Source organism: Pteropus medius, unplaced genomic scaffold, assembly GCF_902729225.1.
Source record: "Pteropus medius unplaced genomic scaffold, Ma_sr-lr_union100, whole genome shotgun sequence".
NCBI classification, from domain to species: domain Eukaryota; kingdom Metazoa; phylum Chordata; class Mammalia; order Chiroptera; family Pteropodidae; genus Pteropus; species Pteropus medius.
In genome coordinates, this window is record NW_024354502.1 from 10,573,260 (window position 1) to 10,717,438 (window position 144,179).

Genomic DNA, 144,179 nt, shown 5'->3' on the forward strand with positions numbered 1-144,179 from the left:
AATAAATCGGACTGTATTATGACAGTTTAGTGTGTCAACTACCTACTGCTCCTACTCCCCAAAAACAAGTCCACCAGAATTTATCTGTTGTTCAAGCAAAGTTAAGGTTCTTAAACCTACTACATCAAGGAAGAATGCCATCTTGATAGTCTTAGGAGTATATTAGAAGAGAGATATTTGTCGGATATTTATAGTCTTTAGGAATCTGATATTAAATGGTTTAAGGCATATCATTAAATATGGGAAACATAAGAATTAGTCACAGTTCATCACGTAAAAGTTTAGTATTGGTGAGGATCTTGAAGCAAATTTTGATTAGTAAGCACTTGTAAGCGAACTTTCTGCTAGATTATAAGTCTATCGCCATGAAAAAGAAGTGTTTGCTCAGATGAGTAGATATTTGCCCAATAAATTGCTTTATAGAAATTCCTGAAGTAAATACTTATGTAATTTATTTCCAAACTTACCATGCTGGGCAAGAATTTTCTACAGCAAATATTTAAAAAATGTTAACAGTTGGTCTCAGTTCTTAGTCTTCATAGTTAAGATGGATGGAGGTGATCTTAATTCTTAAGTGGTTATCACAAATAATTAATCAGATGAAAAATCCCAAATTCTGAATGAGCTGGACTTTTCTGGAAAACTCATTGGGAATTCAGGCTCTTCTTTCGTTTGCTACTGAGTAGGGAGGCATTTTACCTTAAGTCAGTAGATTGTATTCTATTGACCTAAGGCTATAGGACATAAGCATAAAACTAGTATATGCAACTTGTTTCTACTGTGGAAGTTTAAATTAGGTAAAATTGCCATATTTGAAGAATAAAATCTCATTGGCTTTTAGCAATACGTTTTAAATAGAAAGCAATATTTTACAAGGAAGCACATGGTTTTGAATGCTTGGATTTGCTCAGTAAATAACTAGACCATCATTAGTCAAAACTAATGAAATTTATACCTATTGGTCATCTTCTTAAGTCTGTTTCTGGTAGCAGGAAATTCATCTACTTTGTGCTGTGCCATCTCTACTATAATACAAATTCTTGGTAGAATTATTCTTCCTTTGAGTAGGCAGGGCAAGTTACAGATATGTAGGCTTTCAAATTTAAACCTGTCTTACTTCGGCATGAGGCCCAACTTTGCTTCTGGAGGTAAGAAGCTAAAATTCTGCCCTCCGGGCTGGAGTTCTACCATTTTATCCCTCCACAAGGTCAGAGAAGGGAAGCAGACAGCATTAAAGCTTTCCTGTACATATTTTACTTATTTATATGACACTGGGTTCACAGTGCAAAGCCAAACTATTAATAGGATAAAATAAAACCTGCTTTTGGTTTCATGCTTGTTTTTAAAATAATACATGCTACCAGCTCTCTGCTGAAAGTAGTGTGCTATTTAACCCAAAGATCTGCTGGAACTGTATTCCAATGATCCAATTTTGTTTCATATTGATGACAAAGAATATACAGACCTTGGTCCTTAAAATTGTATTCCATAACTTCTAACCACATTCTAACATTCAGCTATTTGTGACTTTTTTTTTTTAACTTCTACTAAAGGTTTTATAAGGAGATGTGCAAGGAGGTTTATATCACAGATCAAAAAACATGCAACTTCTTAAATCCACATCCAGTGATTCTGTCCTCCATAGCTCTCTCCCCTTTCTCTACCACTAATAATTATCTACCTTTTATTCTTTCCCCACTCACGATTTTCCCTAGCCTTTGTTAATGGAGGGATTTAGCTCGGTCCCAAGCTTATATACCACGCTCATGTTGCTCCTTCGAAACACTGCCCCGACATCAATAGAGGTTAAGATTTACCATGATCCATAGAGAAAGTTTATTGCCAATTTACTGTTATTTGAGCACAATAAAAATCCCTCTGGCACACTTAATAGGTGCTCAGCTCTGTGTCCATTTTAGCGTGGGGTATAGGGCCATCCATGTGAATAAGTAGCATAGTCAATTTATAGGTTACATTTGGCTGCTATGCACACACGCACACACACACACACACACACACCTTCTACCCTCAATTGAACTCCTCAATTTTCTCTGTAAAAGGCTACAAAACACACTTAGCCAAAGATAACTTCTTTGTCTATTTCCTGCACTGTATATTATTCAGATTTATGGTTCCATCAAACTCAGTAGAAAAATGTATACATGGTATATAATTAACATTAATATAGTTCAAGTAATAAAATGCCAGCAATATAAAAATCTCGAATTTTGTAAGATAAGAAGAATTTGATCTCTGCAAATTTCCTGCCATTACCAAATCATATAACCCCTTAGAATTAATAAAGTGAATTTCTCCTATCATGTGCACACAGAGAATTTAATATCTAAAATAAAATCACAATCTGCATCTCCTCATTTTCTTTCACTCTTCTGTTCTAGCCAAAGTGACTTACTCAGGAGTATCTTTCCAGAATAGATTTTTTCATCATCAGAGTCAATCTACTGTATTTTTCCTAGAACCTTTCCTTAAGCAGCTTCTAATTGGGAGAGCTCTATCTCATGTGTCCTTTATTTTAATTTTTTCAAGAGACAAATAGCATACAAAATAATATAAAGAACTACTTTCACCAAATTCAGAAAACATAATCAAACATGGCTACTCCATAATCATTTAATCAATTGTCTTATATAACAGTACTTCACTAACAAAAGAGGTGAGAGAGAGAAAGAGAGAGAAAACAAAAAGAAATGTTACAGTTTGAGTCTACCATGTGTACATTTAAAGCTCATTAGAGAAATCTCCTGTCAAGAGGGTAATTATCTTTCTGAGATTGCCATACCTTGGGCAACAAAAAACCCACACACAATTTAACTCTTCTTCTCAGAGGCTAATATAAAACAATCTTGCCTTGTAGTATTTTTGCTAATTATAAACTTGCAACTAGTAGATAAATAAGTTCAGAAGATCTAATGCACAGCATAGTGATTCTAGTCAACAATATTATATTTATGTATTTCAAAATTGCAAAGAGACTAGATTTCAACTGTTCTCACCACAAAAAAGGAGTAAGTACGTGAGGTAGTAGAGGTGTTCACTAAAGCTACAGTCGAAATCATATTGCAATATATTAATCTATCAAATCAAGACATTATACACTATAAACCTGCACAATGATATATGTTAATAATGTGAAAAAATTCAGAAATAGTGGAAGTTAAACCAATGGATCTAATTGGTTTAACTTATTACACTAATTAAAACACTAATTAGTCAGAGTTTATTTTGCACACAAAAACAGTTTGCGAACAGTGACCTCTCAAACCGACAGTGGAATAAAGCTCAGGAATATATTGTTATAACATAGCTTATACAGTGAGAAGGCAGAGGCTGTTTATTCTTTACAGTGATCGTTTATAACATTAGAGCTTCTCTAGTGAAAGAAGATAGTTCTAAAATGGTTATCTCATGTTAATTTAGGGAAATAGTTTAAGTTTTGTTTATAATTTTCAGAGGTATTTATAAGAAGCAATTCCAGTTAAGTTTCACTTGCTTTGCAGAATAAACTAAATTAAGTTTTACTTGTATGGCTTAATTGGTTTTGTCTGCTCGGGGAATTTTCAAGTCCGGCCGCCATTTTGTGTTTGATTTTAACAATTATATCTCAATTCAAAAAAAAAAAAATGATGCACCTCCAAGCCTTGAACTTTTTTTGAAGTCCCTATTCTTTTTGGTATCTACCCTGTATATTTACTATGTATTGATTTACCTTTATTATGAACAAATCACTGTGTTCTGGGTGTCCAATCACAGGACTGAATTGTAGCTATGCTTAGAAGTACAGTCTATATACTCTAAAAATGGCAAATATATTTACAGAAAGTATATATGTGTGTGTGTATACATACACACAGAGAAAGAATTTAAATAGTATAGTATATGTATATATAGTATATGCAGGTATCTAGTAGATAAATATAATAGCATATACTATATGATTTGCATTTTCCAAAGTCACTCCTGATTTTTTCTTTATATTTCTTTAGTCCTAAAAGGATCTTCAAGTCATCTTCATCTGACTTGTCTTATCTGTTATCATGACTTCTGTCTTTACCTATTCCTCAGAAATCCTTCTCTAATCCCTGATACCCAGATAAGTCTTCCCATTCCATCCCATAGTTACCAAGATGGAGAATCTTTTGTTAGTTCTGATTCTCACCTGTTGCTCTTTGTGGTACGGAAGCTAATATTTCAGGGTTCCCCTAAAAAGTATATATTCGGTACCTAGTGATTCTGTATAAATACTTTTTCTTTGATTCTAGATTTAGAATCACTCGGAAACTGAGTAACTTCACTACAGTGACAGCAAAATTAACCCCCTCCCTTTTTTTTATTACCTCCTTTTACATAGCAATTATTCCTGTCAGTACTTGTTCTGATGTTTTAAGTTGCTGTACTTCACTGATTGGCATGTCTTTCTCATATATTTATCTCTTTCTAGAAGGTTCCTGTAACTTTAATAAAAGAATGGGTGGTCCAATTTTTAACATCATACAGCTTGTTAGGTGGGTTTTTATTCTTTTCTGTGTGTGGATAGTCTGTTTATTGGATTCTAGTGTCTTCTGATTTCTCTTTTTCACAGCTTTTATCCTAATGAAGAATATCACATGATTTAAAAAAAATATTTCACAATTTATGATATACTCCTTCCAAAGCCAAACCAATAATATTCTTTATATTCTGATAACTAAAAATATTTCACCCACTGGCTATGGTTTTTCTTCTGCCTTTGAACAAATGTAATGCCTAGAGTTTTAGAGTTATAAGCATAGATCAGTTTTACTTTTTAATTAGGCAGTGGATTTGTGGTAATGCCACTAGGTGTGTTTTTCATTACAGCTCAAGAAATTAAAACATCCACATAATATTAAGCCTTCTCATTCCTTTTATTTTTTTCATTTGTTTTTTTTTTTATTTTAAACACTATAATATTTATTATTATTCAGGTGTTAAGGAATATGCATGAACTACATAGGATCCATCAAGACATCAAACTGGCGCACTTTTTATTTATAGAACTTTATTTATGGATCTTGAATAAGAAGCACTTATTAGGAATTTTGATCTGAGATCACCATTGAAAAAAGTAAAACAAAGTAATTAGGTCCCTGTATTAATGATGTGTATAGGGCATAAAATGGGTAAAAGAAGATAACCTCATTCCTTCATTAATTTTATTTTCTTAATAAAAATTAAAAAGTAGTTTAGACATACAAAAATTCATAAGGAATAATATGATTAAAATCCACGAAATCACAACTTAGTATAAGAAAAATAAATGAAAAATGCAATATGCAATAGAAGCTATGTGCTTCTCTCAATATAAATTTCTATTTCTTGCTTACCTAACAACTTGCACATATTTATTATCTTGAATTTTATGTTTCCCATGATATCTTAAATTTTTTATGTACATTATGTGTGTGTGTGTGTGTGTGTGTATATATGTAATGCATATATGTGATACATGCACATATATTACATAGGCATATATGCATATATAATGCATTTTTAGTCTTCGCTTTGCACAATAGCATGGGGCCATAATAATGACTACACAGGGTGAAATCATGCCAAGCGATCTTAATAATCAATGTAAAAAATTACTATTTTCCAAGACCTTTAAAAATTGTCAAAACATTAAACTCTTTCTTACTCTCAGTGACAAATGTATAGGAAAATGAAAAAAATTAGTAAAACTAATAGTTTATAATCTAAAATATTAGAAACATTGGTAAAGTACTTTATTTCTTTGTAAAAAAAAGTAAATTTTAAACAGCTCTGACTTTCTTTTATCATATGGCATATACAGATTGAACGTCTTATCTGTCTTTGAAATTGTCATACTTCTTTCTGTCGTTTAGCTAAGCTTTCAACACTTATCCTTTGTGCTTTTACTGTTGTGAAATATCTATAACAATTTCTTTAATACTAACACTTTTGCTGAAGTCGCTACCTCTAGGACATCTTCATTTCTTTTTCTTACGATCATTTTCCTCATTTCTTTTGATAAGTTTGCTTTCACTAAGTTCTTTTAGCTGAATATCTAGGTCTTCTCAAAAGGCAGCAGTATCAACATTCCCACAGACAGCTATTTCTTCTAGAACTGTATTTACATTTAATTTAAATTTTATTTCCAGCATTATACATTTCATTTCTTTGCTGCACTTTTATCTTTTTTTGGCCAATGACCTTTTTCAATTATCCATTTTAAAAAAATATTATGTGGGTTTATTACTGAGAGACAAAAAGACAACCAAATTGTGCACTTTGCTATCTGTTCATGAACTATGTGCAATGACCAGTAACAGACAGCCTTTGAAAGAAGTGATGTGGTTGGTCACTGATCACAATGCACATCTGTTATTTACACAGCGAATTCTGTACAGCAGAGCTAGCAGCAAAGTTTGTACCTTATATAATTATTCACAGATAATATATCATGGTAACCAGTATTTGAATTGTGTTGTTGTGTGACTGATTTTTTTTAAATAATAGAAATTCATATGTATTGGAACCATGCAATGTGAGGAGTATTCTAAATGTTTTAAAACTTTTATAAATGATATTATACTTGATATTCTTCTACGAGTTATGTTTTCCTTATGAATATGTTTATATGTTTAATTTGAGATTATACGTGTACTGTTAGTTCATTAATTTTCATGGCTCTATTTAATGTAATTAAATAAATAAAATTGCTTCTATGTTTAGTCATATATTGATAGTCATCTATGTTTTCTCAAATATTTTGTCATTATTTACAGTACAATTGGCTCTCTGTATCTATGGGTTTCACATTTGCAGATTCAACCAGCCACAGATTGAAAACAGTAAGAAAAAAGTTACATTGTTGCTCATGTAAAGTTAGGCCTATGATGGTCGTGTCCATAATGAACAGGTACAAACATTTTTCTTGTCATTATTCCCTAAACAATACAGTATAACAACTATTTAGATACCATTTAAGTTGTATTAGGTATTATAAATAATCTAGAGATGATTTAAAGTATTTAGGAGGATATGTGTAGGTTATAAGCAAATGCTATGCCATTTTATATAAGGAACTTGAACATCTTCAACTGTTGATACCTGTGGGGGCTCTGAAACCAGTCTCCTTGCAAGTACCGAGGGATTACCGTACTGCTATGAATATTTTTCTATATCATTGGTTCTTAAAACTTTACATGCACCAGAATCATCTGGGGAGATAACAAGGTAAACAAAATGTCAATTTCCATGCCTAGAAATTCTAATTCAAATGGTTTGGTTTAGGGCCCTGAGCATTTGTTATCATTAATTAACTAATTTTTAGAAACTCCCCCATGTAAGTCTAATTTACAGGCTAGATTAATAATAATTGTTCTGAGATATATTAATTGGAATGAAATTGCTAAATTATAGACTATGTGCATCTTCAGTTTTATAATTTGTCCCCCAAAATGGTTATAACAATTTATACTTTCCCCAGAAAACTATTAGATATGTTCTCATATCCTTGAAAAAATTTTGAATTTTTTAATTATGTGGTTATAAATTTTGTCACTGTATGGTTTTGATCCCAAGTTCATATGTTCATAGAGTTCATTTTCTAAATTCATATATTTTATTAATTCTCCAATGGCATTGTTTGAGCTTTCCTTACTGATATGTAGTTTTAAAATATATTCTGAGTACTAAAACTTTATTATATGCACTTAAATATCAGATTATCTGCAGGTCTTTTTTAACTTTATATGTGGCATCTTTAAATATACAGACATCACTTTTTTTAAAAAAATTTGTGTAGTGTTTACCAAAATTTCTGTTTTATTGTTTAAGAAACTCTTCCCTATACAAATGATATAAAATTATATTCTGATATTTTCTTCTTAAAGTTTACAAATTTTACTTTTTACATTTAAATCTTTAATCTACATGGAATATAAATTTGTTCATAGTGAGAAATATTTTTTACATTTCACATATTTTTTTTTTTTATATTTACATTTGTTAGACAGTGTGAAAGATATATAGATGCACCACTCAAACCACTCCTTAAGAAAGAGCTTATGGAGTCAAGTGTGGAGAGTATGCCTAGCTGACATTCCATGAATACTTTTTTCAAGGCAACCCCTGGACAATGACTAAATAGAATGAAGGTGACCAAGGGAACGTTTTCATGGTGGCCCCAGGCAAACAAGAAGGTGGTGCAGGGGTCTTGCCATTTCTATCCAAAGCAGGACTTCTCTGTCAGGCAATCTTTGCTCTCTGGCTTCCTTTTTAATAATGCCAAAGGTCTCAGAAAGGTCTTAGGAATATGAACAGAAGATTGTTCTTTGAAGACAGAACATGCTCTATCTTGAGAAGTCAATATTACACCTATCAATGTTCTGTTGTGATCCAATTCCTGCCTTACCTTACGACCTTCTTTAGTGAATAATTTTCTGGAGTCTGTGCATTGTCTGGCTCCCTTATCAAATTCTGAATCATAGTATATGAGAGTTTCCCAACTCTCCAGGCCTACTGAAAAACAAAATGAGGAGGCTTAAGGACAGAAGAAAGCATTTCAGAATTCCTCCAAAGTTTTGAGGTTTAGTTTTTTAATTCAAGGTCCATTTTTGTTCATTTTGAATTAATTTGTCTTGAAGAATTCATCTTGAATTAATTTATTCCAAATTCTGTTTTTCCAAAGGTTAGTTTTTCTAAAGTTATATATATATATAACTTCATGCATCAATGTAATATATATATATTATATATGCACCAATGTAATTATATATATATATATATATATATATATAAAACATATATAAAACACAGTCTTAGTTTATCAAAATAAAAATTATCTTTCTATTTTCCAGATAGACACCATGAGACATTTGTGCCACAAATCCAATTTCACCTGTTAGATGCCACACAATAATCTATATTCAGCCAAAATATCCCCTTGGAGTTTTCAAATACTATATTGTCAAATTTAAGTGCCTCTGAAGAAAAGTGATCTGATGCCAAGCAGTGTAATTTGTAGTGAAGAGATCAGGAGGTAGGTCTAAAGTCATAATGAAGTTGAGCTTAAGTAAGTTACCTTCATCGTAATATATGAAAAAGTGAGGCAAATTCCATAGAAATACTTTCTGTTCTATTGTCTCTTTGCAGTTTTTTTTTTCTATGAAAGTTTAGTACAAGGTCTAGCTAATATAAAAGATCCCTAGGAGTTATTTTCTATGGAGACATGAATTTCCCATCTTAAATATCATATATTTAAAAAATATGTCCATGAATTTTTTGATACTCCTTCAAGATATAAATTTTAATCCCTCTCCCTTGAGTGTGCATTGGACACAGTGACTCATTTCTGATCAATAGAATAAGGTGGGAGTAACATTTTTTGTTTCACAGACTAAGCAATAAAAAGCCCACAACTGACTGCCTGTTCTCTCACTTGGGTAGCTTGCTTGGAGAAAGCTGCTGCCATGTTTACTGAACCCTTCTCAAAACCCATGTGGCATGTAATTGAGGTATTCTAACAACATTCAGCAAAGAACTAAGGCCTCTAACAAATAGCCATATGAATCAGTTTTCTTAATAGTAGCTCTCTAGTTTAAGTCAAGCTTTCAGATGACTATAGTCCTGGCTGGCATATTAACAGTAATCTCATGTCGATGTCTAATAGTGTCATTTATACCAAAATTATATTTGTGACAAGTGAAACATGCAACAAAAACTACCCCAACAATATGTGTAGTTTCTCTTCTAAATATTAAGTACTCACTATTTTTTTTCCTTGCTGTAACAGATAATTTTGTACAAATTTATTCTTATAAGATTCCATTCGAGGTGATCTTTTTGTGTGATTTGCAGTCAGAGTTTCCCCAACATCTTTTTTTTTCTTTCTGTTTCTGAAGACATTCACTGTCATTCCATAATAGTTTCTTTGTATTTCTTCAAAGATTTGGCCTTTGCGTGCTATTATGAATTCAAGGACCTTAGTAAAGCCTATCTGTATGGCATAATTATAATTGAGAGTACATTTCTTTAGCCTCTTTATCATCTACTTTTGTATAGCTTGTATAATTATAGTCACAGCCTCAGAAAACTTTAAGGGTTCTTTAAGCTCTTTAACTTTTTTAAGTTGGAGTGCCTACTGAGGTCAAGAACATTCAATTTTTTGAAGCATTCCAAAATCATGGACATGTCATTATATACATTAACTTATTTATCTCTTACTATTTGGCAAGCTATGATAAGTGCAATGAACACTATCATCAAGGTTGATTTTGCTTCTAGCAAAGGGTATTATTCCAGAAAGGCAAATTAAGTTTCCAGTATATTAATTCTATGTTTATGACTTAACATATAAAACAGCAACAATGAATAATAAATGTGGGATTTCCAAGAGGGTCTTTAAAAGTCTGATTGGGTCATAGACAATTCTATATCAGAAGCTAAACATTAACAAGTTTCTCTTTTCTAGTAATAAAAGGATAATAGTAGATTTTTAAGTTTTATAATGTCATATAAAAATGCATTTTGAGAAAGGAATTTCATAAGTAGTAAGCCTACTTGCCTGGTAAACTTTTGCATAGTCAATATGTAACAAAGTTTGCGTTGTATGAGATCATCAAAGTTAAGGGAGAGCTAAAAACCAATTTGGTATTAGGCCGCTAGTTAAAATGCAACTGTTATTTTCTTGATATGAAGTGGGTAGAATTGGCCACAGGTGAAGAGAAAGTCTGTAATTAACCCATATCTCTGATTATACCTATGGCCTTAATCAAAATATCAATGGCTACCTCTTTTTCTCATGTATAAATAGGTAACAAGGTTTTTGATAATAATGTGAGCTATTACTGAAAAGGTGATTGCTCAGTTCACATTTAGGTTCAACGGAAGGGAAGGGATTTGCTTACCAAGGGCTTGGTTACATCATATAACGGTGTGATAATTTCAGAAAATTTAGATATTCATTTATGGCAGGAGCCAGGGAAATATAGAAAAACTTCTCATTTTTTCTTAGTGATTGACCTGGGAAATTTCTGAATGGCTTATAGTCTGTCAGAAGTGAAGGATATATCTCATTGGGATAAAGTTAAGCAATACACTTTGTGCTGGCAAATTAACTTTTCTCTGGAAATTTTTTTTTTAACTGGGCCAAATCAACAAATAGAAATAGTTTTAGAGCTCATCTCACATTTAGAACATTGCAAAAAGTAAATGAATTCAATATAATGAGAAAGATAAGCGTTATAGGGAAATTTGAAGTTCTTAAGACCTAATTAAGGACTTGCGATATTAGGAAGAAGTCTCAGAAAAGTTCTGAGGTAAATTGTTGCTGTCTAGGTATGTTGTTGATTTTTCTGGGAAAGATACATGGTTATTGACAACTACAATCTAGAAGGACATGAAAGAAAGCAGCACACAAATCAATGACTGTATAGGATACAGCTACAGCTATAAGCAGCACTGAAGATAAACTAGTGCTTGTGTTTAGAACTATGGGAAGAAGAGAAATTATTTTATTTGTGGCTCTGAAGTTATGAAAACATCCTTGTCCACTGGTTTTCTTGCCTAGTCGGTTTAACTTGTTACAAGGACTGGAACAAGGTATGATTAGTACTTTTTCTATTAGCTTCAATTTTACTTCTAGTTTCAGAGAGTAATGCCTACTTTGGGTATAGTTTTGGATGGGTTAATCAAAACCTTGATGAGAACCTTGGTAATAATCCCACAAATTGTACATAGATAAGTAGAAAAGTCTAGTGTCTCCCGGAGATCTTCAATTTAGGTTAGATTTGGACACAATGATACTGATAAATTAATATCCATATCATCTATGACTAGATTATGAAAAACTGGGTCCGTGGGGGCATTCCAGGAAGACACCTGCAGGAAATTACATACTCTGGCATTTTATTTGCATAGTGATTTATGTTTAACAACCAGCTTTCATTTTTAAAAAGTCCTCGTTTCTATGCTATAATAATCAATTTTGATTTAGTAACATGATGTTACATTGCAAAATGGAGGAGAGAGGTACACAATATTAGCTCCCATAACACAGTGTAGTTTGATTCTAGCACACCCTCTCTGTTATGGTAGTGGCGTCACAATGGAGGGAGAAACAATCCTTCTTTAAAAATTAAGGGTGAGCGTTATAGGATAAAACATCAGGATTGCCAATATTATAGTTATCTGCTACATGGGCAGTTTGGGAAAAATAATGTGATGGTTCAGGACTTAAAGTAAATATTGTTAAACAAGATTTAGTTAAAAGCTTTCAAGGTTATTCTTTAATATTTTGTGGCATTTCTCCTTGTAAATTCAAGAGTAAAATGAAAAGATTGAGCTCTTTGTTCTCCTTTTATTAGAGACCTTCCTCACTTACCATACTTATTTTTTTCTTTCATATTCTTAGTTAATGCAGTACAATTGTTTTTTCAATTTCTTTTCCCCTTACAATAACCACAGGTGTCTTTATTAAGAGGTTTTCTCCATTGACAACTTTTTCCTGGATGAGAACATGGACTGGTTTAATATGTAAAGCCATTAGTTTTTCCTGGGTCTTATTCTTCTTCTGTTTTAAAACTCATTCAAATTTTTTAGCAAAATGTTATGTGTCCAGCAAGGGGATCTTCTCATTGCAGCCTTTGCTGGTATATCAAACTCCTTAATAGCCTGGCTAAGGCCATTCACACAAAATGAGAAGTGAGTTGGGATCCTATCTGAATTAGAGACTACTGAATCTTGTCTAAAGGTATTGAAGATTTCTTCTTGATGTCTACAATGGATTTATCTTTGCTTGCAGAATTGCAATAGTGATCTAATTTCAAGGAAAGACTTCAAAAATAATTTTTCAAAACACCATAGCTTTCCTAAACGCTTGATATTCTATAGGATTTGCTATTTGAAACTTATAAGTCTTTCCATCTTATTTTTATTTTTATTATTATTTTTTAACCCAAGTTTCCTAATAATATGAGAACCAATTGATATACATTTCACAGTCCTGGACCGTTGGTCCTTAAGACTGTTTCAAATTATTCTGTTGACATCTGTTTCCTCTACACAGGCTTTGGAAAGAATTAACAGTGGCTTTCAGTTTAGTCTTAGAAGTAGATTTAAAATCAACTACTTCAACAAAAGAAACCATCAACAAAACAAAGAGGCAACCAACTGAATGGGAGAAGATATTTGCAAACAATGCCTCCAATAAAGGCCTTATATCCAAAATATACAAAGAACTCATATACTCAACAACAAAAAAACAATCCAATTTAAAAATGGGCAGAGGACCTGAGCAGACACTTCTCCCAAGAAGACATACAAATGACCAACAGACATGAAAAGATGCCCAATTTCACTAGTTATTAGGGAAATGAAAATCAAAACCACAATGAGATACCGCCTCACACCTGTTAGAATGGCTGTATTCAACAGGACAAGTAATAACAAGTGTTGGAGAGGTTGTAGAGGAAAAGGAATCCTCAGACACTGCTGGTGAAATGTAAATTAGTACAGCCACTATGGAAAAACAGTATGGAGGTTCCTCAAGAAATTAGGAAGATAATTATCATATGACTTAGCAATCCCTCTTCTGAGTATTTACATCCAAAATTTGAAAACATTTATCCATAAACATATATGCACCTCAATGTTCATAGCAGCATTATTCATGGTGGCCATACATGGAAACAACTGAAGTGCCCTTCAATAGATGATTGGATAAAGAACGTATGGTACATATATACATATATAATTGCCTATTATTCAGCCATAAGAAAAGATGAAATACTGCCATTTGCGACAACATAGATGGATCTTGAGATTATTATGCTAAATGAAGTAAGTCAGAGAAAAAGTTGAGAACCATATGATTTCACTTATATGGGGGATTGATATAAAATGAAAAGCAACAAATGATTAAGATGAAGATTCATAGACACAGACACAAGTTCAGTAGTTACCAGAGAGGAAGCGGGGAGGATGTAGATAAAGGTAAAGGGATTCAAATATATGGTGACGAAAGGAAATTTAACTTTGGATGGTGAACACACAATGCAGCATACATATGATGTATTATTGAATTGTATACTTGAAACCTATACAATTTTATTAACCAATGTCACCTCAATAAATTTAATAAAAAGATGACTAATAAAAATAAAAGAAAGTCAAGTGTTTTTTCTTCTTTTGAATAGGTTTAACTTAAAGTGACAATTGACTTTTTAGGGTTTCAGGTTTACCAGGATGAAAAAAAAGACCAGAGAGAAGGTTAGGAGAGCATCACTTGTGTCCATTAGCAGAAGAAAGAGAAAAAGCAGGATAAAAAAGCAGTTGGGTTCAAGTGTTGTTTAGAGAGATCCAAAAAGGAGATAATATTTTATTTTTCCAAATTATTCATGTTCTTTTACAGAGAAAATAAGAAAATGATTTTGGAGTCAGAGCTTTTTAAGCCATTCTTTAAATATTTGACTTGGTTAATGTGTATATTATTCCATTTCCCCCTTTATTCCTAGAAAATACATATGTGTATGTGTGTGTGTGTATGTGTGTGTTTGTGAATATATGTGTGTGTGTGTGCATGAATGTATGTGTGTTTGTGAATATATATATTGAGAATATAAATTTAATAAATACCTCTACTTGACTCCAGAACAATATAATATTTGATTGTTAACAATTTTAACTCAACTCAATTTTTATTGCCATTACAGTCTGTTATTTTGGTTATACTTTTTCTAAATCCCCAATATTAAATACATGCAATCAGCGATTTAATTCAGATGCTTACCAAAATTTATGCATACTTCTTTCTTTTTTTATCTCACACCCTCCTTCTAGATTTACTTTTCTTCTTTAAAAAAACAATGTGCAGATGTCTGATAAGGTAGCCGCTAGCCATATGCAGCTATTACAATTTCAAATAGTAAAAATTAAAGAAAATTTAAAATTCTGTTACTCTGTCACATTAGCCATATTTCAAGCACTCAACAGAGACATGTGGCTAGCTGGAGTTACTTTATTGGACTGTGCAGATATAGAACATTTTCATCACAGAAAATTCCATTGGACAATCCTGGTTTATAGTGTAGATCTCTTAGTATTACCAGTGCTTGGTTTTGTTTATTTGGAAATGTATGTAATCTGATCTAATGATTGTTGGTGAGTCAAAAAGATCACTCATCGTGAGTGACAAAGCTGAATTCATGAAATGTTCCAGGCAAAGGACACCTGCATTAGGATGCAGTTTTCTTGAACAATGCTCAAGTAGGTCTCGTACACACACACAGGGAGTGCATTGATCATAACTAACAGAAGCAAAAAAAATGCACATTGGCTCCTATACACAACCATGGCTGCTTCAATAATTTTACTATTTCATTCTTTTCCAGTTCATCACTGGTTTATTCTGGTCTTCTAGTTCCTGGTATATTTTCAAAGAGCAAAGTTTCTTTAATCTTGATAATTTTAAAGGGTAAGTTTTCTCAGTCATGTTGTTTCATATTACACAAAAAAAATCCTTTTTCATTTCAAAGATTAAGGTTTCTAAGTATTATATCTTTGATGCTCATTAGTAGAAACAGCTTTACAGTTTCTTACACTTCAATGAAAGTTTTTCTAGGGTACAGAAATTGAGGTTGACAGTTATTTCCACTCAACTTTGAAGATATTACATCCTGGCTTTCTGGCAAATACTCTTACATTTGGATAGCCTGCTGACAGTCTAATTATGTTTGCTTCATCAGTAATCTGTTTTCTCCCATCTGCTTTCATTTAGTTGTCTTTGGTGTTCTCCTATTTTAAAATCATGTATATAGGCCTGTATATCATTTTATGTATTTTGTTTGGGACTCATTATGCTTATCAAATTTGAATACACGTCTCTTTTAATAATTCTTGAAAACTCTTAGTCACTCTATCTTCAAATGTTACTGCTATCTCCTTTTTCTAAAACTCTAGTGGGATGAATATTATTTGTACTATATCCTCCAGGTTCCTTTACCTTTATTTAATAATTTTGCATCTTTTGTTTTGTTTTTTTTTTTCTTCTCTAGGCTTCATAGGACTAATTTATTCAGCTCTCTTATAATCATTGATTCTACTTAAGCCATTTATAATGCTGGTTAATCCATCCATTGACTTTCTAATTTTAACATTATAATCTTTATTTCTAGTTCATTCATTAATGTATTGTTTTTATTTTGAAAATCTTATAAATAGTATCTTATTTCCTTCTAACTTTTTTGAATTCCTTCTTCAAAGTGTTAAACATGCTTACATTATAGTCTACATCTGATAATTATAATATCTGAAACTTTTCTCATTGTAATTTCCATTTTGTATTGTTTATTTTGTTACTGATTGTTTGCTAGCACGTTCTGTAATTTGAGGAAGTGAGTTTGTTTACATGGTAGTGCTATGTTTAGGTTAAGATATAAATCCAGTAAGAACTTGTATTTGTTTTGACCTTATAGCAATGATGTTCTGCAACTGGGACCACTTTACACCATTTTTTTAGGTTAGCTTTTCTGAGCTATACTGACAGTAGGTATATGAATCCCAAACCCTTGTGAAACCATAGTTCTCTGAGTGGATTTTTCTTTTCTTTTTATCTTCTTCTTCTTTTTTTTTTACACAGAATCCATTCTCAAACAGACACATTTTCTTATCTATTTTTGTCACTACTTTTTTTTCTTTTTAGCTCATTTCTTTTCTCGCAGTAAAATATTATCTACAGCATTTTTTGTTTCAACTCTCCATTTTGTTTGGTCTCATGGCCTTGGATTTTTGTTAAAGAAATTCAAATGCAAGCCTCTTTCATAATATTATAGTCAATTGCAACACATCAGATGAAACTTTATCTCATCGCTTTTAACTCCATCCTTTATGGACTGAATCCTGTCCCTCTGAAATTCATATATTAGAGCCCTAACCCTCAAAACGACTTCATTTATAGATAGTGCTTTTATGGAAATAATTAAGATTAAAGATTCATAAGGGCAAGGTCCTAAAATCCGATAGAACTGGCACCCTTAATATAAGAGTATGCAGTGAGAAGATGGTCATCCACATGTCAAGGAGATAGGCTTCAGGAGAAATCAAACCTGTCAGCATCTTGATCCTGGACTTCCAGCCTTTAGAATCGTGAGGAAATAATTTTTTTTGTTGTTTAAACCACCCAGTTTGTGGCCTTTGTTATTGCAGCCCAGAAAACAAATACACATGTGTGGTTTCTGGGGCAGTAATTGGACACTGGGAATTTTCACTTATCTTGTGTGAGTTCAAGTGTGTATTGAAATATTAAGAAAAATTATCAAAAACTTAGAAATAGCCAAAAGAATTATTAAGTTTATGTAATGTCATATTAAGGATATCTGATTTTACAGGGTTATATAGTTCATTTGACTTTTCATTTACTATTGATTTAGATATTTTACAACTAAGTGTAGAGGTTAACTTGCGGAAGACTTATTACTATGCAAATTACTCTTGTCTGAGACCAATGTAAATGACTGCTGTCCTGTTAAAAAGATAATCTCAAAGTTTATCTTTTATTGCCCCCCAAAACATTTGCCATTTTTTATCTCATTTGGCATTCTTAATCTACCATTTATATATAAATACCTTTTTGAATAGTATACTTTAAACGTTTGGGACTTTTCTACCAGAATGGCCATGAAAACTAACCAGCCAGGGGCAATTAGTATGCTTCTCAAGGGGAACAAGAACATGCTGTGTGTTCTTTAATCTCAGGCATGAGATTCTTGGCTCCCTGAGTGATTCCGGAGAGCAACTGATAGTTTCTAATTTTATGGTTTTGTTTGCTTGTGACTCTTGGTTAAATTTTATTCTGGTTCTGGTTTGTTTTTGACCTTTTCTCCATGAGTGGTATCAAAAATTAGATATTAAGTTTACAATTTCAGCATTTGGTAATCTCTGTTAGTAGAAATGGGAATCTATTCTATTTTGAGAGAAAAGGAAATAGATTTTTCTATATTTTGTTGTTGTTGTTTATGTTTGTCTATTCGTTAGCTCAAAGCAATTAAGAAAACTTGTCAAGACCATTAAAAAAACACAAATCTTTAGAATTAGAAATTTTATTATTAAATTAGTGATTCTTCCTTTGCTCTGATTATTGCCGGGAAAATCTACTATATACTACAAGCAAAAAATTAGATCTTCTGGAAAAAAGAGTGAAAGGACTATTAATAATTGATGCTTCAAATAATAGGTTTTGGTACAGGCATGTGTGCTGACTTCTCTTAGAAAATTATGAGATTGTAATAAGAAACTGAATCATGATTTCTTTTTCTTTATTTCCCTTCACATAGACAACTTCATAAGCTGATTGCTGACCCAAACCCAAAACAAGAATTATTTATACAGCACAGTGTAAACTGATTAGAAAACTATATTTCTAGTTAATTATTTTACAAAACTGTTATTATTTTCAATAGTTTGTTTTCTGATGAGTAAATGAGGTAGTGATTTATTTTTCTTCTTTATCTTTAATATATAAATTAGTAACCTATGCTTTTGTGAGCTGAAATAAAAATTTTAAAACATAATACTGTTGCAGGAAAATCAGACCAGAGAGAAACCAAGCACCACTTGGAAAGTTGGAGAACTCAGGTTTATTACGCCGACGGTCCCAGAAGAGCTAGCGCTCTGAAGATCTGGGCCCCGAGCTCAGGGGTAACCTTACTTTTATAGGGCTTATCCGTGAACAAGCAAAGGAGATACATCTGTTATCTCGACAGAACAAGCAAAGAGGAGGGTGAGTCTTCAGCTGATCTTGAGGTCACCCTGCCCTTCATCCTATGTGGCAAGCATGTCTACAGAAGCAGAACAAAGAGCTGATTACAAGATTAGCCATTTGAGTGGAAAATTCCTCTTCATTACTATCAGTGACTACTCATAATCCAAAATTAAATATTTTTACTGAGGCTTCTTCATTTTTTATGGCAATAGAATTATTCAAATTGGTTCGATGAGAATATGTCTTCCTTTTTAATAGTAAATAATTGGACAATAAATTGTGTAACCAAAGCCATGAATGTCATATTTGAGAATGCCAATTATGTAATCAGACATGATAAACCTACCATTAAAAATCAAGTGCTGTACTTTATGTGGAGCAAATGCCAATGAAGCCCTCAGAGGAAGTTGGCATGTTACCTGTCCTATGACCTACGGAGCCCAGCGTCATAGAAAGAAACGTAACTCCTGGCAAATTTTTGGGACCTTGACAAGAAGTGATGTTGTATTTCTTGGGTGTGGTGCCTAACCTCACCCTAGAAAAGAAAATAATATATCTTATTGAAAATACAACCTTAGATTTCTTATAAAAAGTCCAGATGGACATTAATTTTCTGGTATAATAGTTGCTAACCACCAAAAGGTTCTATATTTTTTGACCAACATAAGGAGATTTATACATGTTAATTAACACTTCCTGTGTCTATACAAATGAATCAGGCCAAAATATAGTGAGACCATCCTTTTATGGTGAATAATATTTTTGAGAATTATTTATGTTTACTAGGGTGAATACTGTTTTAAAAAAATCTAAAACTTGGTAATTGGCAAAATAGACTAGTGAGGTGTTTTTTCACTAGAGTGCTGGGTGTTGTCTGGCAGGAATTATCTGGTTCTTTAGGAATATGAATATGTTTTGAGTATTCTATTTGTCATTGATTAAAATATTTTACATCTCTGTAACAGTAGAGGTTAACATAAAAAATCAAAAGCAATATAGATAATTCTTATTAGATAGAAATAAAAATAGTATCTGTTCAGTAGAAGAGATAACGCAAAGGCCATAATTTATTATCATACATGCAGTATTTAATCTTGTATGTGATGGTAGCAATGCTATTTTAATGTTTTAAAAAATTACTGTTGGAATATATAATTCTTTCTTCCTCAAATGTTCTTTGAACCATTACATTTTACTACATCCCTCAATCTGTTAGTTAATAAATTGTTGATGTGTGTTCATTTTATATATTTATGAGAGTTCTACTTTTAACTTTGGAAAATAATGTTTTAACAAAAAGGATTTTGTCCTATCCTATTCAGCATTTTTTTGGTATTTTCTTAAATGTGTGGTTTTTCATGCTATCTAATCTTTCATATTTCCAGGAATAGATGTTTTCCTTCTATCTTTGGACTCTATTAACTTTTCTGTACAGTGTATTGACGGAGTTGGAAGAGACATGCATTTTAGAGCCTCTGATTAATTTTGGAGTTGCTTTAGAAGTACTTTTCTTAGAGATTGGCAGGGGGATAGTAAAGGGATTTTGAGGCCAGTAACACATTAAAATAGTTCACTTGATTTTCTGAAATTTTTGACTCACAATGAAGATTGAGAAATTTCCTGGGGACTAAGAGAAACGACAGATCTCTGATCAAGATTAGAAGAAATGCGTGAAACTTTCTTACTTCAAATGTGTTCATATAAACTACTAGATTCCAGAAACTGCAATGACTATCTTATTCCTTCCCAAAATGTGTTCTTCTGTGTTACTGTAGGGATGGAAGCAGCTGCTTTTGAGCAGAACACATCTAAGTTAATAATTCAGCTGCAATTGTCTTTTCCCCAGGCTCTGACTCAGTAGTTTGCAGCCCAAATGCACATCACTATAAGATACTCTACCTCAGATCTACTAAATCAAACTCTTTGGGTTATGACTTCTGGGATTCTTTTTTAAAAAGAAATTTCGCAAAATTAAACTGATTCTTTAAATGTGAAAATTTATTGATTTTAATGTTTCTCAAACTGTGAATAAATCACCTGTGGTGCTTTTTTAAAAATACAAACTTTTATTCCTCAAAGCCAGGAATATTTTATCATTTCAAAAGTGATAAAATAAATATTTTGGAGGAGGAACAGTAGTATATATTCTTTGGGGGGAAAAGAACAATTAAATCATATAGAGATTTTACAATTACTTACAGAGCTATTTCTCTCAAATGTATTCATTCCCCAAGCCACAAAGATGCCAACAAATATCTCTTGTCAAAGGATAACTTACAATCAATGATTGAAGATTATTAGCAACTCTTTTGCATTCTTTTTTTATGTTGTTACTTGTTATTTATATTGAAAATTGATTATAAACTCCCTGAATGTGATGAGTATTGTTTTATCTTTTTATTAGTCTGTTTCTTCCCTAGTTATAGCTATATATTTAACCAATTATATGTTTATACTTTTAATAAAATATTCAATTAAGTATTATTAAGTAAAATTAAAACTAAAGTCTTAGCTGACTGAATTCATAGAAACAATTTGTTTAATAATAATAATTTATTTAATAAATTAATAAAATACATTATTTAATAAATAATTTTATTCTCCAGATGTCCAAAAATAAAGAAATCTGGAAATTTTGAAAAAAAAAAAACAACTCATATATTAACAAGCTTTCAAGTGCAAAAAGGGAGAAATATAGGATTTTGATGATGTTCTATGTGTGTGTGCATGTGTATGCCTGTGTGTGTGTGTGTGTGTGTGTGTGTGTGTGTGTGATTAATGCTCTATTTCCTTGATGATTAGTGATGGTGAGCACATCTTCATGTACCTGTTGGCCATCTGTATGTCTTCTTTGAAAAAATGACTATTCAGGGCCTTTGTCCATTTTTTAATTGGGTTATTTGTAAAACTCCTAGAAGAGAATATAGGTAAAAAGCTTCTTGACATTAGATTTGGCAATTTTTTTTTTTTAATTTGACACCAAAAGCAAAGGAAACAAAAATAAAAATAAACAGGTGGGATGATATCAAGAAAAAGCTTCTGATTAGAAAAGGAAACCATTAACAAATTTAAAAGCTAACCTATGGAGGGAAAACCACACATCTGATAAGCAGTTAGTATCTAAAATATATAAGCTCATATAGCTCAGTCGCAAAACAAAGAAACAAACAAACAAAACGAGTAACCCAATTTAAAAATGAGCAAGGGACTTGAATCACTAATCATCAGGGAAATACAAATCAGACTCACAATAAAATATCATCTCATAGTTGTTAAGATAGTTATTACCAAAAAGACGAAAAATAACAAGTGCTGGCAAGGATGTGGAGAAAGAAGAACATTTGTTTACTTTTGGTGGGACTACAAATTGGTATAGCTGCTATGGAAAACAGTGTGGAGTTTCCTCATTATTAAAAATAGAACAACTATCATGATGCAGTATTTCTACTTATGGGTGTATATCCAATGAAAACAAAATCATTATCTTGAAGAGATATCAGTACACCCATGTTCATTGCAGCAGTTTTCATGATAGCCAAAGCATGTAAACAACTGAAATATTTGTCAACAGGTGAATGGATAAACAAAGTGTTGTATATGATACAGCTTTTAAAAAGGAAATCCTGCCATTTGCAATATCATAAATGAACTTGGAGGGCATTATGGTTACTGAACAAAGCCAGAGAGAGAAAGACAAATACTGATTGGTATTACTTATACATATATGGAATCTAAAAAAAAAAAAAAAAAAAATCAGTCTTTTAGAAACAGTAGAATGATGGTTGAGGGAGCTTGGGAGTAAGGAAAATGGGGAAAGATTGGTAAAAGGGTATAAATGTTTATTTATAAGATGAATAAAGTCTGAGGAGCTAATATACAGCATGATGACTATAGTAGATATACTGTATTGTATGACTAAAATATGCTAAGAAAATAGATAAAAACAGGTAAATATGGATTATTTAACTCTATTATGGGAATACTTTCACAATATACATGTATATTGAATCATCACATTTTATACTTTAAATATATTATAATTTTATTTCTCAATTACACCTTGATAAATCTTTTTATTTTATTTTTTACAGCTTTTTTTGAGGTATAATTACAGACAATAAACTATACATTTTTAATACTATTCTTTTAAATCTTTGCTTGATATATGGAAAATGATGTCTCATTGATTTTAATCACATTTCTTTCATTATAAGTAAGACTAATTTTTAAAGAATACTCAATGTTACTGCACGATAATTAAAATAAAATTTTTTAAAAAATTAAAAAAACACGAACTTTTAAATATTAGTAAGAACAAGTATTTTTAAAATAGACATTCACTGAAGCAAATTTATTTCCTGTTATTTCCCCAAATATTTAATATATTAGAAATATGTTCACCCAAGTCAAAGTAGATTTTTTTTTTTTAAGTAGAGAAGCTATTTATCAATTTATTTAAACCATTTTTATTAAAGACTTATATGGTTCCAGGCACTGGAACTGTAGTGTTGAATAAAGTAGATAAATTTTCAAGTATAAGAATATGCAGAGAAATAATAACACCATGTTATCAAAGCAAAGAGCAAAGGGAGATTGCAATGTATTATGGAACATGCAGAATGATGGAAAATTCAAAATTTGGGGGTCAGGAAAGAATCCCCAGGAAGCAACATGTATATTAAAGAATAATACAAAACAAGGGGATAAATGAGACATATGTCTTTAGAAATATACATAGTAAAGATCACAGAAAGCTTCATAGACCATGATAAGTATTTTAGTAGATTTTATCCTAATTATAATGACAGTCCATCAAAGTGTTTCTTAAAATAGAGTGACAGAATATAATCTAGATTTTCAAAGATTTATTTCTCTGGCAAGAGTTTAAAGAACATTTTTGAGATAGTAGGACTAAAAACAAATATTGTTACAGTTGAAAGATAATAGCTTACACTGGTGAAGTGAAAGTTGGAATTGAATAAAATAGTTGGATTAGAAAGATAAATATGAGGTGAATTCTATAGGAATTAGTGATTGAATATGAAAGTAAAAGAGAAAGTTGGAGACGTTAAATTTTTCAACCTGGCAGAAAGCATGTCAATCATACAAATAACACCCACATGGTTATGAGGCTCACGAGAGGGGAGCGTAGCATACTAACTACGATGCATATTAATCCAATATATTCCTTTAATTATACCATCTTGTATTTTCTTTAAAGAAATGTCTGTGTTCTTTGAAGTCCTTTGTATATAGCTTTATTTAGTAAAACAGATCTTGGAGAAAGAAAACTATTCTTTGATATTTTATTAAGTTTTATGATAGTAGACAGATTGCTTTATTAATGAAATATTTGAATCATAATTATATGTGGCACAAAAATGTTGCAAAAGCTATGATATTTAATGATGAAAAATTTAGAAGTTGGAATTTTGTCAAATGGACTAGCAAATGAAAACTATAGTACAGACAACTTGAATTATGCACTTGTCTTTTTAAGTATTCTTAAGAAAATGCAAAGTGCAAACACCTCCAAGTATACTAACAATTTATTGATTTTACAGACAAATTTTACAAGCAAATATCTAAGAAAAATAATATGCAATGATATGGGGTATGTCCTTATTGTGCTAAAAAGTAATTTGTATCTTTTCCTATTTAAAGATAGACCTAATGAAATTGGAAATATCGATATACTTTGTGTTAGAGCTCTTGCAGTTACAAAGAAGACATCCATTCCAACTAACTCAAATATAGAGAATTTCTTCTATGGTATAGCAGGCAATATTATGAATATAAGTACTGAAATATATGCTTGTGTTATGAGAACTGGAGTCAGGTAGCTTCTAGGAAGAAAAAGAAAAGCTGCACTACATTGTTCTTTTATGGGTTTTGTGATCTCTTATCTCAGCCATTCTCCTACAGTTTTCTTTCCCATTCTCTCAAATGACTTCACATTCGTGCCTTGACACTGAATTTGTCCCTGAGATACCTAATATTGCAATTACAATATTATAAGCCACCAACTTTACTAATGTCTTATATGCATTAGCACAGACACTGGAAAGAGACATCTGATATTTGAATGGTCTCGAATCAGATGTACACATTAGTAATCCCTGGCCAGGGAAGTGGAATCATGTACTGTATGTTATCAAATCTATCACACTGTTAATTTTAAGCATCATCGCTATTTTGTGTAGCTCTAAGAAAAGAAAAAAATGACTACTTACATGTAACATGCAATTGATTATATGGTGAATCCAAATTTTAGAAATAATAAATGTGATAAAATAGCACTTTAGAATCAGTGAATAATGGTGGTACACATTTTGCTCTTTTAACAAATGCCAAGAGGAGAAGCAATTTCTAGAGACAAAATGTGTGTGTTCAGATCTCTCAGCCTTATTTATTTGAACTCATCTTTTACTGGTCCTGCTCTTATAACCTAGTTGCTTCCATAAGACTTAAAAAAATTTTTTTTCTTCAGTTAATAGAATCGTATCAGAAATGCAATCAGCCCTTCCATGGGTCACAACTCTCACCAGGAGCTTCCCAGGTGAAATAAAAAACTGGCCCCCAAAAAGAGAGTGGGGAGAAATCTAAAAAAAAGGGAAACTACTAGTGGTTGCACTTTTCTTTCTTCTCCCATGGTGTATATTCCATCTACATTAAAAATAGATAAATCTCTAACTTAATTTATTGTTAGTATGTTTTCGTCCTCACAAGGAACTCCAGACACCTCCTGTGTAGGCCAGTTCTGTTTCAATGTCCTTCTGAAGGCCTCGGCAGTGGTTGATTAGACACTCTATTAAGGAAACTAGACGAATGTGACACAATAGAATAGATTTTCAATACATTAGGACAAGGCGATGTTTTCTACCAGACTTATATGAATATTGAGATGTGTTAAATTGAGATTTGGGTATAAATTTAGGAATACCTCTGCACTTATTCAAAATCGAGAAAACATTATATATTGAGGTGAAGGATACATTAAAGCATAAAGCACAATGTAATCGAAATACAAAATGTATCAGGACAACATATCAGAGACCTAAATTGCAGGAGGAAGTATTTGTAAGAGTAGATGAAACTTTGATTTTTACATTTTACTTATGGTATGTGAACTAGAGACATATGTTAATAAATCCTTCTCTGATCAATTAGAAATATAAATCTGAATTAAATGATCTAATCAAGATCTAATTTTCTTGATTGACTAGAAAATACAATGAAAATATTATTAAACCCATTTAGAAAACATGTGTTATGTCATTTAATGGAAAGCTCAGTGAAAGCTAACGAAATATTCATATCAAAATCACTGCAATAAAAACATTGGCACATAAGAAAATGGATAAGATTAACTGCAGATGTTATAATAGAATGGTGTCTATACACTAAACTTAAATAGGAGCTCCAGATTCATTCAACTCCCACGAGATGGTGACTTCACACGGGGAATGAATTCAAGCCTTCAAAACGTAATACCACATTGAATCGGTAGATGCAGTGTTTTGTGACTGTCGCTAGAGGGAAATCTGAGAGGGATTTAGGATAAAGAGAGAGTTTACTGTTATGACTGTAGGTTAAATAAAGGATTCTGTGTGAATAAATTTTCCTAACAGCATGCTTACTTCAGGGGAAAAATGAAGCGTAGAATGTCTTAGAAAAAAACATATTGTCAAGCTATATTGGATTAATCGTTTCTCAGCAAGGAACACGATCTGTCAGATGCTCATGTTTAGACTCAAGTATTCTATTGCCATATGTTTCAATTAAATGCATATTTTATCAAAAAGGAGAAAAAATATCAACTAAAATAAGTGTATTAAGGCAGACATTGTATGATGAATGATGATTTTTTTAAAACCCCAAACAGAAACAAACAACTAGCAAAAACAAAAATTACTACTGTTTTAGTGTCAGTGTTCAGCCCCAGAGCCAGGGCACAATGTGACCCAGGTTGCTTCCCCCCGTTTTCCTTCCACGATCATTAGAATAAAGATATTGATACTTTGTTATAATAATTACAAACATTATTAATTTAAATAGCAAACTGCTCAGTTTAGCAGAAAAGAACATGAAGGAATGATAAAAGAAGTTTAGATTTTTCTCCAATTATGACATTCTCTTTAATTTATCCAATGCTAAACACTAGTCAGTCTAGTTCTACTTTCTTATGGAATTTTAAAAGTATTTGCTACTCACTTCATTTAGAAATTTTGCAGTATTTACTCCTTTATGCTCTTGTTTCATTACAGCAAACCATCAAGGGATGTATTGACTCACTAAATATTTTAAAATAAAGAAATAAATAAGTCATATCGCTCTGACCATAAAGATTTTACAGCTTAATTGGAGAATATCTTATATATTTAAAAATAATTATGTGAATTCAAAACTGTATGAGATTTCTGTGAGCTCATTATCTCTCCTAAGGTGATCGTTTTCTAATTTTTGCTATCTCAGTGAGGTGTCATACAACTTATTTACTTATACGATTTAGAAATCTGGAAATTAACCAAAACTATTCCATCTCCTTCACGTCCATGGATAGTCTATCACTAAGTCTAGTGAATTCTACCTCCCTAACACCCATAAAATCCCTTTTCTTCTCTTTAAGTCTACACTACAAGTCTGGCGTAAGCCATTTCTGTTTTTCACCTAGATTAACAGATTAAGAGGTTACTAGACTACCTGTACTCGTTCTTACTGAATTATAATCATCTCTTTGATGCAACCAAAGTGATACTTTCAAATCACAAATCTATTTGTCTTTCTTCCAAGCTTATAATTCTTCAAGAGCTTTTCCTTCTTCTGAAATTAAACCAAAACTCTTGAGTCTCTATGCACTGAATTCTCTTATATGTCTAAGTTCATTTGTACCATGCTCATTTGCTTTTCTTGCCCAGATGTTATACTGGCTTTTGAGTCTCCGACACTCACTATTAACCCTCTTCTAATGCTCCTTCTTATCTCTTCTTTTGTTAATGCTTATTTATAGGTTTCTCAAATCCATCTTTAACTCCTTCAGGAAATATTCTCTGAGCTTCTTGACAAAAGCAAATCACACTTTTATAGTTCCTGTCTGTTTCATACTTACTACTCACTACATTTTAAAAAGGAACCTCCACACACTGCTGGTGGGAATGTAAACTGGTACAGCCACTATGGAAAACAGTATGAAAGTTCCTCAAAAAATTAAGAATAAAATTACCATGTAACTCAGTAATCCTTCTTCTGGGTATCTACCCCCACAATTTGAAAAATGAAAAATAAAAATAAATTTTTAAAAAGTTAAATTAAAAAACCTTTTTAAGAAGGTTTTTATTTGTACCTCTGCTTGACTGCCACATGAAATGTTTTGCCCATTCTATTCACACCAAGTAAATAATTTTTGAGCAAATGAATAAAACTGTGAAAGGACAAATAAGTTAATTATCACTTAAAAATAGAGTTTAAAGCATCAATTGGAGGTTTCAGAATCTGTAGAGAAAAATACATAGCCAAAAAGTCTGAAGAGAACATTAAGTGGTAATGAGTTAATTGGAGAGATGAATGTGTGTATCAATTACAACAATAGCTTATGTTGAAATAGTAATTAATTGCAAGATCTTAGTGGTTAAAACATTTACATCCTACTCACACTATATATTGATTGTACATTGGCTAAGATTCTTTTTCACATTGTTTTTACTTTGGGACTCAAGTTGACAAAGAAAACACTGTGTGGAATATTTCTTGTTTGCTGTGGCAAATAAAACAACATAGCATGGCAAATCAAGCACTGGTTTATAAAGTTTTCACTCATAAGTGACATAGCAATATTTCCTTTACACTTCACTGACCGAAGCAAGTCACACAGGCAATGGGAAGTGAAATTTTAACATGAACCAAGAAGCGGAAAGAATCAAGGAAATATTTGGTGAAACAGGAAATACTTCCATGAAAGACAAAATTTTTCTGAGGGAAACTAATTTTAGAATTCAAGCATTAGGGAAAGACAAATTCCGGTCCATTAGGTGGCTATATGAATAAAAATCTTGAAGTGTATAAAGATGAAATAACAAGTAGGAAAATACTTTAATGACTATAATACAGATCTTACCCATTATTCTATTACTGTTACATCTATAAACAAGGCAAACACATGAGCATTATAATTATTATTCTAATTATGGTAATTATTGGAGAAGCAAGCAGTATGCAGTTATTAACAAATATTTATTGAAAACCTATTTATTCTTATGAGAGTGAGAGGCAATATATGATAAACAACATAAATAAGTAAGTGATATAGATAGTGATATGGAAAAATAAAGCAGAGTAAGCAGAATTGAAAGCAGGGAGAGCAGAGTAATGTCATTTGTAGTATTAAATGATAAACAAGGCAGTTTCCATTGGAAAGGCAACCTGAGAACAAAGAGTTAAGGAGGTGAGAGTTAACTATGTAGATATTTTGTAAAGGTGTTCCAGGCAAATAGAAGAGCCAGTTCAAATATCCCACCATTCAATTAGGCCTTAAATAACAAAGGAAGCAAAGAACCAAGTGTGACTAAAATAGAAACAGATGACATGAGGAGGAAGGAGGTGGAACAGGTCATACTGGTATGACTCTGTAGGCCATATTTAGGTACTTTGGCCTTTACTCTAGCAATAATTCATTGAAAGGTTTTGAGCCTATCAACGAGATGATCTGACATACCTTAATGAGATCACTTTGGCTGTTTCTCGAGAAGGTGGAAACTCAGAGATTAATCAAACAGTCCAGACAAGAGAGGATGGGGCTCAAAATAAGGTGTTAAGTAGTCTGATTGTAGATATACTGAATATGGAACTGAATAGATTTGTTAATGGACTGGATATTGACTGAGAGAGAACAATGGGCATCAAAAATGATCCCAAGATTTAGGCTTGAGAAATAGGAAAGAATAAGTTGCCATCAACAAATTGGAATACTGAGCCTGACAAAGAGGCTCAGGGTAGAAGATAAGGAATACAGCTTCAGATATATTGAGTTCAAATAGGCAGACTGAGCAAACTTACTTGAGACTTAGTTTACTGTATTGTTCTAGGACTCTTATTCTCGTCACTATAATCATAATTAAATTTCTAATCACCATGGAAAGAGCTGGGGTAGATTTCTTCTCACCTGAGTCCTCTGTTACAATTCCTCATTCTATTACTGAGAAGAGCTTCATGTTTAATTTTTCTCTTAAAACTATTGCTGCTATCTCTGTTTTATAACTTTTTAAATTGGTCATCAACTACTATCTCCCTATATAACTTAATTTTTTTTCTAATTTAGCACCCACTCCAAACAGAACACATTATCTTTCTTCAAATCTACTCCTTCTGCATTTTTTTAAATCTCAGTGAGAGCCCCATTTTACTACTTACCTACTTAGAATAATAGGATACATTTCTAACCCCTTTTTTCTTATGTTCATCTCCTATATTTAACTTTTATGCAATTTATCTCCCCAAAAGCTACACATTGCACTCCACCTCATCATTTCTACAATTCCCCCCTTAAATTTTTATCACCTTTTACTTAAATTGCTGCTAAAATTACAACATGATCTGTTATATTCTGTCCTCCTTCTACCTTGCAATATTCATACACCCTTTTGCTAGTAGAATTTGTAGGAAAGTGCCATCATCCAAACTGCTACAGTTTCGAAATTTAGTCCAAATTAGAGTTTTATATTTGAAAATAGAATATATACATGATTTTATAATATTTTAAAATTTATTGATGTCATGTTAAAACCATAAAACTGCTAAAATTTTGAGGTGTTGAGATACTCTCATCTGATGAAATTCTAAGAAGGTTGACAAAAAATTTTCATACGCATCATTTCATTGATTCAAACGTGATTGTTCAAAGTCTGTATAGTAAACAGGGTGTTTTTAAAAATATGTTAGAAATATATTAAGATGGGTTCTCTTAGAAACTAACTTTAGGAAAAGGGTTCAAGTAGAAGTTATTCTGGGGGAAGAGATCCCAGAAATACTGGGAAGGGAATTGGAAGACTAAGACAGGAAGGGAAGGCAGCTTGTACTATCAAGCAAGTTTCCTTTGCAAACCTCTGGGAAACTGTAAACTGTGCCTCTGAGTTTTCTCACCCATGGGGATAGTAAGCTAGGGTACTTGTTAATTAAATCTTAGTTCATCATTGGTTAATGGTTACTTTGGGGAGCCTTAACTTGTTTAAGCCACATGCAGCTATAAACTGGAAGGCAGGGACCCAGGTGTTTCCGTCAAACAGCCATTGGTTTGCAGTGATGAATGCTGAGATTAGGGCCAGGACACACAAAGCATCCGCAGCAGGGAATAAAGGAAGATTTTCCAACTAAGACATAAGGAAACATAGTATCTATTTCTGGATTAAAGTCAGATGAAGTGAGTTTTTTAAGGAAAAGTAAAACATAGTTATTTTGCTCTACTTCTATTGGCCTTGAATAAAACAGAATTTTTTTTGTAGACAAGTTAGTCAGAATATTACTTTTTATAATGTTTGTTTTAGTTTTGAAAGTAGTAGAAATGAAGATACAACCCTGAAAGCTTTTGAAACTAAAAATCTCCTCCAATCCTGGAAAAAACAAGTAGCGGATCTAAGCAAATAATCCAGAGCTCCTGAAATCTAGCTTTATACTTTTACCAGAAACATTATTTTTAATTTAAAATTAAATTTTATTAATCATAAAAATATTTGCTTTGAGTTTGCATTAGAATTTCAAAGTTGGAAACTATTTTATCTGGAGAAGTTTGCCTCCCCTATTGGTGTCTCTTTTTGTTATAGTTTAGACATTTTGACTTTTATTACAGCATTTTACATTTTTTATTAAAGACATAAGCCAGTTTTATTTGTGAACTTTTGAAAGGTCCATAGATTCTTTTTTGAGGCATTTATAAACAGAATTTTTTTCTTGCTTATATTTGGCTAAGACATTTTAAAATTGAAGATCAATATACCTGTGATGGATTACATCAATGATGCTTATAATCGTAATGTTTACTTAAAAAAATGTTTAATTTATTGACTGTTTACAAAATGTTCTTGCTAAATTCATGCTGATTTAAAGATTATTTTTAAAAGCACAATAGAAATATGTATATATAGTATATTATTTTTTAAAAAGAAAACAGGAAATATAATATATAAGTAATTTATATTTAGATATGGTTACTACACACATAAGCATCTATACTCACATATAATGCAAGTTTGAAAAGAAGTACACCAAAATATTGGCAGCATTATCAGTCGAAATGGTCCAATGCTAGGTATGTCATATTTTATTTGATATATTTTTATATCTCTCTCAAAATATACAGATGAGCTTGCATTATTACTTAAATTATTATGAAAAATATTTTACAAATTCATTAAGTATACTTTAATAGTAAACACATTGTAGGCTTATACGCTTACTGCAAGTAAAAGTAAAAAAAAAAAGAAATTGTTTTTATGGATATATACCCAACAATTGCACTAATAAAATTGCTTTCTTTATAAATAACATAATCAAGGAATAGACAGGCTATTTTACTTCCAAGGCTTGGAATACTAAGAGCAAACGAGAGAGACACAGAGAGACACACACACACAGAGAATGCATTTGTGCATTCCAATATAAATAAAATGTGGACCCAACTTTCTGGCAGTAACAATTAAGTAACAAGATCTCAGACAAGCACATTTAGGTAGAAGGAACCATAGGCAAATTCAGAGAATTTTGTATTTTAAGCATTTAGATCAATCGCATTAAGATGTAAACTATATTGATTATATCAGTGAAAGTAAAGTGAAAGAGCAAATTGGAGAGGTAAGCTCCAAACACTTTTTCTAAACACTAAACTTGGCATAAAATTCTAGATTGTTGTCAACAATTTGGTAAATTGTATAGATTATCTAATAAAGAATTAAGTGAAGCTCTCTTTTTCATTTGTTTTGTTTTTATATCTGTGTGTTCCATTTTTTTGGTCTCTTGCCAGTTCAGCAAAAAGTTGTTAGTGAAGAAAAGAAAGTTAGCACTGTCTTTGTTACCTAGGAAATTAAGTTTAAGATCTAATGTCGATATCAACTTAAAGTTTGTAATTTATACCTTTAACAAATCTGAAAGGTAAGAAATATTACCATTTTACAAGGGGAAAAAAATGAAAACCAGGAAGTAATCTTGCCCTAAAGTAATACAAACTAGTTCTTTCAGTTCAATTTTGACCTATTATTGGGATGGATACTTAACCAGAACACTCTGTTTCTTCTAAAAATTAAACATTATATATGTATTTAACAGTGGATGCTGGTGGTGGTGTAATTACGATAGTCACGTAAGATTTTTTTGTTCTTGTTTATTTCTTCTGTATTCATTACTCAATTATCTAAAATGGTAAATGGACTTCTTTTGCTTAGTAATCTGGAGGCGGGGGGTGGTTGAGAAAAAATAATGTAACATATTACAAAACTAAAATTTTAGCTATAAATAGATAATTTATCATTGTCTTTTATCAATATCAAAATCTACTCATCAAAAGAAAATTAATGACAAGCCACAAATTGGCTGAAAATTTTTTGCGTGCGTGTTGTGACAATTTATATCCAAAACAGATAAAAATGTATAAGTCAATAATAATATAACAAGTAACTCTTTTAAACTGGAAAAATATCCATAATAGAATTAATAGGACTGAATTTAACCTTAAGCCAAAAATAACTAGAACATGGAACAAAATATATGAAATATATAGCTGTTTTGACATTGTAGAAAAGCTAGCACAAAATGCAAACAAAATGAATGCTACTACAATCATCTTGGCTCTGCCTGGAAGGAATGTCTAGATTTCAGGTGAAAGATGAAGAACCTAAAACAAAACAACGGATGACTTGACGTGAGAACACTGAGCCTGGATTTTCCAGAGGCTGAGATGGCTGGAAGCTGGAAGAGTAGAGTTCATCTATATGAAGAAGATCTTGAATTTTGGAATAATATTCTACATAATTTTAGGCAACGAATTTAAATAAAGAAATAATTTTACCATCAAAGTGTTTCAAGTCAATGTTTTGCTTTAGTCAATTCAGTAAATTGAAGCTGACAATCTAGAATGTCAAAATATATAATTCAGATCAATTCTCTAGTTGAAAACAACTAAAAATGTACAAAAATATTTAAGAAAAACTGCTTAAAATATTTGAAAGCTAAAGAGGAAGATAAGGCTCATTCAGTCAATCTAAGATAAAAATAAAATACTTTGGTGTAAGTATGACCTTGGGAGCTCATTTTGTCCTGGAACTTTGCCAATTCTGAATGAGGGCCAGGGAGTACAAGCACTACTTTTGATAGGCTCATCTGATAAGAGAGAAAAAAATTGGAGTTTAGTGCATACTAAGAGTGAATGAAAGATCCAGGGATTTACCCTCAGAGTAAGATATTTAAGAAGTAAACCAATCCTCATGTGAACTGCTGTCCAGCTTCTAGCCGTCTCACTGACCCCCCACAAAACCTCCTACTCTGAAATTGGATTAAAATGATTTTAGCGTATAAGCATCCCATGTATCTGGCAGAAGCAAGCATCTTGAGAAAAATAACATTATCCTTGGTTTGAAATTATTTCTATAAATAACTTTTAAGTCCAAAGTCCATCACATAATTAAAGATAATCAGTCCCATAAGGAGATAAGACAATAGGAATTAAAAACATACAGAACCAACAAACTACAGAAACAGATGCATAGAACTTCTGAGTGGAATTATCAGAGACAGATGGGAAAAACTATGCTTAACATGTTCAAAGAGATAAAATCAAGTTTGAAAATTCTGGCTGAGAACTGGAAAGAATAAGTGACTTAGCAGATGAGAAAATAAATAGAAACGAAATTCTAGAAGTAGAAAATACGACAATCATATTATTTCAAAAGACGTGTTTTACAGCAAATCGAACACTGCTTAAGAGAATTAGTAAATTAAGTCAAAATATTCATAAAGAAACATGGAGAAGCAAAAGAATTAAAATAGATAGATGTTATAAGATATAGAGGATATTGTAAGGTATGTGGTAGAATATGTTATTTTTTACAGTTAATTTACAGTTGGATTGGATTATTATCCTGTTGATGTAAATTTGTTGTGTGACTTGCTTTGGACAATAGAATGTAATCAGAATGAACATTTCTCATTTCTAAGCAGAAATTTTAAGAGACAGGTCATGGTTATGCAATCACTTTTTTCTCGTTTGATGAAAGAAAAGCATTCTTCAGAGGTAGGACCTACTCCATTAGTCTGGGTACCAAAATGAAGAAGATTCAGGGAGCAGTGTCATAGCTGGACAATGGCTGACATTAACAGGAATTTTTTTTTTTTTTAACTACGGAGATTTAGGGTTATTCGTAACCACTTTATAGCCTAACAAAAGGTGACTTTAACAAGGTCTGCAAGGTTGAAATTACTGAATAGCAAGAAAGACAACATATTTTAAGATATAAAGGGTCAGAACTTTCCAAAATTGATGAAAGCTATCAACATAATGATTCCATTCTAACAAAGACAAATAAGTATACATTAAAAGAAGACCACCTTAGGCAGCATCTATGTAAATCTAATAAGAAAACAAAACAAAAGAACAAAAAGTTGACTGAGACAGAAAGCTAACTTACCAACAGAAACGATGAGAGATAAAAATGAAATACTGTCTTAGAAATGTTGAAAAATCCCTCCCAATGTAGAATTCATACCCATTAAAATTATCATTCAAGAATAAAGTAAAAATCAGCAAATCCCTACAAATGGAATTCTAAAAATTATTCTTCAGGCATAGGAAAATAATGACATATGGAAGATAGGAGATACAGGAAGAGATGAAGAACAATGACAATTGAAATGTTTCCTGCATCTGAAATTAGCGATTGATTTGTTTATGAAGAAAATATTTTCTAATTTGAATGCTTCTGGGAAAGTGGAAAACCATCAGGGATGTATGAAAAATGGAAAATAAATGTAACAATTGAAACATTCTAAACACCACAACCAACCTATTATTCTCTTATAACAAATATAAATATTTGTTAAGAGGCTATGGAAAGATTTTTTTTTTTTTGAGCTACTTGTAGATCCTTATGTGGCTGTAAAAATTAATACTGATAGATCCCATATTTCCTTCATTCAGTTTTCTACAGTGTAACATCTTATATATCAATAGTGCAATATCACAACCAGTTAATTTACATTGATATACTCCTTGGATCTTGTTCAGATTTCACCTTTTTTATGCATTCATTTGTGTGTGTATTTAGATCTATGCAATTTTATAGTATGTGTAGATTGGTGTGACCTCCCCCACAGTGAAGATACAGAACAGATCTATAACAAGGATTGCTTGTGCCACCCTTTTACAGATATACCCTTCTCACAATCCCCGCATCATGCCTGACAACTATTAATGTGTTTTTCATGTCTGTAATTTTGTCATTTTACAAATGGTATATAAATGGAATCATACAGTACACTGCAACCTTTTGAGATTGGCTTTTTTCACTCGGTATAATTCCCTTGATATCTATCCAAGTTGTTGCTTGTATTAATATTTTATTCTTATTTTATTGATAAATAGTATTCCAGGGTATGAATGTACCACAGTTAGCTTGAACATTTACACACTGAAAGACAGTTGGGTTGTTTCTGGCTTGAGGCTGTAAGGAATGAAGTAGCTATGAACATTTGTGTACAGGTTTTTGTGTCAACATGTTTTTCTTTCTCTCAGTTAAATGTCCAAGAATATTGTGGGACCTACAGTAAGTGTTTGTATAGTTCCTGTAAGAAACTACCATACTCTTCTCTTGAGTGGCTGCATCATTTAACATTTCCACCAGCAATATTTGAATGATTCTACTACTTCATATCCTTGCCAGCATTAGGTGTTCAAACAAAACCTTAGGAAAACCATCATAACAGCAACAAACCTGAGGGACTGTCCAAAAGAAAACTATGGATGTTAATAAAATATTGCATTGAAAAGGCACTAGACATTCACAGACAAAAAATCACCAATATCTTACATTTAATCTTTAATTCATCATATTTTGTTTCCCACACCTATCTCTTATATCACAAAGTTCCTTGAGGAAGTATTCTGGATTTTGGCCAATAGATATGTAGTGGTATCCTACTGTTTTAATTTGCAATTCTCTAATGACATGTGAATTGAACATCTTTCCATATGCTTACTTGCTTGCTACCTGTATGTCTTCTTTAATGAGGTGCCTGTTCCAGCCTTATGATTATTTTTTAATGGGGTTGCTTATTTATCTATTGTTGAGTTTTAAGATTTATTGTATATTTTAGATAACACTCTTTATCAGATGTGTCTTATGCAAAGATTTTGTCCCCAAATGGCTTTTTTTAATTCCTCATTTTAATATACCTTCCTTGTGAATTTTCCAAAGTTTTAAACTCCATCTTATTGAAACTTTCAAATTCAGTTGATTACCGAGAAACTGCACTTTTTTTTTCTATCTCACATACATGCTTTCTCTATATTAAATTAGCCCCTTTATTTCTGCCTATTTCTAAATTTGGTATTTATTTGTTCTATGAAAATTTGTAGATATATGGATCCTAAATTTGTGTGAGGCATTATGGTAGGAGCTAGACATCAAAATGAAAAATGCAGAATATTGACCTATAACTTCCCAAGAAGTTCATTCTCTTTACTCTTAGAAAGATATGGTCTGCTAAGTTGATCTCATTTATATTTTTCGTTTTAAATATTGCATAAATGCTAACGACTTCTACCATCTGTATCTCCACTCCCATAATTCTTACTATCGGACTTCTTCATTGGGTTTTCATATTGAATGAATTATCCATATTACATTTCATGTTAGTAAACTTTAGTGTTAATTCATTTCTCTGACGTACATCTTTCTGTCAACATAACATTGATTAAGTTCACTTCTAACTACATTTAAATATGTCCCTTTTCTCTGTCTCACAATCTGTTCCCTTTATCTACTATCTCTTGAATTTTTAAGAATAGTCTCCTGTATGATCTCCCACCCCTTTAGTTGGGACCACACTTTACATAACAATATTGTATACATTTTTAGCTGTTTGCTGTTTAAAAATGTTAAAACTATTATTAGATATATGTACATAGACGTATATATATGTGATTATTGGATACATACATTTAATCTAAATCTAAATATCTAGTTTCTCTGTGTTTAAAGTATGGCTTGGGGAATGAATAGTTATAGGCTCTGAACCAGCTAAATTGTAACTGCACAATAGCTTGCAGATATTAAAAAAATTTACATGTTATCACATTCTGTTGAAATGATTTTATGAGTGAGATATGAACAGCTCTCTTTGAACAGTATTTACCTTTTCTTATTAATGGATTTCTATTTTATTCTTCAGCAAGAATGTATTTCACTTCTTCTGACACCTGTAATATATTCATACATTAGCAGTGACTCCTGACTTTTGCTATGAAAGACATAAATCACCAAAGGAATCATGCATAAACAAAGGGCTACAGGCCATAATACTGTCACTCTCCCCCTCTGTCTCAATTAAGAGAGAACACTAGTCTTTCCCCCTATGCTTTGTGAATGTTGACAAATGACTCATTGCAGAACTGACTTCTTGATTATATAAATATCCATATGTTTCTGAAAATTTATTTTATTTGAATTATTTATGCTAACATTGATTGCATATAAGTGATAGTCTGTGTAAAATATTTTTCATATCTTTGCATTTCTTTTTCCTACAAATTTTTTTTCTTATCTTTCATAATGTTCAGAGATTGTTGGGATAAAAAAAAGCAGGAGGCTTTTTCATATTAAGGAAGCATATCTGAATAGTAATAAAGATCACTTTAAGAAATTCCAGGTGGCTTTTGTTTAGAAATTCCAAAGCAATCTGACTTTGTGAAAAAATGTTCAGGTAGATAACTGAAAATAGAAAACTGTGGGTTTTAAATTTAAAAAGCAAATTAAAAAAATAGTATTGAAAAATGAGATGTTACTGAATTTTCACTCAAGACATCTGTATATAAATTCATTTTGTGCTACCACGTAAGTCTCCATGAAAAGTCATATCGAATAAATTATTTGACTCATATAATCTTTTTTTGCAAAATGTGTGAAGTGGTTTAGCTGAAGTCTGATTACCTTCCAGTATGATAATTTGTTACTCTAACGTAATACTGATTTTTCTTAATATTTCTTTGTATATAATAGGCACTGACTATATTCTACTCTTCATTTCACACTTAAAATAAGTCTATAGATAGCCCCTGTTTGATTTAAATTTAAAATAAAGAAATTGAGGTAGAAGAGAGTAAGTAATGTGTCCAGAATCACAATGTCAGGAAATAACACCTAAATCCAAGTGTCCTTGTTTTTCACTCTAGGTAGTGAAAATGTTTTTACATTTTAAAATGTAGTAGATTGTAGCAGTTAAGAGACTTCCTCCTTCATCTTTCTTTGCAATTAACAAACTCTCAACTCAAATTAGTTAAAATACTTAGGAAACTTTTTGGTTCATGTATCTGGACAAGGGCCAGTGGAATTTTACACACAGCTTGATGCAAGATTTAATTTACATCTCCAGAAACTATTTCCTCTCCATGTATTTCTTAGCTTCTCTGTTTTAACAATTACTCTTCTCTTACCACTCACAGCCTCGTCCTCTGATATTTGAATCCATACAAAGAAAGCAAATTTCCCAAGGATATTCCTGATTGATTATGACTGAAAGACTAGCAGCTAACCTTGAACCAATGTAGACAAGAGAAAAAAATAAATTATTGGTTGGTTTAGACTTGGGTTATGTGTTCTACATTTGCACTAAGTATAATAGTGGGTTACAATATGGCTCCATATGAAAATTGAAGTTGTTACCAAAAGAAGGCAGAATTAATTACAGAAAGCAAACAAAATTCTCTTAAATAAACATTTTTTATTATTATCCATCTGAATTCTATTCCCCATTTTTAACAGAACCCACATTTCCCACAGGTGTGATTTTATTTCTCTCACAGTCCATTCTATTAGGTGGAAGGAAAAGAGATGATGCAATCTCTACATCCAGGAATGTAATATATCTAGCCCTTGATAATCAGAGATTCACATGCCCCAGATAACATGACTGAATCAGGAATGAGTAAGGTGATCTGAGATCTGATCAAAATATATATGACACAATAAAACTAGTATGTCAATAACTCAAAATAATAAAATATTTTGAAATAAAATTTTAAAATAATATTAAAAATGATTAAGAAATAGGTGAGGAATGGAAACATTAATGAAAGAAAATAATCAAAACCATTAGATGGAATCAAAATCAAAACAATCAAAATGATCATAACATTTTTAAAAATGATTGCTTAAAAAGGTGATTAAATATAGCTGAAAAGACAGATATAGCTGGGAAGACAGATCATCAAAATGCATCATAAACAGATAAAAATATATATGCACCTCTATGTTCATTGCTGCATTATTTACAATAGTCAAGATAAGGAAGCATCCTAGATGTCCACTAATAGAGGAATGCCTAAAGAAGATGTGATATATACATATATACGCACACACACACACAATGGAATATTACTCAGCAATAAAAAAGAATGAAATTCTGCCATTTGCAATAATGTGAATAGACCTAGAGGGTATTATGCTAAGACAAATACAGTATAATTTCACTTATATGTGGATTTAAAAAATCAAAACAAATGAATGACAGCAAAACAAAAACAGTCATAGAAACAAAGAACAAACTGATGGTTGCTGGGTATGTGGGGAGAATAGGAGAAAAAGGTGAGGGGAAATCTAGTCAATAACGGTCTGATAACTGCATGGTAACAGATGCTTACTAGACTTAGTGTGGTGATCACATCATAAGGTATATAAATGTTGAATCACTGTTGTACAGCTGAAACTAATATAATATTGTGTGCTGAGTATACTTAAATTAAAAAAAATAAAGAAAAAGTATAGAATATAAAAAGTAGTTAAGAGGCTAGGAATATGGAATAAAAATGTCTCACGTAGATTAAATAAGAATTCCACAGGAAAGAATAAAAATAGTGAGAGGTGATAATCAAGAGATAATTGTTAGAAAATATGTCAAATAGAAGATATGTTTTTAGATTAAAGAAGCATGTTAAAATATATATATATACACATATATATATAACAGTAAAACTTTATATATTGAAGACAAATAGAAATATTAAAGATTTATAGATAAAATGACATATGCCAAAAGAATGGTCATTAGGCTTCAAACATGCTTCTTATCAAACAAGAGGTATTCAAAAGTAACTTAACAATGTATTCAATAATTAGCCCAAGATGTACTTAGCTAAACTAACATGAATGAGTGAGAAATTTTCAGAAGTCTGACAGAGTTTATAACTCACAATTTATCCCTGAAGGAAATTCTGAAGAATGTTCTTTAGAAAGAAAATTGAACTTAAGTTGTCAGAAGAAGATGAAAGAAACAAGATGAGAAATAGAATTTCTAAAAATATAAGTATAGTTTAACAATAACAATAAAATGACTAATTTAAGAAAGGTTTAAAGCAAAGTGGGACTAATCTAGGCAATAATAACATGGAAAATAGGTGAAAATTATAAGAAATAAATAATTTTGGCTGGAATTTAAAAAGCGAGAATTGGAGTTATAGGAATCTGAAAAGGGACAGAAATATTAAGTATACATAGTGAAAATTTAAAGGTAACCATTAAATAATAAAGTTGAGTTTATAAGAATAAGAATAAATCTAAGGAATGGCTTGAATCCAATAGAATGTTAGAAAAGGAATTTAAAAAGCAAGTTAAATAATGGTAAAAGATGACAGTAAATAGTAAAGTACAGATGACTCTAAAAGTATCAGTAACCAAAATAAATATAGACTAAAATTTTCATGTAATGGAAAATATTTTCAAATGGATTTCAAAAATAACAACAAACTCTATCCAGATGAAAGCTCATGTAAGCATATTAATATTAAATGGAAAGAACTAAAAACAAATTAAGGATAAATGGTTAATGACAGAAGGTACAATTCACCATCAAAGCAAACTAATGTACATTCAGTATTCATTAACAATGCTGCCTCACAATTTAAGAAAACTTTGAAGATGCTCTATGCCAAACGCCCCAATTTCTACTGGGACCAGCACGCACACACCTATGAGATGATGTTTAATGCTCTCTTGCCTGTAATAAGATAACATTAGAATTAGTCATTGAAAGGGAAGTAAGAATAATGTGTTATATTCACTGTGCTACTCTATGTAGTATTTAAATTGAATTAATTATATATACATATTAAACAAAAACTACATGGACTAAAGGATATTTATAGAAATATTCAAAACATCATTAAATGAGGTATGATTAATATTTTAAGTGAAACCATGTGGTTATGTTCACATGGCTAACAACAAGGCTATTAAAATACTAATTAGTATTGGAAAAAGAAAGAGAGAAGGAGAACAATATGATTGGATAGGCTAAAATGACTTTATGTCTGGAATATTTTTAATATAAATATGTAGAAAAATGCTTTTAGTTATATTTGGCAAAGACTGATCAATATTTATATCAGTTTCTGTAATCTGTAGTGTTGATGTATATAATAATCAAAATTATAACATAATTATTATAAAAGGATAATGCATACAGGAAGCAAAGATATCTTTGCAGAGGTAATAGAATGTTAAAAATCAGAGGCATAATGAGCATAATCTAATATGGGATATCTAAGAAAATCGATATTCCAGGAGAGTAGGGTCTCTCGAGTGGTTGAAGTTTAAAAGAAACAGGAGCTGAAACTAAACAAGTAGAGTGGGATCAAAAAGTGCTCTTTGAAATGTTAAAATATTAGAATATTTTAAAGCAAGAATATGATTAGTTTAGGAAAAAATACTGACAAGTAATTCTTTGGCAAGATGAATTGAAGGAGAATTTGGGATCAGGTAAGAATTTATGATACTGAGGTGAAATTTGATAATATTGCTAGTTAATGAAGTGACATTGGGGACTCAAAGGAGGGAAGTGATTTGAATTGATCAACTGGACTTAAACTCTTAAATGTAGATAATGGAGGAGAGGAAGAGATTGTCAACAGGTTGCTTGGTGAGTCTATTAAACAAGGTACTAGAATCGGTCTATGAAATATAAGTGTGCTTTGTATTTGACGAAGTTGATTCCTTTAGTACATTCTATTGAAAATGTCCAAAAAGCGGTAGAAAAATATCATGTTAGAGCTTAGGAGGACATGGGAGTTAAAATAAAATGAAATAAGTATGTTCTTAAACAAACACTGGTAAATAGGTGGTGGCCAAAATTATAAAAGTTGAAAAAATCCTCAAGCAAGAGCCTCTAAAACCAGCAGAGAACATGGCTACTTTTATGTAATGGCTTTCAACGGCTATGGAAGATAAGAAAAGATGTGGAAGTTTCTACTGAGCATTTTGGGGGAATTTTTTTATATTTTATCATTTTCAAAATTATCTCTTTGTGTGTGTATGTGTCTCTCATCTGGGTGTCTCTCATCTCTCATCTATCATCTACCTCTATCATCCATCTCTATCTATCTATCTATCTATCTATCTATCTATCTATCTATCTATCTATCTATCTATATCTTTCTATTTAACTATCTATCTATCATCATCATCTGTCTCTCCTTTCAGTCCATATCAAATGCAAATTCTTCCAGGAAGACTCCCCTACATCAGGCGAAACTTCTCTCTCTCCTCTGAATCTTTGTGGTATATTACACATGTAACTCTTCTACTGTACACTCAAGCATGTATTATTATTTGTGCCCATATTTTCTACACTTCCTGGAGGAGGAAATATTGAGCAAATGACATTTTACATCTTCTGTGGTACCTAGGATAGAGCCTCACGCACATCAAGAGTTTATTTAATGTGTTCTTAGTGAAGACATAAATAATCAAAAGAGACTTTTAAAATGAGTTATTTTCAATTGTAGCCTCCATCAAAATGTACATTTTACACAAAGTTGAAATTATTTTGAAATTTTTCAGAGCCAAAACCAAGATTACTTGTTCTATCTCGAAAGGAGATGATTCTAGATTTCAATAAAGTGAACAATTTTGAGAAGGGATGCAGGCATTTTATTAATTCATGATACCAAAATATTTGTTATCTTTTGAGTAATAAGAAACTTTACTAAGCCAGAAAGTGATTTTTCTCCATTGTTCTAGAATAGTTCAAAATCCTACTGATTTACTTTGACATTCATGCACATATGAATATAAACCTGAACTAAAACTGCTTTAAATATTTCTCCATGCTGCTACACAATTTTGCAGCTTTAGAAAGGTTTTAAGGTATCAAATACGTAAATGTGTTAAAAGAATTAAAATTTCTCTGTAATACATAAATGCATGAGGGATATTATTTTAAAATTTGTGCTCCTTTTTTTTTTTTTTAAAACTGGAAGAGAAAGGTGACTTATTCTGTAAAATTTACACACCTTATCTTGTATTACATCTCCCTCCACTGTGATGAGACTTCAAAAAAAAAAAGAAAGAAAAAAAGGTTTTTAAGTATAGATTTCTAGATTTGTTTGTTGAAAGCCTAATGTTCCTTAAGGAAATTAAATGACACAAAACAGTTAGATCCTTGTTAGAGAGATGTCATTGTTTCTATTTTTTAAAAAATCCATAGAAGAATCTTCTCAGAAATCTTACATACTAGCATGATGCTACAATCTGATCTAAATCTAAAATGCAAGGCAAATACAGCCCACGGTCTTATTTGTTGATTCTCCTCAGTTATCTCTAAATCTCAGAAACTGTGTCCCAGCTCTGAATCGTGTAGGAAATTTCTGTATGTCAAAATTTGCTCAGTATCTACATTTTAATTTCTGGAAACTATTTCGGCCAGTTATCCAATAACAGGAAGACTGTCTCTACTATGACCCCTGGAGAGCAGGAAATTCGTGGCATCCGTACCTGAAGGCCTCTCTACAGTTACAGGTCACAGCATCTTCCAGAGATGAAGCCCCACAAATTGGCATCCCAAGTCCCAGCCCCACTCCATCTTTTCTCTTGTTTCCTTTTTTAGCACCTTGTTCTTTATGTCAGATTCTAACTGTGTTCTGCCTTAGACCTAATGATGTTGACTTGCCACAGGTACCTTTTTTTTTTTTATTTTAACAAGAAGGGAATTTTTTGCCCTTAAGTTGTTTTCTTAGTTGCTTTTGTCTTGCAACAGCAGCCATTCAAATTTAAAATCACTTCATGTCGTGAAAAGTCTGCTTTTACACACTATTTTTCTTTCATGTGCTTCCAGCTTTTCTTTTTTTTCTGAAAATGTTGGCATTGATGCATTTTATTCAAAAATTAAGTGAGGGATTTGAGATTAGGTTTACATGAGACCTCCTTTCTAATTACGCAAGAATTTACATTCATAGCAAAGGTTACTTTTTTTGAGATATTAATATGTTTTGTGTACACTAATATAGAAGAGTTAGAGATAATGAACTCCTTTGCATGTGTTATTTTGTTTTGTTCTTAGTTTTTATCCTTTCATCATCCAAGAAATGAGATACATCATTGTGCTTTGTCACTTTACCACCTTGGGGCATCTTCAGAGAGTTCATTATTATAAACATGAGAGACCCCTATACCTAGTTTTAGTAAAAAGGAAATATATGAAAGAGTATTTAATAACTCTTAGGGAAAATGTCTAGTCCAGAGCACATAATGTCTTCAGCAAAGAGACTTGCACTGTCATCTCTGGGTACAGAGACCACAATTAATACTGCACACTGTTTCTAAAACCTCTGACATTTTTTAGAATAAGCATCTCCTGAAAGCTTCTGGGCAGTCAGATTTGACATTACATTCATCAGAAGAAATTCAACTCTAAGCCTACATCTTTGACTTCTTGGATATCTTTTGAAGTTGATATAAACAATTCGAATTGATGAAGTTCACATCAAATGCCAGCAAGAAAGGCAGAGAAAGTGTATTTCTGACTTCAAACAAAGGGAGACCCAGTAATAAGATCTAGACACTATTTATACTTGTACAGGGTGTTTCAAGATTGTAGTCAGCCAACACTTATGAAAAATATATGCTATGCACCACCATTTTGGCTGCTTTACATCATCATGCACTTTTATTCCATCTTCAAATATCCAAGCTATGGAAAACAATAACAATAGCAACAGCAGTGCTTCTGGGTAACATCATATAAAAATCTCTTCTGTAATTAAAAACATCCTTATTCTTTCCAAAATAAGGACCACAGTTTTATGAAATCTTTTAATGATCTCAGAGCCTACAATCTCTGTATGACATTTCTTCTTCCTAAAGTTATCTCTTAATTCTGCCCCAATATTCTGTAATCTAGAGAAGAAATTGCAAAATTCAATAATTAATATATACAAATGTATATATAGCACAGCATAGAAGAAAATGAGTAAATACTACACATCTCATTTTTGCAATTGATTTTGAGGCTTTATATCTTTGACTTGTTTTCTCTACCGCCTTCCTTATTTCCCTTAACCATTCTTTCATCTCAGTTTCTTTCTTTCTTTTCTTTTTCCTCTTTTTTTTTTTTTTTTTACATTATGGATTGATCCAACCTTTCCTGAGGAATCCAAGTCTTTGAAGATCTTACCTATGTGGTATTTCACTCCCAGTGGTTTTTTTTACCTTTTGCTTTCTTTTGTAGCATCCACTCTATTTCCTCATTAAATTCAGGATCATACACCTACCAAACTTCTAGCTTCTCTCCTTTTGTATTTCCTATGCTGTTTTTCTAATGGCATAATAAGCAAAAAATGGAGAAGGATAATCTCAACTTCTAATACAATGCTAACGTTCCTGAGTCCCACATTGGAAACATTCCTCCTTTGAGTACCGAGACCTCAAACTCAGCAGAACTCAGAACTAGGAGGACAGAAAAAAACAATGTTTGCTGGTGGTTCATTAGATGTAATAATGAGAGACACCACTCTCATTTCCACCCCATGTGGAAGAACTATTTTTTTTTCTGAGAAGAGCTATTTTCATTTTCTTATTTTCCTAAGCATGGAGAATTAGCATCATAGTCACTATTTCAGAGCATCCTGTAGTAAATATAGGATAAAGCTAAAGAAATACAATTATGTAATAAACTACTTTAGTTATCTAGAGGCTGTACTATAAAATATCATATTTTTACCCTTATATGAGCTGAATTTTTACTTAGTTGATTAAATAATCTTGAATTAATTCTGTCTTAAGCAAAATTAAAGTTTTCATTATGCTTTGATCATTATAATGGTACTGTTTTGTCATGTAATGTAAAAAAATAAGAATTTTTTTGCGTGTGAAATGATTTTTACTTCTGGGATTGTTTTTAGTCAGCTTTATTTTAAACCTTCAAATGTGGATGAAGTGGTGAAACATACCTTAGATAACTGTGGGAATTCATGAAACACAACTATGTAACAACTAGTAATAATTCAGAATTTGTGCTTATTGTTAATCTCTTTACTCGTACCTGAACTTACAATGAACTCCCTGAGATCTCAGTCTAAAGCAATATTTGTTTTTCATATATGCTATAAAAACCTTAGTGTAATTTCTAGTTTTTGAAGAACAGCCTACTTTTTATCTCCTCTTTTTGATGTTTAATAAAAATATTTCTGACAGTTTCAAAATTTAAAACATTAGGAAAGATTTTGTTTAGTGTTCAATCCCTTTCTATACATGTATATTTATTATTACATATTTGTATTGTTTTAGAAATGTTTCCTTATATGCTTAGCAGAATAGTGGAGCCTAAAAGGGGTTGAGTTGAAAGAGAAATATTCTTCCCTCTTTTCTGCATGTGAATACACATAAATTTTAATTGCATTTGCAGTAGAGGTTTGCTTGGTATCATTTGGAACTGACAGAGGGTTTATGCAGAGGAACTTTGGGCTCAGATGAAAAGAGAGATCAGAAATGTGGTTCTCCTTTCCATACCTATGGAAAGAACATATGGAAATAAAATATACATCCAGAAACAGAAGTCCTAATTTATTGAAGAACTTTATACATACTGTGCTGTATTGAGGTTGGGATGACATGATTCAACACTGACTGAGAAAAGGTACAATAACTTCATCTCTTTATAGACCACACTGGCAATTCATGCTAGAATGTGTAAATTAGAAGGAAAGCAAAGGCTGTCATCATGGCAGAAAGGCAGTGTCTATGGAGGCACCTACTGTGTAAAGTGTGACGAGTGTGTTCACAGAAGGAAACTGGAGCAGATGAATGTATGTGACACTCAGAGCAGCCAGGACCAGGATAACGTGGAAATAGTCTGAGCATGTGCTATACCTTGTGTCACCATGAAAGACTAACTTTGGCCAAAGAATTTGGAAATTAAGGTGAAGGAGACATTATTTGTACTCACAGGCTAATATGGCCTCAAGGCATTCCAGGTACATTTGGATTTTTCTTTTTTTATGCTAGTTAATAAAATAAAATTAGACTTAATTGAGGGAGTACAGGAATTTAAATTGTTTTTTTCCTGATTACATAGACTATATGTTTAACCAAATACAATGTGTTAGTCATTATTGCTATAGACGAGAAACATCTAAGTCAATTTTCTTCTTTACTATTCTGTTGTATTAGTACAGTGAACATAAATCACTATTAAAATAAGAACAAAATATGTATGTTCAAAAACTTAAGATGCAATCTTTTGATCCAATACTCTATGAGCTTTTTGACATAAAACCAAGAAAAGCAAATGTTTGGGATCAAATATGCAGTTCAGTTGAAAGCCTTTGTTAAAGAGACATGATTTAAATAGAGGAAGCAAATGTTGTATATTACATTTTGCAACATATTTTGATGTTTTAAGTTTCTGCTTCAGTGATTACATGCATTATCTATAGTATTTCCATAGGAAAATGCACTACAATCATTTAGGAATCATCAAAAAAATTCTCACTCAAAAAACAGAGTAATTTAGTAAGAAAGTCTTTTTGTACATTCTTCGTGTCTCAGCTCGAAGTTGCCTTCCTTTGGGGAGCTTTTTTTGCACTCATCTGTCTAGTTATAATGCCCCTCCCATATGTTCTAGACACAGCAGTCCCCAACTTTTTTGGCACCAGGGACTAGTGCTCCTACGAGAATCTAATATCTGATGATCTGAACTGGAGCTGAAGCGGTGATGCTAGCATTGGGGAGCGACTGCAAGCACAGATGAAGCTTTGCTTGCTTGCTCACTGTTCACTTCCTACTGTGTGGTCAGGTTCCTGTGTGGCCTCCAGTTGGGAACCCCTGTTCTAGAGTTTTTATCAAACTATCATCCACTTCTCACTATACTCTAGTCATTGTTTTATTTCTTTGCCTCCCCAGAAAATTTTAAAATTTGGACTGAGTCTTCTATGTTGGTGTCCACAATACCTAGATCTCTGTGCATTGTATATGGAAAACAATACATAAGTATTTAACACATTAATAGAGTGAATATCCTCTTAGATCTCTAATTTGATTACTACATACTAATGAGGTTTTGCATCTAACCTCTGACAAAATAATAATGCTTGAAGAGCACCTGAATCTTTATCTTTGAATTTCACATGTTTGGAAACAGAAAATTGAGCTGCCCTTCAGTCCTCAGAATTAGAAACAGGCCTCATAAAAAGTGAACATTGGGAGCTGGGTAATATAGATACCATTTGTTACTTATTGAATATGCCATCAAGATGTCTAGAAATATCATTACAGTATTATGTCTTACCAGTTGCCACTGGACTGAGTATCGCTGTGGAGTTGACTGGATTGCAGGTGGAATTGAGAGACTTGTCTTGATTCTTCCCCACAGCTGATGAGTTCACTGAGTTTGCCAATGTGACATAAACAAAATTTAAAATGTTTCTCCCAAGTATATGTAGAAATTATATTTGTTGATGACACAGATTTTTAAATTCAGTATTGTGAAAGTCTTAATTTAATTTACTATATTCAAAGCAACAGATGGAAAATACAAATTTTCTAATTCTCATGTTAAACATTTCTCGTACTATGATAGTCTTAGATTTTATAAACAGTTTGCATTTGTCTGCATTTAGAAATAGAATTAAATTACATCCAATAAAGTCAATTCACTTTGCCTTTTGTAAAGAACTCAAATAATTGTCTAATAAATCCATAATTTTCTCATCACCTGACTCCAATTTCCACTATAATATTTTCAGAGAGCAATTTCCTCTATTACTATCTATTTCCTGTGATTCTATTAAAATCTATTATTGCTAAAAAAATCTCTGCTAATCAACCTTTTATTTTATGATCCTCTAACTTTGTAACCTGTAAACAAGGTATAACTCTTCTCATGTTATTCCTTTAAGAATGTTCAATATAATAATGACAATGGAGATGATAATTCAGCAACAGCAAGTATTTATGCAGCACCCATTACATGCCAAATACTGTGCTAAGTTTTGAATGTCAGATGAGAGCCTGTGTGAAGTCAGTGTTTTACATCGAATCTTTGTATAGATCCTTTTATAGCATATAGACATAGTAAATATATAGAATGTTTTTCAAATATATCATGTATAAATAATCTTGCTTTTTCTGAGTTTATAAGAAATTATTTAAGATGTTCACTGTGGTATAATTCTTCCATGCTTCTTTTATTAAGAGGTAGGAACTGTGTACTTTCTTCTTGATTCTGTTGCTGCTCTAACCAATGTAGTACTTAGAAGTAATATTAGCTGATTTTTGTAGCCAGGTAAGAAAAGGCTGCAGCTTATCTGGTTGTCTTGGGGCACTTGCTGACGTAAAAGGTCAGTAAGAAGTCTTCGATGTAAGAATTCTGGACATTCTAAAGTCAGTTTCCTGCGAGACCAGGCTGCAGAGAGACCACGTGTACGTACTCTGTTCAGCAACCTCTGCTGAAGTTCCAGCTGACTTCCAGCATCAACCACAAGACATATGAGTAAATAAATCTATAAAGTTATTCTCATGCATTGAGTTTAACAAATTGAGTCCCAGGCATCAGGGAAATGAGACAAGTCAAAGAATTAATGAACATAATATGGTTTTTTTTGTGCCACTGAGTTTTGGGGTAGTTATACAGCATTAATAACTGGAAAAAATGAGATTTGGAGGAAGACTATATAAAGTAGATGGACAAAATGATTACTTTGTCGATGTCAACTAATTTCCTTCAACTATCTCTCAAGTTCTTGCACAATGGACTCAATAACGATGTGACCATGGTGGCAGGGATGGAGTTTGTGAACTAAGCAGGAACTAAGCAATGTAAGCCTTAAACTAAGTACAGGTAGGACCCTGTGCAACAGCATAGTTTACATACCCATGAAGCCAGCCTTGACTATACACTACAACAGAGTCAGCATTTTGAACTCGTTGAGAGTGTGGCCACAGAAGCCATATACCTCACCTTTAATTCTATTTTATCAATTTTCTGGCTGTTCGACCTTAGACAAATTGCTTAATAGCTCTCTGTCTCAGTGGTTTTATTTGTACAAAAACAATGATAATAGGACCTAATTTATGGAGTTATTTTGAAGAATGAATAAATTAATACATGTAAAAGCTCATAGAATCATGCCTGACAAAGGCAAGTCTTCATAATTTTAACTCTATTATTTTTATAAGAAGTAAATATTTATGAGAAACACAATTGGTGAGTCAACTCCTATAAACAATTCCTTATCACACCATTTTCATAATATAGCATCTTTTATTTGGCACTAACCATTTTTGTTATGTTTTTGAGAAACACTGACATGAAGGAAGATCAACTCAGGCAAATGGTTGCCATGTTTTCGACATTCTAGGTATATACTAGTCTAGTATTTAACTTAGGAGACAAAATTAAGATCAATCAATTCTCCATCTGTAAATTTTATATATCCAATGCATAGCCAATGATATATATCTAAAGGAAATCCAATCTGTATTTCCGAAGTCAGTTCTTGTTATCTAAATATATTATTTCCAAAAGAATTAAGGACATAATTTTATGATATCGCCAATTCACATGTCAATATTTCAGAATTAACCACATGAAATAAATGTGTATGCACTTGTTTGTACCCTACAGACATTCAGTTGACATAACTTGGACTTCATTCACCTGGGGTGATCAACTAGGATCTAATCAGAAAGACCACACTCCAGAGATAGTTACCACGAGCATTTTCACAATCTGTATCTTGGCTCAATAATAGGAGATTTACTAATTAGTGTAACGGATATTAGAAAAGAATTCCTTTGGTAACACTATAGTTTTGGGTTTGTTTAAAATAGTTCTTAGAAATTCCACATCCTTTTTTTAGTTTGTGGATTTATAAATAATTATATAAATAATACCTGAAGAGGAAGTGTTCAGAAAATTTCCAGGCAGAACACATATGAAATTTATTTAAAAATGAATTATTTGGAAATTATGTACATTTGATTTTTTATCAGGCTCAACATATATGTAGATATCTTAATCACTAACAATTTTAATTTTTTTCTTCTTTCTGTGATTTATTTAATGGCTTTTATTTTCTATTTTAAGAATAAAGTTTGAGTCGCCCTACCATGAAGGAACTACAAATCACTGGGGTGTTTGCTGAGAGCACAGGGAAGATGAAATGGGGAGTAGAACATGAAAGTCATGCATACTTGCAATACACTTATGATCAGTTGCAGAAATGAGGACTAAAGTAGTTATGAGTATTTTTCTTTGTTTGCTGTATTCACACAAAATCAAATATTACATAAATATTAAAACATTTACTTATTTTTTTACCTCTTATTCTCTTACTATCTAATATAAAGCCTATTAATCATAGCTGTTTATATCTCAGTATTTATGTTATAAGACAACAAAGAAGGAATATGACAGCTAGAAGGAGAATAGACATCATTTAAAAGAAGAATTTTGTATTCTCTTTTAGGTATAGGATTAGAATGCTGTTGGTTGTGCATGAGGCAAGTGCATCATTTTAGGAATTTGCTATTGTTTTTCTTTGGAAGGTAAGTATAGTTATAGAAGAGACAGATTTGGCTGACAACTTGAATCAAAGTAGCTTCGAACTGTGATAATTGAGCTAAGGTATAATTACATTTCCCACTGTTTCTTGCCCTGTATATTCTCAAATTAGAGTTGGTCACAAGACAAATTTGTATAGAATTTGATAGGCTGAAGTGAAAGATCACCTTTTATTTTTCAAAAATTTTCTCTAAATATCAATATAAGACCATCCACTGTTGCAGCACACACGGGTTGATGCTATCCTGATATGCTGTCTCACCTTTTGCTTAGAGTAACAGCACATATTAAGCTTCTCCAGGTCTCCAAATCTCTTCCTTCATCTTCTCCAAATCCTGGGCCAAGTGTCCCTGCAGATCTATGATGAAGAGTGCCAACCTATCCTGTAAGTCTCCTGAAACATCAAGACTGAAGGTGCTGAAAGGGATGGAGTTGCAGTCTGCTTCTATGGCTTCCTACTTTGCTCCTGGACACTTTCATTTCCTGCTCATTCCCCTTTCATAGCTTTTGTACCGCTCAAACACAAGCTCTGCCCCAGAGCTTGAAGAGTTAGAGCCAAAGCAGTCATGCAGAGGCTGTTAAACCAGCTGCATGAGTCTGGAATGTCTGATGCCTATAAAATGTTTTTTATTTTATTTAATTCATAGCGGTCTATATTTCTCACTGAACCCTAACTGATAAATCATGCATATAGATTTACAATAATTTCAATAAATTTTATGTTTTATTAATGATTTTTATTCTTGCTTAATGATGTAAACATTCCAAGGTTAAAAAATATATTTTAAGTATTCTTCACAATGTAATGAAACATAAAGTATATTTTGAGAAAGTGTATGGGAACATATTTCCCAAGATCAAATAACTTCTGAGAAAAATAAATTGTTGTGACTATGTAAGGAATTTTAACTGTAAAATAGGAATAGAAAAATGCACTATAAACTTCCAATAACTAAAACAAAGAAGTTCTGCTACAAGGATAGATATACAGATCTCTAAGTCACATCATATACAAAAGCAAATTTAAAATTATGTAAAGAAAATCTTTATATATAGATGAGATATGGCTGTTTCTCTCCTTATACGTGCCCAACAAATGCTTTCACTTGTACTGCCCTGAATTACATAAATAATAACCCATAATGAGAAAAAAATAAGAAAGGAAGTTGAGAAATCAAGTGGGAAGAAAAAAAGAGTATAAGAGATTATCAGGGAAAAATCTCAGTTGGAACATGAAACAAGAAAATTTTCTTTACCAGCAGTCAACCATTACCTGTCAAGTGTTCATTTTAGGCTAATATACTTTGCTTCTCTGAGTTGTTTCTGAGTCAATTGTCTGACCAATTACATTTGAAAAATCTATCTGCAGATTCAGGTTACATTGCTAGAATATATTATCTGCCAGACAGGAGGGGGCAGCCTTGCACAGCTTTCAAAATGATGGTGTGGTTATGCTTGGCCATTTAGAGAGGTGATTATGTAAGAATAGGAAAAGCCTCACTCACCACTTCACCAGGTTTTGTCGCTACAGAAGCTACTGTATTTGCCAAATGAAAAAGGAATATATTAATGCTATTATCTTTGTATTTTAAATATACACATTTTTACAGAAACCAATAGAAAAAATGAAAGAGTCTATGAAAAGGCAATGCATACAAGAAGAAATATTCAACAACTAAGTAAAAATATTCTCCCTATCTCATATTTAGGATGTGATGAAAATTAAGATTTATAAAATGAGATATAGTTTATAAATCCCAAGGCAAAATATTGAGAACATTTTTTTTTTGTAAGTGTATAAATATAAAAGTAATCTATGTTAATGTTTAAAATATGTATATTTATATACTCAAACTTTGTTCCTGGTCGTACTGGGGATTATATAGTCTAAAACACTCATTTTAAAAATCAGTTAAAAAGCTGAATCATACATACACACATTTGAATGACTATGTTGGCGTAAGATGACGGAATTAGCAGAGGGCAAAAACTCAGTGAAATGGGTAATGGAGGTAAGCTAATTCAAAGTAGTTTTTATGTTAAGGGTATGAGCCAAATCCTAGTAACCGAGACCTTCCATTTTTACTGTTGTATAGGATATGAGAGATAAAAAAAAAAATCATACTCACCCAAGAAGCATAAAACTAGGGATCCATGCATAAAAGTAATATCTCAAGGGGCTCCAACTTCAGAGAAAGAGTAAATGAGAAACGAATCTAATTCACAGATGGGGTTAATAAGAAAATTATAGAATCTGGGTCACAAAGGGGTCTTGGTAGGTGATCTTTGAGAACTGAACTAAGCTGCCTCTCGTTCTTGCATAAATTTGTGTTACCTGTATGGTCCATAACAACTGAAAAAGATAATACAATTAATTTAGTCATAGGGTGCTGTACTGATAGTGCCAGGCAACTGACAGAGGCATACACAAACCATCTGGAGAAATTCCTTCAAACTAAAGCTTCATTGAATTCCTGCAGAAAATATAGAAATCCTAAGGAAAGTGAGACTCTTAGCTAATAAAATAGGATAAAAGTTTTAATTGTAAGAGGCAGGAAAAGATGCAATGCACCAAGGCTTCCTATCACTAACTATATATATATTTAAGATATTAGAAGAAATAGAATCTTAAATATAACCGAGAATAATGGGTGAGAAGATTATATAGAAAAAAAAACTGAAATTAAAACTCAATACATTAAAAAAATAGATTGGAAAAAATTAAACAGAAATGAGAAATGGGAAGGTGGGCTCAAAAGAAATATATAAAATTTAGTACAGCTAATGAAAAAAGACAATACAAAGGAGCGATAGGATTAAGGGAGGTTAGATTATGAAGATTTAGCATATGTCTTAAAGGAGTTTCAAAAGAAGTTGATAGAAATAGGAATGAAGTCTATATTTTAACAGATATGGAGTAAGAATTTTCTAGAAGTAAACACTGATAGAACTGTGAGATAAAATTAACACATCTAACACTGCAATAAGAATTTGAAACATATGATTCTTGGTAATTGATAGTTCAGTTGGACAAACTATCATAGGAAAAACAAGATTCAAACATAAAAATTGGTAAGTTTTATCAACATTATATTTAGACTTTTCATTCTATAATTCAGACAATAAATTATTTTGATATAAATCAACTTTTATTAAAATCGACCTAGGACATATATAAGATCTCAGAAGAGTTCAAAAAACTAGCATCAAAATAGACACATCTTCTGCCCGTGATAAAATTATTTATTTTTTATTATTTTTTTAAATTTATTTTTTATGGTGACATTCTTAATGAAATCCAGTAAGTTTCAGGTGTACAATTTAACAGGAAGGCATATATATATATATATATATATATAGTTTTGTGTGTTCACCTTCCATAGTTAGATTCCTTTCTGTCTATGATAAAATTAAATTAGAAACCAATAATTAAAAGGTGACTAGAAAAATTCTTCATGTTTGGAAATTTAAAAACACATTTCTGACTCCAGAATAAATATTTATGGAAATTGGATAAATATGTATAACTCAAATATGAAAACGATATGCAAATAATCTGTAAGATATAGATAAAGGGATACCTAAAGAGAAATTTATTGCCTTACATAGTTACATTATACAAAATATAATACTAAACAATTAAATGAGAAAATCAATAGAAGTTATAAAATAATATGGAAATAATACATGCAAAGAAAATGAAAAGACAGAATAATATAATAAAGAATAGAAAATAAACACATAATCAAAGTACTTCCATCAAACATTTAGAGTTATGTAATTTCAGTCTTATATACTTTCCAGGAAGAAACAAATAAACAGCCACTCTCAAATTACTTTTATTGAGATATGCAACTTTGACATTTAATTTATGCAAGAATGCTTACCAATAAACCAAATCCCCAATAAATAAAATAATAATACACTATAACTAAGCTTGGATTATCTCAAAATTGTATTGCATTATTGATGTCATATTTGAGAATCAGTTAATAGAATTTTCAATAATTAGTTTTAAAGAAAGGAAATCATAGGATCATATCAATAGCTATAGAAAAACTATTCAGTATATTTTACTATATATTCATGCTAAAAACAAAAAGCAAATAGGAAGTATAATTAAAACATCTCTGATAAAAGTCATCTCACAATCTCACAAGAGCTAACAACTGTAAAATTTTGAAATTACATTTAAGTCAAAAAGAAGGCATAACGGTTCTTCAATGTCAAAATATATATATGCATTTTTAATATATAAAATATATATTTAACATGATTAAAACCATGATGCATTGTACAGATGTAAGCTAAAAAGCTATCATGATACAGTAGTTGTTAATGTCTTTACATGAGAAAATCTCAAATACTATAGCATCATAACTTGTGTATTGGGTCAGTGGTTTAAAAGAAAGTCAGGTGACAAAAGAATAATCAAATACCCATGTAACACTAAGAAATGTTTTCATGTGGAGGAACAGGGGTGAAGATGGGTAAGAAGTATGTTATAAATTCCCTATGTGAGTCAAATTAAGCTAATGCTTTATAATGATAAACAATGGCTTTTTGTCATTTTATGAATTATTTTAAGAAATTCTGCATCAGCAACATATTGGATGGCACAACAGATAGTAAAATATGGAAATCCGTATTTGTTAGTCAATATGTGTTTCAGAAAATTTTAAAGTGATTTTTTGAGATTTAAGAATTTTTTAATTTGTGTAATTTTTTTCCTCTTACTTATGAAAAAAAAGTGAAATGTGACATAATTTGTGCCTATAGAAGTTAAACAAACTCTTGCAATAAGTAAATATAAAGTAAAAATTTGAATTGATTAAAAATCACTTTATCATGGTATATTTATCATCTTAAAATTTATATCATATTTATTCAATAAAATATAGTCATTGAGAAATATATAAAGGGATAATCAAATGAGACAGAATAGAGGCCAGAAAAAGGCCCACACATATATAGAAAAATTGCTCTTATCACAAACTGGGTGTTCGGATCAGTATTAAAAGGATGGGCTATTATATAAACGTTGCCAGAAAAATAATTTTTCTGTCTAGAAAACATTAATAAAGTAGATGCTTAACCAAATCATTATGAAATTAATTCAGACAAGTTTAAGATTCAAATGTGAAAATCAAAATTATAAAACCTTTAGTGGTAATTACATGAGAATAATCATAAGTTTAGAGTAGAAAAACATTTATTAAATGAAACACGAAATAAAAAACTGTGAAAATACAAATTAATTCAAATACGATTTGAGTTCTGTTTGTTAAGACACAAGCAATAAAGAAGCTGAAAGAATGTATTTAAAACATCCATACATGTTGTCACAGTTGGCAGTATTTCATCTTTTCCTATGGAGATCTTGAGATTATCATGCTAAGCAAAGTAAGTCAGACAGAAAAAGCTTAGAACTATATGATTTCGTTCATATGTGAAATATAAAACTGAAAGCAACAAAAGACCAAGCCAAACAAACAAAAACTCATAGACAAAGACAACTGTTTAGTGGTTACCAGAGGGAAATAGGGGAGGGAGGAGGTACGTAAGGATAAAGGAAGATTTGACCTTGGGTGATGAACACACAATGCAATATACATAGGACATATTATTGAATTGTCCTATACTTGAAACCTATATAATTTTATTAACCAATGTCATCCCAATAAATTTAATTTTAAAATTAAAAAATATATGTGATGAATTGTGGATAGTTAAATAGCGACAGAATACAAAATGTGTCAGAATAATCAAAGTAGAAAAATGAGCAAAAGATGTCAAAAGACATTTCATAGAACAAGATCATGATAAGCATATAATTGTATGTGAAAAGACACAACCTTATGTTTTAGGGAAATGCAAAGTAACACTATAGTAACATACCATATGCTCCTTGTACTGGTATGTTTTCTATTTTTTACATTTCAAATAAAATCTGCTAATAACGTGTAAAAACAAAGATGTAGAGTTAAGTAAATTGTCATACAATGCTATTGAGAATATATAGTGGCCTGAATATTTTGGAAAACAGTTGGATATTAATTAATATTGTAGGACATATGCATAGCTATGACTTAGCAATTTTACTTCTAGGTATGAAGAAACCCTCATATATGTATACCAGAAGAAATGTGCAATTATAATCACTGAAATATTGTTGGTGATAGTCACATGCTAGAAATAATGTAAATGTTCAACAAAAGTAAGATAGATGCATAATAGATGTTATGTTCATATAATGGACTACTACACCATAGTAAAAAAGAAGGAATTGGAACATGTCTGTATCAATTGGGTAAGTCTAAAATCCTAATGTTGATTAGAAAGCAGAAGAAAATCAGAAAAATATACTGTCATCCATTTTGTATAAATGTTTAAAAAAAGGCAAAAAATTCACAATATATTATTTGGAGATACAGGCATTAAAAAGTTAAATCTATAAAAAAGTAAAGAACCATTTAATTTAAAAATCAGGATTGTGAAGATTGTATTTTGAGATGGTCACATGGTTGGAGAAAGGTTCCAAGATTTTAGCAGTATATTTGCTTAATCAGGTGTTAGTTAAATATGTGTTTGTTTTAGAATACTTTTCACAGTTTCAACATTTCTATTGTATTCACTACTTGGAATATTTGTGTATTTCAAAATATATTTCTAAATGTATATTCCTTTAGATCCAGTAGTTCTCCATTTTGGAATCCTTCCAGTAATGACAATTGTGTAGGCAAGGGCGCATACATCTAATGATGCTACTGAGACACTGTTTGTAATGATAGATTTTAAGGCAACATAATTTGTTTATCAGTAAGTAAATATTTTGATAACTATCCACACACTATATAATATTTGTGCTTATTCAAAGTATAAATTTAATATCTATGGAATAATATATGTACTACATTAATGGAAAATGAGCAATTTAAAAAAATAGGTATAAAACAATGTCAGTTTTTCAAATTAGAGTCTAAAAGGAGTTTCTTAAAATAATTGTAAATAGGTATGACATATGTCATTATTTATTCACAATTATTCACTTCTTCAATGTCTTAATGTGATTCTCTTCAGGTAAAACACTTCAACTCCTTTTATTTGGCTATGTGACTTGCTATGACCAATTCAATATAAACAGATGTGACATATTCCACATTCAAGCAGACATTAAATTATGCTTTTATGATGTGGTTCTGCCTCTTTTCTTCACCTTTATTAGAGAACACCATGCCCTAGATAAAGTTCTAAGTTCCGGAATGAGAAGAAGTTGAACTCATATAAACTATCAACAGATAACATGAATACCTCAAAGATTTACAAGATAAATTTAGTTTTTTGTTCTTGTTACTTAAAGGCTGTTACTGTAGCACTTAATGACTAAAACAGTAAATAAAAATATAAAGATATAAATAGATGATAGACAGGCATTAAGCACACATATCAAATTTTGAAGATATTTAAGTGATATTAAGATGACTATTATGAGTTAAATTAGAAGAGAAATATAAGGAAAAAACCCTTAAGTTTCTATATCATCTCAGTAATATATCTCATAATAAAGTTCTACTTTCAAATACTGTTTCTCATACAGTGTACTGGAATGTTATAAATTTTGTCAGCTGTCTTCTTCTTTGAGGCTGAAACACAGAGGTAAGTAAGGAAGAAGTTTTGATTATTATTTAGTGTGAGATAATCACCTTATATATAATACTAATATAATACTAAGAAAATACGACTAGTATATATTAATATGGCCATCAAGGATGTATTAGTGTCCCCAGAGAGATTAGCAGCATATCAAAGATTTGCCCATGTCTTCATGTACTTCCCATATCTTCATGAATTAGGATCTGATCAATGTAAAACAATGTATCTCCTTCTTGGAAATGGAAATAAAGGGGAATTTGTATGTGTATGTATGTGAAAGAGAAGGGTAGGCAAATGATTTAACAATTCTCTACCTGACAAATAACTTGAAAGGAATTCAGTCTCTCCAGATACTTTGTCCATATATCAAAATTCTGTCCCTAAGCTAAAATTCAGGACAAATTCTAGTCATTCTCTCTATCCTACTCTGTCATACTCCACCAAATAACCACTGGCCCTTTGAAATTAGTAAAACAATGTACATCATTTGTAGATGATGAACTAAGTACATTCTATTATTGTGGTAATTTGTATATCATCTCATTCTAGTAACTAATTTCCAGAAATATGGGAACCCTTCTTATGTTGTTTTTAATCTCAACAGCTTACTATAGTAAACCTTTAATTTGCATTTATCATGTTAAAAAAAAAGCAAAACACACATTCTAATTTTATCATCTTAATTGCCCCCATTAAGTAACCTAAATATTTACCCATTATTTTTTGTTTCCTTCCCCCTAAGTTATCTAAAATGTTTAGCAGTCTGGATGGTGAGATAATATGTTTCTATAATATATTAAAATAAACCAGACAGAAAAATAAATTGTCATGTTTAAACAAATGCACATATATTGTTTAGGAAACTACAAAAAATAAGAATGTCTTTTCACATTTGTACATTTTCACATGTGTGACTTCCCTGTAGCATAAGGAGAGAGAAGCTGTTGAGGTTCAGCATAGTATAAAACGAAAACAAAATTCTGTATTCACAATTTATAATACATATATGTTTATTTTAATTTCTCTGTAATTTGTTTTATTTTCTCTGAGATTTGTAAATATTAGCTGTAGCAGATGGTTTGCTAATCTAAGGCCTAAAATGCCTTAGCAGTAAGAATAAACTTCCCATCATTTAGGAAGTTAAGAGAAAGCCCCACCTTTCTTCTGTCTGAGTAATTCTCAGATTTCAAAAAAGAGTTTGCATTTCTTTCCAGACAGAGCAATAAACTTGCATAAAGTTGCAATGACTATCTTTACTCCAAGGAGATATATAAACTCTTTAAAATGTCAGCTTGATGCTCACATATTCATAATTTCATTATAAGCAGGATGGTATGTATCTAAGTTTTATGTTCTGGAGAATATGATCTGACTATAATTTGACTGAGTTTTTCTGTAATACAAAATATGTAGTTTATTGATTAATGAATAGGAATTATGATGATGCTTACTAATGGCAATTTGATGACTACAAAGAGACTTAAAAGTGTGTAAAAAAAACTGAGAATACAATTTAATACAATCAAGCATCTATTAATTTTAACTATATGTGAACACTAAGGATTAGAAGAGATATAGCACCTAGTTTCTGTTTTTTAGGAGTCCATAATCTGTCTTCATGGTACAAATTTATTTACGAATCTCTATATATTGTTGTCCATTCAGGGCCCAGAATCTTCTAGGCTAGTACTTCTCTTTTCTCAGTCAAGGATGAAATATTACATTTGAGTTTATTCCTTCCTTCCTTCCTTCCTTCCTTCCTTCCTTCCTTCCTTCCTTCCTTCTTCCTTCCTTCCTTCCTTCCTTCCTTCCTCCCTCCCTCCCTCCTTCCTTCTTTCTTCCTTGCTTCCTTCTTTCCTTTTAATTTCCAGTTCATTGCGAACTGATATTATTTTGAAATACAAAAAATAAATTACCAAGAAAATAAAATAAAGACATATAATTTACAATTTCAAATTTTATTATTTATTTCAAAAAGAATAAAATAATGTTAAATTAAATATAATCAAAACAAACATAGTATAGAAAAATTGCAAATATTTCAAGAATGGATGTTGTTCATTGAAGCATAGGTTTAAGTGATTAATATACAGCTGCGCTGTCCAATAAAACTTTGTAAAGCGATAGAATTATTCTATACCTGGGCTGTTCAACACAGCAACCATTAGCCATGTGTGACTATTGAACACTAAAAATATAACTAGTATGACCAAGGAACTAGATTTTTAAAATTTAATTTTAATTATTTTAAATTAAATTAATGTAGTTAATGTGGTTAGCCGCTATCAGAATAATCACTATAATACATGTAATGATTTTGCCATTTCTCAATTCTGACTAAATAATTATGAGCAAAATAGTTACTCTCCTTTTAAAATATTTGTTTGTGTAACATACCAAGTGAAATGATTTATTTCTTAATTTATTTAATCTAGGTAGAATTAATAGCAATAATTGCAGAAAATAATATATATTGAAATTGTTTCATTGTTAAATATATACATGTAAAGAAAGTTGTATCAACAAGGTATAATAAAAGAAATGAATAAATTTTAAAGCAATTTAAAGAAACTAAAGATATTCATTTTTAACTTTTATCCACAACAGGGCTATTGATACTGTATTTTCAAATATATTTTCAGTAGCCCCTTACTACAATTTATTCCGATTAAGCAGGGTTTCTCAACCTTAGCACTATTGACATATTGGAGCAGACAATTCTTTATTGTGGGAGCTTTTTTGTTCTTTGTAGAATATTTAGCAACATTCTTAGCCTATAACCACTAGATGCCAGTAATAAATCCTCAAGTTATGAAAACTAAAAACATCTTTGGACACTGCCAAATGCCATCTGGGGGGCAAAATCACCCTGAGTTTCACTAACCCACCATTCATCATGGTCTGAAAAATTAAGTGAAAAATTCTGGAAATAAAAAATTCATGTTTTAAAATACATGCCATTTTGAGTAGCATGATGAAATCTTGTACCATCCAGCTTAGTTCCACACAAGACGTGAATTATCCCTTTATCAAGCATATCCACACCATATGTGCTACCTCTCTTAGGCATCAGATTGTCTCCGGACTGCAGTTCTTGTGGTCAAGTAACTTTTATTTTACTTAATAATGGCCTCAAAGTGCAAGAGTAGTGATGCTAGCAATTCGAATAGGCCAAAAAGCCATAAAGTGCTTTCTTAAAGAGAAAAGATATGTACATACAGGAAAAAACATAGTATATATGATGTTTGGTACTATCTGCAGTTTCAGGTAGCCACTGTGGGTCTTGAAATGGATCCACCGTAGATATAGAAGGACTCCTATATGTATTTAAATTAGGTGTATTTAAATGTGTATTCAAATTAAATTATTTTTACTAATGATTTATAATTTTTTTACTACAGATTTATAAAATTTTCATTCTTGACCTTTCTTTTGGGAAATGCTAAATCAAATATTCTATAAAATACACACTGCAATAAAAATATTTTTAAACAAATATCTCTATCATGTTAATTAACTACGTCATTGATAATTGCTGTTAAATTATTGAAAGTTATATGAATCTATAGAAACTGTGTTCTTCCAAGCTTGTAACTTTCATTAATAATGTCTACATTGTCTTATTTCCAAACATTTGAGTTGCAGTTGGCAAATTAATTTTATATTCTACATGTGAGTGAAGTCATGTGGTTTTAAACTTTTTCTGTCTGACTGATATTTCACTGAGCATGGTTATTTCAAGGTTCATCCATGTTGTCACAAATGACAGTATTTCATTTTTTTTTTTTATGGCTGAATAATATTCCATTGTATATATATACACCATATCTTTTTTATCCAATCAACTATCGTAAGACATTTTGGTTGCATCCATGTCCTGACCACTCTGAATAATGCTGTTATGAACATAGAGGTACATATATCTTTACAGATAAATATTTTCAGGTTTTTAAGGTAAATACGTAGAAGAGAGATTGATGGGTCATGTGGTAATTTAAGTTAGTTTTTTGAAGAACCTCCATACTGTTTTCCATAGTGGTTATACCAACATACATTCTCACCAGTAGCATATGAGGGTTCTTTTTTCCCTAAAACCTCTCCTTGTTTTTACTTTTCCTGTTGATGATAGCTATACTAACAGATGTGAGGTGGTAGCTCATTGTGGTTTTGATTTGCATTTCTCTAATAGATAGTGAAGTTGAGCATCTTTTCATATGTCTGTTGGCCATTTGTATGTCTTCTTGGGAGAAGTGTCTGGGCAAATTAATTTTAAACACCATACATTTTATGTGGTCCCACTGTACATGACTGGTGTACTAGTTTTACATTTGACCCACACAGAAAATTGGGAACACCCTAATTGGTCTTTAGCCTATTTAATAAAATAAATCCATTTGTCATTTTCTAGAACCTTTTATATCCAATCATCACTTTCTCTTTTCATTATGAATCACCCACACACAGACGCTAATCTCTATCATCATAAAAAAATGATACCAATCTGAAATTACAAATTTAAGGATTAAGCATTCTCAATACAATTCCTCTAGACTATAATTCACTTGCACAAATTCCCCTATTCAACAATATTTTGACTTTATCAAGACCTCCAATTTTTAGTTGTCTCTTACAATTTTTCACCATTAATCAGAACCCATTTTTCCTTGTCAAGTTTAAATTTAATAATCTATCACTATAAACAATGCCTCTCAAAAGCCTCAGCTCCCTTTCTCGTCTATTAGTCAAATGTATTCATCTGAAAAATACTCAAACCTGGGTAAATTTAACTATGTGCTTCATAATTTCTTGAGAGAATGGAACTCATTAAAACAACAACTCCTTCATTTTACCAATCTCTAAACTGCCTGTGCCATTGAGTTTTTTGTCCTCTTTTTACAAATCTTCCTCATACCTAAGGCCATTCATTCCAAGGATGGTCTTGATTCTCATGCTTCTTGCTTTTTCAAGTCTTCCTTCTTCACATCTTATTAACACTGCATTTCCACTTTTGTTGGATTATTCTAATTAATATTTAAACATGTGAGAATGTAGCATATCTTTAAAAAAAATTTTTTCTCAACTCTTTCTGCAGCTATTGCCTTACATCTCTGCTTCTCTTTACAAAAGGGAAGATTCTTGATAAAGTTGTCTAAAAATGCTTTCTTTAATTTGTCATCATCCATTCTTTCTTTAGTACCCTCCAATCTAGATTTTGCCATCCAACATGAGTATTTTTTATTTTTAAGTAAATGATGATTCATGTTGCTAAATTCTATTGTGAATTTTTATTTTTAACCTTAAAAGCAATTTTTGCAACATCTTAAATAATTGTGCATTGTCTACTTTATGATGCACTATTTTATTTTAGCCTCCATGACAGCAACGTTTTTATCTGTCTCTTCTGTATTTCCTTGTTGGTTGTTTTTCTCTACTTAACTTACAAATCTTAAAATCTTAAATCCGTAAATCTTGAATCTAATATTCTTTACCTTAGGAAATAGCTGCTTTCCATTTTATTGTGTCATAATTTGTAATTTTATTAATACTTGACTTTTTATTTTCTTCCTCCCTTATAAATCATAAATTACAAAAAGGAGAAGACTTTTTCCAATATTAAATATCTCATATGAGTACATTGCTTAGTGAGTGGTTATTAAACGTTTGTTAATTAATTCATTAATCTATGATTACAAATAAATAATTAGACATACATAAATGTTACCAGTTATAAGTCATAATTGAATATTAGTCTTATCTAGGGAAGTTAAATAGGGAAAAATGATAGAAATAAATTAATAAATATTTTTGGTTTTCATTTTTCCTGGGTCCTAATTCATGACCATTTGGGAGATTTTATATATTGAGAAATTAAAACTAAACTAGAAGAAATAGTATATCAAAACGTTAATTGTCTTTATTACAAGGCCAACCAGCAAGCTGAGTTAACAAATACTGTTCAACATCTCAGTGGAAATTAAAAAAAAAATAGTGCAGATATTCAGTTTTCCCAATGTAATTTATAAAGAGATTGTCATTTTCCCTTTGTGTTTTCTTGGAGCCTTTCTAAGAGATTAGTAGTCGATGGGTCTATTTCTGGCTCTATTCTGTTCCATTGGGCTATATGTCTGTGTTGATGCCAGTAATATACTATTTAATTACTATAGCCTTGTAATATATTTTGAAATGAGGAAATATCATGCCTCTTTGTTCTACTTTCTCAAGCTTGCTTTGGCTATTCTAGTTTTTGTTTTGTTTTGTTTTTCCATATGAACTTTAGGAGTGTTTTATCTATTTCTATGAAAAAAATGCCAATGGAATTTTGATGGAAACAGCATTAAATCTGTAGATCCCGTTTTGTACTCTGGACATTTTTATAATATTAAGTCTTTCAATTCATGAACATGGCATGAGTTTTCATATGTCTTCTTTAATTTCTTTCATCTATGTATTACGATTTTCAATGTAGAAGTATTTCAGTTCCTTGGTTAAATTTATTTCTAAGTATTTATTCTTTTTGATGCTATTATAAATGGGATTGTTTGCTTAATTTCCTTTTCAAATAGTAGGTAGTGTACAGAGACACAAGAAAATTTTGTGTGTTGATTTAGTATCCTGCAACACTCATGATTTTGTTTATTAGTTCTAATAGCTTTTTTTTGATGGAGTCTTTAGGAATATATATATTATATATTGTATATTAATTATATATTATATATTATATATATTTTTATATACACATATATAATTTCATCACTTCATCTGAAAAAAAGAGATAGTTTTACTTCTTTCTAATTTGAATGTCTTTTATTTCTTTTTGTCACCTAATGGCTCTAGCTAGGACTTCAGTACTATTATGAAGTGAAATGGCTACAGAGGGCATCTTTGTTTTGTTCCTGATCTCAGATTAAAAGCTTTTAGTTTTACACTAATGAGTATGATGTTAGCTGTGGGTTTACCATATATGGCCTTTATTATGCTGAGGTGCATGACTCCTAAAAATATTTTGTTGAGTATTTTTATCATGAAGGGTATCAAATTTTGTCCAATGTGTTTTCTTCATCTGTTGAGATTACATAATTTTTATCCTTCATTCCATTAATATAGTGTATAACATTTATTGATTTGTATATGTTGAACCATCCTTATATCTCAGAAATAAATCCCATTTGGTCAATGGGACCTTTACCTCTCACCATACCCAAAAATCAAATCAAAATGAATTAAAGACTTAAACTTAACACTTAAAACTGTAAAATTAATCCATTTTGAGTCTTCTTTTATATGATGTAACAAGGTGGTCCAGTTTCATTGTTTTGCATATATCTGTCCAATTTTCCCAATACCATTTATTGAAGAGACTATCTTTATTTCATTGTATATTCTTGCCTCTTTTGTCATATACTAAATGAGCGTATAGACACGAATTTATTTCTGGGCTTTCTATTTTGTTCCCTTGATCAATGTATCTGTTTTTATGTCAGTACCATGCTGCTTTGATTATTGCAGCCTTATAGTATAGTTTGATATCAGGTAGTGTGGCCAATAGACATATGAAAAGATGTTTAAGTCACTAATCATCAGAGAAATGCAAATTAAATCCACCACGAGATATCATCTCACACTTTTCAGATGACTATCATCAATAAATCTAAGAACAACAAGTGTTGGTGATGATGCGGAGAAAAGGGAACCCTCATACACTGTTGGTGGGATTGCAAATTGGTACAGCCACTATGGAAAACAATCTAGTTCCTCAAAAAATTTAAAGTGGATATACCTTTTGACCCACCAATTGCACTTCTGGGTATTAATCCAAAGAAAACCACAACAATAATTCATAAAGGTCTATGCATCCTTATGTTCATGGCAACACTATTTACGATAGCCATAATATGGAAGCAACTTAAGTGCCCATCAACAGATGATTGGATAAAGAAGTTATTATGGTTCATATATACAATGGAATATTACTCAGCTACAAAAAATGAAATGCTACCATTTGCAAAGACATGGATGAACCTACAGGTTTTTATGCTGAGCTAAATAAGTTAGACAATGAAAGATAAATATCATGTGATTTCACTTATATGCAGAATCTAAGGAAAAAAAGAACAAAGAATTGAAAGCAGACTCAAATAGAGGACAATCTGGTGACAGCCAGAGGGCAGGGGAGTGGGGAGGTTGGGAGAAAGGGGTAAAGGGTTAAAGAATACAAATTGGTAGTTGATAGATGGTCACAGAGATGGGAAGCATGGCATAGGGAATACAGTCAGCAGTAATGTAATGGCTGTGTGTAGAGCCAGAGAGAAGATAGAGTAATTACAGGGATCATTTCATAAACTATATAAATGTCTAACCAATGTATTGTATACTTGAAACTAATAATAAAATAAAATAAAACACTGAAAAAGAACTGTAAATCTAGTAGAAACCACAGAGCAAACCCTCATGATATTGTTTTCTGGCAATACTTTCATAGATAAAACATCAAAAGCACAGGCGACTTTGAATTTGTTGCTTCTTTTTTTTATGATAATATGTACGTGCTTTTTTTAAAGAGTAAAATAGCACAGTAAGATGACTTGGGTCTTCAACTTAACCTCAAAAGTACATTCAAGGAAGTAACCTTGAATACTATTGCATAATTAAGTGGCTATAATAGCCTGGAATGCAAGCAGAAAAAAAAGATTCCCACTGTGTACTTTCAATCTCAGACAAACACTGAATTGTAGACATTCAGGGAAAGGATAGTTCACTTCTACTTTCTGAAAGCAGAAAGGATCTAAAGGGAGATAAAATTGGCTTCAAATCCTGTATACATATGTCTAGACATATGTGAGAGAATATTTGTGTGTGTGTGCATGTGTATAATACAGAACAAAGTTGCTCACATACTTACAAGTTGCCCGTTACACTTCATTGTAATCAAACGAAGAGAATATATTCATCTCCACTTAATATTCAACCTCTTTGAAACATATATATATTATTTTGGCCCATGATTGTCCTTGTGTTTTAGAAACCCAGATCAGCATAGACTAGCACAGACTTCTTTGAGGATAGAGTCAGGAACATAATAGGAACTGAACATAACAGGAACTGAGCAATAAATTCTGAGCGTCCCATCACCAAAAAGCTCATGTGAGAACCTAATAGTGCCTCCTCAAAAGCAAGAGGAAAAATTTATCTCAGCAAGTTATGACTGATGCTTGTCATCTCATAACCAAGTAAATAAAGGTAAGGAAAAACTAGGATGGGATATCTCTTAGACTAAACAAATCATAGCTAGATATATTATTATAACTTTCTATGTGTAACTAGTTCTAATCATAGAACACATTACTCCATTTGGTATTATGTGTAATTTTCCCAGGGGAATGGCTTTGCTGTGCCACCCTATAGATGTTTCATGTCTCCACACAGACCATCTAGCCACGGCTTAATCAAAGCTGACATGAGCCTCAACAGAACACCAGTAATCCTCCCATAACATGAGAACTTAGGAGGTTAGTGAGGAGCTGCTGTAAGGCCATTTCTCACTCACTCCCCTCTCTTCCAGACAGCTGTCATGACAGTTTCTTATCAACTCCAGAGTTCTGATACGGTATGAGACTTTCTGCCTCTCTACCTTATGGCACCGCTGCAGGCTGTGAAACTGCTTAGAATTAATGCAGCACAGAATTAATTCTTCAACAGTACAGGCCAATTGTGCAGATTTCATCGCCATGTCATCAGGCCCCTTTTGTATCTGTGCCATCCTATGGGACAAGGGATATGGCAGCAAGTTATCACCTTAGCTCATCTTGCTTTACCTGCCTATGCAAGTAACATATTGGACCCAACAAAGAATCATTCTTTCTTTGTCAACTGCCAGTCTTATATGACAACTTTGTTGTTGCTTACTAATTAATGTTACTACCATTGATAATTATTATACTTATTAGAAGTAGTAGATGACCCATATGTCCAAAATATTCTATGAAATATTTTAAAGTTTATATCTTCTTTGCCAAAACATACTGTTTTTCTTTTCTATAATTACAAAATCAGGATCAGTAGTCTCATAAGTCTGTCAAATATCTAAGCTAAGAACAAAAGATTTTGGATACCATGAGACTTAAGATCATACATGACATAATATTGTCAGAATTGAATGTTAACTATAAATAAAATGATAACATGGACTCTCCCATAACAGCTTGGTAAACCTATCTTTTTATCTTTATTATCTGTAACCAATTCAAAGTGACACTCCAGAAGTTTACTTTTATTTTCAGATCTCATGAAGAAGAAAACATGTAACTGAAAAGATGCTCAAACATGGTCTTTCTGATATTCCATCAACCTAAAAAATAGTTGTTTGAAATATAAAATTGTACACTGGCACTATCACTAATACAGTACTTAAAAACCTGCGATTAAACAAGTCACACTATAAAATTGTATTAGATCTGTCTTATCATGTCCTGAATTACACAGATGATAATTACAGATACCAATAGTTCTCTGAAATTCAACCTTCACATGCTTTTGTTTGTAAAACCTGAGAGGCAAAATGAAATGCTCCCAATATCAATTTTATTCAAAGCAAACAAAGTGGGGAACTTTAATTGTTGGTCCTTTGACATTCGTTATTCTGATAACTAGGAACATCCTCTGCATCAAGCGGGTATGAAGACAGAAAACATGCTATGAATTTCAGAACAAGGAACTGGTTAAAGAGTGTTTGAAGTCTGAGGGAGTGCACATTGAAAGATTAGGTAACTTAAATATTAGAAGCCGCAAGAAGTCATTATCGACTTTAAGACTAAATGAAAAACAGCAGATGATGTTAACACAGCATATAATTGCACTTGTTGCTTGTGCTACTGGAGACAGCTACTACTGCTGAATCCATGCTGGCATGGCTGATGTTTTGGGGGGCTATATCCTCCACAAAGCATCATTAGTCACCATGTGCTATCTTAGAAAGGATCACTGCAGGCCTCTGGAGAATGAGCAACTCGTTTTTGCCAGTGAGCATTTAAGAAGTAAAGAGATGAGAAGCAGTGTTTGGATTCCATCTTCTGCCTCCTAATTCTTTACTGATGCCATCCATTAATCAAACTAAACCAAAAGCCAATCCACTACTGAGCCTTAGAAGTATAGATTTCATGGTTCCATCCCTTGCATACACTGCAGAAATGTATGGACTTGAGAAACAATAGGTAAAAAATTGGCATACTCTATTGTTTTTCTTTGAGATTATGTGACCATTATGTTGAGCCCAAGTACTTTAAATAGTATTCCATTACTCATTCCTGTCCATAATGATCAGCTTAGAGGTGAGCATACAAACTAAGAACACTTAATTACAATGAAACTTGGAACTTTTACGAGAGGTACTGAAAAAGATGCTTCACATTGCTATCTATTTGAACCTAAAAGTACATTGATAAGAGCTATAGCCATGGCTAGTTTTTTTTCACGTGCAGCCTGCTAAAGATGAAAAAGCAGAAAATGCAGCCAAGAGGTTGAGAAAAATCAATCCATAGTGAATTGTTCTGAATTTTGAAAATAACATTTGAATGTGCATTATCCAAATATGTAAAAAACGATTTTTAAAATATTTATTGATCATTTTCTTAAGCCAGTTTTCTTTTTAATTGTAACCAAAAGATTTCTAGCTGACACTCCTGAGATAGATGTTTTGAGAGGTCCCATAACTTGAGGATAATGAATAAAACTGGTGGATAGTAACAACCTTCATGTATAGGGAAACATTTAACATACATCAAGGACATTTTCCCTGACTCTTGCATTGAGATTACCTTCAAATGTCTTCTTATAGCAAATCCTTTATTTAATGTACCTTTTTTGGTGACTATTATGTCTCCACAGAACTTCTTTCCTTTACAACTAGAGCCAGCTACATAGTTTGTGGAGCCCTGTGCCAAATGAAACTATAAAACCCCTTGTTCAAAAATCAGGATAAAATGCTGTTAATCTCACTAAAATATAAACTTCTCCCTCTCTTTCATAATCTCTCTTGAATTTTTGTGCTTTTTATTTTTATTTGATATTTAATATAGTTCTAAGTAAAAAAATACAATTTGAAAGCATTAGTATGAATTTTATCTTTCATATTTATATTGTGTAATACCAGTTATAAATGCAAGTATAAAAGCATTTGACTCATATGCAGAATCACTCATATGCAGAATACACATATAATTTGTATTTCTTAGTTTGTAAACGTCTTTGTATTTCATTCTTACAATGGACTGGGGATGCTGATGGAAACAAACTCAACTGTTGTTAACTTATTTCATGATATGTGCACTTTATACCAACACTCTCTTGCTTTGCCTTGCTGATGAGTAAGAACTGACTGAAAGAAAGAGGAACTATGGGTTGCCCTATCTTTCCTTTTCCTCTGTATCATCATTTTCAGCATAAATGATTGGCTAACAGGAGTAAGAAAGAATGAGATAGGGTTTCTTAGTCTTTTGTGTTTTTTAAAATGTCAACCCATCTTTCTGCCTTTGAACAAGATTCAGTTCAAATGGAAAGCCTCATCTCTTAGGGCTGTCTGAGACAGCACATTGCCTACCTCATAGATTTTTGTGGGATGGCTTTAGTTATTTCCACATTTTTTTGGTTTCTCACTGTGTTCAGTAAAATTGTAAAATCCATTTTCATTCAACTTGTCAGCCTCATCAAAGAGATCTTATCTGGAAGCTTAGAAATCTCACCTAGGCTGACTTTTTTTCCTGTTGACTTCATGAAACTTCTAGTAGCTTTTAGAGATGCTTATCTCAAATGATGATTGTCCTCTTGTCCCAGGCAACAGCTGGGCTTTTCCTCATAAATGCTCCCCAAAATTTATCCATTCAAATCACGTGTTATTATTGAGTATCTACTCTATGCTGGGAACTATTTTAATAGGTTCCTGAACCTCATCTCTACCCTCATAGAAATTAAATTCTAGTAAAGGAAGTGAAAAATAAACAAGAAACATAATAACTAAATATACAGTATGGTAGAATGAAAGAAGTACTGCTTTAGAAAGAGAAAGAAAAATATAGCAAAAGTTAAGGAATTTGGGATACCAGAGATGAGTATGCGATGGACATTTTGCAATTTTAAATAGGCTTAAGAAAAAAGTCGATCAATATTTTAAAAATAATTTTTCACATTTTTGACTAATCCAGGTTCAAATATTAGTTTCAAAATTCAGACCAATTCATGATGAATTGATTTTTCTTAATCCTTTTGCTGGACTTTCTGCTTCGCATTTTTAGCAGCTGAATGTGAAAATATTAGCTACAGCAGCTCTCATCCCACATACTTTTAGTTTCAAATAGAAAAGTGAAGCATGTTTTTTAGTATCTCTTCTAAAATTTCTGAAAGTCTGATTAGGGTAGGGCTCATTGAGAATGTTAGAGTTGAAACAAGACCTAACAGAAATGAGGGTAGAAGGCTGAAATCTAGACAGAGAATGTTCTGAGAAAAGATGGTACAAAGGTCTGAAGGATAAAGAATTTTTGGTATGTTTGATATCTGGTACTAAAGGTAGCCTAATTAGAGGGGAGTGAGTGAAGGGGAAGATCTGAGAGTTAATGGATAGTGAGTAGGTCATATAAGGTCTCATAGCCATTGCAAAGGTTCCAGTTTTTACAATAAGGAAAGTAGGAGGGAAAGTCCAGTTTTAAGACGAACTATGATATGACACAATTTACTTTTGGAAAGTTCACTCTGCCTTCCGTGTTGAAGGAATTCAGTTATATAAAGGTAGAAGCAGAAAGACAATTTAGGAGATAATTATCAAGCTCTAGGTAAGAGATGATGATGGAATGAACCTGGGTAAGAACAGCTGGAGTGTAAAAGGAGTCAAATTATGGATCTATTTCCCTGCAGAAATGCCCTCAAAATGCCCTTCTTGTAGTGGGAAAAAGTAGAAGTCAAGAGTCACCAAGCAATCTTATTCTTCCGATGTCTCTATTTTTTTTCTTCATCTAAATCTTTGCAAATTCATCTGTTCTGTCCAAAATTATCGTGGGGGTATTTTGGCATGATAATGACCAATTTACATGTGCCTCAATCCTTTATGATGGAACATAGATAACATTTATTGTCTACTTAGATGTGACAGCATTTCACTCTGGTCTATTTTATTCATGGGTTCATGACACCACACCAGTACAAAGTTTTGACAACTGTGCTTTAAATTCCACATGTGAGTCCTACAGGCTTTGGTCACTACACTATAAAAATCAACCTTAAGATGATTGTGACAATGCAGATATCAGTATTAAGAATAATCAAAGTCATGGAGAATTTTATAAAAATGAAGAATGATAAGGAACATTTAAATTTATAAAAGGATTGCTACTTTCAGGTAAAATCATAAAAATAAAGTTTTTATTAAAAGAAACTTGAGAAGGTATTTCAATACAATTATGACTGAATGAGATACACATTTAAATAGGGGAGATTACATTCAAATATAATGTAGAGCTTCTTAAATTTCAGGAATGTGAAGAATATAGAGGTATTGTGCCCAGAAATCATCATCAAGAGAGCAGTCATCAATTTTGTTTAGATATTCATCTTCTACCTACAAGAATGTTGTTGGTCTCTTGTGGTTTTTTTAGCTTTGGTTCAGTGATCCATTCTTAGTCAATAATTCATTCCAGGACTCTTGAACTGATGTGCTCATGTTTATATTCTACATTGCTTAAGTCAATGATTTTTAAAAATGCGTTTACATGGAAAAGATTCAGGGGATCCAAAATACTTGATTCAAATTTTATTTAAATAGTTTACCTGTTAAAAATTGCAATTAACAACAAGTACACTTAATTTTACTATAGATACCAAGTTTTAGGACATGAATGATTAATTATTTTCAGTTATGCAATTAGTTTAATGCATTCATGTGCTTATATTAAAGAGGAATTAAACATTCCTCTGCCAGGACTGGGAATTTTTTAAGCCTTCCATTTTCATAAATAAGTAATTGACTATGGAGCTGGTAGTTCTGTATTAACTTTTAAAAAATTCCAACATCCAAAAATTTCCATGTAAAAGCGTACAATAATACAGTATAACAATATTGTCATAATCTATATTTCTCCAAAATGACTCCAAACTCTTCAGATTATTTGATTGACTTTTTAAAATTTTGATTGATGATGCAAGATTTAGATAGAACATTTCAGTTCAAAATGACATAATAGTAAGTTTTAAAAAATAAGTTTAAACATAATAGAACATAGTATTATACTATACAGATTTGCTGCTTAGTGTGTTTTAAATGATATATATCAACAGCTATCTATATAATGTGTCTTTTAAATAATATGAGAATTGTTAAGTTATTATAGTGATCTTAGTTTGAAAAAAATCTGTTGCTTCACCCCCAAATTTTCAGATTAATTTAATTGAAGAGGATCATAAAATCACAATGTGAAGTGTTAAAAAAATTTTTTTAAATAATAAGCAACTTCTTATGTGTGTGAAACAGGATTTATTTTCAAAATAATATATCTAAAACAAAATACTAAGTGATACTGAAGTTGACAGAAGATTGGAAATTTCATTAAGAAGCCTCTGTAGCAAAAGTTTGCTCTCATCCAGATTCATTCTTATCGATTTATTGTATTTGTTTCCTTTTGCTGTGAAATAAATTACTACAAACTGTGATTTAATACAATACCCATTTATTTGCTCACAGTTCTGTAGGTTAGAAGCGCAATGTGAAATGGCTGGTTCTCTGCTGAAGGTATCACAAGGCTAAAATCAATGTGCAGACTAGACTGAGTTCTCTTATAGAGCCTTCCCCCAAAAAAACTTCCCAAGTCATTCTTGTTATTTGCTGAACTCAGTTTCTTGCAGTTAGAGGACTAATATTCCCATTTCATTGTTTGCTGTCAGCATTCTTTGCCTCCTCCATCTTCAAAGATTGCAATAGGTAATCTCTTTGTGTGAAATCCCTTTTATGACTTGAATCTCCAAATGGTACAATTGGTAAAATCTCCAATAGAAATAGCCCAGTCTCTTTCAAAGGATCACCTAAATTGAGTGACACCCAGTGAGGATATTCTTTCTAAAGGCAACTAATTTGGGACTAATTACATCTATAAGATCTCTTCACATAGCATTTGCATTAGTGTTTGATTTTGAAAGTTATTTCTAGTTAGGAAAAGGTGTATGTATACCAAGATTTGAGGAATCTTATGACTGAATGTAGAATTCAGTTGAACACAATTTATTTTTAATTATATGAAATTAAATTATACATATTTACACATAAAAAAGATTTTAATATTTTTAATATTTAGTTTAAACAAGTGTCCTAATGGTTTAAATTTTTTTTGTTACTGGTTTAAGAGAATACTTTTATATGAAAAAAATGAAGACATCAAAATATTGACCATTGTCAGATAAGTAATGAGTTCTAATCTTTAGTGATTAGTATTAAAAGTGATGCATTAATTACTTGTAGCTTACAATTTCAATCCCCAGTAACATTTTTCCAGACTTTCATCTCAACTAAGGTTCTAGCTCATTGAGCACAAGAGTCTACTACTGAAAATCAAGACATATGTTTATATTTATCGGAGTAATCACTGTTAAAGATTTTAAGGCATTCATATTATCAAAAGAACCATTAATCTTCATTAAAGTTTTAATGAATTTATCTAGAAATAATTTTAGATCTATAGACAAGTTTCAATAATAGTACAGAGATTTTCTATGTACCCTTCATCCAATATCAACTAAGGTTGAGATCATACGTAACTATGGCTAATAAATCAAAATTGCTACATTAATGTTTGTACAATTTCATTAACTATACTAGATATTTTATTTAGATTTCCCCAAATTTTCCTCTATTGGGTTTCTTCTGTTCCAAAATCCTATCCAAAATATCATGTTGCATTTATTAATCACATCACCTAATCCCCTTCAATATGTGACAGTTTCTATATCATGCCTTACTTTTCATTCTTCTGAAGAGTACTAGTCAGATATTTTAAAGAATGTCACTCAATTTTGTGTTTTCTGATATTTTCTCATGATTGAACTGGAATTATGGATTTAGTGGGGAGAGTACTACAGAGGTAATATCCCTTTGCGAGTGTCGTATTAGAGGAATACATGATAGCAACATGAGTTATCACTGGTGAGTTTCTCCTTGATCACTTGTTAACTCAGTATTTCAGTTCCTCCACTGTAAAGTTACAATGTAAAGTAAATCATTAAATCCCATCCATATTCAAGGGGAGGGTGTCAAACTCTATCTCCTGAAGGGAGGAGTATCATATAATTTGTGTACCTATGTTAAAATCACCACATAATTGGTGACTATTATGTGAAGCATACACCGACGATGTGCAAATATCATGCTTCTTACAGTTTCTTCATTAATGTTAATGTTCTCCAATGTATTGTGCCAATAGCCATTATTGCTATGCTGTTTTAATGGTAATTTTCTATTCTTTTCTTCTAACTTATTAAATAAAATTCTTCTGTAAGAAAAATTTGTTTCTTCTCTCACATTTAATTATTCATTCCCATGCATTTAATTATTTTTCTTTCATTTCTTTAACTATTCATTCATTTAGTTTTTCTAACTTTCGATTATCACCCAATACTATTGTCATTTATCTCATTGCTCAAACCATTCTAGCATTGGCTGCTTTTCTAAGTTGTTTTCTGTGTCCCTCAGGACTCATCTATTCTTCTTTGTAGCATTTTCTAACTTTCTGGCTCTAAAGGATGTTCCATGTGCTCTGGGCTCATCTTGTATTGTCTCTGCTGCAATGCTAGAATCAGCCATTTTTCCTAGAAGCCCTGGAGCCTCTGGGGCATCCAAGGTAACCATATCAACCACAAGTTTAAACCCAGCTGGGCTCTTAACAGATGAATAAAAACCCACCCTTTGAAAGGATGGGCAAGCTTAATAGAAAGTTTTTCTAATTTCTGCTATCTGCTTGACTTTCCTTTCTACTCTTCCACCAATAAAATCTGTCTCTTGAAACTTCCACAGCTGCATTCCTCTCATTTTTACATGATACCTTAAGCATGGTGATGTGATCTGGGACTGGAAGGGAAGGCTGTTTTCTGATATTCAGAATAAACCTGTTTTTTTTCTAGCACTATGATCCTAGTTCTCAGTCCTGTGATCTTTACAAGTGCCTCTGCCCCTCTTCCAGCCACAGAAGTTGGACTAGGACATATGCCTCCCCTTCCCCAGTAGTTTGCCCTATGACCTCAGTGCTCTGTTGGATAGAAGAAAAGTCATTTATTTGCCCTTTGTCCAGCTTTTTTCTTGTTCTAAGAAAGGGAGAGATGCAGTTTTCAGTTCTGCTTCTTTGAGCTAAAATTGCTTCAAATTTTTATTTTGAACAAGCAATCTGAGAAGTGGAATTGTAAGGTAACAGTGTAAAATTCAGGAAAGAAAATTCAAATGTCCGTAACATTTAATGGCTTCTCATGTTTTTTTGTTGTTATTATTAGATTAATCACATGTATTCTGGATGCCAACAACTAGAATTTCTCATGGTAAATTCTCCAGCATCCTAATTTATAGGATTTAGAGGACTTGGAAAAAGTATTATTTTCCATTTGAAACGACATATCATTGCAACTCTTATAGCAATATTTTATGAACACTTTGATTTCAGTGTATATTTTAGTATAATTATCCAATCATTAATTTAAGACAAATATCAATGATTTACAAATTAGCAGCACCATAACTTTGTTCTCATCATAGGGGCACATATAATGATCAAACACATTTGAAACTTTACTCACCTAATGTACTAAATTAGTGTTTAATTCATTGATTTCAGCAAGCCCTAGGAGATAAAGAGTATATTCAACTGAAACGACGCAGCTCAAATGTGATTTAGCCTTAAGCATGAGGAATTTAGGAGAATATAACATATGTAAACTCATAACTCCGTAATAACAGATGAGAGGAATTGATTATTTATTATTTGTGACTGAGCATTTTTATGAATGAGTGAAGGGGCAGGAGATGAGCCTGCTTAACTTGCACAGCTATATGTCCAGGTGTTTGCACACAACCACAACCCTGAAACCAAGTATGACTGCTCTCAGCTCTGGTAGACTTATTTCTTTCATCACTGCTCCGAACAGCCAACACACTGCACCAAGCTCTCAGAACTTTTTTATGTGTAGCAACCTCTGACAGACTGACAGAATGTAAACCAGGTCACCTAAGCAAGCATGATAGGGACGACTGCATTTAAACTGGATTTTGAGAGAACTTGTCAGGACTTTTTTTTCTACTATTTTAGATATGTCCTTTTGCCAAAATAGAAAGCCACTGAACTGTAACCAGTCAAAAAAGTATTAGCTTTGAATTATGATACTGTTCACCTATGACAACCAAAAAACTCTGACATTTGAAACAGGAAGGGGTTTAGTTATTTTGAAAACAAAGTTGAAGAAAAATAGCACCCTAAAAATTAGTGTAAAAAAATCATATAAACAAATACATATAATAGAATTTACACAGCATTTTCTTTAAAACTTTTCTCATTTTTCTTCCTGAGAGAGTAGATTGGAAAAAGGATTCTTTTCTCTCTAATTTTCTTATACCAATTACTGTACTCAGTATTTTTTTTCCAGACTGGAAAACAATTATTATCATGAGATCAATGTGGCAATAGTTTTGCTGTCAAATGATATGAAGACTTAAGAGGATGAAATTTCTATATATTTGTTTTATTTTATGCTTTGGTAATATCAAATGTTTTATTTCATATTACAACATTCACGTACAATGAATGGCTCATTGAAAAATAACTCTGGGTACTAAGCTTTATAATGGAGCTACCAATAAGAGAATAAGAAGTAGAGAATAAAAAAATAAAGAAAGTATTGTCAGCCCGTGATCTGACACACAGGAAAAATTGATGCCTTTAAAAATTAGAGCATCAACACAACATTGCATATCAATGGCATGATCAACTCAACTAGGGAACAAATTTTTTGACAACGTATTCAGTATTGTGGACATAATCAAAAGTGGAAACATCCAAGTCACATACTGGACAATATATAAATAATTTCTCTGGCAATGGGATGCTACATTTACCTGAGCAAAATTTTCCTGGACTTGGACATGGTCCATGCCAAATCTGAGAAGCATTCTTTTTCTAAACATACACGTTGCAGGTGGAATAAAAATAGTCTTTAGAATTTACCAGAATTAATTACTGGTGTTTAGAAAGATAACTCTCTTGGTGTTGATGGGAACCCTAAATCCTCAAAGAATTAAGGTAACTTTGGTTACCTTGGAAATTTTATCTATGTAAGTATCTCCTGGCAGCCAAGAAAATGCTCCATGTGACCAGGGCACTGGTTTTAGTAAATCTGGTCTCTGTGTTTTAGTCATTACATTCCAATTCTTTGATATGAAAAACAAGAGAATTTTACCTTCTATGACCATGCTCAAATACTGATACATGTCTCCAATTTACCTGTATGTTCTCTTTTCATTATGAAGTTCAGCTGCTAGTCTATTGACCCTTTTAGCTCTGTAATTACCATGTTATCATTAGGATATTGTGGGATGGTGCGATAACAGGACAATTCTTTCCCGGAAAAAACTATAAGATTAGCAGGATTCCAGCTGGATTTTTCTTCAGAATGCCTGATGAAGAGGTTAAGTAATTTGAACATGGTCAGCAAATAAGTGGAAAGTGGGAGTCCAGAAAAAAAATGAAATATTACTAAACTAAAATCTTAGAATGAGAAAAAGTGAGATTACACACACACACACACACACATATTTTTCTCCCTCCAATTCTCTTCCTCTCAAAAGCCTAGGATTCCCCAACACTCTTTTCTCCATTTAAGCTGGCCTCCCCAACCAGACTACCTCCTCTTCTTTCTCCTTGTCCATATGAAATTTCTCTTTTTTTCATAAAACTTTCCCCGATCTTCAAAATGAATTCATTACTTCTCCTCCGTATCCTTAAAGTACATTATTTTAAAAGCTTAAGATTAGTTAACATATTCTTCTTTTTATTATATGTAATTGTTAAACTACTTAAAATTTATTAGTATAAAATTCTTACCTTGCAACCAAATTTTTAATAACTATAAAGGATAGTATATCTATATATCTATCCATATTTATATCTATTCAAAAAATATATATATATATAATTCAACACATGATCCACTGAGTTATGTTGCTATATGTACTTCCATTTAATTAAATCTCACATTTAAATATGCTTTGCTATAGGTAAGACATATAACTTAATCTTAAGTTACAAAAGATAAGAGGCCTACATCCGAGTTGTTTAGGAAAGAAAGCAAAATTCACAATATTAGTTTGCAATTTATTGCTATTTAAAATAAAAACCTACAAAATGATGCTGGAAAAAAGCCTGATATTAGAGGAGCTATATATGCATAGGATTAACTAACATAATTCCTTTCTCTTTGAAACTCTGATACTTCTGTGGAAGTTACTCTTCTATCACACTGATATGAAAGCTTGTGATTTTTTGTAGCTTAAATATTGACTCCAAACCTGCCACAGCAAGCTGTTCATTCATTACAATTTTCCTGGAAACCTGAGATAGGGTCTTTTAAGCTAGCCTGGCTTCCTCTTGCTCTCTTCTAAAAATGAGCATTGATTTAATGATTTGCGCTAGTTGTGTAGGTGGCCCAGTCCCCTTTATCAAGCAGAGCAATTGCAAAAGAGCAAAAGCAGAGAAAGCTTTGGCTGAGACATTCTAAATTGTCTCCTCCTCCTACCTTGATCTACTGTGGGCCCTTTGCCTGCCAGTCATGTAGAAACAGCCTTGTTGTTAATCAAAATACAAAGGTGAAAGTCCATAATTAATAAGCTTAATATGTCATTTTGGGAGTTAGTTAAAACTAATCGCATTCATATTCAAATTTTAAGTCAGTTATTAGCCTGGAGTAGGAATTTATAGACTTCCGCTGAGTAGCCTAAAAACTATAGCAAAAATGGCCTATGTTTTTGTTTTGTGCCCAAGGAATGACCTTTAGGGTTAGGGTTATAATTTATGGGTGGAATATTTAACATAATTACATTTATACTCTATAGGGAACCTTTTAGAAAATCACTACTTGGAATACAGTTCTATAAATGTATCTTGAGCCAAATTAAACATGTGAAATGCCAAATTCTCGATCTAAAGAAAAATATTCCCATCTGTTATCATTATATAGAATGAGAAAGATAGTGAATATCTCATTTAGTGAACACAAAAGAGACCCTTATTTTAAAACAAATTGTTGGGCTTTGTTTTTGCTCAAGCAGAATAATGTGTACACATTTGCTCACTGTTATGTATTAGGTAGTTAACTATACTTAACATTTCACTAAAACCTTGAAAATGTTCTTTGGCCAGAGGAAAAGGCAATTGGACATGATTCTCTTTGTAATTGGTTAGAAATATCCAAACTGACTGTTTGCTTGGGTGACAGTTTCCTTGAAATTAAAACATTTCTCTAATGAGGTATAAAAGTAGTTTTATTCAATTCAAAATTTAAGCTTAAGGAATTTCTACTTCCATTAAAAATACAGACACTTTTCCCCAGCATTTATTCAGGTCTGAAGTGGTATATGAAGTGTACCTTTTGGGAAATCTCCTAAATTTCACTGATAGACCATTTGTATTCCCATAAAAATGGAAGAAATAAAATATGATCAAATTCAAATACTACTTATCCATGAACAAAAGAATTACATTTGCTAGGTGAATGCAAATTATGCAGACTTTGCTAAAAAATTAAAAACAAACAAACCCAAAAGGCGATGCTCATTACCCCTGAAAAATATTTACACATTTTTTGTATCAAAATCAATTATGGATCCCAGCAAACCCACCTGATTTTACTTTCAATGCCACTGAGTATTTCTCACAGCAACTCAGCTGCCTTTCGGTAAGTTGTTTGTTTTTTTCCTACAACATACACTTGTCTCTTTCATACCACAAAATACATTATTTACGTGTATGCCTAATTCTGTCATTGGAAACAGTGAGTTAATTTTTAGAGTTATGGATTTTACTTTGTCAAACATGTGTTCTTTTCTTTTTTATGACTAAGACAAAAAGACACGAAGAAACTAAAATTTTAATATTTCTCTCTTAACTACATTACTTAAAAATTACATATGGTTTACGGAAATGCAGAAATTAGGTAGAATTACATTGAAACCAAATGTTCTCAGCTTCTTTCTCCAACAGGCTTTCCATCATCCTGCTTCTCTCTATTAAGTAACACACCTGTGTACTTCCATTTTATGTTGCCTTACACTTCATTTATTATAATTATTAGTGTGCGTTCTGTTTCTATCAATTTGTTGGCCTATTAAGAACATTAGATTATATTATTATATGTCTTAAAATATGCTATCCTGAGCATAAAAGAGGATCTTATTGTATTTGGGGTAAACTTTTACATTAAGGAGCAAAAACATAAATTCTCTTAGTATTTTTGCATTATCATTTTTTAAAGTTTGCTATTTTAATAAAAATAGGAATATATAAAATTACAGAGGAGAATGCATGAATTTTTAAGATAATTCACTTGGATGTATCTGTTTACAAAGTAATGAAAATAAACTGATTGTATATATTCATTAAGTAAATCAAACTAACCATTATTTAATATCAATAATGAGAAACCTTTACTAACACAGCAATTAAAGCAAAATTTTTTTTATTAAGTTTATTGGGGTAACATTGGTCAATACAATTATATAATTTTCAGGTATACATTATAATTTGACATCTGTATATTTTATTGTTTACCACCCAAAGTCCAATTTCCTTCAGCTAACATATATTTAACTCCTTTTACCCACTTCACCCTAAAGCAAATTTTTTAAATTCAAAAAACATATCCTAGAATTTAGAAAGTTTAAAAATTATTTTTATTTTATATTAGATTCAGATATACAGTATATTAGTTAGACATTTATATAATTTATGAAGTGATCCCTCCAATTACTGGAGCACCCACCTGGCTCTACACATTACAAATCATATTGACTATATTCTCTATGCTGTATTCTATGTCCCCATGACTGTTTTGTAACTACTAATTTGTACTTCATCCCTTCAACTTTTTCACCCAGCCCTTCAAACCCCCTCCCTTCGGGCAGTCACCAGATGGTCCTCTCTTAGTTTCTTCTTTAGATTGACTTATACCTCTTTTCGGCATGAAGTTAGTGTTTTAGGAGTTCTTCTTCTTACCTCAGTGTAGAAAGCTTTAAAAGGACCAGAGAGGATTATAGGAAAAAAAAAAAAATTGTGTGGAAAACACAACATACATAGGTCTGATCTAGGCCAAGGAATAAATCACAAAAGGTTAACTGTAATATTAATAATAAAAGCTCCTATTTAATGGGTGCCAAATCACCTATTATAAGTGATACTAATGACAACCTTCTTAAGTAGGTACTTTTAGGCTGAGAGCACATCCTCTCACCCCTCTCTTCTTTCTTCACTCATCTGCAACAGAAGGAGAAACTTACTTATCCCTTTATCTCTGGGACCAGTTAATTTCTCCCTGCAGAAAACCTGCATTCCCACTTGCTTCATGCAAGACCTGTACAGTTCTGGGGCACAGGGAGGAAGTTTAATTCAGGGGAAATGTTAGCATCTGGTGCACTGGGTTCCAGGCTTTGAAAACTCTCCAAGGAAGAGGACTTGACAGCAAAGAAAGGGTGGAAACTTCTGGGGGGACTTGATCAAGTGAGTTTAAATTTTAGTGATAGTTCAGTAAATGTAGACAATGTAGATTTTTCACTTTTGTGGTTTGCAAGGCCAGTCCTGTGGAACGCTGCCAATTTTTCAAGTTGTGCTCTTGTCTTAACTGTTATAAAGTCTTGACAAGTGACTAGCAAATGAGACCTTGTCCACAGGGGAGAGGTTATTTTTATGCAGGTGAATGGCCATTTTATAAGGCACAGAGCTTAATAGAAACATGTGAACTTCATCAAAACCACTATTTTGTGACTTGCTGCGACTTAATTTTGAACTGTTTAAGAATAGTCATTAAAATGTACTTGTGAAAGCTAAGAAGTTTTTTAGTAAGCATGAAATTCTGAGAAAGATTTAGGATATGATGATGAAAGAGATACTTCATAGTTACAACTTTTAGAAATATCAGAAAATGTAACAATTATTTGCTACTTTTATTGTGTTTTTCTGTCCAATATGTAGACAAGTAGAGTAAATAGTTTGTGTCACAAAGCATTAGTTTGTGAGGTTCTGGATTTCTGGTAGTAGACAGTGCTAGAGCAGCTGAGTGAAATTCCATTCATTTTTGCAACAAATTAAGGGCAATTTAAAAAGCTATGCTTAGATTCATGTAGTTTGAACATAGGGCCCAGAGACATCTTATCTTCTCACCACATGGTCAAATTGGGCTTAGTTAGATATATTTGGACCCTTGACCATAGCTATAGGATTAGAAGCTTTTGAAAGCACATGGAAAAACTGGTCTTCATTGAGCCCTAAGGAACCCATTGCAAAGGTATTAATGATAACTTCCTTTCAGAAATCTGATGAAGAATATTCTCTAGCTGATGTGTTCTCCAGTGGAAGAGGAATAAACCTAATCTAAAAGGCAGGATTCACATGCCTAAGAAATTCCATACCAGAAGGAGGAACATATTGAAAGATTTACTCAAAAGAGAGTAGATGTTAATAGACTGACCTATGCTCCTTTCAGCTCTGGAATTTCAGGTACATGGTGAGCAGAGGAAGTATGGATATTCAAATTAAGTGATTTCAATAAGTTATATGAAAAAGAATAACATCTGAAGTAAGACTTGGTATTTGGCAGCTGCTACCACTTCCAATTTGTAAAATTTGTCAGAGTCGGCCATGTCTCAAGTGGCATTTCCTTTGAGAATCCTCTATATATGGTAATAAAATGATGGCAAAACTAACATTTTGATGAGAGAGTTCTTCAGTTGTATTAAAGCAAGTTGGTCATGTGCCCTAGATGACTAGCATCAACTGTCTAAAGGGTACCTACCTATTTTCTTTTCTCTCCTACTCTATAAGAGGGAAGAGTATTGCTTCACCCTTTTTATTGGTTGAAAAGAGAGCTCAAAGAGTAATACTTATAAATTTTGGAAGCACTTCTAAAAAAACAAAACTTCTTATTTTTATTTTTTTCTTCCGAACTTGGACACCCACTTGTCCTTCAGCCTGTAGAGCTGCCCCTGTATTCCTGGATCAAGGAAAAGGGACTTTTTAGAGACATAATATGGTAAGGCATTTCTAAATAAGTGGAAGAGCAGACCCCTAGATTTCAATGTATAAAGCCATTTTCGTATTCCCATTTTAACTAACCTCGGATATGTATGGACCAAGAGAAGGGGAGTAAAAACACATGTGAAAGCTAGACCCAAACAGCTTCTTTTAAGCTATCCCAAACTTCAGAACTAGAGCATTCAGTGAAAGTGAAAAGAATGTGTCCATGCTACCCAAAGCCATCTATTGAACTTAGTCATCTAAATTCCTATCAACATTCCAGTAGCATTCTTCACAGAAATAGAAAAGAAGATCTTGAAATTTATATGGAGCATAAAGACTCCTAATAGCCAAAGCAATTCTGAGAAAGAACTAGCCTGAAGGCATCACACTCCTCAATTTCAAGCTATACAATAAAGCTATAGTAATACAAAAAAAAAAAAAAAGTATGGACCCAGCACTCCCTGCAGGCTGTGGGCGAGGCTGCCTTTGAGTGGCCCTGAGTGAAGCTGGGCTGGGAGCCTAGGGATCCTCCAGGCTTCCCAGCTGGCCCAGCCAGTCAATGCCAAGGCTAGGCTGAGGCACTGCCACTGTTCCAGAGATTATGGCATGTGAAACTCAGAATGGTAAAAATATGATACTTTTGTAATGATATTGAGGATTATTCCATTGATCTTCCTAGAGAAAGGCTCTCTAATTTCACTAATAAGAACATGAAGGAGGTTAAGAAATTTCCAGAACAGTTGGCTATTTACATCAATAGAACAGTTGGACAAGCTGTGAAAAGCCCAGATAAGGTGAACTAGCAAAGAAAGTTCACGTGTTTTTCCAAATCCTTGTTACAAAGAAACAGTGCCCTAGAAGTGGGGGCTGTAACATGGCGAATAAAGAAAATGAACTGGTTTGTGCAGGCCATGCACCTTAAAAATTACACCGTGATCGTCAAACATGTTTAACTCCAGTGTTCTGGTTCTTCACAGACAGAAAGCCCATTATCAAAATACAGTGTTTTGTTATGTTTTGTCTTGTTTTGTTTCCTGAGGTTTCTCAGGACCATGAAACAATGTCACATGTTTTGTTCTGCAAGAATCTGAAATTGAATGTAGCTTTAACTTTCTGGAAAAAAGAGAAGTATAAGTGAATTTGTAGCTTACTGGTGAGGATAGAAGACCTTGGAGTGGTGGCGGATTGCCTTCCTGTGCAATGATCCAGCAATTCCACTTCCAGATATGTGTGTGTGTGTGTGTGTGTGTGTGTGTGATACACTAAATATATATATATATATATATATAATATTATTTAGTCATAAGAAAGAAGGACATCCTGCCATTTGTGACAACATGAAGAACACTTGAAAACATTGTCAAATGAAATAAGTCAGACAAAGACAAATATTACATATATCACTTATATATAAAACCTAAAAAAGCCAAATTTGCAAAACAGAAAGTAAGATGGTGGTTACGAGGGGATGATGGGGAGGGGATAGGACATGTGTTACTTAAGGAGCAAACCTGAAATGAGTAGTTAATAAGTCCTAAAGATCCAATGCATAGTATAGTGAATGTAGGCATTATTTTATTATAATCATCAAATCTTCTAAGAAACTAGATCTTAATTATTCAAAAAAACTAAAAAGAAATGCTAATATGTCACATGATAAAGGTGCTAATTATCACTAAATGTACCAAATCAATACGTTGTACACCTTAAATTTATACAATGTTATATATCAAAGATGTTTCGATAAAAAATTTTTAAAAGAAGTTGAAACCCTAAATTAAGCATTTTAACATAAGCACCTCTGAGACTGAAAAAAATAATAAGATTGCTCTTATAACCAAAGTAACTACAAATTATAGTATAAACCTAAAAAATATATATTTTTTTTATAGGCGAGGCAACCTTTGGTTGACCTCATAGATTGCAAGGATTTTATCAGCTTACAATCTCTTATTTTTTATTTTTTATGCCTACAGCACCTAGTCTTCCTAGGTGGTCTCCCATCCAAGTACTAACCAGTCCCAATTCTGCTTAGCTTCCAAGATCAGATGGGATCAGGCTTGTTCAGAGTGGCAGGGCCGTAGACAGCCTAAGATATTTTTAAGACAGGCATTATTTAGCAATAAATTTTGATATTGCGTAATTGGGGCGTGGTTTGAAAAAATAAGCTATGTGTGTTTGTATCTAAATAAGTTGAGAGATCTTAATAACCAAATCTTCTGGTGGAAATTAATAATAGGCCCAATTATGCCTAAGAGCCAAGGAGTCTACACTATCTATAGACTTCAGAAAATAGTCAAAAAAGAGGATTTACTTAATTTAAACTTCAAAAAGGATGGGGAAATTCAGTTCTTGGCAAAAGAAATAGCAAAACGAAAAGGATGGGAGAAAATAAAATTGTTGAGAAAATTTGGAGGCCTGCAATGACATAACGGGGATTTATTTCATGAATGTTCTTTTAGGCCATATTAAGGAATTGACTTTATTTTTAAGACAGTGGGGATTCCCAGGAGTCAAAGCAGGGGGACATATATGCAGGGAGACATCAGCATCAGCTATAACTGACAGCAGTACACAGACGAGGGTAAAACCCAGAAGCAAGACTCTATGGGAATGCTGGGTGAGGCAGGATGTGAACCTGCCAACAAAGTGGCAGGAGAAAAATAGAAGAGAAGAAACATCTCAGCTTATAAGTGGGCAATGTTAACAAGAATAATATGTGTCTGAATGATGAGGAAAAGTAAGCATTGAGGGTGAGTTGGTATGCAGGAGATGCTAAGTCAAATTCTTCTTATTCGGTGGGAAAAGGAGACTCAAAATATAGAATTGATAGTAGCAGATTTCAAGGAGAAAGACAATTAAGTTGAGATTCAGGAATATAAAGGAACTAAAATAAATTATTGTGAATTTACTGTGTGCCAAGAGCATCACTATGGATCTTACAGACGTTATAATCTTGAATTTACCACCTTAGCACTATAAGGTAGGTAGGCACAATTGGGATTTTTAGCAACCTGTACAGGCAGTAAAACTGTAACTCAATTGCTTTTAATGGCTTACGAAGTCTCATAGATCATAAGTTCACAGGAAGGCCTCAAGTTGTCTATATTTTTGTCTGTGTAAAACACTGTGTAAAATCATTTCTAAAAATGAAAAAAAAACTTTATTCAGAATAACCGATTATAAACAAATTCTATGATTAGATAGCCAAAGTAAAGTAAATATACGCTATTTTTCTGAGGACTCGAATATATGATAATGAAGTTTCACTTTTTCCTGAGGAACTTTTGAAAGAGATTCCACATAAAGAAAGAGGATGAGAGAGAGGCAAATTCTAAAGGATGTGTTCAAATCAGAGCTCCCCACATCTGACTCATGTGACCATGAGAAATACTTGTCTTTGCTATAGCAATTTCCTCATCTATAAAATAGGAATAATAATCATACATAACACAAAGTCTGCTTGTAGTGTTTAACTTACAAAGGTTATTTAAAGCTCTGACAGTGAGTTTGCCCTATACAAATATTAAGTAATATTATTCCAGATTAATAGACAAATGTTCTGTTTCTCATAAAATACTCAGTTTCATAGGTTTTAGAAATATTATCACTTTCCCTTTTTCTAAATTTTGAATTATATAAATTGTATACGTTCTGAAATAACATTCTGTTGTAACAAGTAGAAGAAAGAAACTGATTTCCAGGCAAAAGTGTAAAAGTGAAAAATGTCTGTACATTTTAGGTGAAAACTTAAAAAAATAATAAACCCAAACCTACAGCAAGAACATCTCATATATAAAAATAAATTAGGTTGGCTATTATTTTCTTATAAAACTTCACATATTCCACTTTGCTTAAGCAGATGATTCTGCCTTCTTTCTTTTTTCTCTTCCTTGATATAAACATTCTCTCATGATACATATAGACAATAGAGAAATTATTCGGTGTTAAGAAAAATCTTGCCACTGCGTAGCATTTACTTGTATTTCATAACAGCTTTCTTATCATGACTTTTGTTCATACTGATGGTAACGAAATGCTATTTAAAAAAAATTCATCCTATCATTTTCATTCTTAGGATAACGTCTTGTTTTTACATCTAGCAGATGTCAATGTTTTAGGTTCCAAAAACTTGGGGAATTTTTCTTTAATTCCCTTCTTGTCCACTCATCTGAAAATTCTCAGCCCAATAACATGACTGCTATCATTAGGAGAGTTGCCAAGCACCCTTGGAACACAGTATTTTAGCGAATTTATATGTTACTTGCTTTGAAGAAAATTGTAGAAGATATTTCTTCCAGGGTTATGGATTTATAAGACGTTTAAGGTGAAAGTTCTTAAAATGTGCCTTGGAAGAGAAAGCAATCATTTCCTTAGTGGAAGCTGTCAGGAGTACTTAAACTGACTGAATAAAATTTTAAAGTAATTAAATATTAATTAAGCACATTGAAAAGGGGAAAATAAGTGAAAAAATATATGTGCTTATAGGATGCAAAACAAATTGATTTAGGATATTATTAGAATCACTTAACCCTCTTATTTTTTTTCCATAATGAAAGCAACACATAATCCTAAACGCTATATTACAATATTGAGAACTCTGTTGAGAACTTCCCATCAATTGGGAAATGTTCAATGAAGTAGATCTAATTCAAATATGTGCAGATATTTAAAAATTAGGATTCTTTGAAGGAACTTCCCTTTAGTTGGTCATTTAATTATAATTCAGTAAGTGGCTATTTCCCTTTTAAAAATTAATTTATTCAACAAATAATTATTGAGCATCTTCTCTATTCCAAGCACTGTTTTCTGGGGATATTGAGATAGATTATGTAACCATTCTTTCAAGAAACTCCTGGCAAGTGGCAAAGATGACTGAGTAATACATATCACAAACTAATTATCTAGTCCTCATTGTTCTTTTAAAATCCCTGTGTTACTTTACTTGCAAAGTATGGCTGTGGAAACCATATACAGAGCCCTGACACCCTTGATCCTGGTCTGTGTTGCTGACCCAGTTTCAGGTTATTTATCCTACCCTACCCTTGGTGAGAAAGAGCTTTCCCACCTACTCTCTCCTGTTGGGCCTTTCAAACATTTTCTTGACTGATCTTTAAGCATGCTCTCACCTCACTTTGATAAAGAGAGATGGGCAAACACCAAAGATGTGGGGAAAATCCCTAAAAGAAAACAAAGTGCTTTGGATCTCAATGTCCAAACATACAAATCTGGCAGGGGTGGTGGTGGGAGGAATGGAGAAATCCCGTGAAAGCGTAAGCTTAAGTGGAATCTTAGAGCAGGAGCAAAAAGGTTCTCTAACTAGAAGAGGAATTTGTGCAAGAATAAGGATATCTGAGCAAAGAGTGTACTCGGAGAACTCAGAATGTGACTGAGAGTTGGAGTGCCCAAGGTCAGAGGTCATAGGAAAATGAACAGCGTAATAATGGTTTAGGACTGGTTTTATGTAGCTACTCCTAAATTTGTTTTAGGACTGATTTATATAACCAAGGAAACTATTCAAGGCAACATGTCTGAAGAAAAGGCAGAAACAAGTTACAGAGCTAATCCAGTTAAACAGAGGTGTTATTGATGATCGAATTCAATATGCAAAACAAATAAACAAATATATCAATTTTTGATTCTTCTTATGAAAAGTCTAAAAATAACCAATTCATGTAAATGTATTTCCTAAGCAACAAATGAAAACATTTCTATATGGAGCAAAGTAGCGATATGTCACCTGAGTTAACATATTTAAAATATTTAGGCCTGCATCAGGAAGCTTCCATTTCTGACAGTTATGTGGGAGTTGGAATATTAAAAATTTACCTTCTTACCTTTTTCTAGTAAAACTTTTAAAGCATACCATCTATATATCTAAGTAGAGAAAAATTTCTGTTATAAAGATATATTAATCTGTACATATTTGGGTACAAAACTAAAAGATAGAAAAGATAAATAGAAGAGATAAACATTCAGCATTCAAAAGATAAAAACACAGGAGGGAAACAGAGAAGAATGAAAAGAACTGTTTGATGATGAAAGAAAATCAGAAGGTCAGAGACATAAAAGAAAATTAAGAAAAAAGACTACCTCTTTCATTTAATTTGCAATTAGCGAATTGTTTACGCAAATACCCTCTGAAATGAAACTACACAAATGAAATGTAGAAAAATTACAAATGGCTTTTAAAATTTCCACTGCAAAGCAAATAAGCATTTTTTTTTTTAAAATCTTGCTTTACGGATCGCTTGTGTTTCATAGGTTTCTCATTGCAGCCTGAAAATGTATTCAGTTTCTATCCTTTTGAAAAGAATGTTTTATCACACCACTAATTACAAAGTGTATTGTTCCAGCAAAAGGGGTGAGGGCAGCGAAAACATCCCCATCTGTTTCAAAGATCTCATTAAAATGTATCTATGCTATTTCACTGAGTATCTATTTTATAACAAAATTACACCAAATATTTTACATTAGCTGCAGCACAGTAAGTATTGGAAAGAGTGACAGAGTCTATGGAGATGTCTGAATCTTTGTTTGTTTGTTTGTTTGTTTGCTTTTTTGTTTATTTTAACTAGTGGAGGAGCCCAGGGCACTACATTTAATAGAACTATTATTGGGAAGTTAGACAAATCACTCAATAAATGCCATTGTACAATACATTTTATGTGTCTGGATTTTTTGCTATCTGAATCTGCTTCTTGCTGTAAGGCTTTCTCTTTAAGCTGGTATTCATCAAGCTTAGTCCTTCTTAAAATTTTTCTGTACTTACGTAAACTTGTGTCAACTAATCATTTTTAAGAAATAATAATAATGTCTTTTTTTGAGGAGTTTGTGCATTTAATAGTGTGATGGCTCAGGTTCGTTTTTTTAGTTTCTGTTTTAAATACACAGTTGTATATATGGTAAGTGTCCAGGAATCAGGGCATCTGATTTTGATCCAATCTAATGAGTATACATTCCAGCGATACTGCATTAATTTCTTTAGAAAAAAGTTTGAACAGTTTCCTACCCCAGAAGGGGCAAATTTTGCCTGTTTAATTCAAGAATGACAGACGTACAGCTATATAATTGAAAGAAGTAAAAGATGAGAATCCGATGTGCAGTTTGGCAAATGAATATAACATTTAATCTGATATCAAGTATGAGAGTCAAAATCATTCAGATATAATAGTCAATAATAATACTACCAGTTGTGTATGTGTGTTGGTGTGTATATGTGATGTTTTACAATGTAAAAAGCATTTTCTCAATCAAAATTATGTTTTTCTTTCATATAAGCACATGCAATTGGGTAGTCTATTTATAATAATATATCTAAGATTCAAATATATTAAGTGATTTTTCAGGGGTGTAATTTAGATGAGTGGTGATGGCAAGATAGCTCCCTGCTTATTAATTTCTGAAATGTTATCTTCTTCCATTAACATATGATTATCTCATCATGAGAGTAAGTGGGAAAGAGAACTTCTGAAACAACTAAGAGTAAAAGAAAGATCAGCATATCAATATACAGTGAATAACCACATTGTTCAGATATGATTAATAATAATAGTCTATCCTTTATTTTCCTTATTAAGTAGATTATGGCATTAAATGAATGAATAGAAATTATCAATTTTTTTTTAACATTAATCAGCTTTATTTCAATAATAAGGCCAGTCTTGGTTAAATTTATGAAGTGGAAAACATAAAATGTTATTATTACCATTATTAAGTATTATTATTATTCTCTTTGCTTTAGGATTTATTCCATCTCTCTCATTTTTGTCCCCATCTCCCAAGATGTATATTTCTCCACATCTAAATCTCTATTTGAGATTTTTTCACCCAAGAGTGCATCTCATGTTCTACTTTTGCTATCTCTAGATTCCCTTAAAATTCTGGAGGTCAATACATATTTATTAACAGAATCAACATTCTTGGGAGTTTGCTTTCTATTTTCCAAAATAATAATTAGTGTTAAAATTTTTTCATGCCTAGCTCAACCCCCAAATTGGATTTATTTAAACAAGAGATCATCTAGAAGCAAAGTCTTCAATTTAAAAAGGAAGAGTTATTAGTAAATATGATATTTGCAGTTACACAACTAAGGAAGTACATTTTTAAGCAGATAATAGCTTACAACCTTATTCTTCTTAAAGTGGCGACCATAATGACTTCCGTGAAAAACTATAAATTAATAAAAATGACTTGTCAGCAAATGGATTACACAGTAATTGAGGGGATTATACCTTATTCAGAAATACACTCTCATCCATAAAATGTGCAATAGTGTATGACTGCTATGCCTAGCATGGTGTTAAGCATGTTAATTTAATAGTGAACAAGCCAGACCTACAGACATTAAACTTATTAAGCTTACCCAGCTCTGCATTTGGTTCTGGCTCTACTACTTATATGTGCCTTTGAGAAAATTGCTTACCTTATCTTCTTATCTACAAAATAAGAATGTTTTCTTATCTACAAAATAAGGATTATGATAGTATCTTTCTTGTACGATTGCTTCAAGGACTTTATTATGTAAGGAATTTGATTATTTAACACAGTGTCACATAGAAAATATTCAATATCAGTTAGCTCTCTCTCCTTTTTTTTTCCTTAATATTTGGGAGTGTATTGAGATTCCATTTATCCCCTTGGTCTCACATAACATATTTATTATTATTCTTTAGTTATATCATAATGGTGCATAGAGTGTGGAGACAGATGTGAGAATGGACATATATGCTAACAATGGTTAATGGCCTTAAGACAGGCCACTATGTCTGATATAATGTAGTTATTGATTTGTGTGTATGTGTGTGTGTGCATGTAATAAATACATTATCAATACACTTCTTTAATAATTATTTATTTTAAAATGGTTACTTAAAACTCATCTGAAAAGCATAGGACAGATATTCACAGGCATGTTCTTTTTAAAGAAATTAATGTATCATACAACACACCAAAGTAGAATTTAGTCTGTAAATGCAAGTATGGCTCTATATCTGCAAATCAATCGATGTGATATATCACATTAACACAATGAAAGATATAAATTTTATGATCATCTCAATAGACACAGAAAAAGAATTTGACAAAGTTCAACATCCACTTATGATAAAAACCCTCGATAAGGTAGATATAGAGATAATATACCTATATATAATAAAGGCCTTATATGACAAGCCCACAGTTAACATCATATTCAATGATGAAAAACTGAAAGCCTTTTCTCTAAAGCCATGAACAAGACAAAGAAGCCCATTCTCATTATTTTTATTCAACATAATATTAAAAGTCCTAGCCAGAGCAATCAGGCAAGATAATGAAATAAAGGCAACCAAACTGTAAAGGAAAAAGTAAACCCATTATTATATACATATATATATATAATATTTATATGTACACATACAATAATATCTTTATATTATATAATATATATTTATATGATATTTATATGTATTACAATACATATATGATTCTCCCTCAAAACTATTAGAATTGATAAATGATTTCAGAAAATTTGCAAGATTCAGAATCAATATACAAAAGTCTGTTGTGTTTCTGTGCACTAACAACAAACTATCTGAAAAAGAAATTAAGAAAATGATTCCATTTACAATTGAATCACAAAGAATAAAATACCTAGGAATAAATTTAACCAAGGAGGTAAAAGACTTGTACACTGAAAACTATAAGACAGTGATAAAAGAAATTAAGAAGCCACAAATAGATGGAAAGATATTTTATGCTCATTTCTTGGAAGAATTAATATTGTTAAAATATCCATACTATTCAAAGCAATTTGCAGACTCAATGAAATTCCTATCAAAATTCCAATGACATTTTTCACAGAAATAAAATAATAATACTAAAATTTGTGTGGCACTACAAATGATCCCAAATAGCTAAAGCAATATTTAGAAAGAAGAACAAACCTGGAGGCATCACACTCCCTAATTTCAAATTATATTCCAAAGCTATAGTAATCAAAACGGTAGGATATTGGCATAAAAACAGACACATTGACACAATAGGGAGCTCAGATATAATCTCACACATATATGGTCAATTAATTTATGACAAAGGAGTCAAGAATACACAATGGGGAAAAGACATTCTCTTCAACAAATTGTGCTGGGAAAACTAAACAGCTACATGCAAAAAATAAAATTGGACCACTGTCTTACACCATACACAAAATTAACTCAAAATTAATTAAAGACTCGAACGTAAGATCTGAAACCATAAAACTCTTAGAAGAAAACAACATAGACAGTAAGCTTTTTGACATCAGTCTTGGTTATGATTTTTTTAATTTAACACCGAAAGCACAATCAACAGAGGCAGAAATCAATACGTGAGACTACACCAAACTAAAAGCTTCTGCACAGCAAAGGAAACTATCGACAAAGTGAAAAGACGAGCTATTGAAAGTGAAAAAATATTTAAAAATCATTTACCTGATTTCAAAAATAATTTATCAAACCTCATTCAAACTAACAACAAAAAAAAAAAAAGAAAGAAAAGAAAAGAAAAAGAAAAGAAATCTGATTAAAATGTGCACAGAGGTTCCGAGTAAACATTTTTCCAAAGAAGGCATACAGATGGCCAACAAGTACTTGAAAAGGTGAATAATATCACTAATCATCATGGAAATACAAACAAAAACCACAATGAGATACCATCTTGTAGGTGTTAGAATGGCTATTATCAAAAAGACAAGAAATAAGTGTTGATGATGATGTAGAGAAAGAGGAGCCCCGGTGCAATGTTGGTGGGAATATAAATTGGTGCAACAACTATGGAAAATAGTATAAATATTCCTCAAAAAAATTAAAAGTTAAACTACCAAATCCAACAATTCTACTTCTTCATATTTATTTGAAGAAAATAAAAACACTAACCTGAAAAAATATATACACCTACATGTTCATTGCAGCATTATTGAGAACAGCCAAAATACAGAAACAACCTAAGTGCCCACTAATGGAAGAATGAATAAAGAAAATGTGCTAAACACACACACACACTGGAATTTTATTCAGCCTTAAAAAGGAATGATAGCTTGCCTTTTGTGACGAGATGGATGAAATTTGAGGGCATTATGTTAAGTGAAATAAGTCAGACAGAGAAAGCCAAATACAGTATGATCTCACTTATATGTGAAATTAAAAAAATAAAAAATAAAAACCAAAACCCAAAACACAAGCTCATAGATACAGAGAACAAATTGGTGGATTCCAGAGGCAGGGAAAGGGAATGGGGCAAAATGTTTTAGTTATAAAATAAATTAATCATAAAGGTAAAATACAGCATGGTGGCTACAGTTAAAAACAATGTATAGCATATTTGAAAACTGCTGAGATACTAAATCTTAAAAGTTATCCCAAGAAAAACATTTTTAACTATGCATGGTGACGGATGTTAACTAGACTTATCATGGTGAGCATTTCACAATATGTGCAAATATCGAATCATGAATCATTACATTATAGTCCTGAAACTAGTATGTTATATGCCAATTATACCTCAAAAAATTGATTTTCAATAAAAAAGGGAATACTGAGAAATTATCACAGATTGGAGCAGGGCAAAATGACAAAATGAGTAAATGGCAGTGTAATGTTCTGGGATGGATCATGAAATATTAAAAAAACAAGACAGTGGAAAAGATGAAAATTGATTAAAGTGCATACTTTGTTAACAGTATTGTATCATGTTATTTTCTTAGTGTTGATAAAAGGTTACGTGTGATGGCAACATTAGGAGAAGCTAGGGGAAGGTATGTAGTAAGTCTCTGAACCATCTTTATAACCCATAAATTATTTCAAAATAAAATTTTTTTAATGATCATTTTTGGTATTTGAGTTATCTCCAAAGTTGTGAAAGATTAAAATTATTAGTAAATAAAACACATATGGGGAAAATTGGCCTGTGACACATTCAGCAACTGTTAATCACCCTTTCCCCATCCCACACACAACTACAGCGTGCCTAACACTTCAAACTCCAAGTATTCTTTTTGTTTGTGGAAAATATTGATTGCCCTTATAAAGTGGAAAAGAGAAGAATGGAAAAATGTTGATATTTTTTTTCTTAAACAACCATCATCAAAATTAATTAACTCTGGATTAGTTTTAAAAGATGTTCATGTAAATGTGAATAATTGATATTTGTTTTTTGAATAGTCATAATTTTTATTACATAATTAATGCATATTTATTGGAGAATGATTAGATAATAACAAATGTAATGATGAAAAAGTCATAGAAATCCCTTTGCTTGAAAAACTATTGACAATTTTTTATTGTATATTTTTTTCTTAATGTTTCCTTTGCAACAAAGAATGTTGGTCTCCATGCATGCATTAATTAAAGATTGAATTTATTTTTAAAACAACAAGACTATGGTTCTGGATTTTCCTTATTAGAGAACATTTCAGAAAAGTTCTTTTAACACTGTTCTGTTGGAGTATATGTACCTTCATTGATAAGTTTATCACTTTAAATATTTTTATTGGTTGACAGTCTTTTTAAGTATTCTCTCTGTTTTGAGAACTATCTCACAAAGTTCCATTTATTAATTTATTTATATTATTCTGCTTGCTATTAATTGGCCTTCTTGGATAAATTCTGGACATTTGGTTCTCATATCTATGAATAGTATATTTCATTCATTCTATCTCTTCCTGTGACCTTTCTATTAGATGGATTTTAAAACTTTTCATTCTATCCTCATTGTCTTTCATATTTTCTACCTCCCCGGGAATGCCTAGACTACTGGTGCACAGATCATACTTTGAGTAATGAAACTCGATATTATCTCTTGTCTTTTACTTTTATAATTTTTTGTGATTTTTTTTTAAGGCAAGTGGTTTTCACCAAACCTGTACCACCTCCTATAAATCCTATTAATGGTATTGTCATGGAAGTTAGCATTTCACTCAAGTGGCCTATATAATCAAGTTATATTGAGAATATCTCCCAAAAAATTTAAAATATTTTTCTATTTCCTTAATTCTCCTAAATGGTACATTGTTCAGTCCTATATCCTTTCATGCTTCCTTCATTGAAATAGCCTCTTAACTATCCCTATACTTTTTTACTCTAACCTCTTCTAATTCAGATTTGTCAATAGTGAGAACTTCCAAAATTACAAATGTGATTTTACCAAGGCTTAAAAGTATACCATGTTTTTCCATTATTTAGAGGATCAACAATAACAAAATAATATATCTTGCTTTCTACATGTTTTTATTTTTCTGGTTTTTTTTTTTTTTGGTTTTAGCTGTACAAATCATCTCTGTGATAACCACTTTCAAAAAATAATAAAAGAACAAAATGTCATTTCCCTTGAAGTTCTTCCTCCATGCCACATATAAACAGATAACTATCTTCAGATGGTGGTAAAAAAATATGATGATTGGAAATCATTGCAGAAATAGAGTGTTGAAAAAAATACAAGTTATTTAAAATTAAGAATTTACTCTTTGGTTTACATATATAAATGTGCTTGTCACATATGTTACAGAATATTCTCATTTCTGTGTTTACATGGTTTGTTTCAGGCTTGGCACATTGAAAATCAAGCTAATTATAAAATTATCTTAATAAATCAGGGCTAAATAATCTATGTAACTGTGGATGATTTGAACATCTTTTCTAAAATGCAGTTAATAAATTGATATCTTACCGTCAGAGAAAATCTATCTGACTCTAATTTCAGAGCTGAGATCTACTCTGTCCATCTTCATTAAGCCAATTCAGCTCAGAAAATTTCCCATCCTGAACTAATTTCTTATTACTGTGAAAAGAATTTACATATTGATCCAATCTAAGAGTGCATAGAGTAAAACTCATTATATGACTACTCTTCCCCCAAACAAGTTCACATTTGAATAATTTCTTATATGGTTACAGCTACTACTTTTATTGGCTAATTGAACTAGAATGTTTATTCTGCCTTTTTTTTTTTTCTTTGTTGTCTCATATTTTTCAGAAGAATAACCCCCGGTGATCTCTACTTTCTTGCTCACTATAATTAGCACACTGAAATGGGATTTGAAGAGAGCCAAGAGACATTGTATATGGATGGAATATAGCGCATAAGAATTAAGGAAAGAATAAACACATAGAAAATAATGTGTTGTTCATCATGGAAGATAAATGAGAAAAAGAAATTATTGCAGATTGTTTCAGGCAATAGAGAGGCACGAGAGGGTGAAGAAGAAAGAGTATGTGGTTGCTTTGCTATTTGAGAGAGAATTCTGTATTAGGTAGACAGATGAGCAAAATACTTTTTACATTCCTTCCTAAAATAGTATTCTAAGAAGGCATGAACATATTAACCTTTATAATAAGCTTGTTTTATATGCATTATTAGAGAACTGTTTTCATGAGATCCCTCTCACTCGGTCCTCAGGAAATAACTTTTTCCTTTCAGCACTATCATGTTTTAGATTAATCCATCCTAATTTCTCACATGGAATCTTTCTATAAGCATGTTCTTGCCCAACTTGAATCCATCCTTCTCACTGTTGTCAACATATTTCTCAAACAGACATTTAGGCATGCTGCTCCACAAACCTCTGGTATAGCCTCTGTTACATAGAGGATAATATCTAAACTTCTTGACCTGAATTTAAGTCTCTCTAATACAGGCCTTCTCTATACTTCTATCTTTATATCTTGCCACTTCTCCATTCTGTCTCTTTTTTATAGCTTTATTTTTTAATTAAATTTATTGGAGAGACATTGGTTAATAAAATTATATAGGTTTCAAGTGTACAGTTCAATAATACATCATATGTATATTGCACGTGCATTCACTACCCAAAGTTAAGTGTGAACTTCTCCCCATTCTCTGATGATGCTATGCAGGTCTAGCCCTCTTTTTCAGTGCACTTACTTTCTCTACTGAAGATATCTTCTCCCTTGCTTTCTCCTTCATCATTTGAAACCCAGTTCAAATGTCATTTCCTCCCGAATGCATTTTATTGCTATGCAAGACGGCAAAGGAGAACACGCTTGTCATGTTTCCTCAGCACTTTCATGTATTTCTATGTGTCTCTGTCTCTCCTCTGCCTTTCTCTCTTTTTACTTGTTGAATTAAAAGTCTAGATTTCAGTGCAATGTAAAACATTATTAAATTGCATAAAATGTAACTTCACTTTAAAAATATTATAAAATGTTCCCTGTGTTTGATTTCTTACTGGAGTAAATGGGAAAATACACTTATGCTCTTTAGTTTCAAATAATTATAAATTGATTAAAATGAATTTTCATTTAATCTTATGGTTTCTACAATTAGTATAACTTTTTAGATTCAGTTATGCAACGTTACATAGTATTTACGGGATGTAGAAAATGTATAGTATTACAGCTTTCTAACATTAATGTAAATCATAAATTTCTTGAGATTCTATCTATATCTTAATTATACCTAAATCTAGGTGTTAAAATATAGTGACTATAAAAGTGCCTGACATGTATTAGGAAGTCAGTAAACATATATTAAATTTAAGTGAATTAATCTTTCCTAAAGGACCAGTCACAATTTGCAGATAATATAAACATGGCAGCAAGTAATCAGGCCCTTCAAAATGTATGATTTTGGGAGACTTTTTGCCTTTTTAAACGTATTTATATTTAAGGAGCTTTGGCTCATCAGTACATATCTCTGGTTTCATAATCAAAGTCAGAGGTTAATAGAAAATTGGATTCACTTAATAGAAAATTGTATCTTTTAAAAAAAGTTAAAGAAACCACTTATGTATCAAGAGACAGCTAATTCTGATATTTTAGGATTTTATTCTAATTTACACATTAATGCTTTTCATCACTCTTATAGGAAAGTAATGATAGTAGATTTGTAGCATAAGATAGAGCTAAACATTCTATTCAATTATTATTATTTTTTTGCAGCTTCTTCAAACTATCTTTAGCAATTTAGTGCAAGCTCACATCGTATTTTTTCCTATATTCGCACATCTTTGACAGGAAAAGGGAAATGAGGCTGCTGTTTATTGGGTAACTATAATCTGAGAGGTTCTACGCTTGGAGCTCAATGAGTTCTTAGAAGAAATTTTTGCTGCAAGGATTACCATTTCTATTTTACAGATGAGAAAAATGACGATTGAAAAAGTTAATTTCAGTTCAACAATCATATCTAGTATTTGCTAACTTTGGTTTTTCTCTTCTGCTCTCTTCCTTTGCCTTTCAGTCATTCAAAACTTCTGACTTAAACTCAGAAAATCATTATATACATTTTTAAAAATGTGCATTTACATGAATTTGGTGGGATGCTCTATTTTTCTCTTTGTGGTAAAAATCTATTTATCGTTAGAATTTATCTCAAATGTCACTTATTTATGAAACCTCCCTTCATTTGACATGGCAAAAGTAATTAATTCCCCAATTCTTCCATTTTCCCACAAAAGTTACTCATTTCTAGTGAATACTTTATATTATTTAATAAAATTTTGTATTTGCAACTTATCTTCTCTATTAGAATGTAAGTTCTTTGAAGGCAATGCTTTTTTATTAGTTTCTTTGATTTATTTCAATCTGCAAACAAATTCAGCTGGACTAAAGAGTCAAATTAAGAGTCTAAAATGAAGGTACCATGTTCTGGATCTTAAATGTCTTTTGATAAATTAGCAATATTTCAGTGATTCCTAGTTTGAATTATCTGAGTTTTTTTTTGTTGTTTTTTTTTTTTTAGGACTGGAGATACTGTCTCCCCCATCGTCACTAACTGCATTTCAGTCATATTGTACAGAACTGTTTCAATAGGCTGTATCATATGCTGTTGGCCAGGTTAAAATGGCTGCATTTGGATAAAGCCAGCATCAGTTCCAGTCTCCTGTGGTCATATTTTTACAAATCCATCCATCTATGTGTGTGAACACCTCTTATGGGACTTTTGCACAAGGCAGACCTCATAAAGCATCACAGAGGCTATGTAGCAAGTCATTAACCAGTCATATTTTGTTTATATTATTTGAATTATCAACATAATACTATTGTTTTAAATATCGGTAAACATAAAGAATTGTGTGCTACTTTCTTCCCCAGGTTTTCTGCCATTATTTTTAGTTCCCCCTAGCAGTCGTTTTAAGCCTTGAGGGCTCAAGTGCTGACTCTATCTAATCTTTGAAAAATGTACTGTTGCTAATGGCATCAGGATTTACATGTCTTTTGGACAGTGAATGGGATTCACAAATTACCTTTAGGTTCCTTTAGTAATAGGCAAACCTTTATTGCATCTTCTGTCCTGACATCGACAGTTGGCTGATGCCAATATTCTATTGCCTCCTTTTAAATTAAATTTTGTATTTTGTGCTGCCACGTGGAACTATTTTAGCAAAAAAAGGGAGGCCATGTGAGATGCTATGCAAGACTGTCATTTGATAAAAAGTTGGAGGATGGTTTGAATATGGATGAAAGAAATGGTTTCTTACCAAGTAAATACAGAACAACTAAAAAACAGCAAGACACATCTTGATAATGCTACTTTTTAACTTTTTTTCCTCAAGCACAAAAAGCAAGAGAAATATTGGCAACCAAAGCAAAATTTTAATGTGGTTTTAAAAGCTCCATTATGACATATTACTTTTCTGGAGTCTACCATTTCAAAGGGCTAGTATAATTAAAAATACTATTTAGGTGTTTAGAGTCAGTTTCCTTAGGACTCCTGTCTAATAAAATCAAATTCGTTGAGACTTGATAAAAATTAAATTTTGTTGTTTTTTTTTTAAGGAGTCTACTTATTTTTCTCTCTCTATTTTGAAAGTGATGTTTCTACTACCATATACACAATAGGAGGGTGGTGGCAGTGGTGAACCTTCCTCATTAAAAAAAAGAAAAACATGTAATTGAATGATGGATATTACAAAATTTAAAATTTTAATGCAGTGAGAATGAATCATATCTAATTCAAGCAAGCATTGTTTTTATAAGGATTATTTTAAAATAAATAAATTTGAAACATATATATATAGCTTTATAATTAAAACCTTTCATTTTATAGGAACTATATCACAGTTAAAGCCTGGGTCAGGTCCCTCCTTTGCTTAATAACTGGTTGGACCCCAACGTCACTACTAGCACTAGAGGAAAATCAATTTGATGAGAAGGTGATAGATGAGAGTACAAGACTCACTTGATGCTTATACACAAATTTAGAGGAAAAGACAAAATGCCAGAGGATGAAAAGCAAAGCATTAGAACCAGTTAGACAGAAAGCATCAGGGAAGTCTAACAGGGAGAATAGGGCCTTGACCTACAAACTCTTAATGATATGAAGGAGTTCTTGGGAAACTAGCTAGAGCAAGTTCAGACCCCACCCTAACTAATAGCAACAGCAACAACAAATGTGATGATAATAATTAGGACTACTATTAAGAGAGGATCAAGAGACTAGACGTGGCATTTACCTTTAATCCTCACCCTGCTCTTGTGAGATAGGCATTACCAACAGATAAAGGAATCGAGGCTCTCAGAGGATAAATATCCTGTCCAATACATAGCTGTAATCAGTGAAGCTGGTGCTCCACTGTACTTCATTATGTCCCGAGTCAGAAAATAATGCCGAAAGTATTGTTAACTGTATTAGATTAAAAACTGGGGATTGAATTTCAGAAGCTAAAGTGGAAAGATTAGATTTCCGGTGTAGGAAGAGATTAAAGTCTGAGTGGATTTCGACTTACAGTCAGATAGTATTTCAAAATGTCATTCTTTAGGCCCTTTCTCTTTCTTTCTTTCATTTTTTCTAATTTAATTTTTTATTAAAGTATAGTTGGTATGCAGTAGTATATTAGTTTCAGGTCTACAACATAGTGATTTAACATTTTTATACCTTATGATGCGATCATCAAACTTTAGGCTTTGCTTTAGAATTCAAATAATGACTAGTTGTTTAGTAGTAAGGCTGGTCCATAAAGATATAATGGAAATTTGTACTGTTACTTTAAAATCAACTGTTTTTAAATATTATTTTTAGTAGCACAACTTATATTTTTTATTAATGAGATAATGAACAAACTTTTAGATTTCCTAGACTTACAGCAGCCCCATTCCTGTCCCTTACTTCACAGCATAAGTATCCTGTAAGTTTTTTTCCCCCTTTTTGAAATTTATCAAAAATACCCAACTATCATGTACAACTTAATATTTATGGGGATAATGTATTCAAGTTTAAATAAGAACCAAGAATAGACTTACTCTAGGCCTTGTCAGTGGATTCTCTGGCCATCTATCATGCATTTTCCAAGTTCTGCATGCTCTCTTTTTGACCCAAATGGGAGTTGGGATTATAACTACATTCTCTGACAAGAGCTTGATTATACTATTTCTGAATATATTTTACAAGATTTCAAAGGCATTACTAGCACTAACTTTGAGAAAAAATATTGTTATGATTTGTTATTAAATAATAGATGTAATATAATAGAATTATAATTCTATAATATAATATTAATATAATATTAATTTACTCAAAATATGTTGTTTCTAGTTCAAATTTCACTTACCAAACATGAGTTTGGTTTCATTTTTAAAAACGGACATAGATTTAGATGAAGGAAGAAACAAAATATATATTTACTGACGAGGCAGAAATATTTTGTGTATCATAGGCTCATTTTCTTGCTGCTTATTAAGAAACCTGGTTTATCTAACACTATAATATCTGTCTCATAAGTGCTTTGAGGGAATCTAACTTCTATTTAAACATTTGTCTTCACTCTGAATTGTGATGTTTGTCACAGGGCTCAACTTTAACATGTTTGTTTGAATTAAAAAACAAAGCCGAGACTTTTAAAAAAGAAAGTAGGTCTAATTTTGGCGACTGGTTTGATGTGAGGAAACATTCCCCTAAATTGATGGAGCTAGATTTGTATTTTCAAAATCTTATTTAAAAAATACATTTAAAGCACATGTTACATATCCAAATTCTATCTATATCTATTATTTACTTGAACAATTTTTCTCAAAAACTATATTTATAAAAATAAAATATTAAGATATATAAATTAATGAGAAAGTTACATATTTCTATTATCGCTATAGTCATGAATAGATATTTAGTTTTTTATAAAATGATCATCTCTATAACAGATGTACTTCTAATACAATTATATATTTTTTGCTTAGTAAATGTTTGTAATTATTTATAATATAGTTTTGCTGTCTTGATCAATTGTGTACTACCATTGGAAAAAAAGAAAATGTAAGACAAACAGATATACTTGTTTTCTAAAATTTCAAATATAAAAACAAGACTAATTTTATATTTGATTTAAAAAAGTTATATTTTTACAAATAAGGTTTCCACTAAGTTTTGAAACACAATCATTTAAAAGATTTCTTTATTTTAAATAGTTGTAAAATAAAAAACGAATCAATTTGAGGAAGTAAAGATCATTTTTAGGAAAAAAATTAGTTTAATGGAATAATTCTTATCTTGTGTTGTTTTTGGATATTGTAACTAAATTCTTAGAAACAATGTCTATATTGACAACTGTGGAGATAAATGGAGCCTCTGTTTCACTGTGGTCAGATAACACATGTATAATTCTGGCACTTGTGGGCAAGTTCCCTGTTCTTTCTTTGAGAGGAGCTAAATATATGCAAAATTACAACAGAAATATAATAAAATTAGTGTAAATAGTTGCTAAAGGGAAACTGAATGAGGACATAATGAGACACTGTCAGAAACAATGGAACCGAATAAAATTATGCCACAGTGAGAAATATGCCCCATTTGTCAGAGTTCACATGAATAACCTGAACACAGCAAAGTATGAGCAAAATAATGTAGTCTAAACTACGTTAGTAAATGCTAAGGGGAAACTCAGTAGGAGAAATAAAATTTTAGTTGGGTTAATTAGGTATGAATCCCAAGAGTGGATGGATTTCTAGAACAATTTTATAGCAGGACAAAAAATAAAATCAGAAGTTTAAAGATTAAGAAGATTGTTTCTTTTGGTCCCTTGAAGCAAGGACAATGAAGCTGAAGGTCCTTAGTGCTGAAACCAACATAACGATTTTCAGCCATACTGAGAACAAACATATTTTCCTTTCCTCATGTTAAATAATACTAGAAAAAGATATATGTTTTTAGCCCATGCAAAAACAATACTGAGAAATGGCAAATATGATAACAGGCTTAGTTTCTTGCATTAGAAAATAGTTTCTCCTATAACATAAGACAATGAACCAACTAAACTAGCTTATCTATCAAAATTAACAGATCGCTCATCAATTATTTCTTCAAGATCCGTACTTCACTGTGTATATCAATTCAAAATGATTACGCTTTAAACTAGGCGCAATCCCAAACAGCTCTCTCTTTTGCAAATTTCACTGTAAAATCACACAGTCTGAGACATTCCAAGGTTCTGACCTCTATTACATGTATAGGTTTTATAAACTCAGCTTTGTTTGTTCAACAAGTTTTTCAGGAATCCTTTTGGGGAATGGACAGTTGATAATCTGAGGCTGGGCAAATTATCATGTTAATAACTTTATTAAAATACTCACTATATTATAAAAACAAAAATAACAACAACGAAAACAAAAACAAAATTGGATAATTTCCCATATAATCTCTCTGATTACTTAACAATTTAACAAGACAAAAAAAATTGCTAAAAATAACTCAGAAAAAAATGGTTTTGCTTCATATGTGTATCATCTACTCAAGGAAATAATGTAACTAGCAGAGGAGGACAAAGATTATGAAAACAGTAAAAGGAAAAACACAATATCTTATAGATGATGGTACCTATAGGCTGACAGACTTCTAAGACTATTGCTCTATTTTATACTCCTAGTATGTAATTATATAGATATATTATATATTGTTTAAAAGATAGTACATTTTAAGTTTTATGTTTTGCAATGATAGACAAGAAAAAACCCTATGAGGAAGTTATATTTTGGGTATGATAAAATGTAACCAATCATCTCATGGCAGTATTTACTACTTACAGCTGTTGCTTATAGTTTCACCAATCTTTATTATCTTAGTTATTTAGTGTCTATATAGGTAGCAATAAACACCTTAATGAGAAAGATCTAGTATTGGAATCCTAATGATAGTTGCCCAAGTTGATTCACAACAGATACTCCTTAAATTTTTATATTTCTACATTTTTAAATTGCTGACTTTTTAAATATTTTTTACATATTAAATATGTTTAATGAGACCATTTGTTTTATATTTAATGCAGGAGAAAGAACAATAGCCAAACCAAATTGAAATTTTGTAAACTGAATCCTAGCACAAGACAAGAAAACTAGTTGAGGAATTTGAACTTTAGTCTAACATCTTCCTATTTTATTCTAAGCAGCAAAAGCTAGTTAATTTCTACTTTACCACCCCATTATTAAAGGTATCCAGGTAATTCTCTCCAGATCCACTTTTATCCTTATGACTTTATGATTCTTTTAATCTAAACTGATTCTCTTCAGTTCAAATTCTTGTGTTTAAAATTTGCTTATGTATCATATTCTTGAAAAATATGATAAAATACTAGTCAGCTTGTAGATGTCTGATGCTGAAGAGAGAGAAAAACAAAACACAACAAAACAAAATCACTCACTGAGAATTCAGTGTCAAAAGACCATTCCTTGGAAATATACTCTCCAGTTTGGAACATCTCTCTACACTTAAAAAAAATATTTCTGAGTGATCATAGGTTGTCAGTGCTCACAAATAACATGCAAAAAGTTAATATAAATGTTTTCTTGGCAAAACAACTTAAGTTCAAGACTCGGAATTTTCACAGCTACCATTGTAATGAACTTAAAAATACAACTAGAAAGAACTACAGAGACAACATACAGCCCAGTGAGATCCATAAACGAATATATCATCATGGGGTTTAGGACTAATTAAGGATAGCAGAACTTAGTGAATAAATCCTAAGAATAACAGTAAACCTTAAATATTTCACTCCTCTCAGGAACTTGAAAATCTGATTCAAATCTGTTCAACCTCTGAAAGGATTAAGGTGGTCTAAGATTGCTATGGCACAATGCTCGGATGACAGATATATGAATGTGAATTCTTTCTGGAAAAACAGAACATCATCTGAATATTATGCCTGTTTCATTTCTGGTGTGTGCAGCCTGTGTGGATGAGGAGGCAAAAGAAGCTATGTACTGTTTAGCTTTTGGGTCTCGCAAAAAGACGAGGAATTTGCACCTATTGTAAATACTGCTTTGTATCCATCGGTAAAGCTACATAAATTTAGTATTAGGTCAAATCCTAATTGTGTCTGATGAGTGGAATGGTGACCTTAACCCCAAAGTAAGGTTGGACTGCTGCATTTTTTGATATCAGATTAGACAGAGATGAAGCTACAATTAATTAGTGATAGATGTGGGAGGGGGGAAATGCAGTAGATAGCTGAGATAGAAAAAAAAAATCATGAGCTACGGGAAATAAAGAAAATCTAATATTTACCTAATAAAGTTCTAAAGGACGATAAAGAAGAATATACTATTATGGCTTACTTCTTCAGCTTGATGCTGGGTAACTGCATCTTAATGCCATTCTTTAAAATGTGACTATCACTTATGTATGTATTTGTATTTATTCATATATCCAACATTTTAAATGTAATTTAGAATGTTCATGTTCTAAATACCTCATGGAACAATAGTCATGATACACACAAAATGGAACTACTGGTTTTAGTTGAGACAACACACAAAGGTGAAAATTAGAGATTGGAATTCATGGCAGACTCTTGATGAACTTGACCTTGAACAGTACTTACCATGTATGTAAAGTAGGAATGAGCCTTTCAGTTAGCAGTATATAGTAAGTTTGTATTTCCTTATAAATAGCATCAAATAAACTGACATTTGTCGTAAAAGATTTAGTATATCTAAATACTTATATTAACCACATCATGTCTAAAATCGGAATAAAATGTATTTAGAATTAATCCAGTTCAAGTCTACTTGCATATTTTGCCAAAATTACATTCTCTCTAATACATTATATCTTTGAAAGATTTCTTTTACATATTTTTTATTAGTAACAATCTAAAAAGTACCTCTTTCCGATATTCTTGCTTTAGTACTTTAGAACATAATTACCTTGGAGCTGCTAATCAAGTCTGTATTAAGGCACAAAAAGAAGACACTTAGGATTTCCACTTCACATGAGAACTCATTAAGTATTTTTGCAACAAGTTCTCTAATTAACATTCTCTAAAAATTAGTGGAAAGGTAACAGCATGTTTACCAGTCTGATTAACAACAATATATTTTATTTTTAGTTATGCCAAGTGCCTCGGGCATTAGAGTAAATGTAACAAAAGTTAGAATTATTATCTGTAACTTAAAAGTTAATTAGTTTTAAAAACTTATTTATTTTATTCATCAGTATAATTAAGGAGTTGTCAACCTATTTAGTTCATCTCCTCATTGATGAGCATCGATGTTATGTACCGTTCCTGCAATTTTTACTTAGTGACATCTATTGTATATAGGAGAGTAAAATTGAAAAGCAGAAGGCAATTATGTATACCAAGGTTCATAAAAATAAAAAGACATTTTCTTTCACAAACTCAGATTATGAGCATGATTTGATTGAATTAACTGCAGAATAGAGAATTATTAATCCATTGGATTTTTAGCACAGTTAGGTAGAGTTCCATTTTTTCACATGACAACCTGTATGCTAATAGATATTTGATATAATACTGTATTAAAACTATTTGCTCGCATATCTGTCTGTCCTACTAAATGTTAAATCCTGGAGTGGTTCACTTGCAGCTTGTTCCCTAGCACTAGAATATCACTTTTCATATAGTTTCAGCCAAAGATGTCAGGAAGGAAAACTCCTATAACTCATCAACATTCCAATAATATGGCCAGGTGGTGATTGGTCTTTGAAGAAATCAGGCACTCTGAAGAAAGAGGGTGATTTTTTTTTAAGCCAGAGTTTAGACAGTGAAATCATTCATTCTCCTCCTAATGAGACACTTCTTCTGGGAAGTATTTTCAAGACACACTGGAGATCTTCTCAATTGTATTGCAGTAATTGTTATGGTTTATAAACGGGGAATTCATACTTTACCTGCTTGCCCCAAATCCTCACTTTCGGCCACAGAATTGCCTCCTTGTATAAGCAGCTGCCCTTCCTGCTCTGTAAAGGTGAGCGTAGGAAGGAGAATTCCAGTTAAACCTACTGTTCACTGAGGGGAAGTTTAAACAAAGAACAGCCTTATAAAATCAGTCAAATGTATCAGATGGAGACTCGTGTTTGCCTGAGATTGGTGGAGATATTCCAAATGCCTTCTTGGTATTTACTCTACCCGCCAGCTTACATTTAAATCCCTGATTTAGATGGTTTGTTTGTAACCTGTTATTTGGTCTACTATGCTAAATCTACACCATATATTCACTGGGATTTCAAGGCAGTATGCAATATAGTAAATAAAATAATAAAAAATGTAGCTTATTAGGTTCCCTAATGAATGGGAGTTCTAAAATAACAATAAATCCACATTACTAATTTCTTTGAATTAATTTGATTATTTGAAAGTGTTTTAATTTATGTTACAAATCAAAGAATTTTTTTCTTTTTTTCTGTATCCTAATAAGAAACTGTGAGATTCTATGAGTTGTTATAATAAAGAAACGTAAATAATTTTACTACTTTATTCAATTGAGTATTAGACCATTCAGACTATCAAACTGGCTATATGATGTAGAAAGACCAAGAATTTTGCCACTGTTTAAAACTGTCTTTAACTCTTATTTTATAATTTCTTCTTGGTCTAGTTTATAGCCAGACTGATGTGGTGATGACGGTGATGGTGGTAATGGTGTGTGTGTGTGTGTGTGTGTGTGTGTGTGTGTGTGTGTCTGTGTGTAAAAAACTCTGTTTTTCTACTCAGAGAATATTTCTGTAAGCAAATGTGTGTTTTTTTATTTTTCTCACACTAAGCAATGCTCCTGCTCTCCTGAACACAAACACTAACCACCTGGAGTTAGCAGATCCTACAAGTTAATGGATCAGCCCCACAAAAATGCCTCCACTTCAGACACCAAGTGCAAGTAGTAGGTCCCCAGGCTACCCTCACTTCTGTTGGACTTAGCTGCAAATTGGGGGTACCCATGACCCCCTCCTTGAGTTTGATAATTTGTGGTTCGAATGCAGAGAAACATTTTATTTATATTACTGGTTTATTATTATTAAAAAATGAGTAAATGATCTAAATAAATATTTCTTCAAGGAAGGTATACAAACAGCCAATAAAAGTGTGAAAAGATACTTAATTTCCTTAGTGTTTATTGAAATGCAAATTAAACCACAACTGAGATACAACTTCTCACCAATTAGCATGGCTATAATAAGAAGAATAAAGAACAATACCAAGAGTTGATGAGGACATGGAGAAATTGAACCTTCATTCATTATGGGATATAAACTGGTGCCTCTGCTATGGAAATATTTACTGTGGAACTCAAAAAGCTAAATGTTGATTTCCCACATAAGACAGCAGTTTTACACCTTAGTATATACCCAAGAGAAATGAAAACATATGCCCACACAAAAAAGCATGCACATGAATGTTTATAACAACATTATTCATCATAGCCCAAAAGTGAAAGTAACCCAAATTTCCATCAACTATCCAATGAATTAACAAAAGTGGTATATCCATATACAATGGAATATTATTCAGCTACAAAAAGAATAAAGTACTGATATATTTAATATGGATGGACATTAAAAACAGTAGGCTAAGTAAAAGAAGTCAGACACAATAGGTCACAGACTTTATGATTCCATTTATATGAAATGTTTGAACAGAAACTGAATCAGTGGCTGTCAGAGGTTGGGAGTAGTGAGTAACAGGGAGTGACTGCCAGTGGGTACAGGATTTGTTCTAAGGTGATAAAAAATTTTCTGCAATTATACAGTGGTAATGGTTGTATAACCTTGTGAATGGTCCAAATCACCAACGTATGCATTTTAAAATAGTGAATTTTATATGTGATATATTTGAAAAGAAAAGAAAACAAAACGAAACAAAACAAAATGAAACAAAACAAAACAAAAGACCGTGGAAGATAAAGATTGTCATCTTGAAGAATTTGAAAATAAAGACTTGTTCACGAGGAAGGAACATCACAAGACAAATTTTGTAGAGATAATTGAGTCAGGTCACACAAGTTGCTATGAACTGTACTGAGTTGTTTTTTTGTTTGTTTGTTTTGTTTTGTTTTTTAATTCATTTAGAAGGTGTCCAATTGATTTAATGAGTAAATTTGTGATTGTAGAAATTATGCTGGCTTCCTTTTGAAGAAAAGATGGGAGAGAGGCAAGACAGAAATAGAGAAACTGCTCGGGTGACCAGCTGAGTGGTGTAGGTGAGATGATACAGGCGACTAGAATGGAATCATATGAAACAGAGAGAAGATGATGTGTTGAAGTGAAGGGGTTGGAGGAACCAAGGATGATTCTTAAATCTCTGGCTTGAGAGTCATAATGGCTTTTGGCAATTTTTACCTAGAATATGAAAAACTGAGGGTTTTAAAAACAAAAACAGAGGTTTAAAATATTTATGTAGCTCCCAAATAAATATGTCAATCTGGAAATTAAGGAGCTGCAGGAGTTCTCTACCTTGGTTGAAATGCTTTGCACTTTCATTTGCTATGTTGAGTTCTCTTTGGCAGGCTCTTTCCAATACATTAATTCAGGCTGGGTTTCTTCTTTTGTGTATTTCAAGCTATAGAGGTAGCAGACAATAGTAAACTATTATTTCCTGGAGCCTAACTCCAAACATTCTATATTATCTGTGCCTCCTATTTTTGACTATTTCAAATCAACTAGAACTGATTTTATGTTAATGACTCTAAAGCTAAATTTGACTCATATAATTTCATTCTGTACTTTTAACTCAGATATATTTTCCAGCTTCGACTCTAGAGCTAAATAGCTTTTGGGAACTTAAAGCTCCCAAAGAGAGACCAGTTCCCTTTGGTCTCTCTTCACACAATGTCATTATAAATTACATCAGAGCCAAGCCTTCTCAGATTATGAAAAATCACACATACTATTTTTTTTTCTGCCATATATAGTCTTAAAATGCTGCAGGCTATTTCTGGACTATTGTAAAATTTAGCTAGATTCTTTAAGATGAGATACAATGTTATAATTCTGAGAATTAAGAATTAAGTTGCCACCATTGCAGATCTTTAGGATTTCTGGAGCCAATTGTAACCTTTGAGGGGGTGGTTATTTCCTACACTGCCAAGAGCCTCTGAACACCAAGTGGATATCCCTACAATTCAACTGGAGTCTGATGTCTATTTCCCTGGAGATAGTGTCAGATTACTCGGGTTAAGGGTTCAGATTTACAAAGCTGCTCCTCACACCCACTTCGGATGCCATTTGTAAACTCAGGTTATCACCCATGCTTCTCACCTTCTAGGTATATATTGGAGGTGCCAATGACCCCTCCAACTCAGGATTCCAACCTCAAGTCTACGTTGCTACCTGTACTTCTGACTGCCTGGCTATAAATAAGAGATTCCCATGACCTCTTCCTCAGGTTCAATTAATTTGCTAGAGTAGCTCACAAAACTCAGAGAAACATTTTGCTTACTAGATCACCAGTTTATTATAAAAGGATGTAACTCCAGCTAGATGGAAGAGATGCATAGGGCAAGGGATGGGCACAGAGCTGCCATACCTTCTCTGAGTGCACCATTCCCCTAGTATCTCCACATGTTCACCAACTAGGAGCTCACCAAACCAGGTTCTTTGGCGATTTTATGGAGGCTTCAATATGTAGGCATGGTTGATTAAATCATTGGCCACTAGGGTCTATTCAACCTCCAGCCTCTCCTCCCCTGAGACTGGGTGGGGTGACTGAAAGTTCCAACCCTCTAATCACCTGGTCTATTTTCCTGGCAGCAGTCCCCATCCTTAGGTGGAGTCCAAAAATCACCTCATTAATATAAGAAAATACATTTTTTATCTCTCTCATCACTTAGGAAAAACCAAGTGTTTTGGGGACCTCTGTACCAGAAATAAGAATATATATAAGAAATATTTATAAATCAAAATTGAATAGATCATCAATAGAATATGACACACAGTCTGGTAGTAGCTCCAGTAGAAAGCTTAAAGATGCTTAAAGAGCACTCGCAGAATCTAAAGAGGCCAACAATTAGTTAAAACACATATATCCTAATAGAAAGCTGTGCAGACGACTATTCTAGTTTTTAATGAGCACGACTTGTGCAGGCTATGCACAACATAATTTTAAACAGGTTAACGAAATTAATGCATTTGTTTTAAAATAATTTTTTTTACCTTTTCTACAGAACAAAGATTCACCAGATATTAGTGTCCATTATCTTCCATTATAGTTCTCAAAATGTAAAGATTTTCTGATCTCAGTAAAGAAGATTCAATGTGACTTTCTGAGTGTGCTGCAGAAATGTTCTGATCTCTTTTTTTTTTCTTAAACATCTTTTTTTTCAGGTTCATTGAAATATAATTGGTATATAACATTGTGTATGTTTAAAGTTTATAGCCTGATGATTTGATACATGTATATATTATAAAATGACTACTGGCCTATTTCTTTCGATGTTGACAAAGACCAAATTAGAAATCTGTTAGCCATTGTGAATGTGTTCTTTACCTAGGCAACTCACAAATACTATGATGTATTTTCTAATGATTTGTAAATTTATGTAGAGGTTGCTAAACCTAAGGATGTTTCAATATATGTATAGCAGCTGTGAAATCTCTATAGATAACAATGAAAGCAGATCATTCTGTCAACATTGCTGTACAAATTGTGACATTAAAGCTGATGAAAGTAATATAAAAGGGTTTTTATTCATTTAACAATTATTTCCTGAAATCTACTATATGCAAGAATTTTGCTAGGTGCCAGGAATGAGAAATGAGCATTGCTTTAATGGGATCATTATTTAATGGGAGAGAAATGCACACAAATAATTACAGCAGTGAGATAAGTGCTAAAATGAAAAAAAGTGGACTGTATTAGGTGCTATGGAAGCACAGAGGAGGGACAGTCACTCTGCTTGCTTTTTGAAAAGAAAAAAACTGTAAATTTAGCTTAATAATGTTCATAAGTCTTTTTTTGTAACTTAGCAAGGGATTAACCAATGAAGACAGAGGCATGACTCATTTTAAGATAATTACAGACTACAAAGTTCAACAACTTAAGCGAAATGTTATGAGACTTAAATGAAGATGCATATTTAAAAAAGCATTGCCTGCAGATCTGTAGGTGCATACACAATTTATGCATGAATGGTATTGCTTTTCTAATGTAGAAAAATGATTTGAAGACAAAAGGAGTAAAACTGCACGAATAGTGATCAATTTGAATAATAGAATAGCAGAATTATCTATAAAGTTAATCGTTTCCTATATTTTTAAATTTTTATCTCAATGCATTTAAACTCTATTTAATCTATATAAATCTTCAGAAGAAACTGGTTTTATTCATTGTTTACCATTTTCTATAATCAAGAAATGGCCATCAACGCATTTGCTATTTGCTTGCACATACACTCATACACATATATGCATACATGCAGGGAAAAAAAAGGATGACACATACCAAAATGTTAATAGAAATTATGTTTGATTTGAATTACATATGACTTTTTTTTCCTTGTGCTTTTATATCTCCTATGTATTTTTTTATAATTAATGTATGTTGCTTGTATGATCAGGAAAAAAAATTAAAAAAAACTTTCAGTAAGAAAAAAGTGGTCATCATAAAATTTAAACTGGGTTGTCAAAATGTTATGATTTTCTGTGAGGAGTGCTAAATGGATATGTGAAATATGTAAATGATTAGATAATAATTATACTTCTATATATTAAAACATCTTCACTTTATAGAACTTTTTTGGTTTCTCAGACTCAGGGAATGCTTCTTACCACCACCGCCTCCCCACCAAAAAAAAAAAAAAGGTTAGGTGATAGTGGAGTTAATTTTACTCTAAGTCTATACTACGGACAGAAAGTTTGTGTCTCCACAATTATCATACCCTGAAATCCTAACCCGCAGTGTGATGGTATTATGAGCTTGGGCCTTTGGGAGGTGACTAGGTCATGTGAGGGGAGACCTCACAAATGGAGTTAGTACCCTTATGAAAAGAGACATAATAGCTTGCTTATTTGCTCTGTCCTGCCACTTAAGGATATGATGAGAAGATGGCCATCTATGAATGAGGATCACCAGACAGGATCTGCAGTCACCTTGACCTTGGACTTTCCAGTTTTCAGAACTATGAGAAATGAACGTTTGTCGTTTAAGCTACTTAGTCTATGAAATTTTATTATAGCAGCCCTAACTGATTAAGACAGACACTGAACAAATTTTTTTGGTCACATAACCCTTCCTACCAAGACAACGACACGATGTACCAGCCATGCTTCACTCAGGAGAAAAACATACATTTATAAATAGATTGTAAGGGTTAAAAAAATGTATTATGTATATTTTTTAGTCTCCCCTTATAGTATTTCCCTCCCATCATTTCGTCGTTCCAGATTACAAAATTACAGAAAGGAAAAATTTCGATTTATAATTTTAAGATTCTGAGATTTATTATTCCATTAAGAAATTCAACACTGTAATCTGAAGAATGTTACCATCACTAAAAACCACATCTAATCAGTGGATGGCAGTTTCAGAGTACTCGGTTCAGAAACACAAAAAAAATAAAAAGAGACCACTGGAAATTCCTGGTCATTGCTCCGGAAGTCTTTGTAGTGAATGGGGGGATAGTGCAGATTCAAAAGTTTTCCTATCAGTATTATTTTTACTTTTAAGTCTGTGTATTATAATTAATAATAAAAATGTTCTCATTAATTTTTCTGTTTTTTTGTGCTTTATGTTTGTTATTGTTTTTATCTTTGCAATATTTATAACTTCACCCTTTACATTTCCATTTTAATGTAATTGATTCTCCTTAGTTTTTTCCAAGATTAGTCTGAAAAAGTTTTATTTTTTCTTTCCAAAACAAAAAGAATATTTGATTTTGTTGATTGTATTTTTACTCTTTTCCATTTCATTAATGTGTTCTTTGATACTTTTTAAGAATTACTTCTTTTATAAGCATTTATCCTGTTATTCCTTGAGTAATTCCTTACATTGGATGTTTTGCTCAGTATTTTTCAGCCATTTTTCTTCTCTAATATTGTGTTTAGGTTACTAAATTTTGCTATAAGCATCCTTTTACTCTTTCACTAGTATTAAGTTTTAATGTTTTTGTTACCATACTGGCATCTGAATTGGGGATGGGGGTTAGTTTTGTAGGACTGACTCCTTAATCTGTGGGGTCTATCTCTAGGTAGATAGTGTCAGAACTGAGTTAAACTTATTGGTAGACTTAACACTGTAAAGGCAGCAATTCCTCTCAAAGTGAACTGTAGATTCACTGTAGGACACCCCAACTGGTATTGGAGAATTTCTTATTGGTGTGTGGGAACTGACCTCCTTTTCCACACATTGGAATTGGTGGCCAAAACCTTTTGTAATGTAAGTTGTTAACCATAAGAAAAATTGGATGTGGTCTACAGGGGAGCTTTTTGTAATTTTTTGATACTTTTCTGTAAATCTAAAATTATTATGAATTTAAAAGTTTTTTAAAATAAATAAAAATTAAGAATTAAAATAATGTACATGACACAAAATCAGCTTGAAGAAGAATCAATATAATTGGCATTTTGATATCAATAAATCTGTAGTTTGATTTGAGAGGAATTGCTATCTTTCAGTTTTAAGTTTACCAATCACGAAGTACCTCTTCATTTATTTAGATTTTTAAAAAGTTTTCTAAACAGTGTTTTATAATCTTTATTTTAAGTTGAGATGTTATACATCTTTTATTAAATTTGTTTCTAAGAATTTTGTTTTTTAGGTGTTATTTGGAATAGATTTTTCTGTTACATTTTTTTTTATTATAGCCAGCATATAAAACTATAATTGACTTGAATATATTGACTTTTTTTCTGAACTATGCTAAATTCACTTATTAGTTCTATTTTATAGATTTTCAGATTTTTTTCTATGTAAGCAAATATAACTGCGAATAGTTTTCTTTCTTTTTTACCTTTATAACTTTTATGTTCTTTTTGTTTGTTTGTTTTGATCTTATCTCACTGACCAGTTTGACCAGTATAATGTGATAAAATTTATTTATTTATCTGGACTCACAAAATGGAAGCTGCTTCAACAGCTTGACCTGTCACAAATTTAAACTTTAATCAACCTGCACTTACAGGAACACCAAAGAAACCTAACATACACGCATCACAGTACTCCAACTTAGCTTTAGCTAACCTCAGCTTATCTTAGAAAATAGTACTCATTATCCTCATAAGGAAATCCCCACCTGCCAGACAATCATTCCCCAATTCCTCATTGCCTCTTCTAATGCTCTATAAAACTTGCTCTTGTCCTCAAATCTCTGTGGAACAGTACATTGTTTGTAATCCTCCAATTCATGAATTGTTTTATCTTGAATAAAGGACATCACACTTGTTACTAATTGCTTTAGTTTTGTCATTTGATAAATGCTTAGTAGAAGTAATGAGAGTGGGCTTCTTTGCCATATTCCTGATTATAGAGAAACATAATTCAATCTTTAACTATAAAGTACAATGTTAGTCATAGGATTTTTTAGATGTCTCCAATATGTTTGCAAATGTATCTTAATTTTTATATATTATTGAATACAATATGTTATTAAGGGTTTTGTGTCTATGTTTATGTAGAACATGTATCTTATAATTATACCTTGTTATATATTCACTTTTTTTTATATTGGCTTTATAAATTATACCTTTCTACCTCCATTTTCTGAAATATATATACTGCTTCAACAATTCTCCATTGTTTGTACAATTTTTTTCCATTTATCTATTTTCACTCTTAGTTTTTATTTTCCTCTGTGTACTGGTATTTTATATTTAAAAGAATCATAGAAGCTCTTAATGGTATTTTCCAAGAAATTGTAGGTTCTAGAGAGGGAAATCTACCAAGAAAATATTTTTCCCCTTTTCAAATTTTAATTAACATAGACTTCTTTTTCCTAGTGAAAACACCACGTTCCGGCAACTTATCCTGAAGCAAAAGTTTTAACCACCTTCCCTTTCAATCTTTTTTTCCCTTTCACATTTTAATTTTATCCTTTTCCCCTCACTCAGTTTAACTTACTTCAGACCTACATTACATTTCGAAAATGATCTCTTCTGTAATATGTAATCTAAAATTTAATTTGTCCAATACATTTTTATTTTCAATTAGTAAACTTTTTATTGTTTTTGTCCTATGCAACAACTGTGGCCTGCTCTCTCTTGTCCTATTCAATAACTGAGAAATATGAACTTTGTTCTCAAATCATGTAATTCTCTTTTTTTAAACTTTTATTAAACTCAAAACTTTGTCTCCTTTTGTTTATCATGTAGACCATTCAGATTATTATTATTTTTAAAAATTATCTGAAATTTATAGTTATTATCTGAGAAATAGTTAAGTCTGTAAGGGGCTATTCAGACATAACAAAAGCCACACTACATTTAACATATCTTAGAAACAATTTTTAGTGATATTTTGCCTAATAAAACATTTCTAGAACTGTATATCCTAGAGTGATCTTGAAAGGTTAAATTATTCTATTCGCCATAGGCCGATTTTCATATAAATCTTATTATGGAGCACATTAACCTTATCATTTTAGATCTCAGGGACCCCATTAGCAGAATTAGTTGATAATCTGGTAGTATTTCAAGATAGTCCAGAAGGTTTATGAATGTCACCAAGGTAAGTGTTGGATAAATTTCTATATAAATAAAGAACTATAAATTAGAGTGTCCTTGAGGATAAAGAATATCAGTATACCTGTGCTAATATAATAAAAATAAATGTGCTTAGAGAATATTCGGCTATACATGTAAAATTTTATTAAAAATAAAAATTTTACATTATCAGATTTAATTTAAGAAAACTTCCAATATATAGAAATGCACATTTCTAGATATAGTCTATTAAATTCTCAAATTTATTAGGAGGACTATTTCTATATCAAGGATTTTTTAGAGATCACAATATCTCTCATCTGTAAGATTACCAGATAATTCCAAAGTAAATAAAAGAAAAAATTTTTGAAACATCTCTTTGATTAGATTATCTTGATGTCCATCTCTTCTAGGCTTTTGATTTTGTATCTCTGCTTCTTTCTGTGGACCAATGTTCTTAGGTTCAGCTATGAAGAAAACTGAGCTGAAAACCTGAAGAAGCCATCATGATCAAGGATTCATAACTACTCTTTCTGACACCATGAGTAAACCCTTTCTAATCTGTACCAATGAAACAGTTGTTCTCTTTCTCAATTTCAATACACCCAAGGCAAGTTACCAAATGCTGGTACACCTGTTTATGCTCATGAAAAAAAAACGAAATACCTACCTGAGAAACGGAAGAAATACCCCAAAGTAGCCTGCCCTAAACTGTGAAAATATATCTAATAATTACCAAACTGACTGGGAACTCAGGTAATTTCTTTAAAACTTTTCTGTGCTATTGGAATTATTTACAATGAACACATAATACACCACTACCCCACTCCCCCGTGCCAAAAAAGAAGAAAAAAAAATGAAGTTATTTAAAATTCAGACCAGAAAAACCCAATATTTTATTTTAAAACATATCTATGAAACACATTTATAAGATTAGTGTTTCAGGGTCATAATTCAATCTCAAAATTGCTACAATAAATTATTCTGATCTTTGCAAAAGTTAAGCATCTTAAATAATTTCCTTAAAATTAATTCCATGCCATCTCAATATCCTGCAGTAGAGGGCCATGGAGTCTACTATTTATACTACAACAGAAGTAAAATTATATTCTGGGGAAGTTTCTTCTCTCACAGGAAAGAAATATTTGGTAATTTATGAAAGCAAGTTAAAAAAATATTCCAAGCAATAGGCAGATGTCAGATTCACATAGGAGACTGGTAAATTTGCCTCCTTTTTAGAAAGAAATTATACAGAAAATAAACAGTATGACTATTCAGTAAAAATAATTGCAATAACACTGATTATGTAATGATCTTAATAACTGATCACTAAAATTCACAGAGACTGTTTTTAAAGATTTGAATATGTTTTCATCTCAAATGGTCCTGTTTTATTTTCCATATGGACATTGGCATGTAGTATTTTCCTAGGTGTTCCATTTCAAAACTCTTATATTTATTTTCTTAAAACATCTACTGTAATATAACTATACTGAGCATAATTCATGAAGCATCCATTTCTCATTTCTTACTTCTTTTTTCCTTCATCCTTCTTTTCTTTATTCATAATTCATGAATGATTGGACAAAGCCTATGAGCTTAGTTAGAGTGTTGCTATAAAATAAAATGCAAAAGAGAGAGTGGAAAAAATATGAGGCTAGAAAGTTGGGCAAAGACCAGCTTATGGAAGGCATTCAATATTATGTGATGGTTGTGCTTTATTTTATGGTAATGAAGGTGATTTTATTTGTAGAGTTTGATCCAAGTGAAGGCACTTGCTATCAGCATTTTAAATAAATATATCTATTATAGAGGAAAATCAAAGCAAAAATTGAGAGGATTTTGTAGTATAACATGTAAAAACTTATTAGACTTTTGAACAGCAGAAGATGCAGAACAAATTAAAAGAACAAAATAAGTTTTAAGAAGGAAATAGGGAGTTTACTTGGTGAAATGTGATCACTGACTTGTACGGTGTTGAGAATTAGAGGTGCAAATGTGAATGATGGGAGAAATGGAGAGAAGACTACTGACATATATTAAAATGGAAAAAAAAAAACCACAGGAGCTCAGTGTTCCTGAACAATAAAAAATTATAGTAGAATGCTATTTTTAAAAAAGATCTGTCTTCATAAGCATACTATTCAATATACTAAAATTATGTATGAAATTCTGAAACTTAGATCCACACATAAATAATTCTTTTTTCTTTTTTCTTTGCTTTTTTGATAAAAAATAATCTATAACTTTTAAATTCTTATGTTGCCAGAAGTAGTGATGCATTAATTAGCTTAAAGACGTTTGCACATAAATATTTATGAAGTTAACATAGTCACCTTGAAGTGAGTACTATCCTCAAGGAATCAGATGAAGTGGGTGAAGAATTGAAGCATTGGAAAGAAGCAGAATCAAATGAGAGGCAAATGGAGTTAAAATGTTTTAAATTCCTGGTATTTTTTTGGAATTACAAAAGTGTAAAATTGTCCATTAATATTTTTCTTTCCAAACCAAGGATGAAAGTTTCAATTTTTAGAAAATTATTAAACATACACAATAAAAAATAGAAAGCTGAAAATAATAAAAATTTCAAGACATGAGGAAGTGGGCCGATATATCAGGTGAAACAATTTAAAAAGCACATTATAAATAAGAAATTATATTAAGTGTAAATGCACTAATGCTCTAAATATAATCAGATTGCTAAATAAATACCCAAATGTTTCTATGTACAATAAATATATCTAACGTTTTGTTATGCTGAAAGTTTGAAAGTAAAATAATGGAAATTGGTTTATAAATGTACAATCCAAAAGAAAGCTAATGTGTCTATAACACATAAGAGATGTCAAGAAAATTTAATTTCTATAGAAAAAGAGGATTATTTATAATATTGAAAAATGCAACCTATTTATTCTAGACATACTGTACTTCATAGCATGGTTTTCAAATACATATAAAAAGCATAGAAAGAAAGAAAAAGTGATTTAAACATACTTCTATTGGAGGTACACAAAACATGCAAACAAAAGATCAGTAAAAGTATAAAGGATTAGACAGTATTACTAATAAAAATTGCCTTAGTAATATGTATAAAGCTCTGTAACTCAAATATTCAGTAAACACTCTTTCCAAACACATAAGACACAAAAACTTAATGTAAACTTCATCAAAAAGTAAAAGAAAATAAAAAAATTGAAATCATGCAGAATATATTCTCTTATGACACTGCAATTATGCTAAAAGTCACTCTCAGATAACTAGAAAATTACTTAAAATTGGATTTAAATATGTAGATTTATAAATAGTCTATGGTCAAAAAAGAAATCATAATATAAATAAGATCTTATTTTAATAATTATAAAACTCCTGCATGTTAAAACTAGGACAGATATAGTGATATTTAATAGAGTAGCCTTAAATACATACAATGGAGGAAATAATGGAAAATTATGAGTTAATCATCTTTATAAAAAAATAGAAAATAGGATTTACAATTCAGATGTAGATATATTGCAAGAGATCATCATTTTACTTTCACTCTAAAAGTCAAAATGAGCTAGTTAATCTACAAAGCCATAAAACACTTCTACCTATCAGAAAACTGAGGACTTTCAGAATAGTCACTAAAATAAACCCCAGAAAGGGCTGTAGCTTAACAATTCAGAAACTACTTGACATGCTAGAGTTGCTTATACTAGGGTTGAACAATTAAGTAAAATAATAGTAGATAATAGTCAGACTTGCATATACTAGAGAAACATGACAACTGAATGCAATGTAATATCTTGAACTGGATCCTAGAAAACTATGGCTTTTATTTTCTTAGACTTATAAAATGTTGGATTTCATTTAAATTAAAAAAAAATGTTTTTCATTAAGAAACAAGAGTAGGAGAAATTATATACTATGCACACATGCACAAACACACACACTCATACACACACATCCATATGCTATATCCAAAAGCATGTATAATGAATAGAAAAAAAACTCTACAATCAATAAATTAACCAAACCAATAGAAAAATGAGCAAGGTTCTCAATAAAAGCTCTTAACCAAAAAAAAAAAAGTATATGGCAAATGGACATATGAAAATGTGCTCAATTATTTAGACAATAAGAAAATACAAATTTCAATTACAATAAAATACTACTCCGCATTCACTTAATTGGCTATAAATACACGCGATATTTCTTGTTTGGTAACGTGAATTAACTGGAACTTGCATATACTATTTGAGTTGATAAAATGAGTTTGAAAATTATTCGATAGTTTCTACTACCGGTGAGTATTTACACACCTTACGATCTAGCATTTCTATTTATAGAGGTAAACCCAAATGAATAAAAATATATTCATAAAGAGTCTGTACTGGATGATTTATTTCTATAAAGTTATATAAAAAAAAGACAAATATAAACCATGGGGTTAGAAATCAGGTACATGGTTGCCTTTCAGGCAGTCACTAGAATGGGGTTCAGGATGCAAAACAGAGGACTCCTGCACTGAAGATAATATTTTATCTCTTACTTAGGTGACAGAGACCCAGGTAAGTTCACTTTGTGAAAATTAATTGTGCTGTACACTTATAACTTCTGAATTTATAAATATATATCACACATCAATGAAACTTTAAAAATATAATAAATTATTGAAATAATATAGGACAATCACTGTTCTATTTCCTAAGTCCATAAAGAGGTTTTTTTTTTTTTTGAATAATAGGACACTAAACAAAACAAAATGTTACTTTTAACTTAAAAGCAGGAAAAGATAATTCTAAAATAAACTACATGGTGATGGACGGAAAATTTAACTTTGGGTGTTGAACACACAATACAATATACACATGACATATTATTGTACAGTTGAAACCTATATAATTTTATTAACTAATGTCACCCCAATAAATTAAAAAAATAAAAATAAAATTATTTACAAAATGAACTATGTGTGTTCATTTTCTTTTAAGTATTTAGCTTATACAAAGAATCTCAAGAAAATAATGTGATAAAGTGAAATCAGGACCAGAATACTTGGAAATACACATATTGTAATTAATAGTTAAAGCAACAATAATTAATGATACAAGAATAAAATGAGTTCAGAAAACATTTTCTTATATACACATTTGCTTTTTAATTATGTTCTCCAAATTCTCTATAAGAACATTTAATCAGCTAACCAAGAACAAGAAAGTAAATAAAGCATAATAACTCTATATTTTATGTTAACTTTGAAATACATATAAAATAATAATATTAGAATATTTGAATGACATTGAAATATCTCATCTATAAATTTATGCATTTACTTTATTCTTCTTAAAGTAGAAAGTCATTCTATTACCTAATTAAAATAAAAAGACTTTATTGAGTTCCAATTAAATCTATTTGAGCTTTCAAGTATGGTACAAGTTCTAAGACATAAGAAATCTTGTCTTTGGTTGAGTTTTAAGAAATATTTTGGTAAAATTAAATCTTCGTATGTTAAAATTTCCAACGTAGTAAAACTGGGAATTCAATGCTTGCATATTTGAGAGCTTGCATATTTGGGAATTTAATGCTTGCATATTTGAGCTACATCAGTGAACAGAAATGTATGCTCTAACCAATCTTATTTTATAATAAAAGTATGTTTTCCATATGCTCTTCAGACTGTGCTCATGTAATAATATGTGTTGACAGTCCAGATTAACTCCTTCAACATGAGTTAGATCTGATTTTTTTTTATAACCTCTAGTTTCAATACATGTCTAGAAAGCATACCAAAATTGAACAATAAACATAACGGCCACAGGTGTCTTGCCAAATAAAACAACGCATGTTATTTCTCATGCCAGACAATTTAAATTCATTTTAAACGGAGAAAATAAAATAATTTGAGTAAAAGTAGACAGACTTTAGAACGGGTTTAGCAAAAGTCTATATTCTAGTTTCCTTGTTCTAATATAGATTTCTTAAAATGACACATTTGTTTTGTCATGCATTCATCAAATAATTATGGTACTTCTACTATGTGCAAAGCCTCTTTATGAGTAGTCACATAAATGAACAAAACATACAAGAATCCCTGCTCTCATGAGGTTTACATTCTGAGAAAAATTGACCAAGAAAAGCAGCATAATTACCAAGAACATTATATACTGTATTGGAAGGTGATAATTGATATGGATAAAATAGCAAATCAGTAAGAATTTAGATATGAGTAGCTGAATGGCAACACTTTTCTGGGACAAGAAAACCATTTGGGGTGGTAAATCATTCCTAAAATAGCAATCAATATAAGTTGCTGTTTTTTAGCCTTAGTCAGGATATAAGGATTTAGGAACCAAATTTCCAACAAAGGTTGGACATAGGAATGTGATATGTGTGAGGAAATGAAAGGAGACAAGTGTCTGAGGTTTTATACAAGGTGAGAACGGAGGGGAATGTGGCACAAATTGTGTTGGGCTATGCAGGCTTTGGGTTTTATTATGTGTAAAACCAGAAGCTGTAGAAAGACTTTTAGTAGATAACTGAAATAATAGTATTTGACTATTACGAAGGTCTTTTTAAATGGCTGGTGTGGAATTAATTAGGCATAGAACAAGTGAGAGGATTAAATGGTTATTGCAGTTGTTATGGAGATTGATACGACTGTCCTGAGTTATGCTGTTGGAGGGGAAGTTGGAGAAAAGAGAGGAGACAAAGAAAATATAATAGATGAGATGTTAGAGAGGAGGGAAAAGCAAATGGGGAAAAGCATAGCTCCAAGCTTTAGTCTGAAGAGCCAGGCAGATAAATCTGGCAATTATTGAGATAAGACAGAATGTGTGGTGAAGACATTGTGATTTAGTGTGGAAAACCAATATAAATATTTGATATATTTAATTTTAGATGAATATGAGACTTTGGAATGAAGATGCCAATTACTTAGATGGATTCAAGAATAAAGACCTCATAGAGATACAAGTTTGCTTGTAATATGGACAAATGGATTTTTACTCTTTAATCTATGAAAATGAAAAAGAGTCCAAGGTGATGTTGACTTATTCCTTCTTTCTAAATTCAAGAGGATTTGAGTCTATAAAATAAACCCAAAAGCTTTATTGATATGAAGCCGAAGATCAAGGGGGAAAGAGGGAAAAGGAACAAGAAGAAGAGGAAGAAGGGAAAAAAATTTGAAATAATAATGTAATGGAAATTAAAAGAAAAACAATTCCAAAAAGAAGTAAGTAGTCTTTTAGATTTAATAGTCTTGAGAGTTTCAGTAAAGATCACTGGAAATCTACATAGATAATTCTTGTTTCATGGCACCTGACATAGGTCATTGGTAACCTTAACAAGTATTTTTCAGGAGACTGGTCTGGAGCCAGAGCCAGACTGAAGGTGACTGAATAATAAATGGGAAGGGAAGAAGTGGGTTATCTCATTAGATACTTTTTAAAGAAGGTTGGTAATGTATAACAGAGAAATACAGTGGCAATCAGGAAAAAATATAGGGCAAAGGAATGGTAATATCTGGGCTTTTGCTACAATCTACTGCTACCTGAAAAATTTTATTCATAGTACTTTTGACAGATAAAGAATATATAGTTGCTAAGTGCAAGGACTCTGGAGTTAGACTTTTGAGCCAGATTTCAAATATTTCACTGGCTAGCTGTATGATCTTGAACAAAGCACTTAACCACCCCAAAACTCAGGGGGTCTTTATCTATCACATACATATTTATATCTACCTCACAGTTTCTTGTTATTAGATGCAAGAATGTATGTGAAACATTTAACACTGTCCCTGATACACAACAAATGCTCAATAAAGTTTGCCTCTTTTTAATCCTTTTTTACTTGTATTTTATTATTTTATCCCTTCAATTTAATGAAGCTACTAACTGGTCAGATCAGTACAGAACCCAAGATAAATTTAGAAGAATCTATCTGTAGTAAAAATCACTCTTTAAAATAGTTTCAGAGAACATAAAATTATTTTCTCTGTACTTCCTTTGCCAGATTTGGGATGATTATTTTCAATATCGGATGGTTCAATCTTGAAATAAGGGTGAAGTAATTCTACAGATTACCACTAGAGGACAGGAGATAGTCAGGCAACATCTGAGAAGAAATATTTAGGGACCAGCCATCCTAGATTCTAGGACAGGGTCCCTATTATGGAAAACTCAGACACCAGAGCCAGGTCCTTGAGAAAGATGGCCCCAGGTTATGAAACCGGCAGGAGGCTTTAAGTATAATACATCTCAAAGGGAAGAGAAACAATTTACGAGGTTTCTAAAGTAAATACCATAAGAAAGGAAAGGTCAGAGGCCTACATTTAGGAAGAAACTCGTTTCAAATTTAATCAAACTGAGGGGAATGTTAAAGCCACTTGGTCAAGCCATGTTTAAACTCTGGTCATTCATTATTACTCAAAGATTCATGCTACTTTTATTGAAGGAGTTGGTTGGCTACAATCTCACACATCAAATTGTCATGAATGTTGCTGGGTAACAATACATATTTATTGAATAAATGTGCTGTTTGTAGAGAACAAAAATCAAAAATTCCCTGAATTATGTTACCTAGAACTAGATCCACATGCACCAATTCGAATTCAACCAACATGGTAACTTGCTATACAAATGACGACTCTTTCCATAGATAAGTCATTGATTACAACAAGGGTACTTGAAAAGCAGAACTCAACTGTACTCCTTCCAAAATTTACACCAAAGCTTACTCTCTCCTTAATGAATTTCCTGAGTTAAAGAAGAGAGGACGAGAATTCACACTAGGTGCTTTCCATTCTGTTGAAATTCTCCTTGCAAAGTAATGACCTCAGAGACTTCTCAAGAATTTTTCAAATCTATTTACATAGATTATTCCCCATTAACTCTAAGAGTGAGTAAAAATGACCTCAGTTCTAAATCTCTAGGGCAATAGACTGAATTCATCTGTTGACATATCTTGTGCCTAAAATAGAAACATTAAAGAAGACCAAAGTAACACAGTAATGTTTTTCCTCGGGGATATGTAGCAAGGAGACAGTGATAGAATGCTGTCTAGAGATATCCAGCATCTAGGCTGGAGAAGTGAGTGGAGGCAAATCATGGTCTACGGAAATTATTCAAAAGCACTAAGTAAAATTCTGGAATAGTGTGAGGAAGGTGAGTTAAATGTTCTCATTCTTTTTGCTTTTAACACTTACTAGGTAATATTCATAAAGATAAATAGGCCAGCATATCTCATGGAAAATAAAATCAGAAAACAAAAACAACAAAAACAAGCACAGTGACAACAATGATAAAATCTTGCCTTCTAACTCACGCCAACTCTGTCTCCTTCCCTTTCTTTGTGATGTGAGAGTATGAATCAAGAAACTAAGAAAATAACTTAAGTGTTAGTTTTTTTTCTAAACTAGGCAACATGAGGCTTCAGTTTTATAATATAACTGGTTGATAAGAGAATTGTTGCATTACTAGTTTGCTAAATAAGCAAAGCATAAAGCAGTAAAACATATTAATAATTTTAAAAATAACACCTCCAAACACATATACAATATATCACACCATATCTCTCCCTTTGCGAAGTAATTCCCATTATTTGAACTAAAGTCCAAATAATGTTCTTTCCCCAGCATCTAGTAAAAAGATTTTTTTATTTTCTCTCTCTTTAATTTTTATTTTCTCAATTTCCATGATCATTAAAATCTTTCTAAATTAAAAGAAATACCATAATTTTGAAAATAAACCAGTACTTTAGAACATGGAATGTAGTTTCCATGTAGTTTTAAGAATGAGTTGTCTGTGGTCATGTTTCTAGGACAGAACTCTTCCATACCTGGTAAGACAGATGTCTTGATTTTCTAAGTTCTAGTTAAGTTCCTAGAGTGGATCAAAAGCTGTATTTTGAGAAAAATTCTGGATTTGACTGGAAGCAATCTTATTATTTACTTTCAAGCATAAATTGCTTGTCACGATGTCTAAGTTGACATCCAGGAAACCATTTTTAGATTTCATAACATGGTATCTTCTCTCTGAGGGCCCATATCCGATCTCTAAGAAATATAAACCATCATTTATTATCCTAGAAGACTTTTGCCTCGAACTGACTAAAATAAGTTCATGCAAATACATATTGAAAAAGCACAGAGTGTTTTGATAAACATGATTCAAGGAGATGGTGGGGGACAGTTTAGAGAGAAAAGAAGGGATCTACTATGTTACTCCATGTCCTATATGAAAATATCAACGGCGAATAATGTTTACATTATAGTCAGAGTCTGAGACAATTCTCCTCATATGAAAATATACACTTCCCTTAATTTAGTGGCATAGATGGGCAATGGGCAGATGGCCCACAGAATAAAGTTTTAACTCTCTTATAAGATATTTGTGGTTTTAACAGTCTGAGCCCAAACTATCTTTATATTTTTGCCTTAGAGTCCATGAACTTAATGGATAAAATTAGTACTTGATTGCATTTCCTATATATTGTACCTAAAAAAATCTATATCTGACATATTAATAATTATTACTATATAATTACTATATATAATATACTATATAATTATAAGTAATTATATTTCTTACATACTATAAGGAAAGTGAAAACAAAATAATAAGAGGTTCCTAATATAAGCATATAATATACAAAATATTTAATTTAATAAATAAATGATAAGATATTTACAGCCTATGTACGTATCAAAATTTTAAAGTTTTTACCTATTATTCTTACAAAGAACCTGTGCTAATAGTTAATTTGCATTATTATTTTGTTATATGTTCACCTGGAGAAATGATATGCAAATGTTAATACTCTAAGCTTCTCCAAACATACTTTTTCTGATATAGTAATTTATCAGAAATAATTTTGATAAGTACAATAAAGCTAACACTACTAAGTGGCTGAATTTTCTCATCACCAATCACTCCAATATGGTTCTAATTCTGCCCCAGAGACTTTTCTTTCCAAGAGAAATATGAATTGTGGATACCTGGTACCTCTGCTAATTATGTGTTTCTATTCCTGAGTGCTCAACTCCATCTCTAGTCTGCCTGGAATAAAATCAAGCTTGATTACCAAACAATGGATACTCATTAAATGTTCTTAGTTTCCAGGCAACCATAGCTGTCAATCAGTGGAGACTGAACTGAAGCTTTTCCAAATAATCTTAAAAATATCCTTGACTACATCCTCTTCTCTCCAAAGCCATAATTTTTCAGGCACTTTTTAGTCCAGCAGGGTTAAAGAGACAGTTGTAACTGTCTCGTAGTCGATATTCTTTCCTTCGGTCTCTTCCTTCTTATTCCCTCTCTTCTTAAAAATTAAAAATCCCTTTGGTTACTGATTTTAGCATTCTGTATATATTTTTATAATAACCTTTATTCATATATTGTAATTATTTGCTAGCTGGCTCTATCACAATGTATAATCTTGGTTTCTTAAAAAATGAATATTTATATTGCATCCCAAACATCTAAAATATCTGGAATATAATAAGTACTCAATAAATGATTGTTGATTGAGATGAATTAGGGTGGGAATGGACATTTAAAAAGATGAAGTGTAAACTCTCTTACAAAGAATTTATGCTTCTAAACTTGATTCACATTAGAGACAATTTTTCATGTTCCTGTAGGGGCAAAGGGCATTGACTATCTTTTCAAGAAAGTTTTCAATGTAAACATTCTTGGAAGCTTGAAATACTATCTCCCATTAGGTCAATGGCAAGACTTATTTTCTGATCAGTAATAAAGACAGAATTTCCCCCTCTCCCAAGTCTTTTAAGGGTAATAAATTTACTTTTCTCTCCTAGAAGATGATTTGCTCATATTCAAGAGTAAAAGTAAGACTTCTTTCCCCAGAGGGAAGAATGTACAGGTTACTAACAATACTAAAATAAAAAGCATATCTTAATTGCAGAATACCTCTTCTTACCTTTTTCTGCATATACAGGTAACCTTTGGTCTTTTCTGTAATGCTCCAAGAGGATTGGGGCATGGAGATTTGAGGCTAGAAATTTATTCCAGCTTCTGCTTTTGGCATAAAAATATATTAACTGTATATCTCTGTTCCAGAGGTCTTATGTCTTGGCAAGAAAGGCAAAAGCTCAGACTTTTCACAGTTTCTGAATCAACAAATCCACTTTAGCATTCTAACCTAAACTGCAACCATTATTTTAAATTATTTAATTGTACACACTACTCATGTGGAAAATTTTCCTTTATACTGGCACCTTTAATTAAAAAAAAAATTAGAGACATTTTAGGTCCACAGAAAAATTGAGAGGAAGGTACAGAGATTTCCCATAAACTTCCTGCTCTCATATATGCACAACCTTCCCCATTATAAACATCACTAACCAGGATGATACATTTTCTACTAAGGACAAACTTACATTGACACATCAAAATTACCCAAAACGCATAGTTTACTTTAGGATTAACTCTTGGTGTTGTATATTATATTGGTTTGAACAAATGTACAATGACATGTATCTATCAATACAGTGTTATATACAAGTGTTTTTACTGCCCTAAAATTCCTCTGTGCTCTGCCTATTCATCACTCTACAGTCCCTGTCCACCACTGACAACCACTGATATTACTGCCTCCACAGTTTGCTTTTTTCAGAATGTCATACAGTTGGAATCTCATTACATGTAGCCCATTCCGATTGGTTTCTTTTACTTAGTAATATGCATGTAAGCTCCCTCATGTCTTTTCATGGCTTGATTGCTCATTTCATTTTAATGGTGAATAACATTCCACTGTCTGGATGTACCACAATTTATTTCTCCATTCTATTGAAGAGTATCTTAGTTGATTAAAAAATTTGGCAATTATGAAGAAAGCTGCTGTATACACCAATGTGCAGGTAAATTTCCAACTCTCTTGTGTTAATAACAAAGATCAATTTTTGGATCCTATGGTAAGAGTGAGATTAGTTTTATAAGAAACTGCTGAACTGTCTTTCATAGTGGCTATTTTTTATTCTCACCAGCAATGAATAAGAGTTCTCTGACTCCACATTCTTATTAAAATAGTGTTGTCAGTGTTTCAGATTTTGGTCATTCTGTAAGTGTGTATAATGATATCTCACTGTTGTTTTAATTTGCATTTCCCTGATGACGTCTGATTTGGAGCATCTTTTCTTATGCTTGTTTGCCATCTGTATATATTCTTTGGTGAGGTGTCTGTTAAGGTATTTGTCCCATTTTTAAATTGGTTGGTTTGATTTCTTATTGTTGTTTTAAGAGCTTTTTGTATATTTTGGATAACAGTTCTTTATTAAATGTCTTTGGAAACTATTTTCTCCCAGTTTGTGGCTTGTCTTCTCATTCTTTTGATATTGTCTATCACAGAGTAGAAGTTTTTAATTTTAACGAAGTCCAGCTTATCCATCATTTCTCTCATTGAACATGCTTTTACTATTGTATCTAAAAAGTCATCACCATACCCAAGGTCACCTAGATATTCTCCTATGTTATCTTCTAAGAGTTTTATACTTTTTCATTTTACATTTAGGTCTGTGATCCATCTTAAGATAATTTTTGTGAATAATGTAATGTCTACGTCTAGATTCATTTTACTTGGATTTGGATGTCCAGTTTTTCTAATACCATCTGTTGCAAGACTATCTTTGCTCCACTGTATTGCTTTTGCTTCTTATAGAAAAAGATTAGTTGACTATGGTTATGTGAGCCTATTCCTGGGCCCTCTATTCCATTGATCCATTTGTCTATTCTTTCACCAAAACTACCCTGTCTCAGTTATTGTAGCTTTATAGTAAGTCTTGAAGTTGGGTAGTGTCATTCTCCAAATTTATTCCTCTCCTTCAAAGTTGTGTTGGGCATTCTGTTTTTATCCTCTTCACATAAACTTTAGAATCAGTTTGTCAATATCTACCATATAAAATTACTGGAATTTCAATTGGGATTTTTTGGATGGATAGCTAAGTTGGAAGAACTGACTTCTTGACAATATTGTCTTCCTATCCATGAACATTGACCATCTCTCCATTTATTTTTTTCTCCAATTTTGTTTACCAGAGTTTTGTATTTTTTCTCATATAGATTTTGTACATTGTGTTAGCTTTATTCTTAAATATTTTATTTTTGTGCTGCTAATATAAATGGCTTTGCATTTCTAATTTCAAATTGTACTTGTTCATTGCTATTATATGGTAAGATAATTGACTTTTGTACATTAATTTTGTATTCTGCAACCTGGCTGTAATCACTTATTAGTTCCATAATATTTTTTTGATACTTTCAGATATTCTACATAAAATAATCATATCATTTGTAAACAAAGGCACTTTTATTTCTTCCTTTTCAATATGGATAATTTTTCTTTAGTTTTCTTGCCTAATTACTTTAGCAAAGACTTCATTACAGTGTTGAAAAGGAATGGTGAGAGTAGATATACTTGTAGTAGCTGATCCTAGTGGAAATGATTTTTATTTCTAACTACTTAGTATGACGTAAGCTATAGGGTTTCTGTAGATAGTCTTTATCAAGTTGAAGAAGTTCCCCTCTATTTTAAGTTTACTGAGTTTTATCATGATAGGGTTTTAGATTTTGTGAAATGATTTTCTGCATCTATAGATATGATCATGAAGAGTTTTGTTGTTGTTGTTGTTTTTTAGTCTGCTGATGTGATGGATTACATTAGTTGATTTTTAAAAATTGAATCATAAAAGTTATTAATTTGAAATAATTTTAATGAATGCACAGCTATAAGAAGTAACAGATATTTTTCGTATGTTTTACTCTTCTTAGTTTTACTTGTCTTCATGCATATGTGAGTGTATATTTTTAGTTCTCTGTGATTTTGTCACATGTATAGGTTCATATAGATACAGAAGAGTAAAGATATAGAAGAGTTCCATTAAAACAAGTATTCTTCCTGTAGCCTTTTTATAACCACACCAAATTCCACCACAGATAACTATTTTTTCTTCGTTTCTATAACTTGTCATTTCAAGAATGTTATATAAATGTAATAATTACCATTTGGGACTGTCTTGTTTTCATTCAATGTAATTTCCCAGATATTTATCCAAATTGTGGCAGGTATCAATAGTTTGTTCCTTTTATTGTTGAGTAGTATTCCACAGTATGGACACTACAGTTTGCTTAATCATATATCCATGGAATAGTATTTGAAATTTTACCATTTGGGGGTTATTGTAAATAGCCTGCTAAGAACACTTATGTACAGGTTTTATTGAGAACAAAATTTTTCATTTCTCTGGGAAAAATGCACATGAGTGCTATTAGTAACTGTATGGATTGCATGTTTTCCTTTATAACAAACTGCCAAAATGCTTTTCAAAGTGGCATTACCATTTTTTATTCCCACCAATAATGTATGATTGATCCAGTTTTCCCATATCTTTGCAAGAGTTTGGCCTTGTTACTGTTTTTGTTTGTTTGTTTTTCTTTTTAGCAATTTGTATAGATAGATGTATGATGATATCTCATTGTATTTTTAATTTTTAATTACCTAATCAGTAATGAAATTGATGCAATTTCCTGGGCTTATTTGCCATCTCTATATACTCATTGATGAAATACCTGTTCAAATCTTTTGCCCATTTTCTATTTGAAGTTTTTTACTGTTAAGTTTTTAGAGTTTCTTTATATAATTCAATTGAAGTTCTTGGTTTCATATGTGACTTGCAAACATTTTTTCCTCTTCTCTGCCACACCTGGGAAAATCTCACTTGATCATGCTATATAAATCTTTTTATACATTACTGGATCTAATTTGCCAATGTTTTATTGATAATTTGTATGTAAGTTTATGAGAGATGTAGGTCCACATTTTCCTTTTGTGTTTATATGCTTTGTCTCCTTTTGGCGTCAGAATAAAACTGGTTTCATAAAATAGGTTAGAAAATATTTCCTCCTCTTCTATTTTCTGTAAGACATTACTCAATATGGGTGTTAATCGGTCCTTCAATTTTGGGTAGAATTCTCCAATGAAGCAATTTAGGCCTGGGAATTTCTTTAACAGAAGGTTTTTAACTGCAAATGTAATTCCTTTTATGTTTATGAGACTATTCAGGCTGTCTGTTTTATTTTGGTAGAGCTTTTGTAGTTTGTAGCTTTTAAAAAATTGGTTTATATTCTCTAAGTTTCTGAATGTATGAGCATTAAGTTGTTCATAATAGTATTATCTTATTATCTTTTCAATGGATAAGTATATGTGATGATATCTCTTTTTACTTATATTTTATTAAGTGGTCTTTGCTGTTTTCCCCAATAAGAAACCACACCTGACACATTTTTGATATGCTCTATCTTCAATTTCCTCCATTTTCTTAATCCAAAATAACACTTTAAAGATGCAGTTAAAATGTAATTTTATGTGATCTCTTTTTCCAATTGTCAGATTTCTTCCTCCATTCTTTACTGTTCCAGTAGTTTTAACTGTCAAATTTCAACCAACAGAGGAATTCAGAAAAATCTATTGGTCAGGCAAAGTTAAGTTTATTAGACTGAGTAAAGGGAACTACTACCTTGACACAAAGTTAGTAGTGTCTGTAAAAGGATTAAAAACAGTTCCCAGTTTCCCTGGCTTCAACTTGTGTCTCCTTATAATTTTTTTTGTCTTGCTTTTTTCTTCTCTGTCTTTTCCTGAATATTAAGCCTTTCTCTGAACCTTGAAAATGTGCGGAGCTTGCAAAAACAGTTCTCGAAAGAATTTTTCTGACAGTTGCCCGAGTGGCACTGCACCCACAACCTCTATCAACAGTCATGGAATTCCACAACAATTTCCATCTTTTCCAGCCATAGGTTTTTCAGCAGTTAGAGATGAAGAAATAGTTCTACCTCAGTCAAGCCAAAAGGACACACATTTCTTTTCTTTCCTTGGCATAAAAATCTCCACAACTTCTTGGCTCAGGTTGCTATTTAGTGTTTAGCTATTCCATAATGCACTTCAGCTAAATACATTTTTTAACCTTTGAATTGCTTAAACTAGTTTTTTTCTTCCCTTGTCATATCTTGAGGTAAGAAAATTAGATAGAGATGCTTATAAGATTTTAAGTCTTTGATTGTGTTATTTTGATTTTGTCTTGCAAAGCAGAGAATTGGTTGGGAATGGACCAATTTCATGATAATCACTTTTTATTGCTCTCCAAAGCTAAGGAGAGGGTCTTGAAATGAATCTTGATAGGGAAGCTGTTTTATTTGTTTATAATCTTATCTTCCAAGAGCAAGCACCTTGAGCTACCTGGAGCAAGTAGCTAATATATTATTAATTTTTTAATGCCTGCCCCAGTATTGTTTAATATAAGTTCAGAATGGTATACTTTGTTCTATATTGTTTAACATAATAATTTGTATGTATCTAATATTATTTAATATAAACACCAGATAAAAATGTAAGTTCTGGTTTTCAACCAATATATCCACCATAACACTGAATTAATTTATTATATTTATAATTATTACAATTATTTTAATTACTTTGATTACCTTGTTGTTTACTTTATTGATCAGCATATGAAGATTTTCATATAGCCATAAAATGCAGGGAAATATGTTTTTATTAGCAGAAATAGAGAGTAACAACTATTCAGACCTACACTACAAAAATGTAACATTTAATTTTTAATTTAAGCTGAACTATATTACATCATTTTCTTAATATAGCTTTGAATCTAAGCTAGGGTAAATCTAGTTTAAAATGCATGCATTTTTCTGCCAGAAGCATAGATCATTGAGTTTGCATTTCTATCGCTAACGTATCCTGTTCTAATCACAAGTGGACTATTTAACATAAGAGTTAGAACTTACTTTGGGAATGTATAAGCTCTCTCAAGAACCTCTCAAACTCAACACACCTTCAAGTTCAATGCAGTCAACAAATACTCTATGTCCCTACGATTCATTCAATACTAACACAACTATTGAGAAAAAACTCAGAAGGTAAAATATCAAATAACAAGAACAAACTTTGTTTCAAGATTTACATTTATAGCAATGTAGTAGTGACAATTTATGAAGGTCCATTTTATTTGTTCAATATGCTCTGCCTTTCCAAATGTATTAGATTTTCAGCAATCCCGATGGGCTGAATGAACTCATTTGAGAAACATTTGTTCCATACTAACTACAAAGAGGGATAAATTATCTGCTAGAGCTCTCTGATACTCCAACGATTCTGGTTGGCTATTCTGTCCATAGAACTGGAAATGTTAACCAAACTCTACTTTAAAATGCATGGAATATTACCCTTGTCTAGCTTTAAGTCACAATAGTAACAAACATTTTTGAAAGATGAATATAATGAAATAATAATAACACTCTTTTTGTTATTAAATTTGTTTTAAACATAATTTTTTTTGTATAATATTATTAATCATTACTGATCTCTTCATTGATTCCATGTATAGATTTTGAATATAGTTATATTGGTATTATGAGTTGTACAAAATAAATATAATGTACTGTTTGTGTATTTAAGATATTTGTAATGTTACACTAATTCACTTTTATAAACACTTTTTATTTTTATTTGTACATGTCAAGTCCTGAGACAGAGATTGTAAGTAAAATAGGGACCTATTTTAAAGAATTAAATGACAGTAACTTTAATAAATCACTTCTATAAGATATGGTTCTGTGTGTGAATCCTATGCTACAGAAATCCCAAGTAGAGATACTTTAACAATTCTGGATGATTAGAGGGCAGATGGAGGAAATTGTGACTGCTTTAAATAAATAAGCATTTATAGAACGTTCTCTGTTAGTGGGAAATTCCCAGAATAAGCTGGAGGTATATACTATATACTATGTTCTTTCTCCCATTTTTACCAGTAAGAAAATTCATAACTTACTCCAGAAAAAATCTTTGAGTGAGGAAATGAAAGAAAAGTGAAATTGATAGTGGAATTATAGAAAGTAACTAAATATCTTCTATATTTCCACCATCACCAATCCTTCTGTCCAACATTCCTCATATATATTTTTTCTATATTATCTATACGGTGATTGCAATCCTGTGCTTATGGTTAACTAGAAGTACTTCTCTCCTGAGCATATTGACAGTCTATCAAGACAGTCCATTGCCCTTTTCATGACATTCTTGTTTCATCATCCCATACCAATCACTGTCATTTCAAATGTCCTTTTGGGATCATTGAAGAGCAGTTTGAATTTTTTTTTTTTTATCATCAGACTCAATTCACTTCATTTTTCTTGTATAGAATTGTGGCTGGAGCCTGGGTCCTCTGACGAGATACTCTGGTGTGGGTTTTTACAGATAATCAGTGCATTCTTGATAAGGAGACTCGATGATGACCATGATTTCTTTCCAGAGGTTTGGGGTGAGATTACTGTAGGTCTTAGAGATGGCATCAAAGTGGCCTTGGCGAAGTTGTGCAGAGTGACAGTGCAGCCCCTGGCTAAGGTGTAGCAGTTGTCAAAACCATCCTTCATCAGCAGCTTCTTGGGCACTGGGGCTGAGACAGTGCCACTTCTCCTGGGGGTGGGGGTCAGGCACATCAGCCCAGAAATTTTGTATTAGAAGTTTCCAAAGTGGGTTCAAATAATTCAACTAGAAATGTAGTTTCTAATGTATTTTCCTTCCAGTTTTACCTACATATACATTGCTTATTATAGCTTACCAGAGGTTCAAAAATGAGATTTGGGGACAGTATAAATATACTCAATAATAAAATTCCAACAAGTTAGAATATATATCTTCCCATTCTTAATTTTCTAAGAATTATATCATCAAAATTAAATCTTTGCAAATTAAAATTCAAAGGAAGTAGAATAAAAAATGCATCTTCTCAAATGTTAATCCTAGTCAGTCTCTTAGAACAATTTTCATTCAAAATCTTGTGTAGAAATGAAATTCTTACAACAGATGAAATTTGGGTCATTTTAATTCAATTTAAGTTACTGCAGGAACTGAATTAGTTAAGGGTTCTGTACCTCATGTCCTCACTTTTAAAGGGTTCTACAAATTAATAACCTACATAAAGTTATTATAATCCCAGCCCAATACAAAGTTTAGAAATCAAGCCAAAATCTACAGTCTAGTATAGGTATGCTAAATAAATCAATTTTCTCAGGATGCAATTGAGTCTAAAAAAAGGATTTTGCCAAAGAGCATAAAAATAATTATATCTAGAAAAGATAAGGTAAACTGAGACAATCAGTTTGGTTTCAGCTAATATCTAAAGGTAAAATTAAGATATTTTCTTAGCCAATAAGACCTTGGAGCTTAAAATAAATTTGGGGACATCGCCCAGCATAAGAAAAATATGGGTCACTTGGCCTTTACCAAATGGAGGAGCATCCTCATTTTTGTTTACTATTTTTCTCACAGGGAATGAAAATTGAGGCATTCCTATCTACCTGCCAAATCTTGAAATTTGAAAAATTTGTAGACTCAGTCACACATAAGGAATCTTTCTTTACTTTTCTGATAATTCAAAGCCTCTTATTTTCTATTTTACCTTTGAGACTCATGTTTTTTACAACCCAGTGACATATTGGGTGCACAAAGTACCCTTCACTTTGTAGAGAGTAAATGTTTTTAATTCAGAGCCAAAATGACTGCTACACTGGACTCATAATGGTCCCAGGAAGGGTTTTCCCTTAGTTCTAGTTTCCACATGGACTCCTATGAGCAGTCACCCTCAGAAGAAATAACTGATCCACTGGCTAATGTTTTTTGATGCCTATTCTTCTAGAAGCCTGTCGAGACCAAAACCACTGCCATGTGATCCTCAGTATACCTAAATTATTAATATCTCCTATCTTGAGTGGCAGGCTTTTTTTGTTGTGTTTGTTTTGTTTTGTTTTTCAGCTATATCCAACAGCAATGGGTTATACGCCTAGTGTCCCATGGGCTTCCGTGATTCCTTTGGTTTTTAGTAGGCCTGAGCTGAGAGTCTAATAGTTCAACCTAATTCTTATACTGATCCCAGTTTCTTGGCCTGTCTACTTGACAGGGAAATCAAGTTCAAGGAAGTAAGAATACAATCTAGCTTCTAATATCCTAAAAAGTTTATATAAGAAGATTAGAAAATTCAATTATCCATGGAAAACAGATGAAGCCCAGCATATTTAGGTAGTTTTCTTTGATTTCCAATGACAATTTTGTTTTAGGAGTTTAATCACCTAGGGGAAAATGACAAGCGTAACAAATCTAACAAGTATGAGGGGAATATTTCAGAATGAAAATATGATAATCTTTAAATATCAATTAGCTATAAGTAAGATAGGAAACTGTGAATGCTATTTGACAGATGATACGCATTAAAAAACACAGACGAAAAAGATGGCTTTCACAAGTATTTTTAAAAATGCAAAATCTGAACTATTCCACATTCTATAAAAAAGTGAATTTTTAAAAATAATAAGGGATCAATTACTAAGATATTAAAATATAGGATGAAAGGTTGTTTATGTTGTTTTCAACGTATGTTGCAGTTTGTCACCTTAAAAGTATTTCTGACTTGTTTGTTTAAAAATACATCTTTCCTATGATATTCTGCTTTTTAAAAATTTATGGTGATAGCCTAAAATATATATAACTCTTTAGCTCAACATTAGCCTTACAGGAAAGCTATTTTACATGTTTTTTGAGGAAAATGCATTAATTTAAAAAAATACCTCTGGCATCTTATGAGAAATTGTATAAAATATGAAACATAAGGCACTTAACATTATAGTTAATTTTGTTAAATTCATTTATGCATATTTTCATATGCATATATACAAATGTGTATACACAGTCACTATACACACATAGACACTAATATATTTAGTAGATTATCCAGTTCACCCAGGAATGTTTTTTTTTCTTTTGTTACTGATTATCCGGATCATTGGCAACATATAGAATCCTTTACCTATTAACTATAACGTGTATATATATTACTATGAAGATCTTATTATTTAGATATATTGTTAATATTTAAATTAATGTCGATATCAATAAGTCTTGAATTGGTTATAATTTTTCTTTTATTATTATTTTTGGAATCCACATTGTTTCTTCTCTAGGACCTTATCTACAAAAAATTTTTGAAGAAGTGATAATAAATACAAATACTGAGCACACACTCTGTATGGCAGTCTTCTCAGTGCTTATATGAATTATCTCACTCTCCTCCCCACCATACCAGGAGGTAGGCACAGTTATTTCCATTTTGCAGGTGAGAACCCTGAGCACTGAGAGATTAAGTAAGTGGACATATAAGGTCCCTCAGCTAGTGGAAGCAAGAATTTGGTACCATCACTAGAAATTCTAATTTTGTTTGTGTGACGTGTCATTTTAAATATCATGAAGTTTATAATCTTTCCAAGTGAATCTAATTTGGAGAACTCTATAAGAACCCCTAATACACACGTGCTATTATATACTATATATATATATACACACACACACACACACACACACACACATATATATACACATATATATAATTTTATAAAATTTGCATAATAATATCTTTTAATAAAAGAGTAAAATATATCAGGAAAAGATTTTAAGAGCTAGGATTCAATGTCACGCTGCTAAAGGCCAAAATTTATCATTTTTTTGGTGCCTCTACCTAT

General features: G+C 31.7%; 2 pseudogenes; one reads left to right on the forward strand and one right to left on the reverse strand.

The window, feature by feature from the left end:
- Nucleotides 1–87,422: 87,422 nt before the first annotated feature.
- LOC120595578 (KATNB1-like protein 1) lies at nucleotides 87,423–87,985 on the forward strand (annotated as a pseudogene).
- A 763-nt stretch (nucleotides 87,986–88,748) lies between these two features.
- LOC120595775 (uncharacterized) lies at nucleotides 88,749–88,867 on the reverse strand (annotated as a pseudogene).
- Between the last annotated feature and the right edge of the window lie 55,312 nt (nucleotides 88,868–144,179).